Below are 106,251 nucleotides of genomic sequence, written 5' to 3' on the forward strand. Positions count from 1 at the left end.
AATGCTGTGCGTATTTTCCCTTTGTTAAGTGTACAATGATGTTTGCCACCCGCAGAGCACAAGTTCTCCAATTTTCCCCCCACTCTGGCCAAAGTCCTTTGTGTTATTGTTTACTTTGGAGAGCGCCAGCCGGCAGCAATTGTGTTTGCTTTTTTGGTAGTTAATCCTATTAATTAACTGGTCTCTTCCGCTCTTCCACTTTCGAACTAATAAGGTGAGAGTCCTTGGCAGGTGAAAGGCGAGAGTGGCCCTCCGGTCGAGTGGCCACTGTGATTAATGGTTTTAAAGGGTTTTCTTCGCCGACAATAGTTCGGGTCCTTTAGTTTCGAGTGTCAAGATTGATGGGAAAAAACCAAAATAATTTATTGAAATCCTTAAATAAAGTGGTTGCAACAATCTGCCAACTTAATATTTTCTTCATATCTTTTTAGTTTGCTGAGACTTAAGTAACAAAATATTACCTTAGATTTATACCAATTACTCGTAGATTGCGTTATAATATCTGATTTGCAATCCTAAAAGCTAACTGCTTATAGAGAAACTCCACCTTAGCATTATTCCGTGTTTCAACATAAAAAGAATTTTTACATATGCCTTGTTACACCTTTTTCAGTTCTTGCAAATTACAAATTCATCTAAATTTTCATTCGCCCCTTTTCTCAAGAACTTCGTGCTCTTTAAATAAATAACCACATACAAATGTATGTGTGTACTTACATAAGCAACAAGAACCAAGAAAGTGTGTGTGAAAATCTCAGAAACAAATTAGTTGCGTGTAATTTAATTTGAAAAGCGAGCGTGTTTATCAAACAAAATTAAAATGGTTGCACGGTGTAGGGCGAAAACAGCGGCAGCAAGGACGAAGGATAATAACAACAAAAACAACGGGCGACTAAACCGCAAGTGGTAAGAAAACGCTAATTGGATTTTATTTCAGCATGCGAAACAAGGCACGATGTTTCCAGTTTCGCCCCCCCATCATCCCATGATGGCCAAGTTAATAAACATTAAAAGCAATTATGATTCTTGGTTAAGATGTCATTGTCAGCGGCGCTTTTTGTGCTTTTGGTCGGGTTATGTTTTTGTTTTTGTTCTACTTTTTGGCTGGCGGAAAGTGAAAAGATCCTTTGAGACGGATAAGATGTATAGGAAATAGAAATTTCCTCGTCTTGTAATTTAATTTAATTATACGCTCTTATTGTTTCATAGATCGAAACTTGTAGATAAGCTTAGGATTTAAGTTAAATAATGAATTTAAAATAGTGCTGCCAATGTGCAGTCAATTTAATCAATGCATCTGGAGTGCAACTTGTATATAGTTTTTGCTATATTCGCAATTAATGAGCCACGAATTATTTCAGCTGCTTCCCTTGTCGAGAAATTTGCCATGAATCAGCAACAAAGCAGCAAAGTTCGTTCCCTTCAGCATGCTACCATCTTAATTATAACTTGTTGCAAAGTCAAAGTTAGTAAGGTGTGCGCCATAAAGCATGCTTGCATTTTATGTATATACATCCTTGAATTTTTCCTCTTAGTTTTCCATATTTTTTTCACCCACTTTTTGCCCGCTCTCTTTGGTTATTCGTTGCGGTCAGGCGGGCACCGCGAGTCAGACAACCGCAGAATTCCAAGCAGCTGTCGCATAATTGCATATACACAGCATATGGCAGCGACAAAGGGGAAATGGATGGTTGGTGGAAGGGGGGGGGGGTGGAATGGTAGTGCAACGGGGGGTGCAGGGTGAGTGCAGTGGGTGTGGCTCAAACGACAACATAAATCCTCGGCTTGTGCCTTCCTGGTTATTGTTTATCATGCACACACCGTATGCATCCCAGAATATAGCGCATACGCCATGTGGCCCCATGCAAATATAAATATATTAAAGTGTCGACCTAAGCACAATGCAGCATTAATTTAGCCAGGTGAAGCAGCCGTGTTGGAGCAACTAATACCTAAATTGTGTCCTTAATATCCACTTAACTTTTGAAGTCTCAATTATTGAATGTGGGAACCCAGCAAATAGTTAAAGTTTATTAAATGCAGTTCGGGATAAAGTTGGAAAAGGAAAACTATAACTATGTTTATTAGATATACAAGCGAAGCTTACACTTAAATTTGTTGGTACGAATGCCACAAAACCATATTGAAAACATTCTAATAAATAGACTGAACTATACTGTACAATTGAATTAAATGAAATATTTAAAACCTATGCCTTTAAGCTGCAATTGCATACGCACTATCAAAAGCTGACGGTTTATTGGCAGTAAAATTTTATTTGCCTGCATATGAGCTTTCTGGCAAATATTGAAACAAGTTGTTCCATTTTCAAACGTCACGTTTGGCACATTTGGAGCCCAGAAAGAGCTGAACGAGAACGAAGATGGAACGAGCAGTTTGAAATTCAATTTGCCGGCGATAATTTCACGGAAAAGTCGCTCGGCGCAAAAGTGAAAGCTGTTTGCCATTGGCACACATGTCGTATGCGTAATTTCGGTTTAATTGATTTCTAGCGCAGCCGCTTGATGGCTCCTGACATCCATGACGTGCCCCGCCTCCTGCGCCCCCTTTTTTTAAAAAAAAAAAAAAAACTTTGACGAAATGCTTTTAGCAAGGGCAAGCTCAGTCACTTTTTATTTTGCCGCTTTTGCAGCTTAACTTTGACTGCCACAGCCATTTGTTGAAGTGGATTTCGTTTTCTTGTTTTTCTTTTTTCATTTTCCCAAAGGGAAATCCCACCCAGCCGTTCGAACTCAACCCAACTGAACTTAACTGAGCAATACTCGGCTTTGGCTTTCGTTTTTTGCGCAATTGCAAATAAATGAGCAGCGTTCAAGGTGTGCTGATTAATGCAGTTCTATTACTACACAGGAAAAAGCAAACGTTTAATTATATTTTGCTCACAATTTAATAATCTTTTAGATATAAAGCTTTTAAATTGAATAATTCGTTAGAGCTTTATAGGACAATCTTATAGTAATTAGATAATAATAAAACACTATCATTTTTATCGAATTTATGAATCTTCTTTGCAAATGATATGCAAAATTAGTTTTTTTTGTTCAGTGCACTTCTCCCATTCGGTTTTCAGTCGTCAACTCCTCCATTTCGTTTGCCATGCAGAAACGATTAATCAAGCCACAATTCGTGGCTGCGGATGGTTCTCGGTCTTTCGAAATTAATTTACGTCTGTGCCAAATTAAAAGCTGCGAACTTTGATGCCTAAGACAGCTCAATTTTGATTTTTCGTCATTTAACAATTTAACAAACTTAAGACATATTGCGCGCGTGTGTGTGTGTGTGGGGAAAATTTAATAAACTAAAACCATTTACAGTTCACTGAACTGACAGTAAATAAATTTAACCTAATTCGTACATGTCAATAACAACAGCAACCGAGACAGGACATCCTCATCCTGCCCGCTTTACTTTTCCCCTTGCTTCACTTAGCTTTGCTTTAGCTTCGAAGGATGCCATAACAAAGAAGAAGATGTGCAGGAGTGGAAAAGAAAGGAGGAACTGGCCGAGCAGCAAAAGGAATGGTGGTAACAGAAGGAGGAGGATATATGAGCTCAAAACTGTGTTGGCCAAATGGCGATGGAAGTGGAGGCGTTGCACAATGGAAAAGGCAGCTAAACTTTAATTTTAAAAACTACAAAAGTTAAAAAACAAACTTAATAGTATACTAATACAATAGATATATATGTTTTAGAACAGTAGCTTTTTCTTATACCCAAACACTTTATTTTCATGCACTTAAATAAGTGCAACAAAATAAAAGTCGGCTTCTAATCACACTTCCTAGGTATAATATTAAAAGTAAGTAAGCACTACACTACACTATATTTAATAATATATATGTCTTCCAAACCATTGATGCTTTCAACCCAGATCACATCCCACTTTCAGATCTCTTCGCTGTGTTATGAAGTGGTAAGTGGGAAGCGAAGGCAAACCCCAAAGATGACGGCCATCTTCAGGATAGAATGGCTTTGGTTTGTGTGAGTGCGAGGGTGGCGCTTTGTGTATGTGTGTGTGTGTGTGTGTATTTGGCATTTTGCGTCCTGGGCAACGGCACCACATGCTCCTGATGGCTGCAGTTAATCCACTTAATGACCCCGATGATTTTATTGATGAGCGTCAGCGCCTAACGCTAACATATGCCGCCACCATGGCCGCTGATGATGAAGATGCTTCATTCCCACTCCGGGGATTGGATTTCTCACCGAAATCCGGCTCCATTTTGCTTCAGAGTCCGCCACCCCCCACATCCATTCCCAGGCAGTTGTCATCGCCGCCTGTGCAGTGGAGCGTGCTGCGTCCTCTGCTCCTTGAGGGGTCCTTCATTCTTGGTATGTTTGTTTCCTGTTGATTTTTCGGCACCTAAATTAGTGGCAGTGACTGTCGTTCGGGGAGAGGAAACTGCTGGGATTTTTCCTTTTGATAAAACGTCTGCCTGTCAGCCACGTCCTGTGTCTCTATGTGCGAGTGTGTCCTGTTTGCGTTATTTATGCGCGGGCATTAAAATACAATTTTTATGCTCGCCATCGCCAGACTTATCCTTTGACTCACGCGGACGCCTTGCTATTCCCAATCCTTGGCTCATCCCAGTCTCAACCTTTCGCTGAGAGAAAATGTGTTGCATTAGCACAAAAAAAAACATTTTAAAACAGACAACAACAAAGTTATTTTAAGGAAAGCAATAGTTGAAATTTTGTATCAACAGCTTTTATACGTAAAATAACCATGAAAAAGCGTTTGGATATGTTGGAAATCTCAATTGTTCTACTATTTTTTCTCAGTGCAATGCCACCTCCACCTCCATTGGCATCAGCATCCACGTCTTTTGGGGCCAGCTCTTCAGAAGCATCTTTATTGAGTGTAAATGCGCGTGGCGAAAGCATATTTATTTACGTTGAGCTGCTTATTTATTTGGCAAATGGTTTTGCATTTGTCAACAGCAGCAGCAGCAGCAGCAGCAACAAAGTGGTAAAAGTGGGAAGAGAGTGGCACAGAGGAGCAGCGGCGACAACTTGCATTTCAATTTGGACCACGGTCCCCAATCGTCTGCCCCAAAAAAAGGGGGTGAATCTGAGTCTGCATTTGGGTATTTGTCTATTTGGCATTGTGTGTTGCTGGGGTTATTTAACAGCTCGTTTAACTAACACAAAGAGACCTTATTTACGCAAGACGGAACTTTTGAAATGGGGCATTTAATGAGTTATATCAGTCACAAATTAAGGGCCAAGATTATAAGCTAAGTTTCGGGGGTCAATGCCAGTAGTAAATAATATTCCGGCGAGTAATATTAACCAGTGAAACCTCAAATATTTCAGATCATTTTCAAAGTGGTAATTGTATAGTTTAAAGGGTGTTGAGGAACAGTATGCATGTCATCTATGATAGATGATAGCTTAAGCAGATTCTAGCCATGTTTGTCTGTCCAATTGTCCAATTGTCCCTTGTTTTCTCTATCAATATACACCTGTACACACCTACTATTTCCCTAGCAGAAATGCAAGCAAAGGTAATTCAATAGTCGGGAAACTCGAAACGTTGGCTTTCTCTCATGCTAATTTATGTGGTGGTTTGTCGACAATACAATTTGAGGTGATGCCTTCAATTAATTCAAACTTTAATAATTGATAGATTTCCCCGCAAAGTAGGTAAATTCCAATATTTATGGTGGCATGTCGTCCTGATTAACCTTTGAGATTCGGCCGAATAGTTTCAGGCTGCACACGACAAGCCAATGCTGCCACTTAATGATGCATTAAAGCGTTAACATTAATATAGGCCGCATCACCACAACACACCACAGAGAATCCTTACGCTCGCACACACACACACACACACGCTCAATTTTAAGCCATCGACATTGTGACACTTGGTGCTTTAATTAAATTTTCGATAATTGCATGCACCGAAGAGCCGCCAAAGGACATGACATCGATGGAAATATGAGACGCAGGGCGGAGTCAGTATATCATAAATGCTGATCCTGATAATTATTTTAAAGTCATTCAAGCTGAGTGTGCACATTGAAATTTCAATTGAAGAGTTCTTCCCAAAAAATGTTATTTAAAAATTTTGACTCAAACATGGTATATACTTGTGTAAATTAAATATTTCATTTTGAATATAATTTTGAATTTAAATACAAATTATAATATACTTAATCCTCAGACTAATTAATATCATAAAATCCTCTTATTCCATACATTTTTCAGCCCTGGCGGCTCTCGCAAATGCCAGCAGGGTAATGAGAATATTTTTATTGGCGCCCGACGCATTTAAGTGGCATTTTTAAATTGATTAAAAAAGAATTGGTGATGCAGCCAGTGCCTTCTTCGCAGTTTTCATTCGCTACTCCAGCTCATTGTGGCTCTGAATTTTCCCCTTGTTTTTTCGCAGGCGTTTAATTAACGAGGCCTGGACGACATTTGTGCCGAGCGACATTTTTAATTTCCTTTATTTTGTACTCAGCAACATCGGAAGTGCCGTCAGCCAAACCGGAAGTACGCCGCTCACACACACACTCACACTAACAAACTACGAGCCATAACCAAAGTCGAAGAGTGTCAAAGAGGCGCATAATTAACTTGTTGCCACGCCCACAGCCGGTACTTGAAATAAAAACGAAGAGCAGCACAAAAAAAAAAGCGAAAAAAAATGCATGAAATGCAAGTAAAACAGTCGAGAAGTAGAGCCAGCCAACTTTCACTGCGGCTAAACTTGGCCAGAAATGAGCAGACATCTCCTCAGTCGGAAGTCCGAGACATCGTCGAAACTTTTGCCATAGCTCGAACATAATTATAAAAGTTTCGACAAGTATTTGCCCAGGTGGGCCAGTGTTCGTGCAAAAAATAAGTCGAAGAAACGGGGGGAGGGGGGAAAAATAAAGAAAAAAACAAAAATGGGAAAAAAATAGAAGGCAAAGGAAGAGAAACCGGACCAAGGTCTGCCAAGTGCCAAATGCCAAGTGCCAGGAGCAACGGCGGCAGCAACTTTATTCTTGGCCGTTCCCTACTAATTAGCCTGCTATTGGCATTTTTGCTTAAACGCTTAACGAGCTCCTAGAAATTGCCAGTTGCTTTTGCATCCGTTAATTGCCTCGACCCCGCCCAATTGCCCACGATTTCGCTCCTTTGGCTTTGGGAGCCAAAAACACTTCTCGCCAGTGCCGAGTATGTTCGCAAATGTGATGGCTAATACGTCTTGCGCTGCGTATACGTAATTTCTGTGTAAGCCATGCTCCTGGCGGGACCATCAAAAAACCGTTGACTCGACCCGCCGCAAAACCGTGATCCTATCTGCTCCTGACAACGAGCAAACAACAACCGAAGGCTAATGATTTTTGGGCCTGGCTAAAGTCGGTTCGGCGGTACCCTTTAGCGAAAGGCAAGCTGCTATCCATGGTTTATCCATCTTTAAAGTAAGTCTTCTGATAGGAAAATATATACAATACATAGTGATGCTAAATAGCTAAATTGCGATACATTCAAGTTATGTTTAGCAATCTGAATTGGTAAGAAATTATCAAAAAATTCCGAAGTCATATTTATGGCATTCCTCAAGTAACACAGCATCTATGTTTGCACTTTCAAAGGGTATTGGCAATCGGGTCAGGCAGGAAAATCTCTGTGCAGGCACTTAAGCGATGATTGAAGTGAGTAGCCGGTTTTTTGGTCCTGTTCCTCGACTACCTCGACTACTCACCTTTTCCGCCGTTCCTCGAATTTGTGGTGTTACCTATGTATGTACGAATGTTGGAACCGTAGAACAGGGCCACTTGGAAATTGCTTTGAAGGGCTGCTGATGCGGATGCTGCCGTACCATTTCTCCTTTCTTATCTCACTAAAATAGGCATTGTTGGTCCCGGTTATGTTTGCTGTGTGTGCGTGTGTGTATGTGTGCGTGCTTGGCCTGGCCCTTTCTTTTGATTTTTGCCATGCACGCATGAAAATTGTTTTCCTTTTGTTCCGGGCACAGGACTCAGGACGAGCAACAAACAAAGGCCAAAGGTTGTTGACAGCGTCGGAAAACTATGCTATGGATTATGATGCTGCCAACAGCTAAGTGCGTTCTTAGGGGCGCTTCAAAGGACGGGGCGTGGCAGGACATGTGGGCAGCAAAAGGGCGCGTATTGACAATGGGCTGGCAAGGGTTCTCCTCGCTGAGTTAAGGCTTTAACCAACTAGGCAAATGCAGGTGAATCCGGCTGGGTCTGATGCTGAAAAGGCCTGATCGAAAGCCAAATGGGCAGGGAAGCGGAAGACACTTTGAGGGATGGGCGATAGCTGGCTTTGTACAATAACAAAATCACCTTACCCTCGAAATGCAAGTAAAAGTGGATTCTCGTCCTCAAAAATGTTTTGAAAGTGAACAAGTGGAAGTGTCACAGCTTTAAATACACGGAAGGTTTATAAGTCTTGAACTTTAATAGCAAGTTACACTAAGATTAGATTAGAAAATAAACGTAGCTTGTTTAAATCTCACTTAAGATCTCAACTATAAATGAACCAAAAAGCTTATTAATAAGCAGGTTTAGTGTTTTCCCCAAATTGGGTTGCATAACTACGAACGCAGTTTGAAAACCTCACCTATGCCATATTTTCTTTCTCCTTTAAGTTGATATTTCGAAAAAAAAAACGTAGCAAAAGTTGCAAAGTTAACTACGCAAATCGTTCTGTGAATACGGATTTATTTAATCAGGCTCAAATGGCGCTTATCCTGGCTGTGGAAATGGAGCTGCTTACTTAGCATCGTTATGGCCAACGATTTATGCATAAGCGGCGAATAAGGAGCATTACAATTTGGCTAAATCTCTGAGCACCCACGTATGTGAATGGGCATCCTGCTTATGTGCATGTGAATGAATCCAGCCACGGAGACAAACGGCAGCCACTTAAAACTGTCACAAGTTAAAAACCGCAAACTGCAATAGCAACAAGGATTGCACCTCCCCAAAGGGTTGCGAACAGGACTCAAGTAGGGGCGGTGGAATGGGGAAAAAAAAACCGGAATGAGGTGCACGTAGGGAGCAAAGAGAGACATTATGCGACGGCATGGAAACACACAACAATTTCACAGACAATGAATACATTGGCGAAATGAGCGGGTGGGCGAAGGACTCCTAGACACGAGGACAAAGGAATTTAAATAAATGCATGTGCACGAGTTGGGGTAGAAAAAAATCACAACAATTGGTTTCACACTGCAGGAAAAATCGCAACAATTGCAGACAAATTACACTGGGAAAAAAGGGTGTGATAAAAAGATAATACTATCTGTGTAGGAATTATCTTAACAATAAAATGATTTATATGATTATAGCTACTTTTTTAGAGAACTTTTTTTTAACAAGTATGAAGTGTTTGATTCTAAATGTATTTAGCACCACTTTTTTTCTCTGTGCACTGAAAAGTCGGTGGTTTAGATGATTGGGGGAGAAGGTTAGTGGGATTGGGCGAAAAAGAAGGATGGCCTTACAGCCACTCGAGGACAACGGCGAGCGATGACTTTGCATTTTGCATTTTACATTTACTTTTTGCAACTTTCGAGTTACTCCGGGCGAAAGCAGTTTGAAAATTATTGCAGATCCTGAAACTGGAGTCAGCAGCTTCTTTGGCTTCTTTGCCTCTTTCCTTCTTGGCCACATTTCAATGTTGCGTTTTTGGAGTTATTTTAAGCCATCGTTGTTGTTTTGCTTGTTGTTGCTGCTTACACACGCAAATGTCTTATTTATGCTCAGCACTTTTTGCCCACCACCCACAAGCTTTTCCCCCATTTTCCGCCCGGCGACAACTTCTTGCGGCTGAATGTCGTCGACATTGCTTTCTGCTCCGGGTTACCCACTTTCCCGCACCCTTCTTCACCCTTTTGGGGGATGTGAGTGGGAGTTTTTCCTCGTCTTCATCCCTGCGGTCCTCTTGCAAATGTTGCCTCGAACATAAGCCGTAGTAGAAAATGTAAAACCGTGAAAACTTTTAAGATGATCATTTCGCAGGGGATTTTCATTATTTATTCTTTTTGAAAAGGTTTGGGTAATTAGGGTAATAGAAATTTTACATTTTGTAATAAAATAAAATCGAAGTAATAAATCTAAAAACGAAGGAATGTCAATAAGCAAACCCAAATGGGTGAATTTCTTAGTTAATCATACTTTGTTATAATCCATATTAACAATACTGTTTAAATGACTACTTAGTGTAAATAGAACATACCTCTCATCGGCTAACTTATGGGATGGAACTTATGGAATTAATCAGTGCACATGGAATTAAAGTGTCAGGGATTGGGCGATGGATTTCGAAAAGGTCACCAAAAACCAAAAGCATTGTATTGGATGCATGCCCACGCATTGATATCCACTTTTTGATGCCGCCCGAAGCGCTGGGGAGCGGAATCCCCGCAGCGCCCCCACTGATCCCCCAATCAAAAGCCAAGCCTGCCAGTCCAATTGTTCATGGGAACACAAAGCTTGGATTGCATTTGGTCCGACTTTTGTGGAGCAGCTTCCCTGCAAGGATTTTCGCTATGCCATCGTACTTCAACTTCAGTCCGGGGCTTTCTTATGCAAAAATCCATTCTTGTTGCTTGTTATTCTGGCATAAAAGAAAATTGTTTATATAGCTGAGAATATATATTTGACAAGAAGCGGAGCAAAGGATTCCACGAGGAAGAGTTGCCAGCGCATACTTTATTTTCTACGCTTTTTTCCCTTCGTTTTTTTTTTTTTTTTTTGTTCTTTTTGGAGGCGACACAGGACAGGACAGACCGAGCTGCTTAGCCCTGGCTCTAATAGAGCCTTGCCAGGACTTTTTATGCTTCTTATTAAGGCTGGAGAGGATTCGCCCCGCTCAAATTCTCCCCGCATCCTTGCTTTTCCTTATTTATTGTCATGGATATTTGAGTCAAGTTTTTGCTGCACTCCTTTGTGGCCCGTGGATAATATACAATTTTTTAATGGCACATAATCACGTTAACTGAAAACTGTCGTTGCCACTAACTTAATAAGCAGCAAGTCCAAAGTTCGCCGGACGAGAGAGCACTGGACAGCTGGGCACGTTATGCAATTTAACAGAATTATTTAAATTTCAACGAAACTTCTGAAGTGGGGCATGAAAAGTGAGCGGCAAAGTTTGCAACATGGCAACAACTTCACTCACCATGGGTCAGTGTTGCAATGGGCAACTTTTAAATTAACCCTAATTCAGAATGCGCCTGCAGCAACTAAATGGAAATAAAAATAAAAATGAAATAAAACTTAAGTACAAATACAAATAAAAATAAACAAATGAGAAAAAAAAAGGCAGAGGCAAAGAAATGGTGGCCAACAAGTTTACAATATTCTTGCGCATTCTTCAACTTTAACAATTTATTAAATGGGTCAAAAGCCACTAAAACTTCATTTATCATTGCATGAGCAGGCACTGCACCACGCCCACCGCCAACCGCCCACCCGCCTGCCACGCCCCCTCGTGCCGCCCACGGGCAACCAGCACGTCAGTCCGTTGAAATGCCAACAAATCGCAGAGACGAATGAGCTCGGCAAACTTGAAGCGCTTCCGGTATGCCACAGCTACTTTTCTCCTCGCTCCAGTTTCCCTGGACTTTTGCCGGGCATGTCGGCACTTCAGGGATATTTGTCATGGAGATGGGGTCGTTACGAACAGAGTCCGCCAAACTTGTTGTGCTTAAAGTCCTGTATTAGATTGGGTTTAAATCACAGCTAGAAAGTAAATAGGCAGTCTTCCCGTTCGCCTTATCCAACTTTAAACTATATATGCAATTAACTTAACTATAGAAACATTCATAAATCTTTGATTCGTATGTTCATTTACAATTTACAATTGAAAAATTGTATTTTGAACTTACAGACTCCGTTTTGATAGAAAAGCCTTATTTTTATAAAGATAGGATATTCCAAAGCCTGCAATTCAGCTACTCAAAATATTTAATTAGCCTATCCATCTGTGCCTTGACTTGATATTTAAGGTTATTAGCTTAGACTTTTCTCTCTCTTATATAAAATATAACATCGCGTGCTTGCAGTGAATTCTTAAAGATTCTATATGTATTCAGCTACTATATATTATTTCAGCTTACTTATAGGCATTAAGCTATTAAAGTAGTTCTCGTACGTCCTGTTGGACGTACAGTCCAATTAGGACGTCGAGCTATATAGAGGTGGTGTCCCTGGGAAATATAAAAATCAAACGTCTTGTGGATCGAGTTATGTCCGGATTTGGAGCTCTAGTGATGGGAATTGGTCTTGATGTGGGAGGCTCTCTTGTGGGTTCGTTGAAAATGAATGTCAGTCGTCGAGTAGTTCTTACTTGAGGTCGGGTCCATAAAGTGGATTTTGTGGCTCTAACTGGAGACCTGGTGGGGTTTGAAGGTCTTACCGGAGGTCGCGTCCATAGAGTGGCTCGAATTGTAGGCCTAATAGTGGGTCTGATTGGGTGTCTAGGCGTGGGTCGTACTGTTACTCTAATGGGAGGTCTTGTCCATAGAGTGGGACCCACTCTTGAGCGCGTTGGACGCACCGTTGGCAATGGAGGACGCACTGGCGGCCTGGTCCATAGTGTGGGCCTTATATTTGGCCTAGTCGGTAGTAATTTGGTGGGTGCCCTTGACCAGATCAGAAATTTTCTAGTGGTTCGCACTGCAGGTGGCCTAGTGGGCCTGGCGGTGGGTCTTCGGGTCAGTGGTGGTTTTGGGATTCTCCTGGTTGGTTGCCTTGTTATGGGACGTCTTCTGGTGGGCCTGGGTGGTGGAATAGTTGGTCTCCTGATGGGTGGTGCATTAGGAGGTCTAACAAATCGCGGTGATGTTGGTCTGAATGCCGTATCGTTAGCCTTGGCAATGGTGGTTTTGGCCTTGGAGGCGGTGGTCTGGCTATTGGTCTGGGCGGTGGTGGTGGCAGTGGTGCTCTTGATAGTGAATATGCCGGTGTTCCATGGATATGAACTAAACTCAAGCAGAGCAGCCAACAAAAGAGCACCAGCGCAAGTCGCATTTTGTGTGGCTGTTACGAACGAGTGCTCCGATTTATTTATATAGGTTACTATATAAAGACCAAAAATAAACACAGATGGTTGGCGAAAGAATTTGTGCCTTTGTCTTTAGACTTCACTCGGTAGTTAAACGTTTTATTAAACATACATAATTACATGATTTCTTGCTTTTTTTCGTCTACTTCACTTATCTTTTGGTTTCTCGGTTTTTGGGCTGGGTATTGTATCCTTTGTATCATATGTATGCGCATTGTGTATAATACTTGTACATTTCTATATAAATGTATACCGTATATGAGTATTTTCTTTTTGTTTCAATACATATATATATATATATATATACGAGTATAGAGAGAATTTCTTTTAATATCGGCTCAACAAACATAACTGTGAGTGCAGTTGTACAGAATGCATAATACTAAGGTTCATCTACCCGAAAAATCTTCAGAAATATGGTGCTGTACACAAGAACTGGCGTATCGTTACTATAAAATATCCAATTTAATTTGCTATCAACAATATTTAAATATAATGTTTACAGTATTCAATATATATTTATGTTTATGTATATCGAGCGAAAGATTTGCTATATGAAATCAGGAAAAAATATGTTTTAGGTACAAATACAGTTTAGTTTACCTTTTCACTTTGGTGCGTCAACTTTCATATACTATATAAACGTATATTATATATTACTATGTTATATGTTTTCTTAGGTATGTCAAAATATGTCATTTTGTTAGTTTATTTGTGTAAAAATTAAAATATTCAACAGTTGATTGCAATGAGGCGGATTTTCATAATATCAATCGTTACAACATTTGTTAATCCTTTGGTTTAAGTTTTCTCGTTTATTTGCAGGTTTTCATCTCTATGTTGCTTATTTTTTAATTTAGTTAATTTTGTTTTTCAATGTAACTACATTTATATTCCATAGTTCATATTCACTTTAAGTTTGGTATTTATTGCATAGGACCATTTTGGGATTGAATGTGTCTCTTTCAATTTTAAAAAGTTGTACATATGTAACACAAAGATTTTAATTTAAAGTTGCGCAACCATATCATCTTCATAAACATTTTAACTAAAAAAATACTTTGACTCAAAGTGAGCTACTAATTTTGCACTTTACATGAAACTGTCCTAACTTATTGGGTAATCCACACGGTGCGTTTCAAAGCCATAAGACAACGGATAATCTAAATTAATACTATGAAATAGTATAGTGAACATCAAAGTCATAATCAACTGCGGCTAAACGAAGCAGCTCCCACTGCTTCCCGATGTCCTGTAGCCTTGAAACGCCTCGTATTCACATATCCTGGTGTCGAATAGCTTCAATCTCCTGTTTAGTATTTGTTCCGTGATTGTATAGGTACTTTATGTGTATTTCGGAGCGAACGGGTAACCCATGCGTATGAGTAATTTGCTTTGGTGATCGCCCAAAAGTAGGCAACAAGCTCTGCATGCTCATAACTGAAAACTAAATCCGGGATGATCCGGGATGATCATTGCCCGGCGCCATGCAACTAATATAAAAAGGCCTATAAATATTATAGATCGGCACAATATATATATATATAACTATACGTACACACACATATATTGCCCTATGTATATATTGCTAAGCTGCTATGTGAAAATTCGTTTCGATTTCCCCCCTCACTCCATCGACTTGAATCAATCCAACTCATATGGAATCTTTATGCTGGCTATGTGGCATGTCCTATATAAAATATATATGTGTATATGTATATGCTATGCTATGGTGTAGATCGTATGTTGACTGCCCAACAAATCAAAATAAAGCAATGCAGTTATGCAATTCATATTGCAGGCCAATGTCCAAGATATGTTTGCGGTTATACTTTGTTCGTTTTAGTACTGTGAGTATGAAGATGGGCTGAATGCCGACTCCGGGAAGCCAACGTTCCCGTTTACTGAGCGAAAGGATTGTGCGGGTTGGCACCGGGTATATCCAGATTACCGCCAGTGGTCTGGTACGTGCCATATGGTCCTCCATTCGGATTCATCTCGTTTAGCCGCGAGTTGGACAGAGCACGTGGAATCGGATTGCTGGGAACGCCGTGGGGTGCCAAATGCGAGGTCTCCTCGGCCACCTACAAATTTAGAGTTATTGGATTAGTTATATAGGTGCAGGGATTACAAAACACAATAATATAAATATAGCCTCTAACTAGACCAACTGGATCTCCTTACTCACCTGATGCGGATCCTCGGTGACGGGTATTTCCGAGATGAAGCCTTGCTCCTTGCGGTAGAAGTTGACGAAGATGAAGAATCCAAGGACGAAGAGGCAGGCGATGCCGTACCAGCGGAAGGTAGTAGTAGTACCGTAGTAGGTGACAAACATGCCGCCAATGATGGCGCCGCAGCCACGACCCAATCCGTGATGGATGCCCTGGAGGACACCCTGAGCCGAGGCTCTCAGATGCTTGGGGGTGTTGTGGGCAATGTAAGAGCAGGATGCAGCCCATACGGCTGCATGGGTGATGCCCTGCATCAGCTCGAATGGCAGCACCATCCACGGATTGGTCAGATAGGAAATGTATAGGAAGCGCAGAACATTGCCAATCAAGCCCAGACACAAAACCTTGACATGGCCAATTTGGGTAATCAGACGGAAGCTAAAGAAGTAGGCAAAAATCTCGGAAACATGATTGATGACAGAGGCCACACCGAACAGGGTGGGAGTGCCACCATAGTCCTGCAGATGCCAGAACAGAAAGGTGAAGATCAAGCCAATGCCGAAGCCCATGAACCAGGCCACGAAAAGGAAGGATGCGGTTTTCAGATCTTTAAAGTGGGTCAACACGGTCATCCACTCTGGCAACTCCTTGGCCGTCTGGGCGAACACCTTGGACTCGGCACCAATATGCGGCTGTGGCTGATGGCCAGTGGCAAGGAAGCTACTGACGCCACCGGCACAGGCACCCGAGGCGGCACTGCCGCTACCAACTGCCAGCGATGGCAGATTTAGCTGGGCCGCCAACTGGTTCATCGACTCCTCCTCCGCCCGCTTATTGGGATCCACGAACTGCGCCTGCTGCTGTGCCGCCAACTGTTCATCGATGGGATCGTACTTGAAGGTGATCTTCGATGCGGAGATTATCGCACAGGTCATCAGCACCGAAAAGATGGAGAAGCAGATGTTGTAGTTCTTCTCCTTGTTGCCGGCACCACAGGGATGATTCGAGAACGAGGTGGAGTGATCCAGAGCGATGCCCACCAGGAACATAGAGATGCCCCAGCCGAGTGACCCAAACATTCGCTGGTGACCGTACTTGTCCGCATCCTCGCCCAGCAAAGTTATTACGGCGGAATCAGCCAAGGTAATCGCCGGAGCGCTGAAGAACTCCCCAATGAGGATCACCAGGAGCAGCAGGAAGAACGCCTTTTGGATGTCCTGTGGAAGGAGATAAATTTGTATAAGTACTTTTAAAAGCATTCCAGAGATACAATCCTCTTGGCAGCTGAGACGTTAAGTTAAAGAGGCGAGAACTTTTAGACATAAATTACTTAGTAGATCTTGAAATGGCAATAAAGATATGGATTGCAAAGCTAAAACTATATAAGTTAGGATTTCATATCCAACATTACATTATCAAGTTTGTATATCATAAATGGAACACAACCTAAATCGAATATATCAAATTTAACTATTTGGAAACGAACCTAATAAACATTACATTCTAATATATACAAATATAAAATTTATTTCATTCCTATCTTTTTGAAGATCTTATCTTCCTTCCTATCTTTACTGGCACATCCTTCCCTATTCACTTACCGGAGTCCTGTACACCATGGAGCTAAAGATGGGCGTCACATAGTCCCTGTGGTACTTGTCGTCGTAGTTGCTCACAAAGTTGATGTGCACTGGTGAGATGCCCGCATCGATCCTTGGCAGCAGCAGTGATCTCTTGTGCCGACTGTGTGCTGCCTCCGCCTCCTCCAGCGCCTCATCGGCTGGCATGGTGCCAGTGCCCATATCCAAGTGCTCCTGCTCGTACATGGCCGACAGGTCGCGCTTCGTGCGTGTGTAGGTCAGCACAAAGTCCGTGGCATTGCGTCGCTCAATGCAATTGATGGCCTCCGGTCGGATGAAGCTCAGCGGAATGGTAAAGAGTACCCAACAGGCCAGGGAGCCCAGGAGCAGACGCTTGCCCTGCCGACAACGATCCGCATAGGAGCCCCAAAACGGGGCCGACAGGAACTCCACGAATGGCCGCATTCCCACCAGAATTCCGCACTGGCCCGGATTCATGCCCATCTGCTTGAAATACACGCCCATCAGCGGAAACAGTGATCCAAATGCAGCGTAGAAGAAAAAGTAGAAGCTTTTCACGGGTATCAGTTCCCGTTCTGTGCTCGCCCCGAAAAACATTTCCAGGATGTCCGAGTGGCCGCGAACTTTGTGCGTTGAGTCCTTCGCCTCTGGATATCTGCGGATAAATGTGAATCAATTAGTTGGAAGCGAAAGTAAAGGGCTTAATCCTTGACTTACAGATTGGGATCCACCTCGCCAGTGGCCTCCACATCCACCCGTGGCCTGGCTCCAGGTGGTCCGTATCCGGCTGCCTGCTGCTGCGGCTCAATGCCGTAGTTCATGCCCTGGTCGTAGCCACCTGTTGCCTGCTGCTCGTATCCATAGCCCTGCTGGCCATATCCCGCACCTCCGGCTGGTGCTCCGAAGGGATTGGCTCCTCCTCCGCCACCGACACCTCCGCTGGCGCCTGCAGTGTAGGGATTCATTGTTTGCTAGTTCCTTGAACTCGGATGGTCTCTGCTGGATGGTCGTGGGTGCTCCTCCTCTGAACCCTACCCTTTCTGGTTGGTGCTGTTCCGCTCTTGGCTGACACTACCCTTCGGTCTGGTCTCTTGTGTCCCAGTTACAGTCTCATTATCATCTCCATTATCATTCGGCAGCTGCGTAAAACAAAGGACACAATCCATCATTACCATTTCATTGTTCTGGCTTACACAAAAGGCAAGAGAAGGGCGATTTGTACATTTTTTTTCTCTTCGCATGTTTTGTAGGAATCGAAAAAAAGAACTGGCATTTTTCATTAAATTTCTTTGATAATTTGTAATACAAATTAATCCAGGGCTATTTCAAGGGAAAACGATTCATATTGCGTTCATACCGGAACTCAAACAAATCCGGATGTCAACTACTACCGTTTGACATTTCCTTGTTTTTGTGAGTGACCATTTAAATATTTTCCCTCCCCTTGGCTTTCATAAATAAAAGCGTAAGACTTAGAGACTTGAAAATGGCAAAACAAACAAGCTCTGCCATTCACTCTGTGTTTTTGAGTGAACTCAAGCGAGTTGAGTGAATTTCATCAGCTTGTGAGCTTTGAGCGTGAGTAATTTCTATTACATTTTTTGGTTGAGTTTACTGGCATCACACATACGCACCGTTGGCACATAAGCAATGTGGGTAAATGGGTACGAGGGTGTGTGTATATGTGGGTTATTGTCTGTATATAGAGCAGACTTGTTGTTGCCATCTAAAGGCTAAATGCAAATGGGGGTATTTTGTTGGGAAAATAAAAGATTATTGAAATATTAATAAGTTAGCAAGGTAACATCTAATAATATGCCAAATATAAATACACATATTCTTGCAAGGTTTTCATACAACTTCATTTAAGCACAGATCATACACACATAATTTATTTTAGTTAATTATAAATCCTTTTGCAAATCTGCAGATTTATTTCCCATTTAATGGCTCACACGTGCCCACAAAAAACGAGGTACATATCACACTCTATATATAGACAATTTTCGCACACTTCTTGAAGGCCATTGTCACAGGTTGAGACACTTGGGGCGAAAGCCTTCTTTAAGTCCTTATTTCGTATCCTTTGTATTATGTAAACTGGTCGCACTTTTCACCATTGATTCAATAGTTATATTACGCACCAGAAATATTGTTTGGCTGGCTGGATTCGTTGAACTATTTAACTATTCGACTGTGGGGCAAATGTGTTACGTGCGTAATCGATAAGCAGAGTTTTCCTCGCGTCTGGCCTCTATACGAGCGTTTGGCAAGCTGCCCAAGAGTTTTCCCAAAGAGCCCCGAAAAGAAAATGTTGCGCTCAGAAAAGCGGACGGAAAAGCTCGCTCAAGCGCGTTCCGCTGTCGCACGCTAAGGTGTGCTTGTGTGTGTGTATGTGTATCCAATCTAATGAGATTTGACGCGTTGGACGGCAGGACTTCAAAGAGAGCGAAAGAGAGGAAGTGTCGTCCTGTCACGGCGAGTGCGAAAGAGATGACACGAGTGAAAGTGACAGCTTGGCGGGAAAAGTTCGTTTTAAAATTCCACTTCCTTCAGCAGTTTACAAGCACCAAAAAAATTATCAAAATTAGCGATGTAAACCATACATACATATATTCAAATTTTAAAAAATAATAATAAATTTGTAAGGCATTGGTAAAATAACCAGCCGCCTAAAATGTAAAGTACCGAATGATGTAAACTACGCAGCGAAAACCCACATTAAAAAATAAAAATAATAATTTTCAACACGTTTGCCTTCAGTCGCCTATTCGTTGATAGGCAACATGAAAAGTCCCCAAGATGGGGAATCACCGGCAACCACAGCCAAGACGTGCCACCCATTCGAATCTCTTGTTGCATCGATGGCATCTATATAAAGCCAAGTGCTCTGATTGAAATCAAATCAGTTCGATTTGTCCACCACTCCAAGCACAATGAAGTTCACCATCGTTTTCCTGCTGCTTGCTTGCGTTTTTGCCATGGGTGTGGCCACTCCCGGCAAGCCACGCCCCTACAGCCCACGCCCCACCTCCCATCCCCGCCCCATTCGAGTGAGGCGCGAGGCACTGGCCATCGAGGATCACCTGACTCAAGCTGCCATCAGGCCACCACCCATTCTGCCCGCCTAAAGATGTGTGCATACCGCGGAGAAGTCATCCGATCAAATTTGTTTTGAAAAATCTTTATAAAAATTGTGAATTTTTTACTTTCTGCAAACAGTAAGCAATAAACACACGAAAGACAGCAATTAATAATCTTCAATCAATTGTGACACAATGAGGGGTTCCCATCGCTTATCAGCGGTTTTTGTACCGAATCTGCTGAGCTCTAGAGCTGATAAGAAATATACTTGCTCAAAACAAAACCACAAAAGTCACGTTTGAGAGAAAAAAAGCCTAAACGAATTTAATTCGCGACTCATATGAATCACAAACCTGTTCTATAGCACGTTCTTCTTAAATTCTAGCGAAATAACCAGATGGCTGCAAATCATAATGAATGGGTTTGTCCCCTAAAAAAAACGAACTGACAAGCCCCCTTATAAAACTTATTTATTAATAGATTAGTTCGTATATAATTGCATATGTAAATACTTTAAATAGAACAAATTATTACGACATTTAAAAATATATATCCTGGTTTTTAAAAACAGGGTTTGAAAAAAATGTTTATAAGCTAATTACCTGGTAGATTATATTTTTCAGTGCAAACTTTTCGTTGACACTGCGGGTTAAAGTTTCCGCTCTCCTCTCTTTCGGCTCGCATCCTTTTTGCCCGCTCCTGCGCAGAAAATTCAATTAGGATTCGGCTGAAACTTCACTCAAATCCTGCCGCTCTCACCGTCGCTCTTTATTTCGCTCGCCTTCCCTTTCCGGCTCCCCCAGAATAATCCCTCCACGCAAAATAACGTATTGATAAAGCCTGACATCAAGTGAGAAATACGATAGAGAATCCCTTATAACTGTCAAATGCCGACCTGCGCAAGATGAGGATGCACTCCTCCATCAAGACACAAAAGAAACCACTTGGAGACGCTGACAGAGGTTCTGCGGCGAGGGTGAAACTGGACAATGCAGCAACAAGTGGCGTCAATGGGTCGCAAAAAAGGGGAGGTGATGAGGTCAAGTCGCACAGCCACACAAGCAAACAGCAGAAGTAAACCACCATCACATCTGAGCGGGGAATTTCGCTTTGATAAGGCATCCAGGCCGAGATCGGCAATCAGATGAATCATGTCAATCATCAGAAAAGTTCTTCCCCGCATCTTGAGGTATAAAACCGATGCATTGGACACCTTGAAACATCAGTCAGCTCCAGCAATCCAGTTCAGCAACATGCAGAACACAAGCATCCTAATCGTGGCCCTGGTGGCACTTTTCGCCATTACCGAGGCACTTCCCACAACAGGACCCATTCGCGTCCGTCGCCAGGTGCTCGGAGGTTCCTTAACCTCCAATCCCGCTGGTGGGGCTGATGCTCGTTTGGATCTGACCAAGGGCATTGGCAATCCCAACCACAATGTGGTGGGTCAGGTTTTCGCCGCCGGAAACACTCAAAGTGGTCCAGTCACAACTGGCGGAACTTTGGCCTACAACAAGTGAGTTCTCTAAACTAAGAGATTACTAGAGGATATATTAACTCTATTCTATTCATTTTTGAAGTGCTGGTCATGGTGCCTCTTTGACCAAAACACACACGCCCGGAGTGAAGGATGTTTTCCAGCAGGAGGCCCATGCCAATTTATTCAACAATGGCAGACACAATCTGGATGCCAAGGTCTTTGCTTCGCAAAATAAACTGGCCAATGGTTTCGAGTTCCAGCGGAATGGAGCTGGTCTGGATTACTCCCACATCAACGGACATGGTGCTTCCTTGACGCACAGCAACTTCCCAGGAATCGGCCAGCAACTCGGCCTGGATGGACGTGCTAATCTCTGGTCATCGCCCAATCGTGCTACTACCTTGGATCTCACGGGATCGGCGAGCAAGTGGACGAGTGGACCGTTTGCCAACCAGAAGCCAAACTTTGGTGCTGGCCTGGGTCTATCTCATCATTTCGGCTAAGCCTGCGTATTTGATATTATTAATTCTAATTTATTGACAATTATATTAAAATCAAAATATTGAAACCTAATAAACCTAATAATAAATTTTAATTTAAAAAAGAATCATGTCTTTTTGCATAATGTATGATAAGCTTAATTTAACTAACTTGATGAATCAAAATCATCATTATCATTAGAATCAATTAGACACTGACCTAAGCAAAGCAACAAAAATGACGATTATTTTAATCTGAAAGTTCCAGCCTGTTAATAGAATTTAATTTGCAGAAGTAAATGTTTGATTTTTTAAATATTCGTTCCTAGTAGTGTAAAAAGATACTTGTTATCTACAAAAATTTTCAGCATCTGTGTTTATCCTTTTTATAAGGATTAATTAATAAAATATCTTTTAATTGAATCAGGCTCATCTTTTGCGTTCTAAACTTCTAACCAAAAATACGATGCCCTATGAAAAATACATTGAAATTATCAAATGAAACCGATTTAAAGGGTACATTTCGGATCGATACTCATTTGAGTATTTAATTATTTCAAACAGATGCTTAGCTTGTTTATGATAAGAAACTACGCGATTTCAATCAACAGAAACTCAAGCCTAGGAGATAATGATGATGCTATCGCTTAACGCTAGCCTTTTAATTTTTAAATTAAGATGAGGTATATTTCACAACTACAGCTTAATTTTATCTTTATTTAATTAATTTTCTCAAATTAGCAGGAGTTTCACAAATTATTTGCCTCGCCTTTCCATTATAATTTCTTATTTCAATAGTCATACGGCTAAATGCCTGCTTATAATTAATAGAAATATAGAGATTAAATAAAAATTTGCATTAAATTAGCTATTACAGAAACATGTTTTTATTTAAGTATAGAAATGTTTTGAGAGCCCTGGGGAAAAAGTCTATGGGTCATCAAATAAGAAAGGTGACAAACACACAATAATGCCACACGTAAATCACCCATCAAAACGCTGGGGGGAAGTCCTAACTGATAAGGCAAGCCAGCTGAAAACGACACCGAGATGAATCTAGTAATTTACCAACAAAGTTCTTCCCCTAAGATTACGTATAAAAGCGGATCATCAGATCACCTTGGACATCAGTTAGCTCCAGCAATCCAGTCCAGCAACATGCAGAAGACAAGCATCCTTATCTTGGCACTTTTCGCCATCGCAGAGGCAGTTCCCACAACAGGACCCATTCGGGTCCGTCGCCAGGTGCTTGGAGGTTCCTTAGCCTCCAATCCCGCTGGAGGGGCTGATGCTCGGTTGAATCTCAGCAAGGGCATTGGCAATCCCAACCATAATGTGGTAGGTCAGGTTTTCGCCGCCGGAAACACTCAAAGCGGTCCAGTCACAACTGGCGGAACTTTGGCCTACAACAAGTGAGTTCTCTAAGCTAAGAGATTACTAGAGGCTATATTAACTCTATTCTATTCATTTTTGAAGTGCTGGTCATGGTGCCTCTTTGACCAAAACACACACGCCCGGAGTGAAGGATGTCTTCCAGCAGGAGGCCCATGCCAATTTATTCAACAATGGCAGACACAATCTGGATGCCAAGGTCTTTGCTTCACAAAATAAACTGGCCAATGGCTTCGAGTTCCAGCGCAATGGAGCTGGTCTGGATTACTCCCACATCAACGGACATGGTGGATCCTTGACGCACAGCAACTTCCCAGGAATCGGCCAGCAACTCGGCCTGGACGGACGTGCTAATCTCTGGTCATCGCCCAATCGTGCTACTACCTTGGACCTCACGGGATCGGCGAGCAAGTGGACGAGTGGTCCGTTTGCCAACCAGAAGCCAAACTTTGGTGCTGGCCTGGGACTTTCCCACCACTTCGGTTAAATATTACCCTGGTATAGATGTAGAAACTAATTTATTTAAAACAAAATAAAAAATAATCAAAAAAGCTATGAAGCTATCTGCTAAATTATTACCCTTCTTAAAATCAAAAAAATATATATTTCACTGAGCAAATAGAATATGAACATCCATTTCAAAACCTGGATTAAATATACGCTTTTCGTATCAGTTTACGGTTTTCTTTTATCATTTTATTTTGTAGTTATTTGAATATTTTGCTTATTATACCGCACTTGCGTAAACAATTCGATCCCACTCAATGATTAATAATTTTGCTTATGTTAGTTTAATGGATTTTGTTTTACATTTTTTTGTGGTTGTTGCTGCTCCTGTTGCTATCTTCACCAATTCATTTTGCTTTTGCAGAAACATAAAACATGTTTGGCTTGAACAATGCTTGGGAGTTGTTGGAAAATACAAAAGGAAACTATGAAAAGTCTGCTAAGTATGCTGATATCATGTTTGAGTTGAATAATGTCTCCTGCACACCGCTTACGACAGCTTCTTAGCCTTCTGGTACAGTGTGTCCACCACCTTACCCATACTTTGTATGGTTTCCAGCACGCGTTCATAGGTCTTGTCCACGGGCGTCTCTTCGAAAACAATCAGTACTCCCTCACCCTGATCCAGAATGCCGCTGAACTTTTTGTCCAGGATCATTTGGGACAGCTTCTTTTCCACCTGCGGCATGGGCAGCTGAATGCTCTCGGCAACATGGGCGACCTGCCAATAGGAAAAAAACAGATTTTAGTGAGGGCAAACAAGCCAAGACGTTATAATCTATCTCACCTGCACACGAGAGTAGGGTTCAATGATGCGGCACAAGTTTTGCTCCAACATGGTGTCGTATAACGTGCCCAAATGCGCCTGCACAATCACATCCTCGGCGAGCTCCTTTTTGTATTCCTTGAGGGCAGCCTGGAAGTCGGCCAGGGAACGTTTGTGTGAAGCCTCAGCCACTGATTTCATAGCATCTATATCGCGGCCCGAATAGGTAATAGCCTGGTAATGACAATTATATTTGTAAGATAAATTGATTAAATCTACACAACAATTTGGTTGTTAGATAATAATTCATTTACATAATATGTATATGTAGAACATTACAACTGCTGACGCAAACTTATTTCGGACTGCACTTAATAACTTACCAGCTTTCCACTGACGAGCTGGTTGACATCATCGGACTGTCCCAACATGATTTTGCACAGCAACATGTATTTAAGCGAGGTCAAGGCCTTGACGCTGTCCACGCTGTCGAATCCTTCAAAGGCCTCGTAGAAATAGGAGAATGCGGTCTTAAAGTCACGCTCATCAGCCGCATGTAGGATGCCGGACTGAAGATCCAGTGCGCCTTGCACCTTTGGCGGACAGTAGATAGCATTGGCCGTGGTGCGGGCTGAGGTGAGGGCGGCCCTAGCCTTGGGCAGGTTGCTCAGTGCGTGATAGGTTTTGCTCTCCAGCAGCTGCACTTCCACCAGCAGATTCTTGTCATCCAGCTTTTTCAGCTCGCGCAGCAATTGGGCACCCAGAGCCAAGGCCTCCGTGTACAAAGCAGTATCAAAATATAAGGCAATCAGACGAGCTTCCAGCGATTGGCGAAGAAATGTGCGCTTCTCCTGTTTGGCCCACTCAATGCAGTCTTTACACAATTGAACCTAGAGATCGAACAAAGAATTTTCTAGTAAATTCTAGTAGTCAATGAGTGAAAAAAGAACCCACCTCAATGCCTGTGCCCGCGTCCATGTCCAGGAACATGTCCACCAGCGAACGCACCAGCTTGGCCGCCTTGGCCTTGCTGATCGAGCTGAGGAACGGACGCGTCACCTTGATGAGATCGGCCAGCTCCTTGGCCTTGCCCTCCTGCTTGTAGAGCTCGCCCTGCTGCAGAATGCCCTGCTCCTTGATTCGGATGCGCTCCTCATCGTTCTCGGCGCCCTCCTGGTCGCGGACCAGTTTGTTCAGCAGCGAACTATCCTGCTCCTCGCGATTCACGCTGGACAATGCCTGGGCACGCTCGAAAAGTGTTGCTCCGGCCATCTTGCGACTTGAAATTTGTGTTCGGACGAGACGAGATGAGATGTGGGGGCGCTCAACTCAAAAATTTACTAATCAATCAATCAACTAAGCTTGTCTCAACTCAGCTACTAGCAATGCGACAATTTTTTCTTTGTGTTCGATCGTTTCCGGTGTGTATTGATTGCGTATTTACGTGTTTAATGCTGACTTTTTCACCTTTCGGTCGTTGTTATTAAGCGCCAGTCACGATTAGAGCTGGTGCGATTTCGATATGCGAGTCTTAGCGGGCATCGATAGGCCACGAATGTCGTACTAGTGCTTGTTGTCGATATATCGCACACAACTCGTGAATTTCTTAGGATATCGTTTATACCTTTGATTTAAATCAGTCGGATTAGGGAACTTATCGGCCGATTGTGTCACCCCTAATTTACATTTTTTTATATTTACATTACAGTAATACAACTGTAATCGATATCTTGTCTCACACCTAATTAATATCGCCTAGCTACCATCACTATTTGTTTTGTTGCTATTTGCAAATAAATCTTAAATTTCTCGATTTGTTTTTTGTGAAATGGGTGAAGAAACTATTAACTCAACGCAAAACAAAACCAGAACGAAAACTACGCGACCGAAGGCAGTGTACCTGTGGACAGTTAGCGATGTGCTCAAGTGGTATCGCCGCCACTGCGGTGAATACACCCAGTATGAGCAGCTCTTCGCCCAGGTGAGTTGAGCCCACAATCCAAATCGTAGTCCTTGATCTACTTCACTTACCGTCGAGCCTCGTTGGAACGGTTTTCCTTCAGCAGTTCCGTCATTTCAGCACCTCAAAACACAAACAGGAAAATTCCCGGTTACCTTTTGCTAAAATTTAGACATCACTATAACTGCCTACTGATCTTGTTTAATTTCTTTCCATGTACACAGCACGATATAACCGGAAGGGCTCTACTCCGGATCACAGACTCCTCACTGCAAAGAATGGGCGTGACGGACAACCGGGATCGGGAAGCCATTTGGCGGGAGATCGTTAAGCAGCGACTGAAGACGGATATCATGGAAATCCGGGATATGGAAAGGCTCAATATTTACTAGGGTCACGATATACTCGTTTTATTTGCTGTAATAGGAGAATAGTTAATGCGTATTTTGTAAACTTTCTTTTTAAGATTCTTAGACGCCATATCTGGTTTTAGATTAGACAATCATGTATGCTATTAATCAAATATATAAGAGCGCAAAATTCTAGATTAAATTTAAATATTGACTAATTATTGCTTATTGCCCATCATTTTAAATATGAAAATAACCCTAGAATGAGAGATTTCTTTGGTTTTTATTATTAGGATACTGGTTTTAGAGTCTACTAAAGTAAAGACCAGAATATCATTTCTTTGAGATCACTTAAGTGTGTTTCTAATATCAATCACTTATAACGACTAGTTCCTCTTAATCAGATCTCCTTTTCCAGCTTGGGCGAAATCAACTGGACGTCGTTATCTACCGGCTTGGGGGCCACACTGGCTACTAGGCCCACTCCTGATCCGGCCACTGCCACGCCGCTGTTGCAACTTGAAGTGGTAATCACTTTTGGCAGCGAATTGGATGTTAGGATGTGCGGCATGGTGACGGTGCCATTGCCCATTGGCAGAGCAGTTGTGAAGAGCAGCTTGGGCGGCTGAAGACGTTGAGCCGTGGAGCATGGCGAGGCTGCAGGTGGCGGCTGCATGAGACTTGGCAACAGGTTTAACAGACGCTCGCCCATAGACTTCTCCCAGTCCAGGCGCTCGCGTTCCAGGGATAAACGATTGTGTTGGATCTCGTTGGCTTCGTTTTGCGAGTTCAGCAACTGACGAAGAAGGATTCTCATTGCTGAAAATTGAACTTTTTTTTAGTACATTGGAGACAGAATATTAGCAACTTGCTACCCACATGTCATGTGTCTCTTCGTTTGCAGATCCTTCCTACCTTTCTCGTGATCATGGCGACTCTCCTCCTTCTCCAGTTGAATGTGCTGCTGATGGTGCTGCTCCTGCTGCAGGCTCTGATGTAGTTTCTGCTGCTGCTGCTGAACAGCGGCCTGCACCTGAGCTTGGGCAGTGGACAAGGGCAACGAGGCGGTCGATTTACCCACAGCAGCAGCCGCTGCAGCCGCCTTGGCCTGCTCAGCATTGACCAGCACGAACTTGACTCCTCCGGGGGCTGTGGCCACCAAACCGGCGTTGCTAGGCTGTGCCGGTGCTGCTGCCGATCCGCTAATCATCAGACGAGCCCCCTGATTGATGGCACTCTGCAGCAGCTGGATTTGGGGCGCAGCTCCCTTGGCGTTTGCCATGGGACTTGGTCCTGCGGCAGCCGGCAGCTTTGATTGCATCAGGAAATTCGCTGGCACCAACGAGATTTTACCGCCCTGAAGTTTGCTAGACGTTGTCGTTGAACTTTGCGTGGTCGCGCTTGTGCCAGCCGTAGTCGTGGTAATGCTGGCCGGAATGATGACATTGGCCCCGGTGAAAGGAAGCAGATTCGACGGTTTGTTACCCTGTAACATGTCAGCCAAAGTGGATGTATTAGTAGTGGAACTTGATGACTTCTCAATTGGTGGATCATCAGCGGCATCCACATCGATGGGTTCTTCCTTGGGCTGTGGCAGAATCATGCAGTCATCGTCCTCCTCCTCCTGTTGGGGCTCTACGGTGGAAGTTGCTGCTGCTGTTTCAACTTCCTGGCCTGGCTCGATTTTGATGCACGGCGAAGTCAGTGCTTCTCCTATATCAACCTCTACATCAGCGGACACCTTGCGACGCTTTGAGAAGGATTCCTCGTTCATATCGCTGTCGGCTTCTAGGCAGCCAGCTTCCAGTTCCTTTCGGCCGCCAGTATCCTTGTTTTTGCTGACCAGAGCGGAGAGCAGCATATCATCCTCCTCGTTGTCGCTTTCGGATAGCTCCTCTCCGTTCGCCAGCCGCCGCTTGCGTCGTTCGGCATGCTCCTCCAGGGCCTGCTCCAGTTGGTATTTGAGCGATGGAGCAGGCACCTCATTGGGACGCACACTGAAAATGGGTCTGGTCATAATGGCGTCCATCTCGGCAAAGTGTTTCCAGCTGGGCTCCGAATCGGTGGACTGACCGCCGCACTCCTTGTCCTTCTTCAAGCGATTGTAGAAGCACTTGAGGTTCTTAATCCGTGTAGTAATCTCCTCTGGCGAACGATGGTAGCCATACTCCTGCATCTTGGCGGCCAGTTGACAGATCACGGCGTGCTTTTTGTGCGTGGTGATTAGGGTTCTCTGCAGTTTGGGATCGCCCCACAACTGGATGAGCAGCTTGGTTTCATCGGTATCGAAGTTGGGATTGCGTCCCACGAAGCTTTGTTTCTTGGACGAGCTCTGGCAAGGATTTGTGGCACCATTTCCTGGAGTGCTCGTGGCACTCGCAGGATTCGCTGTGGCAGCTGAGCCGTTGCTCACCGTTTGAGCCGGAGCTGATGGTACCGGATAGGTGGCCGCCGCTGCCTCCGAGCGGCGTTTTTTGATCCTAGCACTGGACTTCAGGCTCATGGCGGCGGAACTGCGTCTAGAAAACGAACAGGTAGGCAGGTGAAAATCAATATAGGCTAGAAAATGGAAATCCGGGAGCCGTTGCCTCCGTCTGCAGGCGAGTGAAAAATGAGCCAGGCGAACGGCGCAATCGCGGGCAACCGAATTGCCGGAAATCCACCCCTAAACATCGGCTAAACCCCCGCCGCTCGGGAAAATTGGTGGCTAAGCCAAGTGCATTTCCCACCCAACTAAGTAGTAGCATGCGCGTTGGCTCACAACAGCTCTCTCGCTCTCTCTCGTCCTTAAAAGGCATGCGCCAAGGGGGAGTTATTGATTAGTAACTACCTGCGTTTAGGGGTTTTTCCAACTGACACCGCGAAAAAGCCTCGTTTTTTTCTTATTTGCCAATTAACTGGCTAACGGGAATGCACGTCTTTTTGCAAAACAGGTGTTATTAATGCGAATCTGTCGAATAAGGACGCAAATTAGGATGCGGACACGAGATCTGCGCATCACACTTTGTAGGACATGCGCAGTGAGAGCGAGCGAGAGCGCGCGTTTAACTGTGGTCGGGGTGGAAAGTGCTCGCTGCAACGAAGCAGCAGACTTTGCGAGAAGGAAATAAAACTTTGGAAAACTTTCGTTGAAAGACCAGGATAGCGAATCAAAATTATTTACCATTCACAAGGAGCGATTGTCAAAAAGTGACAGATTCAAAACTTTTCAATCGGCATGTATCGATAAGTCGTCAGTCGATTAGCCAAGCTTAGGGCTGCCAACTGTAATTGATATTTTTCAAGCAAATGCTTTGGCCATTTTAAAGTTGAATAATTTACAGTTGAATAATTTAATAACAGTGCAGTTATTTTGAGTTTAAGCGAATAAAACAAGTAGCTTAAACAATATTTAAAATTTACATATATGAAACTGGTATATTTGTCGGCTGTTTGGTATTTTTAGAATTTCTGTATACGTTCACACCTGCCAGCTGTTGCTAAAAATTTGGTTTGCAACACAAAACAAGAAAAATGGTTTTGTCCAACGAGGAGCAGGAGTTCATTAAGCGCAAGCACGAGGCGACGCTGAAGCTGCGCCAGGAGTTCCTCAAGCAGAGCTCCAATCCCTACCGCCATGCCACCGGCGAGGGCGGCACCGTTGTAAGTGGTAGCACCAATCCTTGGCTTGGTTATGTCATCACGTTGAGGAATAAATACTATTAAACCGCTTTAAATTGCAGTTCGATGCGGGATTAGCCCGTTTCCAGGCGATGCGAGTCTCCAACTACGAACACTTCAAGCCCACCGGCAAATCCTTCCGCACGGGCCTTTTCGCCGTCGTCCTGCCGATTGCCCTCTACGCCTGGGCTTTGAAGGCGGAGCGCGATGGACGCGAGGAGAAGTACAGGACTGGCCAGGTGGCCTACAAGGACCGCCAGTTCAAGTTCATCTAAGCCATACATTCAGCCAATTGATCTTCGATTCGTATAGTGGAATTAAAACAAAACCGTAATGAAGCTATGCCATTTATTTCTCCTCCATCTGCTTGTCGCGGGCGATGACAAAGTCCTCAAATTTGACCATGTACGTGGTGCCCTTGTGCCAGTGGGCGGTGACCTTGCACGGCTGTAAAACGCAAATAATAATGTTAGTATATATTATTTTATAAAGTCTGCCGGAAAACATACAAATCCGCAGTTCGTGAGCACAGCTTCCACGATGCCAGCGGTGAAATTAGCGCAATTCAGCGAGCCCTTATCCTTTGGCACGCTTATGAATGTGTTGACAAGCGGTTCCTTTTCAATTATGTAGTATGTCCTTTCGTCGTCGTTGGCATGTTCCAGTTTCTCCGCCTCTTTGCCAAAGAGATTCTTCCACACCGTGGTCTTAACAAAGAGAAGCATTTGGGTTAGTTTTGTTTCTCGCTTGGAGCTGCGCTCCCTCACGAAATACAGGTCGATTATGCGGGTGCCTACATCTTGACCCAGATCGTGGAGTCTGAAAACGCCTTGGAATTAACGAATTAATCGCAAAAACTTAGAGAAACTCCCACCTTGTTTGCAATTCTGGGACTGTAAACACTCGGCTCTGCGAGTACTGGACGATTTCGCTGAAAAGCAGCGCCACAATGCTCTGGGAAACCTCCGTTTTGCCCTTGGATAGTGGTCTGTCTAGGATGTTGCTGCGCGGACGCATCGAGGATATTTTTAGGGCCTCCAGTTTTTCCATTTTCCTGATAAATGTATCAAATTATTTTCCAAAACAATGCAAAGTGTGCACGCCACCCTATCTGCCCGAAATGCCAAAGAGCGTTGCAGAAATGGTCACACTTAAAGTTGCGACAATAATACAATAAATATTAATTATATTTATTAAACCACTTGCTTTTTTTTTAAAATGTTGATGTACATTTTAAAAAATATATTATTAAAAATATGCTGATTTGTTTCATAAATATCAAATGAACGAAGTGTACAATGTATAACAGAAAAGTGTGCCAAGTTGTTATACTAGCACAAACTGAAGCCCGCAAATTTGAATTCTAGTCGTTACTATTCAAACTCAATAGTTAATCGGCAACAAAATCGTCCGATTTTATCTTCCTTGTGCTGCAACAGTCAATCTTTTTACTCGGGTCCTGAAATATCACCTGAGACCAGTGATCTTTGGAGCATTGTTGTAATTCCGAAAGGTAATCCTCGAAGTGTTTGAAACGAATTTCCCGGGTATTGGGACAACCGACGCCGTGATAATAGCTGCACAAGCTATCGCATATCCAGTTTCGCTGTCCGGAATCACTTGCGTATTCCTCACTCTGTGCGTCATTGCCCTCCAAGGCATCCTCGTACATGCGCGACGTTATTCTCGATATGGATTCGTCGATCTTGTACTCCACCTCCGGGTTGAAAATCAGCTTCATCACCAACGGGTGATCCTCCTCCCGTCGCGCATATAGTAGATACCACAATGGCATCAGGTTGAATCGAATACAGGACATTAAACGACGTACGTGCACTTTCCTCTTGTTCCAATCGTGACCCAGCCATCGAACAGCTATAAAGAAAACCTAAGAAAAACATATAAAATGCAATAATAACTATAAATATTATGTTGAACACCACCTCAATCTCGGTGTTCACACAGATTTGATCGGATTCGAGCAAAAAAATCAGATGGGAGGTCGGCAGATCGAGGAAATCCCTGGTGGCCACAAAGGTGAGCAGAAACTTGCGGATCCTAGTCAGCATCAAATTGCGAACTACATCCATGGCGGGATTGTCCTTCGACTCGACGTATAGGACACATGCCGTATCCTCGTTGTAGTATTCCTCATCATCGAAATATTTCCAACAATGCGCCGCCAGACCAGAGATCCTCAAATAAGTGGCGGCCACATAGACCTCCACAATGTGAGCCAGCTCCAGGACGGGCTCATCGCTCAGCATCCATTTGTAGGAGAGCATAAAGGCCTTCTGGGACACGATCTTCTCGGGCAGGGTGACCAGCAGCGGAATCATCTCCAGTTCACTAAAGAAGCGAGAGTACACCTGCAGCACGATGAAGTGGCAATTGAAGTACATATTGTTGATTTCTATCTGCACAGTGGTCTTCAGATGGGACTCGAACATGTAGCGCAGCACCGTGGCCAGCCGATCCTTGCAAGGCTGCTCCAGTTTCAGCCAGCCATCGGCATCCTCGAAATTATGACCGAACTCGAAGAGGGAGCGATTCAGAGACGTGGTCTCCTCGACACCATTCTTTGATATCTTACTGAACACTCTATGCATTTCGAGATCCTCCGCCTTCGATACGAATCTCGCAATGGAGTTTATTTCATCATTGGAGGATAACTTCTCGGCACTAAGCTTGGGACTGCAAGGAGAAGGAAAATATTTTAAGATTACTCCGACTGGTTTAAGATTAACTCACTTGGTAAATAAAACGCTGCAGGTGAGTTCCTGCCTCTCGCATTTCTGTCCGTTCTGCCTCATTAGCTCCTCCATTTCGAAATTTGGTTTTCTTGTTTTGGATTTTTGACTGCACGGCTACTGTGTTTTTAAGTGTTTTAAAAAAAAAACACACTCGTAGCTTTCACATTGTTTATTAAATTGTGTTTTATTGTTGGTATTCTTTTGTTCACATTTTCAAATACATTTATATGAATAAATATATCATTTATATTACTATTTTCTTTATCCTTTTCTGCAATGACACGTTTCTTTTCAATTTAATATGAGTATATGCGGCTATTTTAACTATTTTTTCTGATTTCGATGTGAAACAATAAGGGTAAGAAAATGATACAAATTGCAAAAGGTGATATTTTATTTTAGCTAAAGTAATAATTCCGCCTTTTGATCTAGTTTTATTGTGTGTTTGAGGACGATTGCAATAATAGTTAGCTATTTTTCCATTGTGTAAGCGTGTAAATTAGAGAGTAATATAAAACGTAATTGTAAATTATAGATACATATTTAACATTTTGTACTTCTTGTTGTTGAGTGTTTTGTTTCCGTTTCCGTTTCTGTTTGATCCGTTCACGGTTCATCTTGCCTTATATTTTCAAAAATTTGCATTCCATTGATGTCCGTTTTCAGATCTTGGCTTGTATTTTCTGAGGTTTGTATCAATGTGTTTGCTGAATTTTGCACATTTAATAACAATTGCCGTATTTAGTTAATTTTTACAATAATAATGTTGCTTTTTAATGTGTTTTTTTTTTGCACAACCTTTGCTTATTTTTAATAAATATGCATTTTGTTTTTTAGTTTTCGTGTGAATTTCTTTCTTTCATGGGTTTTCTCACCGACTTAGTACAACAATAATTATATAGTAAGAAATAAATTAATGTTTTTTTTTTTATTATTTTTATATATATATATAGCTGCATATATGAGTTTGTTGACTTTTTGAAAACACTTAAATTGTTTGTTTTTTGTTTTTGTTTTATTTTTACCCCTTTGCTCAAATGCCTCCTCTTTCGGCCATTTTATAAACGGCCCAAAGTTGTTGGCATTTCAATAAAAATTACAAATTGCTTCGCATTCTAGAATTATTTAGTTGCAAAAGATTTCCAATCGAGCAATGCTGCGCTCTTTGTTTGTCCATCGACTCTCTAATTCTAATTGGTTTCTCATTCTATTTCAACGTCTGAACAAAAGATTTTGGAAAACAAACGTTTTGAGTTTGGGGCAAAAGGAATATTTTGAATCTTCATGAGCCCTAAGAAGAGACAAAAACATCCTTTTTATAAGGCAACCGAATGGGTACATAGTTCTGAACTAAAGCACATTTAAGTAACAATTGCCGAGCATAGCGAACGCACAAAACTTGAGCATTGCCGCAGACTCTTTTGCTAGAGGAGTAAATCGAATACAATTTGTAATTCTTCTTCAGGTTCGGAGAAGAACGGCTCGACAGCCGTGTCGTCGTCGTCCACTAATTCTTCTGCCGAGTTGTTGCGTGTCTCGATTTTTTTTTTTTTATTCATTTGCGCATCAGGTTGCCGTTTGTTTGAACTTTTCGTGTGAGTTTTTGAGCGCGTGACATTGATTAACAAATTGGAATCGCGCAGAGAAAATCGCATTTAAATATATTTAGTTCTCGTTTCGCCTTTGCCTTCGCCTTGGCCTTTTAATACTGTTCTCCAATTTCGAATTGTAAACAAGCAAGTGTAAAATAGCAAAAAACCCTAAACAACTAAAACTAAAACAATCATTGTATAATATTTTGATTTTTCAAAAAAATGTGTGTTCAGTTACGAATAAAAACAAATAGCCCGTTTTTACAAAACTATAATTAAGCGAGAGCACTAAACATAAGTTACAATTTTAAAAGTATATTAAAATTAGATACATAATCCTTCCTGCTCTTTTGTATATACAATTAATTATGGCAATTCAAATGGAGTATACCGAAATGATACTAAAATCGAACCCCAGACCCATTTTGGCAAACTGATTTTCAAGCTGAATTGCTTCTTACGCATTCTTCTTTCACCCGATTTGAAAAAGCTGTGCTTTTGCATCGACACGATTTTTTCATCTCAACAGTGTGAAAACATTGTTTTCTTGCCATTTATCAGAAAAACATTTCCTTGTCCACTTTTAGATATCTTTAAGATACCGTAGATCTGGTGAAATAATCAGTACTTCTTGGTAATCAGTTTGTAAAAATGAGTCCTCAGGCTGTCATCATGGATAAAGCCTAGAACAGCAAGCGTCCGTAATCGTTCTGCGGTGCCTTCCTGCCAGTTGATTGCATTAAATACGGCGGAGTCTGATGCTGGGGAGCACCCAAGCTGTGCGACAGCTCCCAGTTGTAAAAATGACGCTGCGATTGCTGTGATTGCTGCGACTGCTTCTGCTTGGCGCCCCACGGACGCTTGGCGCTGTTCATTATGCTCTGCTCGGAGTGGTGGTAGTGGAATTCGCTTCTGGGCCTGGGGTCATCATCGTGCTGTCCTTGCAAGCGGGCCTCCAAATGTCAGACATGCGGCTTGTGCTGCCCGCCGCAGAGGCCGCAGTGGATGCCGGCCAAGTGGCAGGCGCGGAGCGGCGGATAGCACCACAGGCAGGGCACGAACAACGAGAGGATCGCCAGGCCCAGCCAGCGCTTGCTGCAGCCGGCCTCGCTGGCGCTGCAGTCGCACGGATGCTGGGCCGTCTCGCCCTCGGCGTCGCTCATGCAGTGGTAGATCATGCAACGGGCACAGCCCATCCCAGAGATGCACTCGTAGCCGCTGCGAAACGCATCCGGGGCATATTCGCAGGCGCCCCGCCGATTGAAGTCCTCGCTGTACAGCTCGTGGCAGTAGCGGCATCGCAGGCGCGTCTCCTTCTTCAGTATGTCGGATACGTTTGGCTTGTGCAGTGGCTTTCCCGATCCGCCGTCGCGACAGGCCAGTCCACCACCCGCCGCCGTCTGAGCCGCCGCCATCGCCTGCGCTGCCTCCAGAGCGTTGCGCTTCTTTAGTGCACTGATCGACTCCCTGCGAGCATTGAGCACCTGCGCCCCCACCGGCTGGTCCACCACCGGATAGTTGTAGTCGTGGTGCACCGCCGTCAGCGTCACGTACGAGTAGTTCTCACTGGCCGCTATCTGGCCGGCCGTCGCCGGCGATGGAGCAGCAGAAGCGGGCGGTGCGTCTGGCGGCGACGTGGTGGCCGATGTTTTGTCCGTGGATATGTAGTGAATGGGCGGCGGAGGCAGCTTCTCCGAGTCGGAGTTGTTGCTGACGCTCTCTGCAAGGTAAGCGATGGATTAAAGATGTGCTCTCAATTGATTAGTCATTGGGTATCAAGTGAATCTTCATTAATTGATTCCACCTGTTTTTTTTTTTTTTACCCAATTTAGCAACACTTACTGTGACTTTTCTCGCTGCCCTCGGGGCTTGAATGGATCTTTTGTAAACTCTCGCTCTCCACAGGTAAGTCCAGGGTCATGAATACATCATCTTCGCCAACCGAATCATATTTGGTTAGCGGTGGGCATATTATCGTTGGATTCGATTTGGCCAGTCCTAGATAAGGTAAATGAATCAGGTTTAGTCATCATAAATTCCAAACTATTTATGAGTAAACAGCAAAGTTTTTTAGCAAGGCGCAAAGCAGAGAACAGTTTAAAGTTGTACAGAAAGAAGATAGATCTTGACGAGCGTATAATCAGAATACAGCTAAGTGTAAGCATGAAAATCGAAAAGAACTCATCGAAACGTGGTGACCTACTAGTGTGGACTAGACTATACTATTTCACATATATGTGCTGAGAATTTTGAAGTGATCGAGCAGCGCAATGTTCCTCTTCAAAGCAAACAGCACACACACACAAAACTAAATTCGAGGTACGGCCTCATTTAACACTTACCAATTTGAGTGAAATTATAGTTTTAAATGTTTGGTTGATTTGTTGATTTTTAAAACAATTTGCAATATTCCAATGTGATTGTGTGTGATGATGTTTGATAATTGGGTTGGTTTTTCGTTTGGTATTGTGGCAAAAGTAGAGCATAAGACATACAAAAAGTTATATATATATATATATTAGTAAACGAAAGCAATACTAAGTCAGAGACTTGGAAGATTTGGAGGAAAGAAAGGCAAGTGGCTTCGGCATGAGAAGGTAAGCAGTAGGAATCAAATAGCAACTAAAGCGGGCTGACAGAAAGCAGAGAGAGAGAGAGAGATAGAGAGACGGGATGTGCAAGCCGGTCATGCAACTAGTTGGTACATTAGATGGTAGTTGGGGCTCAGCCATGAGGATTCGGGCAGGGGTTTACCATCGATCAGCTCGTTGTAGGCGCGCAGGACGCCCTTGTCAAAGGCTCGCGCATCGGCGGCCGTTTGAAATGTGAGTCCATTCCGCTGCTTCCCTGCGCGCCAATGATGAAATGTAGGCATTACTTTGTAATACTTCAGATCACGATTGATCACACAGCTCAAGATGACCTGCCGGAAGTAATTCATTTTAATATCAACAGCATATTCTAGTGTGGGATCTATACTCACGCTCTGATCGGATATTCTCTGCCCGTAGATGATGTAGTCATGACCCGATGCCAATGGGGATAGCCTAGCCCGCTTCCGGATCGAAACATTGGCCAGGCCACCCCCGGCCAGCGGAAGCCAGCCCTCGGTGCTCTCGTCTCTGGTCATTACCTGTGCGCGTACTGTTACTAAGAAGTCGCTGTGAAATGAAAAAATTGGTGTAAATTGCATTAGTTTCGATGGAGAATACAATTTTAATCTTCATTTTAATATCTCTTTGTAACCATTTTTTAATGTGAGCTTATCATGCTAGACATATCTTAGCCTAAATACTAAAATCAGTAGCCATTCCACCTGCTTATTTTGCGTTTGGGACCAAGTTTGGTATAGGAAACCGTAGCCATGCTGGATGCACCAATGGTTTAAAACGAATGAGAGGCATCGAGGTACCAGAGCTGCCTCTATATCCTCGACAGGATAACCCACAAGTGTCGCTAATTTGGCTAATTCAATTTTTTGGCACCGTCAAGGAAGCCATAGCAAGGATACTAGTAGCACCTGCCATCAGCAAAAATTGATTCATTGAAGCGAGGGTAAAAAGCCAATATAAACTAAAAATATCTGGATGTCCTTCGTTATATATATATATATATATCCAAGCAAGGATATATATACCTTTATCTCATCTAGTCTTCAATTAAGAACATTCCGAGTTTATTGAGATACTTTTCCCAAATGAATGTTATGTTAAAAGCGGTTTCAGCTATAAAGAATCTGTATGTAACTTGGGGTTGCCAAATGATATACGGTTTCATTCTTGAAAATGAAGCCGCAACTTCGGAGCTAAGGACTTTCCTCGCCTTATGAATGGGGGAGCATAAAATCGAGTTTTTTATGACCTGCGCACAAGTTTCGCATAAATTGAATGTGCTTAAATAGGGGACAGAGTTCCCGGGCAAATCAAAAAGGGAGTTACTCAATGAAAAAAGCTCCAAAAAGGGAGTTGAAACTCCACTGGTCCAATGGAATGTGTATGTGTGTGTGTGTGCTTAAGGGGAGGGGTTTAGGTGCATGTGTGTGCACCGGTGTGCGTGTCATATGTACACATGCTTGTCCTAGTTTCGCTGGATTTTACAGAATGAATATTTTTGTCGCGACGTCACCGGGCCTCCGAGAAGGCAGGACATGTCAAGGACTGGTACCGCCATGGTTTTCATTCAGCTACGTCAGCTCCGTCAAGGATTTTGCGAGGCAGCGTGAATGAAAACCAAAAGGAAGCCAACGGAACTATCCAGGGTCAGAGCATAATTATAGCGCATAACGGGTTTTCATTGAGCAAGAGAGGCGCTGCCGAGCTAACCGTTGACTCCATTAGAGTTGCCACCCAGTTATTCGAGAGTCTGTGGTCCACCCATGGTGTAGTCGAAATGAAGTAAAATTATATATGTATGTATATGTAGATATGTACTAACAACTCCGCCAAACATAAAACATACACACACTTTCATATATTTGTGGAAAGCTAAAAGAGCCTGCCCCAAGCCGAAACTAAAAGTCTATCAATATTTGGAAGCTCTCACTTCCAACCACAGCGCATGCGTGGGAAAGATACCGTTAGAGACGATGTGAAAGATGGAGAGAGAGAGAGCGAGAGCTCCGGTTATCTTTCCTAATGTGTGTGCGTGTGGGAGTTGTCGCCCATAAATGATCTGGCTCCAAGCTAAATCCAACCAACTAACCAATTTCCCGACTTTTTAACACCATATAATTATTTACAAAATTTTCGAGTTATTTGGTATGCCCTAAACATTGTTGCCAAGCGAATGCTTTAGATACTCCCACACACACACACTTCGACGCCCACTCGCACACACACACACACACACAGGGGCTGCAGCAGGAAAAGATGAATGAACGCTCTGCGTGTGCGTGTACGTCTATGTCTGTGTTCGTGCACACCCACACGAAAAGTGGGAGAGGCGACGCCACAATACAACAAGAAATAAAAAGTTTCAACACCCAGAGCCACTCTTTAAATAGGCGAATAGTTTTGATAGCCCCCAATGTCTAACACACACGCACACTCCTACCTATATTTGCACACAGCCACATACATATGTATGTCGCGTGGTAACGATGTCCCGCTTACCGTTACATTATTCACATGCCAATCAATTTACAATGCAAAATTGAAATCGAATGTTGTTTCCGCTGCAGCAAGAAACGCAGCAAACAGGGTGACTTTTTTGTTACAACAATAGTAGGATATAAAATGGCTTACTTCGTGTGTATTCCATTTTTTGTAATTAACAAAATAAAAAAAAAATTAATTACAGAATTTTAATAGTACTCAATGCTAAAAGGCACTTAGTTTACAAAATATAGTTGCCTACTTTATGGCGACGTTCTGCATATATAAGTAAAAAAATATTTGCGATCTCAAGATCTGCACAGCAATGAAATATACTTTGTAAATATTTCATGCAGGCCATTTAAAATGTATAAAATCAGAAAAATATTATTATTGCAAAACGTAAGCCTGTTTTTGAAAATTGAGCGATTGTTAATGGGAAAGTTTAACCATCAAAGGTAAAAAGTGGTGGATGTGAGTTACCTTTCTAGAACAAAAACACTCTTAAAATATATATTTAAAGTTATTCTAAGATCTCCAATCGTTCGTAAGCTCGTTGGAATTAAATTGATTATATGGAGGTCAAATCGCTGATATCATTGATCTCCCTGCTAGTTTTCGCACATCGGACTAGTTGTGGGCACCCATTAAGCGACTTTGTGTGCGGGGGCATGCCGCATATCAATTCATTATGAGGACGGAATAAAGAGCAAGACATGAATGAAACTATTGAAACCTTGGGTGACCCCCCCCCCCATGCCCCTTTTTGTTCTTGTTGCGCAGGCATTTGCCAAAAGAAATAAACGAACCGCGGACGAAACAAACAACGAACAACGGACAAACACAAATTGACATCATTTTCGAATAGAATTTAAAGAGCGCCAGTGGCGCGAGGCAATAATACGTGAGTAGTCGTAACAACGGCAATTATTGGGCCCAGAGGCGAACGGAAAAAGAAACCACACATGGGGGCGTTCCATTTCATTCATTAAAAGTGTCGACAGACAATGCGGAGACTTCAGTTCGCCCAGACAAATGAGTCACGCTTCCTTCATTCATTCGACGACTGTCGGTTGGCTGTCCATTGAGGAAAAGAGCCCGTCGACTCAATTTAAAAGCGCTTCGCAAATTGAAATTGACTTCCAACAATCGGCTTTCAATTGATGCCAATTAATCGAGGCACGCCAAATAATTGCAGCACATGAAATGCGCAAAAGACCCAGAAATGAGTGCAAGCCAGCTGAAGTGGCGCGCTTCGTCACTAGTTGCCTACTTAATTCAAATGTGTAAAAGAACACACAAGCTATTTTTAAATACTTAAAGCCACAGAACGTCTTAATATTTTTTTTAAATAATTTAAATTCCTAGAAAATAGATAAATAAATTAAAAAACTTAATATGATTAATAACTTTCAACAGACTCTAAAAATTTAAGACTTGTGTTAGCCAACCATGATAGCAATTTTAAAAATTTCTGCAAATTTTTTTATCAAGTATGTATGATACATGATATCCGGGATATGACGTTAAGTTTTTTTTAAAAATACAGTAATCTAAAATTTGTATGCTAGTTAGCTTTCTCTTTTTAACGCGCGAGTCACAACTATCTGAATTCAATTTAAAGCTCTTTAAATCCTTGATAATATTTTAAGTTTTAAAGACACTTTTAACCACACTTATTTATATTATTTATAATATTATTATAGATAGAAACTGAGACCCTATTTTGGTCCAGATAATAAAGAATTCTATCCTGTAAATATTTGTATCTCCTTCACCAAGATCTACAGATCTATCAATCTATTTGAAGTTGTTGTAATTGCGAGGAACTCACCTTTCATGTCCTTCTGTCATGGTTCGTTATCAGAAAGATTCTAATATAGCAGCGTGTAGTGTCGGTGTTGTTGTTGTTGGTGGCGAAATACACCATGATTAAAGCATAAAGACATTCAGAGCTGCTGCTGCACAAACGTTTTCAACGAAAAAAGTGTAATCGAGCGACAACAACAACACCAGAAGATAGTCAAATAGTTGCTTAGGCGATCCAATCCCACGTAGTTGTTTTTGCTGTTGTTATCCGACTTGCAATATCTCGCCGATCTCCAGTACTCTTCCTCTTTTCGTTTCTCTGCGTCTCTTGCGTTTTGGCACAATTTTGGGGGCGGGGCTTTGCAAAGAGTTGGGGGGGTTCTATTCATTCACTAAAATTGAAGGTGGGCGAAGGTGAATAATTAATTTCGGGTTTCGCGTTTATAAATCGAGAATCACTTTTACTTTTCCCCAAATACACAAACACGGCGCTTTTCATGTGGGCGTGTAGACAAACACAGTGGAAAACTTCGCGCACACACACTAACGCGTACATACACGGATTTTTCCAAGCAACAAAAGATGTAACAGATGAAAATTGAGAGAAGGAGAGGCTCAACTCGGTATTCTCTACGCGTTTCAAACACTGACTATTCGGAATTGTAAACTATATAGTTAGTTTTCTTATTTATTTAGCTTTTTTGAACTACCATTTGCTGCGAGCACTACTTTTTTATTAACATAAAATTTGCACCAACGAATCAATCGCGCTCGCTCTCGCACTCTCCGTCACTCTATCTCCCTCTCGCACGCGCTCTCCGCAGCTTGCGCAGAAAGTTTTTTGGGCGATTTCTCCATGTGTGTATATGCTGCTCTGCTTGCTGTTGCTGCCTTTACATATTTCATATTTACATACGCCTATACATACTGCAGCACAGCTATAATTTTTCACCGATTTTCCCAACCGATATGTTTAATTGCCAACCGCAGCGGATTTCCAACTATATTTTCTTCTTATTGTTTTCGCTTTTCACTGGGCTTACGTATGTATGCATGTGCGTGAATTGGAGTACTTCTTTTTAGTAACAGTAAAAATGAGAGGGCGAGAAAGAGAGAGCACTGGATGAGCTCGTTTTTCATTATTTCGCATTTAAAATGTGTAACTCTGTCTTTTAATTCATTTATTTAACAACGCGCACACATACACAAAAACACACACACACACAAAGCAGGAGCAGACGCAACAAAATGTAGCATTTTTCTTTGTATTAATTTTGCACTGTTTTAAATGACATTTACTTTTGCTGCTTGTTCGCAAATTTTTTTGCGTATATTTGTGCTTTTTCCGATTGGGCGTTTTTTTACAATTAAGCAGATATATTCACAACAATTGACATTTCCAAAAACAAACGACGGCGACGGCGAAAAAATTAAGAGACAGTGTGACCGTGGAGCAATCCGATAAATATACTCTCTGTGCCAACTCTAAAACTCCACATAAAATACCAACGTATATAAATGCATATAACGAAAATATTAGCTTTTTGAATTTGCAACTCTGGGGTTTTAATTTATGGCGGATTTCTTGAAAACGGTAATATTGACAAAACTTTAAATGTTCGTATTGTTTTCTTTATTCAAAATTTTAATTTTTCAAATTTTTTTGTGTATCGACATTGTGGATCATTAATAGTTTTAAATTAACAGGAATTCTAGGAAAACCTACAATTTGGTAAGCTAGAGCTAAGAATCGATTCTTTTATTCATATTGGTTGGGCAACATCTTTCGGTGCAGCTAATCCACATGCAGGCATCTGTATTGCCTGGTAGCCTTGAATTTCTTTGATAATCTTATCCTCCTGGCTGTCCAAGGCGACAAAGACCAAGAAGAAATCGTAGTGCGTTTCGATGTCCCGCGCACTAACCACGACGCACCAATCCATCAGGGCCTCGGTTATCTTATCTGTAGCCTTGTCCGCACTGGAAACGTCCGGATTCCAGTGGGAATCCTCTTCATCCTCTGATGTTGGATATATGACATAGGTTCTGTAGCACTTGTGCCGCTCCATGTGTGAAGTGCATCCATGTTATTTGACCAAGCTCGATTCTGGAGAAGACATTCCAGACTTTGCCGCGACTGCGCTTCTTGTTGAATTGCCGGACTCCGGCGTTCAATTGGGCCTTGATATTGTCCTGGCTGTAGGAAAGCCATCGAAACTTTACCCATTTAAATAAAAAGATTCTACTGATTCAATATACAATAGTCAACTCAATTGAGTTTATCGATAGACTGTTTACTATGGGTAATCGGAATCGCTAGTCATATGAGAATTTTAGGTTTTAAACTAAAAGAAAATATTCAAAAAACATAAGAAACAAATAAAATTCAAAAAAAATTAAACTTACAATCAAGTTCTTTTTAAGAAAATCAGTGGCTGTTTACACCACCTTACACTTTTCGCACCGTGCTAGCGCTTGTTTACCAACACAGTTTTGTGCGTGACTGAATTTTCGTGAGTTTGTATTTGTGTACATTTTGTAATTTGGGTTTGTTTTCTTCTTGGCAAACCGAATTACCACCGCAAATCGAACAACCGATACACCACGATGCATGTTGAAAAGAAATCAGAGCTTCGTAGCCTACTAAAATCCGGGGACAAGCGTTGCAAACTCGTTGAGCCCAGGAACACCAAAAGCTGCGTCTGGAGGTTTTTCAATCTCGTCCAGTGCGACGACCACATAGAGCCGTACGCCTGCTGCAAAACCTGTGGCGATCTGTTATCCTACAGCGGCAAAACTGGAACCGGATCCCTGCTACGGCACCGATGTCTCCACTCCAGCAGCAGTAACGGTAAGTTCGGGATCCGAAATCTCACGCACGCCCTTCACAATCGAAATCCACTGCCACGCGTGCTCCGTGCCGTAGAAACCGAGCACGGATCAGTGCCCGATGCCATCGCGATAAATCCACGGGTCATCGGTACAGGCTCCTCCACTTTGGCGCGGAAAAAGTAGAAACTCTAGTTATAGCAAGGCAGTAAATCGTCTTGAAAAAAAAAACTATAGATAAAAATAGTGCAGGATAGGTACAGAATTTTCCCCAACCAGTGGTTGTGCTTGTAAATAGTTTATAAACCTATTGTATATTATCTAAAATGCTATTAAAAAATCAGCTAAAAAATATTGTTATGTTAAAAGTATTTTTATGATTTTGCGCTGTTGTAAAGTATGTAAACATTCTCTTATTTTCGTTTTTCACCTCTGTTTGCCGTTGCCTTTGTTTCCACTCTTATGTTCATGCGTTTTACAACACTGCAACGGCACTTGACAACACTGACTACAGCAACGCCAATATCGCAATAAATAAATTTGTGGAGAAAAATCACTTTTGACGTACTAATTACCTAGAGAAAAGTATTAAAAATGCCCAAGGGTCGTGTTAGCAATGTGTGGCAGCACTACGATATTAACGAGGAGTGCGAAAACTTTGCGATATGCCGTTATTGCGGCAACAATATATCGCGTGGTGGCATGGCCAGCAATTTGAAGGGCAACAATACGACCAATTTGTGGACGCATCTGCGGCACAAGCACAGGGACGAGGTGCTGGTCAGTCCGGTGCAGCAACGTCCCCAGGCCCGGATGATCCCAATCATCAAGAAAGGTAATTCCAGCGAAGTTCGTATGGCGGGCTATCGACCCTTGGGTCGGCGGGAAACTATCGCCGGCGCCCATCTCTGGGTTATGATATTTTTGTTATTATCCGGTAGCTGTACCAATATGTATCGTATTAACCATCGCTTCCATCCTTTGCATTGCAGACAAAACCGTGCGGATTACCAAGGCCAAGACGCTGAGGGAGCCGCTGCGTGTGGCCAAGCCGAAGATCGAGTCGAACGTCGCCAATTATCTGGGCGAGGCGGGCGCCCTGCCGCAAAAGTGGGAGGAGTACGAGCAGAACGATGAGATTAGCGAGGACATTAAGGACATCATATACAGCGAGGATCCACTGTGCTATAGTCCTATACACGTGATGGATGATGAGGGCCTGGATCAGCCTGAGAAGCAAGTGACCGTGCTAACCCATTCGACTTCACCAGCCGGTGGAAGTAGCAGGCCCATCGGTGTTGGTTCGGGCGTACAGGCTACTGTGGTGGCCTCCACGTCCTCCAGCAGCAGCTCGGCCAAGCAGCTGAAGAACAACCTGGAGACGTCCATCGAACGGCTGACCGCTGTCAGCGAACAGCTCAGCTACATCATACAACAGAATCACGAGGAGCTCACCAAGGACGACGACTACTATTTTGCACTTAGCTTGGTGCCCGCAATGCGCCACCTTTCGCTCAGTCGGAAGATGTACGTGCGGTCCAAGATCCAGGATATACTGTTCAAGGAAAGTGAGGACTCAACGCTTGCCAAGGATGAGTAGGCGGTCCATTATATACATTTACCCAGAGGAATAATAAAACGAGGAACGAAGGAAACCATATGGTAAATGGGCAAATCAGCGTGTCGTAATCTAGGTTAATAATTATACATATGTTATGTATTCATTTAAATTATGCTCTTTTATCGATTGAAAATACTTACTTTGATTGTATATTTCCCAATTATATTTTACTTAAAACTCAAATAAAGCACTACAATAAATTAAGGAAAAGGCGATTTCATGGTGTATTACGTTTATTTTAAATAAATTTTATTTAAATAACTTGTTAAGATTTACAAAACAGAGAGCGTTGCTAGATTGTTATTATAAATTATTGTATTGTAATTTACAAATCGATTTTGCGGCTAAGTTCTGCTGTTTATGCGTTTCTTATAGAGATATGCTTGTATTGGCCGCTCCCCAATTGCGTAGCCAGCCATTTCGTTTTTCTCTTCAATATTTTGTAGATCTAGGAGTGCAAGCGTACATTATCATACAATACGAATACAAATTACAGTAAAACTCCTACAAATCGAGCAATAAACAATAAACTTAAGCCTATATATATATATATATAGTATGCTAGGCTTAGATTCTAGTCAACAAATCGGTAGTTTATCAAACACTGACTTGAATAGCGAAATGTATGTATGTCTAATTTGATGATTTGGTTGTTGATATAGGTAAGTGGTTCGCTCAAAATGAATTTTGAATTGTGGATATGATGGGCATTATACAAATATGTTCGCTTAGGGTGGATATTAGGACTAAGTGCACGATATGTTTGCCAAAAGTTTGGTATAAATTTGTTGTAATATTACGCGTAGATATGCTGCAAATCTGGCTTTTTGTATATCTATGTAGGTATATAACATTTTGATTTCGGTTCTCTCGACTGGCAGAGTGTATTTCCAAGACTTTCCTTTCATTATTTATTTATTTATTTTTTCGATATTAATCCAAGAAAGTATCGTATACAAGCATTTAGTTAATTATGTCCAAAAGTTCTTTCAAATTGTATCTGTTTTGGTATATCTTGATTCGTATTAGAATTGTTCATCATGGGTATATATTTTGTATAATTTCCTCTATTCACAGTTCCGATTATTAATTACGATTTTTTATTTACTTTGGGATAAATATTTACAAAATGTATGCTATGTAAGCTATTTTAGAATTAGTTCTGCCCGTTCTTAACTTTTGGGTTCTTGCATGATATGCCTTCCCTTCATCATATGTTTTCCATTACTTTGATATGGTATTCTATGCGTATGTCTATAAATCTATTACCAAATCAAATTAATTAAATTAGTCAAATTAAATTAAAAACGGCATTCAATCAAAAAATGTACAACTATATTAATAGATTTTTGAATTTTGGAACCATTTTCTTTTGTTTATTGCACTTTCGAGCTTCTTGTGATTGGCGTGGTATCTGCGACTCCTGTGGGATGGAGGGGGTGTATTGGATTGGATTTGGGGCCTGCCAATAGCCTCATTTAGTAGTAATATTATTTGGTTGACGTCACCAGTTGGGTGCTATAGCCCTGTGTATTGCAGGTGGGCAGGGCGAAGGGATTGAAGCTCAGGCTGCTGACCCCTGCAAATAGTTAAACAATTCAAATATTAAATTAGTTATTTTATAAGTGCATGTTTCAGTTATAGGGAACAATTAGGGAATTTAACAGAAATCTACCAAAGTGGGAACTCTATATATATATATTTTTTTTAAATCAATTTAGTGTCTCAAGGATAATGCAAATTATAAATACCGTTAATCGTGTGTTGTCTGTGGTGTTTTGTTGATGTTGGAGAAGTGTTTTGAATGCTCAGATTTGCTTCAGCAGCCCCATCCACACACCCACCATTCACACCCACCCATCCATTGGCCAATTGTGGGCGTCCTTGCAGTTTCGGATTGATAGATGGTGTCTGGTGTTTGGTCTTTGTGGGTGGTTGGGTGTTTGGCATTGGGCGTGTGGCATTTAATTTCAACAAAATGTCGTTACTCGGCCCCAAAAGTCCGGCTCATCCTGTCCTCATCCTCATCCTCCGTTCAGCTCCATCTGGCTGGCGTTGGGAGTCCGGGAAATGCTTAAACGGCCGCCGCCGTGGCTGCTGACACGGCCGGATTGTGCCACGGCTGATGTGGATGTGGGTAGTGGTGGTGCGGGTGGGCCGTTGCCGCGTGGTGGTGCTGCACGAACGCCTGGTGCCACGTCGACGACACGGCGGACACTGTTGGAATTAATGGCGAAAATGCACTTTGCTGAGCATACTTTGTTCACTTTGTTTGGGTTCGGGAATCGTTGGGCAGTGGGGACAATTCGGGATGTGGAGGCGAGACAGGTTTCTCAGTTTATGTGGGGGCGGTATTCATGTGAGAGTTATACGAACATAAGTTAAAATCAACTGAAGATGTTAAACGAAATCGGGGCATTCTGAGACATGGGTTAGATTAATGATGGGACTATAAGATCTTCAAAGGCTATATCTCTCTAAGTCAGAAGAATGAATGCAGGACATTTAATGGATTGTTCACCAAGGATCGAGAAACTTACTTGACGTGGAATTGAAGACGCTGCCGGGCGACGAGGAGAGTGTGCCCATGTTGGGTGCAGGTGCATAGCCATTGGCCGTGGCTGCCACCGCTGCACTGGCCGCCGTGGCACCGTAGGATCCTCCCGAGCTGTGCGGCGTGGAGGCGCTGCTGCAGTAGCCACCACGTGGACTCACGCTGCTCGACTGCGCCCGTTGGTAATCGTCCTCGGTCCACTGGCCGGAGCCATCCTGGACACTGACCGCCAGTTGACCGGCATAGGAATTGAAGCCCGTCGAGCCGCCCGGAGATCTGCTGCAACACGGGTTGGATATTAGTTTCCGCCGCTTGACTAAGCTAGTAGCAAAGCTCTTACCTGGGCATGGAGTACAGCGCCTCGACCAGATCGGCAGCCCTCTTGAGGATTATCTCTTTCTGGAGCTTCTCGGGATCGCCGGGATGCCGGGGAATGAGCTTCTGCAGGCGCTGGAAACCGTAGTCGATTGTGGGTTCGTTGAGAGCTGCTTAAAGCGTTAATCAAAAGGTTAGATATGAAGCACAGTCGTGAAGTCATTTAGCTGCAATCACTTACAGACATAGACGAAGCGACCGGGTGATCCCTTGCAGAACTGTTTGCTCTTATAGGATAGCGTCACCTCCACCACGCCGGGGATGTGCCTTGGCGGGGTCTGCACCCGGATCGCATGCGAGGTAATTAGCTCGCTCCAGACCAGCATGGTGCCGAACACAACCTGCAGGCCATCGAAGAAGTTGTCGCCCACTATGATCACGGTGGCGCCACCGGTTGTCCAGCCTTCGCTGGGCGAGATCGCCTTGATGCAGGGCGTGGCCACTGGCAGCGGTGGGTAGAGACCTGGAAAGGGATTCCACAAATGGATGGGTTAGTTGATTACATCTAACCGCTTTCACTGCTTTAGGTTTGCCAATTGCTACGGAAAAAAACAAAAAATTGGGAATATTCTTTGGGGTTCGTGGGGGATTTCTTGGATCTACGTAAAACGAAAAATTGGTCGGAATAATTGGAATTTTGCTACGGACCATCGTAGGTACTGTCGGGCGCTAGGGGGTGACCGGAAATGGACAGGGATGTGTTGCCTGTACCTTCCGTGGTGTCCAGCCGCTTGGCCCTCCGTCCGTGCTTCGAATTGTTATGCACGAACATGTTGTCGGAGATGGCCAATAGTGGTCCATCCACGGCCACCTGCGTAGAAATTACCACCTGGCATTAGGAGATTCTCAATTAATATCTGTATCGTTGCGAAAGTAGCATAGGCGTTCCACTCACCTGAAATCGGCGCATATCCCGCGGATTGCCAGCGTTTTTCAGACAGTTTTGATTGCATTTCAAGAAGAATTTCAGGAAGAAGCTGTAAGAAAGTGAGGATTTGATTAATCAAGTGTTACATTAAATAAGTATCTTATGACATTTCTAAATCCCTAGTTTCGAAACCACACAAAAGATGACTTTTTTAAGATATTTAGTTAAGAATGAGAGAAATTAAAGCTAAACTTTAGTGGCATTTTGCTGTATCTTGTTTAAAGCAAAGATTAAATATTTTATATGTTAATATGATAGCACTTATAAGGTCTCAATAACCATTCCTGCAGCTATTCTATTTGTGAGGGGCAGACTGAGGATGGACCATAAATGGCATTGGACTCGTTTTTCCCATTGTGCTGGCAATTATCAATCAGTTGTGGATTTATGCCAGCTTCAATTAAGAGTCTTTACGATGTTCGCCTCCTCGAAGGCGACTTTACGAGCCGCTAATGACGGGTTGCGCCTTTTTGCTGCCACTTGTGCCGGTTAGCTTGGCTTTTCTGGGCAGATGTTTGGCCCGCGGCGGTAGTGAGTGCCACTGCGATAAGTGGGGTGACAGCCGGCGAATGTCCTGCGGCCAGGATGTGAGCCTGTTAGCCCAGCGCAACCCAACCCAATCCGTCTCGAAACCAATCCAATGGAAACTGACACCCGTGTGCGTTGCATTTAAATGCTGAAATACTTTTATGCATCCGCCGGCGACATGATACGCCCTATCTGAAATCCCCTGCCAACTTTTTATTTGCCGAAATAATATTTTCCTTTCCGATCAGCGATGGGGGGGGGGGGGGAGAGATGGAAAAGCGGCGGCGTTGTGCCGGCAATTTTCATCATATTTTTTCTCCGTTGTTTGCCACTCGACAAATTGAACAAATTAGCAGGCAGCTGGAGGGTTGATCTCTGGCCAGCGGGTGGCATCTGCATATGTCCTTGTCCGATGGGAGTGTCGCAAATTTGTTTATACTTCCGACACTTGTTTTTTTTTTTTTTTAATAATTCGGTCTCCCTATAAAAACTTCAGCCTAAATAGCTCTTTTGCTCTTTGAATTTCTAAAGCATATAAATCTCTGAGCGGGCGATAAGAAACTGGCACTCGAGATAACCACTAAAAGCAATATTTTCTATTAACACTGATAAAACTAAACCATTGAGTAGTATCCAATAAGTCCAAATCACAAAGTGTAAACAAGTTATTTATTAGTTTTATGCGTAAAACTTATACCCTGAAAACGGGTTTTAAAGTTATAGTAACGAAATCACCAAGTGTTTTCTATATACAATAGATCTCAAATTGAACTAGATACCTTTTTAAATATAGTACTATAGTATACCATACTTCATAAACATAATGATAAAACTTGTTATTTACAAATATGTAAATAAAATTGCTAAAATTCTAAAATTGCTAGGGCATAGAAACTTCGGCTTACTAAAATAAATTTGTATTGTATTACTTGTATATTCAGCATTAAAAGCCAAGTGTGGTGCTTATCGAGAATGCCTGTGAACTTGTTGGACTTTGCGAAGAAAAAACAGATGTGAGATGTGGATGGATGTTATCCATTACGGAAAAAAAAGAGCATCGGAGCGGGCTCATCATCATTAACACAAGCAATCCAGTGCGCCATCCCTCGAGATTTGAGAGCCGTGTATATCTGTCAGATACAATATCGAATTACGGTGCGGCAACGAACGTGGAAACTCACAGATGCAACTGCAGTTTGAAATTTGAATACGGATCGAGTGTCTAAGGACGGGGGATCCTCCAGGATAATGATTTCACTTGCCCGGCGATGACTTCATCCCCGAGACACCAGAGCCATCATCACTTCGAGGCCAGCCTGCATTTTTATGGGCAGCTAATTGACTTTCTCGGAAGCATCCTGCCCCTCGACTTGCTTGAATTACAATGTTTTCAAAATATCCTGACAGGACACATAAATTCACGCGGTGCCCCCTCCCATTTGCATATGTCTTCAAGACGAGGATATTGCATTTTGGGGAAATCTAACCGAAAACACAAGTCCTGACCAATTCAAGGATTTTTCCCTCGGTAAAACCAACCAACCATAGACAACCACCACCCACTTGGTGGCAATTAAAAATTCCACTCGCGTCCTGTCAATAAATCAAAGTGTCTCCCATCTTGGCCTTCCATTTGCCAGCAAAGTTAGCGCCTTTGGCCGCTTCTTTGTCCTTTTGTTTTGCCAGCAACGCGAAATTTTCATTTAATGAAAAGCTACGCATCATCAAATGTTCGCACATGACATCGGGACACCTCCGTTTGGGATTTTCGATGGGCCCAAAATTGGCAGCTCGGTCACGTAGCGCCAACGAAGTGCATAATTGGTCATTCATATTTGGGCGAGGGGATGGCGACTTGGCGGCGTTTCTCTTCGATTGGACGGAGATTTTGTTTTTTTTTAGCTGCTCGGAATGTCCTTAAATGTTTCTGCCCGATTGGCTAAAAAGTGCCAATTGAACAGAAGATAGCACTTCAAGCTCTATCTGGCACAAAGTGGAATTTAAGGATGGTACTTAAATATAAATATTAACTTTTAAGCTGATAGTATAATATTGTTAATAAGTTCAAGCTATTTATAACCTAATATTTAGTGCTCCTACTAAATTCTAACTCTAAGCTTAAGCCATCGACTTTATCCCGGCCATCTGAGGCACAGAAAATTAAAATAAATTCCCAGTATCTTTATCGAAAAGCAAAAGTTTTGTCCTGTTTACGGTTTGCAAGGATTCCCGGCTATTAACTGTAAATTTGCGAAGCAACAAGAGTGCGAACAACAAATTGTGGCATTATCTTTGCATCGCCAAACAGCACACAAATTTAATGATGAATTTTGAAAAGGACATAAATCGCTTTGCCAGGAGGCTCCTTCCACATCCCAACCAACCCAACCACCCAGTTTTCCCGCCGATATTATCTGGTCATGGCGTGAACAGCGGTCGTGAGGAGCCGAGAGCGTTTTTGGCGCACGCCAAGGCAAAAGGATCTCAGGTGAGGTGGTGAGATTGGTGGCGGGGCAACTGCCCCGGGGGGGTAGGCAACTTGTCTCTAATTTTTCACTAACGATAATATTCAAAAATGTTCAACTTTATTGTCGCATAAACCCAATGACTATGGGGCAATGACAGCGAAGGAGGAGAACGGAAAATAATGCGAAAACTTACTTTCGCGCCATTTCTATGCCTTTTGGCATTTTCTCCACCGAAAAATGTACACAATACAAAAAGCGAGAGCGTCACGAAAACATGGCCGTCGACAAGGATGAAGTCACCATTTTGGGCTTCTATTGTTGCTTGGGCTTTATTTATTTATGTTCCTTCTCGGCTTAACGCTCCACGCTCCGGCAGGAGCCAAGCCAAGCAGCCCAAGGATTTCGACTGCGATTCCTCGCCACCATTCCATTCCATTCCGCCCAACCCCGAGTTTCATTCTGAAGTTCATGGCTTTTTCTTCTATATCTTCTGGTCTCCTTTGTATTATAATAGACTTTTTTGTGCGTGGGGATGGTGAACTTTACGGGCTGCGTGCCGTCTGCAGGATACGCTTATCCTTTTTGCCGGAAGAGAACTTGTTGAAAACACTTTCACTTGGTGCGTGAGGAGGCTTGCTCTCCGCGGAAAAACAGAGAGCGAAAGTGAGTGCCAGATACTTTGAGTGCATCTTATGGATTTGAGTGAGCTTTTAACCGAGCCCCAGCTCAGTTCACATCGCGTTTATTTTGTATACATATAACAACAGATATATGTATGTATATATATTTTTGGGGTTGCTTTGGGACCGAAAGTCATGCCGCTGGGACCGGGGAAATACCTTCCGAATGGTCTTGTTTTCCTTTTTTTTTTTGGGGGGGGGGGGGGGTGAAGAGCTGGTTGCTTGTTGTTCTTGGGATTTCTTCATCTATAAACTGATTATTTTTGTACACACACACACACACGCACACAGTGCGAGGTTAGATATCAGACAACGATAAAAGTAGCTGGCATCAGACGCAGATAGAATGGCCACAAAAAAGATACAAATGTATCTGAAGACGACGACATGCGTGTGTACGTGTATGACCTTATCCCTTTGCTCTCCATCGAACCATCAAATTATCGACCTCATTGAAATGCCCGAATTATGCCAACTATTTTGGCATGTGTGTGCCGGAGTGTGTTGACTGTCAGTTAACGCTTTTAATGCCATTAATTATGCAATAGGGGTAAATGGCCGAGGGAATGGCTAACAGAATCGCACAGACACCAAACACCAACTAATAGATGAGTTTATCCCAAGATGATGAGTCGAGACAAAGACAATGTGCATATAGTTCGGATCTGTGCATTTTTAATCCAAATGCCGGTGCTCAAGAGGACCATTTCAATTATGCACATTAGTCCTCGCTTGGTTAATTCATTGCGATAACCTCAGGGAATGGATGCGGCTATTTAAAGGGTTAACAAAGTCATCAAGATGTGAGGAAAATGTCACAATTATCTTAACTTATAATAACTAATGGATAGTGCAATAGGTCTATTCATCATTGTATTCATCACATTGTAGAAATGTTTTAGAACTTCAATGGAAAATTTTGCTTTTGAATTTACGTATTTATGATTTAATAAACTACATTTCCCAGGAGCAAACCTAAATTCAGCCTGGCAAAAATGTGAGTGCCAATTTAAAGTGAGGCGAAGTGCAAACCGTTCGAAATTTGCATTAATAATTCAATTTCAATAGACATAGACTGTCTACAAATATGCAAATGCGGCGAACATAGGAGTTCTTTGAAATGCAAAAATTCAATTCGCAAATCCATTGATTTACGAGGTGCAAATCAAGTGCAGTTCGCACACCTCAAATTCAAACTCAAACTCAATTGTTTCCACTTCAAAGATAATCGTCAGAGACTATGAAAATAATATCCCAAACGAGTGGGTCTTTCATGTTTTTTTGTTCTATTTATTTTGGGGAGGGGAGAAGTGTGTGCAATAAAAAGGCAGAAATATGCGTTGCTCCTCATATCTTTATCGATAATTAACTGTTATGGTTCCTCACACTATGGCTGTCTGCGTGGAATGTCTGCCCAATATTTCATGGGCGTACTGTCGATTGCTGACCGCAAATGCCGTCAAAATCGTCTCTTTTTTCACATTTTGTATTTGCCTCGCTTTGAATATTTGAGCAGTCCAACTGGCAGCCAGGACTCGTTTCACGTTTTCCCTCCGAATAACCACCTTCTCGGGCGGCGCAGGACAACCACGACAACCAGCCCGTCCAGGTGGCTGGAATGCATTTAGAAAATTAAAACTGTAGCCAACAACTAGCAGCAGTTTTGTCATCGTTTTTAGCGCGAGCGCGATTATCAAGGCATGCAATGAATGGCCCAAAACATTGGCTCACCTCACGCAGCACAGTTGGCGTTATGAAAATGGGAAACTTATAAAAACTGGTTAAAGTACATAATTTTATGTTGGTTTATATTATGTATGTATCCAAATATTATATTATTATTGACAATGAGTTTAATTTTTGTTTTATCTTGAAAAATATTTGTGGCGCCCCCGGTGGGGCTGAAAAAATATTGCACTATTCAAATCATTTTGGTGTGCTTTCAATGTGTTTTTTTGCAATATATACTTGTAATGAATTTTAAAATGTTTCTGCGATATTGAGAGCACCCTGTTTCTTGCCTCGTCCGTAAAAACTCTTCTCCCTACGTTTTTGCATATTGGACACCACAAAATGTCAATTCTATTTGTTGCCAGCGAAAAGGGGGCGGGTCTTTTGGAGGGTAGTTGGCCGGGAGTTGGCACTTAGTTTATTTGTCGCTGCGGTGGACAAAACGCTGGCAAATATAGAAAATTGAAATAAAGCGAAGAAAACGCCAATGACGTAGATAAATGCAAGAGTGGCAAATTTCCGATTGTTGTTCGCCTGAGAGCTTTTCCCACCCACACTTGTTTTGTTCGATTTTTTTTCTGGTTTTTGTTACAACGCTTTCGGTGTTTGAGTGGTGGTGTAGTCAATTTTTTGATTGCCCCACCATTTACCCAAATTAAAAAGTCGAACGCTCTTCGCTTGTCACGCGATAACGATTTTAATGACCACCACCGATAACGATGCCAATTGCATGGCTGTCAGTGTAATTCAAGTCATTACGCATACGCCAGATGTGGATCAGGAAATGATAGCCAGCAAATGGAGCACAGAGGGAAATACGCGAAATGAGCCAAATAAAAAAAAAAACACTCGAGATCGGTGAAAATGTGTGACAAAAACGTGGAACATGTCGCAGAACCAACAACACAAATACCTTGAGAAAAAAATACAACAAGGACATCACAGGAACAACAGCAACAACAACGACCACCGCCAAAGAAGTGAGCTTTAAATTCACTTAATTATGGAACACACACGAAGTGCATGCCAACAAACTGGCAAAAGGGCAGAGACAAAATGCGTGGCAGTCGAATCCGGAGACAATGCGAGTGTCCAATGTCCCAAGTCCCACGTCCAGTGTCCAGTGTCCAGTGTCCAGTGTCCAGTGTCCTCGCAAATCATAAATAAAAAAGGAGAGAAAGAGAGAGCACGATTGCAACCGCGACTGCGACTAAGCCCTCATCACCTGCGCCAGGTAATTGCAAATCCCGCACCGATCTATTCCACTGTGGTGTAAGTATATCTAACTTCGAGTTCAAAAATATGTCATTTTTTTGATTATTTTGTAATAGTAGGAATGTTTGTTAAAAGCGATGCCACACAAAACCATATGTGTTTGCTTTTCGCTAGCCTAAGGTAATGCAATCCGTTTTTCATCACTTTTCCCTATCCCTTGACCCACTGTGCCCCAGCTTATTGTGTGCACAATTTCGGCATCTCCAAAGCCTCCTCTTGTGGCCAACTGCAGATCGCTTGCATGAATAACAGAAATTCATCAATAAAACATGTGCAGATCGCCGGCGAATGTGGCTAGTGACCAGTGGACACTGGATAGTGGCCACTCTGTTGGGCAGCTCTCACGGCACACGTCCGAACGTCAGTATGTGGCCAAAAGAGAGAGAGAGAGATACCTGATGGTAGTTGGTAGCTGGTAGCTGGTTGCTCTGGGCCCAAACTGGTGTTGTTGTGCTGTTGCTGTTGTCATATCGTATCAGTTTTTGGCTTTCGTCAGCCACTTGGAAATGCAAGTCGGCGGTATCCCCCTGGATCCCCCGATTTGGAATTTTCAATCAGTTCCAATTGTTGCGCGCCGCTGACAAAGTTTCGCCTGGATCGATTCGGATTGGATCGGTGGAGGGGCATTTGCTGGCTTGAGTGGCAAAATGCGTTGGACCCCCGGGCAAGTTAGCGCTTTAGCTGGGGACCCACCGCCTCCTCCTCCCCCTCCTCCTCCTTCTTCCTCGCATCCAACTCCTCCAACTCCATCGCTGCCACGGGCAGAGGCAAAATTTAGTTGCGAACAGATAGATTATCCCGGGGTCTTTGTCTTCCCGCCGGCGGCATGATCTACTGGCATATCAATGAGCGGGCTGGCTGGATGGGCTGGCTCTGGTGGCCACCGACTGATCCATGCCGCCTTTTAAGCTGATTGGAGATGGGTGCTGCTTTGCTGGTAAATGGTAGCTGGTAGCTGGTAGCTGGTAACTGGGAGTTGCGAGTGTTTTCAGCTGGTGATTGATATGCGTCCGAGCCGCAGGAATGGAATGCAATGCCGACAAAAGTTACAGCCCGCCTGACAAATGCGACATATGGACGGGAAGCTGGCGGGGATCACAGGTGTGAGCGTGTCACGATAGCTCAATAGAAATATTGTTCAAATGGGTACGAGAACAACAAATACTTTGGTTTATAGAACTACAACTTTTATATAAGAAATATTTAAGTTATGTGCATGGTTACTACGTTAGGTTCTTCACGCTACCATCTCTAGAGAGGATTAGCCAATGTGTGAGCTGGATGCTCACCATTGAGGCTAACAAGGCAAATAAATAGAGGAGAAATGAATTAATAATCGTAAATATCAAGCGCAAAGTGTCGCACCCGGGCACGTGGGGCAGAAAAAGAGATGGGAATGCCATGTAATACCACCAGCTGGAGATCGGACCAAGTGTAACTGTTATTCCAACGGATGACATTCTGGAGCAGCAGAACGCCGAGTAATTTTAACAAGATCATAAATGTGCAGCGGGCGATCTGTGATCTTGCCGAGATCGTGTTTTTCAGCCAGCTCTTTACTGTGTGGCAAGAACTGTCTGCGTTGTTTTTTTTTTTTTTTTGTTTGCTTTGTTTTTGCCACTCCCGTCTCCGGTTTTTGGCCCGTCCATTTCCTAATTTGCAAACTCAGGTGGGGGAGCCGAAGGAGGCAATCAATTAAATTTAATTATGACACCAATTATGGGATGATTGTCAGTGCGACAGCAACCGGTCGCAGACACTTTGGCTGCCCACTTTAATAATAGAATCATTAAGCGGAGCGCAGAGATCTCGGTTCGCAGAAAACCCACCATTGTTGGCCAGTCCTACAAATGGCAATTGCATCTGGAAGTGCAGAGATGGGAGATGGATATGGACTGGACATAGGCAAATACTTGGGCACACCCTTCGCCGGAGGTCCGTGGATGTTGTTTTACGGGGAATCACACAGGGCGCTGATTATCATCTGCATAAGGTGTGCCTCAATTTAATGGGGCCTAGGGACTACAAAATTGCTTAACAACTCAATGAGTTCGGCGGCAATGGCAGTGCTAGTTGGCCAGGAATGGTTTGGCTAAAATGCTTGAGTTAATGGAGTTAAATGCTATAGAACTAGAGATAGTCAGCAGATTGCTCTAATTGAAAGGATTTTAATATTTTATAAAGATGGAAATCCTTCTTCATACAGATATCCGTCTTTGCTAAGCGCAGCAAATCCCAATTTGTTTAGCATTTTTGGTTTTCTTAAATTGCCTCCTGCACTCAAATAATATTTCCGAAGCCAATTAGGGCGGGCACACGACAGGCGGCAGGAGAAGGGGGCGTGGCGGCCACAAGGATGTGCACACAATTAACATAATTCGCCTGACACGCGACGGTCGACGGGTCGCATCGGTTGGAGGATTCCCCACGGCTGGAAAGTAGCTTCGCAGTGTCGGATTGCCGCGAACTGCGCATCTCAATTTACAATTTATGAAAATAGAATTTGCCACTGTCATTTTGATGAATTTTTCGTTTGTCTCTCTCGCAGGACTCAGTTTGCCACACAGTTGCAGCTTCTGTCTCATTTCAGCTCCCTTCATCGAATAATGGGTTGGTAAGCCCGCCTGGCCGCTCCCTTTTGGCGAGCTCTTTGCATGTCTGCCGCATCGTGTTTTATATTGCAGTTGATAATAATGCCAATAAATCAACGATACGCATACACAAGCCGCAGAACAGGCTGACAAAATAAAAAGCCAGCGACGATGATGAAAAGCAGCTTAAAATGTCATCTTTTGTATGGCGGAGCAACAGGACGAGGTCCTGGTGGTTGTGGCTATGCTTCTGTACGAGGAGGAATGAACTATGACTACTTACCGATCAATAATGACGGGATCCGATGGCGTCTCGTTGCGGTTACCACAGCTCTTCTTATCACAGCAGCGGCTGAAAAATAAAACAACAGTTTTGGATAAAGTTCAAACTTAACTTTAGTTTAAGTGAGCTGATTAACTGAAAGAAAATGTTTAAGTACCAACTAATTGCATGGTCAGGAAATATTATAAATATTCTAACCAGCAAATCTTTCTTTTCTAATGATAAATCATTAAACTAAACCTTTTCTATAACATTCTCCACATTAATAGACTTCACTTAACTTAAGTTATCTATAGGAAACCTCCTATATTCCATCACCTTTAGCATAACCCAATTCCATTGAACTTTAAAGACTTGGTCTCATGGTGCAAAGTATATTTGAAATGTGACAATTTTTTGGGGGTCAGACATTTGTCATTGCTCTGCACTTATCCCTTATCTGCATCTATATACGCACTCCATATATCTATATCGAGTTCAATGGCTGCGTAATTTTCGACTGCACAGCCCCTGGGCTAGATGTAGAAAACCAAAAAAAAAAAAAACACATCGTACAGTATAAAAGGGGGGCTGGGGATGGTGGGTGGTGTGTTGCGTGGGCGAAACGGTTGGTGGTTGAGGGTCATCTGGGGGTGGTATTTTTGGCTTGGACCCGGCTTTTGGCTTTTGTGCCTTTGCTGGGCATATATAACATAAACATGGATGACTGAAATGGGCGCAAAGCCAAAACGATAAAGAAGACGTCCTCGTTGTCCTGCCACTGCCACTACCTCTATCTCTATCTCACTGCCCGCGCTCTCCACCCCTCTCTTTCTAATGGGGGAGTCTGCAACCCCCGTGTGTGTGTGTGTGTGTGCGTGTACGTTGTCCCCTTGTTTTTGATAATGCTACGCAAACATAAAAACTGGGTGCCAATCCGAAATAATAAAAGATGGCCGGCCCAGCAACAACAACAACAACACGAAGGAGAGGGCAGTGGTTGGGTGTTCAGAGGGGGGTGGTAAAGGATGGTGGCTGGGGTTTCGCCGGCTAAGGCTGTGTAATTTTTTTGTTGTTCGGCTTTCTCTCAGCGAGTTTTTTCCCTTTGCTCTGCCGTTTTTATTTTCTACGCAACCTTCAACTGTCAGAAAGCTGCTAGAAGGGTGAACAGCAGCCCATGGGGTGGTGGGGGTGGCAGTGGGTGCTTGTGGGTGGCGATGAGGCGGCGCGGTAGTCAACCATTTATACGTTTCAGCTCGCGTGCGTTTGAGCGTGAAAATAAAACGAAGGACACTCTGCCGCCCCGCCGGACGGAGCTTAAAAATCAACAAAATTAAAGCAGTCCCTGGAAGCTTTGGGGGGAAAAGCGTAAGAAAGTCTTAAGGAAAACCCAGGAAAAATCACGGAAAAAAATACGGTCAAAACAAATGAGAGCTCAGGTCTCTATAATTTGAGTGGCTGTGGCCAACATCCCTTTTGGGATACAAAAGGCAAGTTTAAGAAGCTCCTGGGAGTCGCTTTCCGAATGCCCGCGAGACTTGAGATTTTGATTCGCAAATCGGCAACGAAAACGTGTGGATTGCGATGTCAAAGGATATTAGATCACTACTAGATAAGCGCACTCACCTGCACATCACCTCGTGCGTTAGGAGCACTCGACACATCTCGGGATTCTTGTCCTGACCCTCATATATGATGGCCTGAAATTGGAAATAATGATGTGTTATAGATTATAAAGTTTATGGTTTTTACTATATAATATTAATAAGTTTGTTATGTGGATAGGGGAATAATGATTCTACTAATTCTAATAGATAGATAATACTTCCTTCTATCGATTAAAGGAAAAACAACACAGGTAAAGCTAATTGTTTTGACCAAATCAGACAGATTACAATCTCATGGATTTTGCTACCTGCCACCAGTAACCAGTAACTCCACGTGACCCCGTTATTAACCCTCTGCCATCGACACCCGACCCCTCTACAAATTTGACCCCTATCCGCAATCGTTTTGGGCTTAGACAAACACACATAAATGCTAATTACAGAGCCCCGAAAACTTAGAGACCAGCAAATCGACATATGGGACATAATGCAAATATTGACAATGTCCACAATTTTTACCTCTGCATGAACATAATATGCGAAGGGTATGGAGGGGCAGGGGCATCGAGGGGGCGTTCTAGTATTTGTGTGTTTGCCCAGTGAAAACGCCACTCGAAACGACTGTCTATTTGTTTGTTGTTTCCTTTTTTCTGTGGTGGCAGTGAGGCGTGCTTTCGAGGGGATGGTGTTTGTGGGCCAAGAATCGTGCCATGTGGAAGGAACAGGAACCGCAAGTGCAGCGTTCGACAATCTGCTGCAATTTCCGCAGGCCGCTCTTGAAGTTCCAACAATAAATAGATAAACAAGGGGATGAGGCGCGTTGAGGTTGGCAGACAAAAAGGCGCATAGTTCTCTAATTTAAAAATGATTAAAGCGGGTGTCCTACTACCGCCCCCTGACCGTAATCCAACACTCATCCAGCGAATTAGTTGGCAAAAACACGGCATATGCGAGGGGTGAAGGACGAGGATGTCCTGCGGAGGGTGAGAGAGGATCATTCATCAACTGACGCAGATACACGCAAAAGTAATAACAATAACCGAGTGAGGAAGCCAAAAACCTGAGCCGTGTTTGTTGTTCATCCACCAAAAAGTAAAAACAAAAAGAGAACAGAGCGCTGGCAGGAGGAATCCTGCCACTTGCCGTCAAGGACGAGTGCTTCCTCTGACGTCACTGGCATATGTGCATTTGTTTCCACTTTCGGCAGCGAAACTGTATTCTCGAATGATGATGAGCCCATGGACAGAAGCTGTGCCCAACCAGATAGATAATCAGAAATTAATTTTAATGCAACCAGCAGCAGCAGATTCAGCAGTAGTCCTCCAGAATCCCACCCTGTATATGAATATATATGTATAGATAGGGCCGCCCCCTGCTGTTTTGGCATTAGACTGGGCACATGTAAAATTATGATCATCCCTTATTATCCCGTTTGTCAGGTTAATAATTCCCCCGGCCCATGGTGAAACCTGTAAAGGATCAGGCAGCCCTCGATGGCCCAGCTCAATGTCCAATATCTGCGGGATATTCAGCATTACAGCTCGAACTTTTCCGGACAGAGTGCAGCTAATTATAGGCCGAACTAGGATGGCATATCCTTTTTATCCCAGTCCGAGCTAATGGACTTTCAATGTTTTCCCGCACAGGACATAAAGTTTTGTTTGGATTTTTTATGCGACAACTTGTAATTGTCACCTGTTTATTTAGGACATCGGAAGGGCGAAAGGTAATGTCCTTCAGATTTAGTTGGTTTCAGATAAGGAGATTCATAATCAATGCTAAATAAATCTGGTCCATTGAACTAACCAAAACTAAGTTTTCAAGCCCAGAAAAAAACCAACTTGCCTAAAAAGGACACAAGCTAGAATCGTGGAATCATCCATCATCCTTACGATGGGATGCAGAAACAAACAATTAGTTTGTACCTCGTACTCTGTGTTTTTGCGGAAATCCGAGGCTAAACGGCTCCATCTAATAAAAAAAAACGGCAAACTAAACGAAAGCCACTAAAACTGGAGTAAAAGCGTTTAAACTACGATTTATCAACAGGACAAAGAACAGGAGTCAGCGGCAGGACAACAAAACAGCAAGAAAAAATGTGCAAAAAAGCGAGTGATGAAGTGATGACAGGACAGGCAGAAAAAGGACTCCACACGGTGGCCGCATGGTGGGGGCGGGGGGAGTGGTAGCGGGGGATGCAAACAGGATGAGCCGAGGAAGCTTTTAAATTTTAAACGATTTTCCATCAAACTCCGAGCGATGAGCCGATTTTTTCCAGCATTTTTGCAAATTGTTATTATCGCTTTTGGAATAAAATGAATCGACGCTCGCTGCATTATTCACGCACTTGAATGCTGCATGTTGCATGTTGCACATGCTGCATATTTAACGTGCCAAATAAAAATCTCTCCAAACAAGATAAATTATCGCGGACAAAGGAGCGACTGCAAAAAATGTTTGCGAAAGGGCACAAAAACAAAACACAAAAAAAAAACAATAAAAAAGCGAATAAAAAACCCATAGAGGGTAGCTCTTAATTTATTAAAGCTACATTTATCGGGGCAACGCATAAATTGCCCACCAAGAAGAAAGGACACCGAAATAAAGGTTACCGCTGCAAGGACTCGTGCATCCTCCGTTCGCCATTCGTGCACTTTGTCGAGGGAAATGGGTGAAAGACTTTTTTTGCCTGCCCTTCGCAGGATATTTGCATATTTTTAGGGACACGGGTTAACAATGTAATGCCAGCTTGTTGAAAAATTACATAAGCAAGCGTATTGAAATATGCACTTTATGAAATACAGAGCTGTGTATACCTTTTTTTGGCAGTTATAAATTATTGATTGTTTCTAATTATGATAAAAAATTCTAAAGAGCATTGTGACCTTTCAATAAACCAATCTATGTTTTTTTTTTTTTTTTGAAAATGTAAATATTATTGTGATTTAAATATTTTCAATTTGTAAGCATCGAAAGTATGTAACCTACGTTGCTCATTTATTTAAAGTTAAGATTGCTTTCACCCACATAGGGCAGTGCATTTGGCACACCTTTATAAAACCGAAGTTCCCCCAAGGGAGCCAAAAGAATTTCAAAGGGGAGCATGCCGCATGCATTACACATTTCGCATAATGAGGACGATATCATTTTTCCGCCTGTTTTCTCACTCACTCTCTCGCTCTTTACGCCATCTCTTTCGACCGCAGAAATGCACTTGCCGTGAAATAAAAGCATTTTTAATCGCATTGCGTGCGAAAGGGAGAGCCAGCGTGGGGAGGGCCATAAATCGGGCTGGTGCGAGCGGGACGGACGGAGGGCGGCGCACATGCAAATGTGGAGATTTCGCGCAATCTGTTGAATTTATTGAGTGGCCGGCGGCGCCAGCGACAACAACAATAACCATTTGCCATTAAGCGAGCTGTGCTCGTACAATTTGTTAATAATCGAAAATGATTCTCTCTCTTTTGGCGTTTTAAGTGTTGACATACAAATTAATTTTATCGCTTAATTAGCACGCGCAGACAACAGCATGTGTGCGAGTGTGTGTGTGTGTGTGTGTGCGAGTGCAATGGCTATAGGGTATTTAATGATGCTGCTTTCCGATTTTCGTTTTAACCGTTAGCGGTTGGATAAATCGGGTAACCGGTTGACGGATCTTTGTCATTAGTAGTAGTTCGCCTGGATTTTTGGGCTCCTTTCAACCACTATAACTCAGTTATCTCAGTGCATTAATCGCCAGTTATCTGCCGTCTCTCCTCTCTGCCCCTCGAACGCTATCCATCTCTTTTTGGTTTAGAATTTCGATGCGCTTTTGTGCGTGCGTTTTAATCGCGATAAGCGCAATTTTGGCAAAACACAAAAACCGGGCAAAAGGATTTGGCTATTGTTTTATGCCGGACCCTTATAGCACCAGTCTATCTATCCACCATCCGCTGATGAAAATGAAATATGATCGCCGAAATGAGGCGATTTTCCGTGGTGCCATCGTTAGCTCAAATTGCAATTGCGACGCCTCCCGTTCGAACTGTTTTTGGCCGTTATCTGATCGAATGTAATTATGATTATGACCATGATTTGCTGCTGCATTTGCCCGAAAGGAAAGGGGTTGCAAGGGTTGTGCCTCGTCGCTGCTTGTTTTTTGGATTTTCATTTTTTTTTTCTTTGGTCCTGCCACGTGGATGGCAGTTGACAATTGTCCTGCCTTCCTGCCATTTGCGATTGAGACAATTCCGCCTTAATCGCATTCGGCCCGCCACAGTTCCCAGTTTCGAGTTTCGAGTTGCAATCCCACTTGCTAAAGATAACACTCGCTTATCCCCGCCTTACCTGTTACGCAATCCGATAAAGAAAAGCGACACGCGACAAGCGAAATGTAAAATTCAAAAACATCCAGTCGAAAACAAAGGGTCTACAAAGAGGCAGCCGAACCCACCTAATCCGATCAAATGATTGTTCTTTTCCCAGCTTGCGACACTTTTCAAATGGGCACAAAACTCGCAGAGCTGTGTGATTTTCCCAGGTTTAGGGGTAGGTCTATCAAAAATACGCCACAAGTCAAGCGAAAATGGGCAATTTAGGGAAATCGGAGGAAGGAACTAACCGGGATGTAATAGTTATTCTTAGAAAATATAACATCCATACTTATATGTATGTTTTACTTCCCGATTCGTATTTCGATTATTGTGAAATTGAAACTTGAGTGAGTTGTACAATGAGTATCCATTTGGGAATCTGTCGCATTTAGCACGGGAATTCGTATGTTTCCTTGAAGACCCATTAAACTGCTTGTAATTACTCATTTGCTATATTAAAGTAACTCTCTATGGCGCTATTCAATTTGTCGATAAGCTTTAATTGCCTAAAACAATGCCCATAAATAATCTTCTTATCGGCAAAGCCTAAAAAAAAAATTAAACAAAACTTCACAGAGACCTTTTCTTTTACGGCCATTTTTTTTTCGTGTGTGATATTTTTAGCAAATTCAATTGGTGGCTGCTCAAATAATTTTGCGATTAAATTGCATTCGCACAAATGGATTTGTCACCATAAAGTAAAGAAAAGGGGGCGAGATGTCGCATGCTGTCGATAATTTGTGGACAAATTTATTGCGCTCTCGTTTTCTGATGCGAACGGGCTAAATGGGCAAGGAACGCCCACAAAAACGAAGAGAAATCGAGAAAGTAGTGCCACCGATTGGAGTGAGAGAGAGAGAGGGGGGGGGGGTTAATGGGGAAGAGACGGCGAAAGGAGTCGTCCAATGTCTATAAAAATTTGTCACTCGAGAAATTAATTGCCCTTGAAAAGGCCGAAAAAGGAGAGGCAAGAAAAAGGACTCGCAGGGCATTAGGCCGACAAAAGCGGACATATGGTGCAGCAGGACTATAAGGACCAGTATAATGCCCCAGGACCTGCACGCACCCACAACAAAGCGCATTAACAATGTTCGATCCCCGTGCGATTCTCTCGATTTGCTCGCTTCTCTCGTTAGCCCCGGTCACACCCCTTTTTTTTCACGCGGAAAAGTCGGAAAAGTCCTGGCCGAACGAGCTGCTCGTTTGACGACTCAATTTATTGGCCAAAGGACACACCAGGACACACTTAATTAGCCATGACAATCAATTTCGAATGCAACTTATGCTCGAATCAGCAAAACAAACATCGTGTCCGGGAAAGAGGGAAAATGCACGGAAGCAGCCAAGTGAAAGGAATTGGTTTTTCGTAGCCTGGTTAACTTTGGCCTTAATTTGCAGTGAAGCAGCGTGGCAATCAGGAAGTTCTTAATTTATGTAAGTGGCAATCGCAAGATGAATTGCTAATTTTCGAAATATATTTAAGTGGTTTTGAAGTTGTTTCGAGTTTTCTGTGCAGGAAATTACTCAACCTATTCAAATTAGATGTTTGGGCATTACTTCTTTCAAGTTGTGTAAAGGATTAAAACTTGAGTTGTTATTAATGTATATTATTTATGATTTTCTAATTTTCTAAACATGTATGTTCCGTTGCTAGTTATAGCACCATTTCTTATAATTTATGTTGAGTTCATCCATAACTAATTGAAATATTTTTGAACTCACCTGCTTGGTCACCGAATCGATGAGACGCACGAAAATGTCCTGCTCCTGGCGAGCTCCTAGAAACGGAATATAAAGCATAGGATCACAAAGGGTTCCATCTTTAATAGCACTTCGCACTCACCATTTGCGTAGAGTAACTGCAGCCGGTACTGGATGCCATTGTTCGTCTTGGTGGCATCCGATTCCGAGTCCTTCTCGATGAATCCAATGAAAGCCGTCCGCTCGATTTCGATCGGTTGTCCAGCCCGATCATATAAGGCGATCACGAAGTGAAAGAAGTTCGACTTGCGCAAATTGCTGGGCGGCTGCTTTTCAAAGTGGGCGCGGCCAATGCCCAAACTGCAATGGATCAAAAAAGTAAATAAATGGTGGGAATTAGTGAAATGAGTATTACGTGGGAGAGGAGAGTGTAATTATGCCATTAGCTGGATAAATATAGAGCAGGCCTAAAGAGCCTCTAATTGGCAGCGAGAGTCTAGTTTAGTAGTGACCAGTATTAGGGGCAACTCAATTAGACTAGAGAATGACATTCGGGCAGCAGCTCTCACAACTCAGACAACTATCATTAAAAGCGCATAAGCAACATCAACGTGACACAATAATCCTGATGTATGACAGTCCTTGTTGTCCGCCGAACGCCCCTTGTGCTACACTTGAAATATTTTTGTGTGTATGTACATTTGCTGTATGTGGGCCAAGCAGACAGTGGGCAATTATCGCTGGCAGGACACGTGGACACTGAGCCGCAGACGGCATAAAGGCTTGTCCTTGCCCCACCCCCTCCCCAACTAGTCCATATGCTAAATGTCAGGACCTCGTGTCCCTGCTCCCCTTCCACCATCAACAATCCTCCTGTCAGCGAACAATTACCGGACAATGTCCGGTTGGAAGGACTAAGGTAGGGTCTTGTTTCTTGTTTCTCTTTCCGCTGTATGCATAACGAACAATTTAATTTAGAAAATGCTGATTTTATCAGATTTTTTGTATTTGCGTTATTTGCTGCACTATTTATGTGCTGCTCCTGTTTGCTCAGCAGGCAATGTCAAGGAGCCGCATGTCCTGGCTGGCCAACTGACTCGGGGGTCCTGCAATTATATACACATTTGCCAAAGGATAATGTCGCACTCCCAGCCATCAGCTAATGATAGAGTCTCCATTCCGCTTCCCCCCCGCTCAGCTCTTCGCTTCAATCGAAAGTGCAATCGAATTGCGTCCTAGTTATTAAATAAGTGCTCGAATGGATACCCAGTGGATTTGGTGGACAATTTTATCGGTAGGTACACGGATTTGCCATTCTACTTTTCCATCAGTTCTGATTGCCTTTCAGCGGTTGATGAGCGATACGATTTAGCGAATCATGGAAGGAGCTTTGATTGAACATAGCAAAAGAATCTAATCTGTTAAGGTTTTAAAATTTAAAATAGCTCTATGTTTGTATTTTTAATATATTAACAGCTTCTGTAACAATTTAAATTGTGCATCTTATTTGCGATTTCTTGTTGAGGGAAGCTTCTACGGTATTGCAAAATTTTTTATGATACCCACCTCAATGTCAACAATTCTAAGGACCTTAAATGACGAGAATGTTTATGAGAAGTGAGAGCTTAAAATAACATGAAATACATGCAGATAATGCCCTTTGCGGACTTCAAGTGAATCTGAATACGAATTTTGCGAAGGAAACAAACACATTTTGCGGTGCTAAAGTTGATTCACCCACAGGGTGATATCAAATTAAGAGGCAGCCCAGCTTTTTGTTGGTAGCCGGGGGGACTGGGGGTCGGAAAAGCGGAAGTTCAATGCGATTTTCACCGGCAGTAGTCACCTTTGTGGGGGGGGGAAAAAGCGATGGAAAGGTGGTGCCAGTGTACGACATACGAATGTCAGACATGTTACATTCTGGTGAAAGGTTATTGTTATGGCCATGGAGTGGAGTCGAGTGTTCGAAAAGTGAGCAACGAAATAATGCCGAGTACATCCTGGCAAATAAAAAACTTGTGCCAACACCCCCTCAACCGCCTAAGTCCGCTTCCTTTTTTCCATTTTTTCGATTTTTTGTTTTCTGTTGACTTTTCAACTCGACTGGCTGGAAATTGTGGAAAATCGTTCTGCGGCAGTTTGCCAGCTCACTTTGTTTGCACTTGCCGCCAATTTGCAACCGAGAAGAGCAGCTAAAAAAAAGAGATATAGAACATTTTTGTGGCCGTTTTGCTGTTGATTTTATTATGCCAACATTTAATTGTCGCAAATCGATGCCCAGGTGGCCGTCAGGAAAAATAGCAGAGAGGTGAAAAACTGGACTCTTTCGTGGTCACGTTTAGTCAATTTTTGGCCAGGCACGTGAAAATCCGCTTTCCACACATGCGAGCCCTTTAAAAAGAGCGACTTTATTGGTGGCACAAAATATCCTCATTGTTTAAGGACACTTTACGGCCATTTGTTGCAATCTAGAGTTGGAGCTGTAGCTGCTTCCATTTCTTCTCCCTGGACAATCTTTGTTGAAATAAATTTTCGAATATTCCTCTGATTTACGAGCGGCGACAAGAAGTACAACCACACAATTGTGTGTGGTTTATGCACTTTGTTTATAGTACAACATTGTTTCTGCTGTTCCAGTTAGATGGACTGATAAGTGTTTAAATAAATGGTTTGCCACAAACATATTGAACAATTATCGGAATCGAGGAGATTTATTTGTCGCAAAAGTTGCGTACAAAATAGTAATAAATCCAAAATTTAAATCACAAAAGTTTACGTTTTTCTTGGTGGTGAGATAAATAAATTGGGAGGAAAGTGTCTGAAGGAATTATATTGTGTTTGTTAAATTTGTTAATTGTTATATTTATAAACTTTTAATAAAGTATGGCAGCTTATTTGAAAAGATTGTCTAATCATTTTAAATATTGATTCGGCAAAAACAGGCATACCAATCTAATATATTTTTGAAGTAAATAGATAGGTATCTAAAATAACTTTACTTTTATAATCACTTCGTTGATTGGGAAAAAATATAACTTCGGTTTTATATATCGCAGCTCTGTTGAGAAATAATCCAAAGATTTTCAATATACTAAGTGGTTCAAATTGAGCATAATATGTTTGCTATGCCATTAACTTGTTGTCTTTGCCATAGTTACACTCCATGTTCTTATAAACAATGCAATTTAGGTTCTTTAACACATGAACATATATAGTACTCATACAATTTCTACACTTCCTATAAAAACTTTTTACAACATTTTTCACTTGATTATAATACCATCACAAGTTGTTTACCTCGTATCACAGCGCATTGTCTTATTGTCTAATGTCTGATTGTGATTATGGTTCTGATTAGGATTGTCCTGCCTCTGGATGTGATTATCGAGATGGTGATGTGGGGGGTGTCCGTGTGGATGGGAGTGCTGATTTGCCGCCGCTGAATGAACAAATCCCGCTGTCATTTCGCTCTCGCTTTCCGTTTGGGCAACTCGCGCACTTCTTCTCGGCGCGAACATCTCACGCCAGAAACATCTCAAACGCAACTAAACAAACAAGGGCCAAGAAAAATAAAAGCTTTTTCCGAGCAACCCTCTGTTGGGGGTCCTTTTTGGTCCTTGAGCGGAGAGTGGAGTGACTTCTTGGGACTCGCTTCATTTGGATGAGGCGAAAGTGAAAGTCAAAGTCCAAATAACATCCCTTTTTCGACTCAAAGCCCCCCGCTGCCTTATCCACCCACCCATGTAGTATCATCCCAAAAAAGTGCGTGAGCCCAAACATTTTGAGTGGGAATTTCGAGTGAGTCTGGGATCTGAATGGACGGACTTTGTTTTGGGGTTCATCTTATGGCCCACAGGGTGGGTGGCGGCCATAAAAAGTCGCCCACTTCCCCGGCTGACTGACTGACTTACTACGTTTCGGAATCGCTCCCCCAGGGGCCTCCATATATTGTTGGACTTGGACACACGGGATGCCGGCTTTGGCCAAAAGTAAACAAACGCACTTTTTTTTCTTTCACAGTCTTCCCATTTTGGAGACTTCCTTTTGTTTTGGGCTCTGCGTGCGTGTGTTGCTGAAACATTGTTGCGGGCACTTTGGCGCGTTTTCTCTTGGAGATTGGAGATTTAGGGAGAGATTAGCAGAGATTAAGGGGGTTTCCCGTTAAGCCCACCTTGTTACATGTCAACAATGAATGCTGATGGGCCCCATGTTGGGCGCCATATCATAGGCGATATTTCTTAGAGGTTTTGTGTCTGCTTATTTTATGATCTGTATTATCTAGTAGAAAGCTTAAGATACTGAATGGAATAATGAACATGCATTCGTTCGTTTATTGATGCGTTAGTTATTGATCCTTGTTTATTTAATAAAAACATTGCAAGTACGTTTGTCAGAGAGAGTTTTGGCCAAAAAGCAATGTAATTAAAAAAAATTATGGATAAAAATAAACCTGCATAATTTATAAGCAAATAGGAAACAATTAAGCTATCTGAATATCCTGGAGGATTTTACATTTAAATTATGACGATTCTGTATCACTAGTGGATATTAGCTATGAAATTTACTCTTCTTTCAGATTCAACTTAATACACTAAGCGTTTATTTCATTCCGCGGACCATTTAAATTAGATTGAACACTTTAACACATGGAAGATCACTTTTTTTCTATCGGTCAGTTTTTGTAGATATGTCCAAGGGTTTTGATTTCAGCACTGGGAAAATCACTTTGTTGGGCCATTTTCCGTTCACAATTCAACCCAATCCCTTTACTTACTTGCTCTGGTCAACGACTGGCTGCATGGCCCACCGGCTGCCCAGCGGCTCCTCCTTCAGCGAGGTCATCGGACCGCGCGGCTGGTTCATGTCCACAGCGGCGGTGGGCGGCAGGCCGAACATCAGGCCGCCGGCGGATCGCGGACCGGAAACGGCACTGGGGTACAGCTTCCGGCCCCACTCCATGCCCAGCTCCAGGGTGGGCCAGGGGGAGGCCGAGCTGAAGCCCGGCACCGGCTCTTCGGAACGCAGCTTGAAGCCGTCGGTGGCGAACGGATGGGGATGCGGATGTGGATGCGGATTCGGATGGTGCGAATGCGAGTGCTGGTGGAGATCAGCGTACGCGGCTACGTCTCCTCCTAATCCTGCGCTGGAAATTGTGGCTGCCGTTTTGAAGGCTCTTTGCTAGGCGTTTTACTGTTTGTTTAGTTTTTTATTTGCGTATTGTATTTATAACTCGATCGGTTTGCGGCGTCGTATTGGTATTGGGTTCCCTTTTCTATTATTTTGGTTCTTGGTCTCCGGAGAGCTGGCAATCAATCGCGAAACGAAAGTGAGACAGTCTGTGTGTGTGTGTGTGTGGGTGTTTTTGGGTGAACTGGCCAATGCACCGTAGAGAATTTGGGATTTTCGGAAAATTGGTCTCGCAACAAGTTTGAGCGGCGCGCGCTACCGTCCCGAGTGGCTGTTAAACCCCAACTGAATCCTTGCCAAGCGATGCTGCTGCAGCAGTCGAAAAGAAGCGGCGGCGACGGCGCAGCAGCAGCAGCAATAGCGGCAGCGACGCAGCAGAGCCACAAAGGCGGCCGTAGCGAAAGAAGCAGTAGCAGTAGAAGCAGGGTAAAACGGCAGGCCAACGAGAGTTTCGAAAATGGAAACGAAACGAGTCTGCGCCACTGGGAGAGCGGAGAGAGCGTGCCGGAGGGGGTGGGGGTTGGCGGCAGTCCAATGGCCAATCCCGTGGAGAGACGCAAAGCTGTCAGCAGAAAAAAGAACCCACCACCATCCTATGGCATCCTAATGGGAGCGAGCGGGAGCGAGTGAGAGCAGCCCCCTAGGAACGGTGCGAATGGAACCAGCGCAACGACGTCCCCAATCGAAGGGGGCGTGTGTCTAGGATCTCGGTTTTGGGATCTCGGGTCTCCATTTCAGCTTGGCTTTATTCTCTATTCCCAGGCACCTTCGGTTCAGCTCTTTTGGGAAACCAAAGTGTCAACGCCTGCAAAGACAAAGCCAAAGGCAGCAAACACAAGGCACCGAAAAACAAAACACACAAGCCAAACGGTAACTAAAACCCAAAACCAAAACCAAAATCTCTGGGGAGCCCAAAAGGCAAATGCCATTGTGTGCAGTGCTCAAACCTGATTGGCCAGTTGGGTGTGCGATTTCAAGAGAGAGCGTCGATTCTCTTTAGCTGTCGGCAAAGCAGTTCAAAAACCAAGCAGCGCATAGCTACGCGGAACGGCGGAGAAATAGTGGAACTGCAGATTTGAATGTCGAAAAATATTCAGTCGTGAAAATGGAGAAACTGCAGGCATAGGTCCCTCATTCAATTTAAAATTTATTTTTATTGTATAATTATAATTAGAATTTTTATTTAATTTTAAGTATTGAATTCTTCTGTGACTTTTTAGATAAAAAATAACACATTAATACATTTAATGATGTATCGCTTTTCTATTACATGTATAACGAACGTACATAATTACATTCATAATGTTTTGCGATATGAAGTTATAGTTATATGTACGTAAAGGCAGTTGTAATCCTGTTGTTTGTTTCATAGTTCACTTTCTTCCCTTTATATCTTGCCTTTTGTTTTATAAATTTGTTGTAAGCACAGACTTGATTAGTCATCATTTTCGGGTTTAACCCTTCTGACTTTCGCACATAATTTAGGCAGAAGAAGTTGTCAAACAGAGTTGAGTGCCTATAGGCATACCCTTCGCATCCAAATGCCTCTTCCTCTTTCTCTTCCACCAGCAAGGGATTAGTTACCGGAACCGCCCACAAAATTTTCACGCCTCGTTAGGAGAACAAAAGGTGAAAAAAGGTCAGGGGATGGCATTGGTTTTTGAGGTTCTGGGTTCGCATGAAAAACAATTTGCATTTTCCGCATTTGCGGTTTCTGCCTGTGACCGATTGAATGGACGAGGGAAAGAGAGAGAGCTTGTTTGACTTTTCCGTGAATTAATTTGGGGGGGCGTGGTAATCTCATTAACTTCTGACAAGGACCGAAAACTCCGTTAACCACAAGACGGCAACTCTTTTTCCCGAATTTTCCCCACACCCACACTTGTTGGTCTATTTTTGAGAAGTTCTGGAAACATTTCCCCAGAGCTGCTAGGTCGCACAAAATTTTATGTGTAAATCAAAGGCGAAAAGAGCAGACTGAAGATGTCCCCAGACATCGCTAATTAACCAAAATAACCAGAAGGAAATTCCACGCCCTTTGACAAATAAATTTTCTTTTTCGGCAAAGGTGAAGAAAATTCCCCGATCCAAAAGCTGTGGTCCGCGTGTTCGATTAACCCCTTTTATCACGCCCAATCCTCAGTGGAGTTTCCCGGCCGCGACAGCTGTCATGGAACACCATGACCCTTTAACCCATGCCACCCCCTTTCGGTGGCGATGCCCCCGGAATTTGATTCAAATTGTTTACAATTGGATTTACATGGCGCCGGACTAGCGCACTAGCCAATTGCTAAATAATTTGTTGGTACATTCTCCGCATTTGATTTTTACCCAACCCCTATGGTGACTTAGGGGATTACGGAGGGTTGGGAGAGTGACAATCGGAAGGACTCTCATCGCCACAATTACACATTTTGTCAATTAGCCAGCGGCTTGACTTTTAAACATAAGCGGATTTGTAGATTTTCGATATTTAAAAAAATATAAAATAAGAAATTAAACAACACACATTGTAGAAGTCAATCAAATTTTCAAAAGTTAGTGTGACTTTAAGTTCACTTATCATAAAAAATGTATTTAAATAGTGTATGTTTACATTTAGCTCATCAAATGCAAGTTTTATGTGCCCCCATATTGGTAGCATGAAAAGAAACCACTTCTATTTCCGACTTCCTTGAGGAAACCCTCATCCTTTTCCCGCGACATCACATCCTGCGCCATCTTTAAAGAAACCATGAATAATTCCAATATGCAAACTGACTCGCATGTAAATGTCCCATTTGTCACTCGTAAACAAAAAAAGGAAGAAAACGAGAAGGATCTCAACTCCGTCCATATGCAAGACATTCACAGGGTCATAAATAAGGGCGAGCGAAGGAAATTTGAGGCGCGAACATTTTAATTAGTTTCCAGCTCGCTCTCGAGTGTGTCCTTTGGTTCCTGGGGCCAGGACACTTATGCAAATTACCCCGGTGCCCCGACTAATGAGAGGGGCGAGAGCGGCTAACACACACCGTGAAAATAAATCATATTTAGTTACAGATGGAGTGGAAATCATTGCTTGATTTCCACAAGTCATCATCGCCACATCATGCTCGTGAGTTCGGGGGAATTTCGGTCTATTCTCCACGGACTGCGACAGATGCCAGCGATTCATCCAAGTACGTATGACATTGTTGCATTGTCTGCCGTCCGAAGACCACCAAAGTTTTCGATTCCTAGGAATTTTCACCAGCCAGCCAAAACCAAGCTAAACTACCCACCCAACCCAAATGCACTTGCCGCATTTTTAAAGCAAGTGCTCAAGTGTTTGCCACTCCATTTCGAGGGCAGCAAACTGGACTCGAGTGGCACGTGGCACGGGTTAAAAAAGCCAAGTAAATTTAATTAAATTATCTCAAACACGTGTTTGACCAACTGCAACGATTTTGCCAAAACAATCGCAACCAGTTTAAATATTTACCCAATATTCACGGCCTAAACGTTCTCATGAGGGTAACTTACTATGCAGCTATGTGTGTAGGAAAAAGGTTTCGTTTACATAAGAATAACAAAGGGGGATGGAGTCTTCTAAAAATACAACAACCTTTCTACAGATTTATTATTCCAACAAACAGAAGGTGAATCGAATCGTATGGGCTAGGTGCACAATTTCTTCCCACAAAACATTTTCGCACATCGCAACTGTGCGATGGGAAAAACTCGTTTATCAGTCGAATAAAAATCGCAAAAAATCATAAATATTTACAAGTCTCTCGCTTGGCGATCTCCGGCGTTCGATAAGCATTTTTGTGGCCGGTGAAAACAACGTGGCCATAAACATGAAATTATTTTTCAGTCTGGCCAAATATGTGGAATCCAACGCATCAAATGCGAGATTGGAAAAGTGCGGTTGGTTCATTAACTTTGGCGCGACCAAAGATCGATTTGTGGCCAAAAATAGTTAGCCAAAATACACAAAAATAAGAGAAGTTAAGGAAACTTAAGTTGGTTAAGCAAATCAATAAATTCAAAGAGATCTACTTGATTTAAAATTGTACATACTTGATTTGAAGTTGTATGTTTTCAAGTAGTTTGCATTTAATCAAATTCCAAGTTGAAGTTTCCCCAAAATATGCTGTAAATACTTCGATGTTAACTTTTATGAGCTGCTTGTCGGCGAAGAGGAATTCATGCATCTCATTTGGGGTTTTAGTGCAGCTCCCCGAGGGGCAAACCCTGCCCATTTTCCATTTCCCACTCCTCGGCCACCTGGAGAAGCGTGTCAGCATTGGGGATCCTCTGGAGAACCACAAAAACGCGAACCCACTCCTCGCTCTCAAGTAGTAGAGAAATTGTGGAATGAGCTGCGACACATTTACTAGATTAATTAGCTCATTTACGGTTGACAATGTCCGTGTTAATTCCCCAAGAATTAAATGATAACATCATACGAAGTGGACGAAAAAGGTGTTCTACGTGTCAATGAAATGGCTTGGCAAATGCTCGATGACACTAATACGTTTGTTTGTAGGGGGTTTTCTCTTCGTTTTTTTTTTTTGTAGGGGTAGTAGTATCTGAAGTGCAGACGATTTGCATAATTCGAAGGACCAGCAAAGGACGCACCCTTCGCTATCCAAACGCCCAGCTAGTTTGAACCACTCACACCTTCCCTGATCATCTTTTCTGCACCCCATCTTTATATGTTCCAACTCCCCCTTTTCCGAATACACAGACGGAAAATATTCATTAGTTATAATAAATTAAGACCAGAACAAAGGAAAATATATTTTAAAATACTAGAATAATGCTTAGAAACTAAAGAACTGCAAGATCTCGCTTGTAAAGGGTTTCCTAGTTTCACTCAAAAAATGTTGCAAAGATCGAAAATCGATCGTGTAAATCATAGGTTATATTAAATTTCTCTCAGTGCACTTAGGCACAAATATAATTTGACTTCATTATGCGAACAGTTGTTGCCTTTAGTTTTGGTAATTTATTTCAATTTTTTCAGTCCTCCGTTGCTCGAGACTGCCGTGGGCAGTAAGGGGTTAATGCTCCTGCAGTGCAACCCCTGTAATAAATAAATATCTAGGTCCTGCAAATGTTCATTTAACTGAAGTATGTGTGTGTCTGTGTGTGTGTGTGGGGAAAATGTCTCAAATGTTTTGCTGCCGCTGCCATTGTTGCAATTGTAATTTGTTTTTATTGTCGCTTGTTGTTTGAAGAATGAGTATTCCGGGTGTGGCCATAAAGATGATTCTCTTTAGTCACATCAAAAATGTTGCTAGGCTAGAAAAGAACTAGCCTATCACAACATGGATGCCAGCATTCCTAATTAATTTTTGTGAAATTTTCAAATCTCATCGGACCCCCAAAAAGAATGTGGAAGGAAGAAGCTGGCAGCAGGACTAAGGAAATCCCGAGGGGGCGACCTTTTTGGCCTTTTTGGTCTCAGTGTCGGCCACAAACAAGCTGGCTAACAAACAAAAACAAACAAGAAAACTGGTAGCAGAATAACGGTACCGGTCTTGGGCGTGTTTCGATACTGGACATCTGCACTTTTGGTCAGACATTTTGGAAAACAAGGATATTGACATATTATCTTCGTCTCATTCTCAAAGGTTTCTCCGTAAACTTAACAGCCAATCCCATTCGCAATCCACTCGAAACTTCAGTTTTGTGGTCCTGCTCTAAAGGACATAACCATGCATATAAATTTGATTATTATTAAGTCGGGCACATTAGTGAGCATTTCTAATGAATGGAATCGAGTCGAGCAGATCCTTGTGCCCGAAAAAAGGGTCAGCCCACAGACACACACCCAACCACCGTCACATACGAGCTTGTTAAAGCCAATTTATAAATACTCAGGTTTATGGTTTTAAGTACTTAAATATTTAGCACACTTCTTGGCCTCAGACTGTAGCTCTCCCTCTCTCTCTCTCTCTAAGGTTATATACACCTCTCTTTCTCCACGTGTGTGAGGCTTTTATTTATAATTTATGCGTCCGCAGGGCGACACTCATTCGGTTGCGAGTGGGTGTGGGCATGAGTGCACTCATTAAGCAAAGGATGTCCTTAAAGGTAAATGAGCAAATTTAATTTAAGCTTTATTTTTACCATATTTTGGTGAATGGATACAAATGCTCCTTAAGATCTATTAATAATATATATCTTCTGATATATGCACCATTTTTGTAATACAATAGTAAGTATCACTCATGATTAATAACCGAAACATCTTTTCCCCAATTAGGTAACACAAAATGAGCAAATTCAATCGCGCTAAGTGCTATATAGACCAATTTCCTCTTTTCAACCGCCCCCAATTCAAATTTTTGAAGAACATTATGCGCTGCCATCGAAGTGACCTGATTAATGAAGCCATTTCGATTCCGTTGTTCAGCTTAGCGATTTCAATTATCGGACATGTTAGGCGGGGTTGCACTTACCAGGGGGGGTGGCTGGTTGCATGGGCGGTGCAGACGACCGCCGATTAGCACGTGCCACTCGTTCCGAGCAAAATCGCAGGAAGCTAACCAAAACGCAAGGACACGTGGCAGGAGCGCAGCTTCCAAAGATAAACATAATTATGCAATACGAGGGGGAATAGCAACGGAAAGTTGGCCAATCTGATAACACGCAACGAGATTTGTCATCATCAAACAAAGTGGGCGTGAAAATTGCGGATGAAAAGCAGCCAGGGGTTCTGATCGGCAGGAAGGAAGCGACGATGTAAGGATGCAAAAAGGACACGACGCAATGCTTCCTGCCCGGATGCAATCATGTCCGAGGCGTGTGCGCGAAATATCCTTTGTTTGCGTTTCCCAGGACTCGGAAAAGCGGTACGACAGTAAAGCAGTCGGAAATAATTGCACAGCAGTCAGGATAATAAAGATACTCGCGGTCCAAGTACATTATCGAAATTGATACGCCAGCTATACTATCTGGCGCATATGCTAGTCGAAGTAGCTATATATCCTGAGGGGGCGGAGTAGGCTGGCTATTCCAATTCGCGATTCAGGTCGCGTTTGTTCGCCACCAACCTCAATGCATTTCACTTTGTCGTTGACTATCCACATACACTGCGATAAAATAGCACATCTATTCTGTGGATAAGTTTTCTTTAGAGTAACAAGTTACCTATAAAAGAGTCCTTTAAACACATTCTTACTTAATCCCTTAACCTAAGCAAACTAGGAAATTAGCTAATTATTTTCCAGTGTAACTTCAATTTGTCTGACCATCACGTAGTTCATCAGGCAGCCTTCTTTCAGCCTTTTGTCCTTGTTTCGCATTAAAGTTTCATTTGGCCGAGGCCACTTGGCATGCGGCAGCGTCACTTTTGACCTGGCTGAAAGGATACTAATCATAGCACTGCCTCCATGAGCAACGTTCTCGGCACATCCTCATCAGGCTGATTGCGAAAAATCACTGGAGAAATCAAGCGAGGTTCGTGATTCCATACTGACATATTTGGTGAAGTGGATTTGGAGTGGTTTTCCCAACCCACACATTCAAGTGACAATCACAGTCAAATTTTTTCGACTCTTTTGTGTATTTTTAGGCGAAAAAACAGAAAAACCATGAAAATCAATTTCGCTTGAGGGAGGTTGAAGCTAAAAAGCATATTGTCATTTGGTCAACCCACACCAACATATCTGAAACATTAAACAGATTTGGCCTTCCGATTTGGTTATATTATTTCCTTCAGCTGTTTCAATAATTCATATTTTTCGCTGATCCCCAGAGAGATGCAGGAAAATTATTAACGAAGGCCAAAGAAAATCAAATTGAACTTTATTTGCTCTTTAAATAGTTGGTTTTATATGTTTTAAGTTGAGTGTCGATAGCAGGGAAGTGGTAAAAATTTAAACAAAATAGTTGGCCGTAAATCAGACGGAAAGTGAGGCCAGTTTTGGCACTTTGGCCAGGATCTAATACCCATGTCCTGTTTGGCGATGAAAAAGGGGGCGGTGCTTCGTGTCCCAAGTCGGCTGTCAAACATAATCACCTTGCACCCCCCCCCCCCCCTCTCCATCCCAGAAGTTCTATTCTCAAAGGAAATTTATGTTTTTTATATGGACGGCGGAGCAGAGACAAAAGTCTGTGTGTGAATGAAATATATTATTTTGCTTTTTACCCGCCCTGCTCTTTCATTTTTTAACACATTTTGTAATTTCAACACGTTGCCACGTACCGCAAAAGTTTCTTCCACTCCAAAATGTCCACCAATTGCAATGCCGCCTGTCCACCACTCGGACTCGGACTTGGATCTGGACTCGGATGATTAATGGTTCCGGGTATTCCGGGACAGGCTCCGAGTTGGCTGGGCCAAATAATAAATCGTTCAAATCGGCTGGGGATTATTTTTCCTAGTAGGCGGCGGTCAGCATTTTGCTCTGTCACCATTTTTGCGAGAAAAAGAATGGAATTTTTCCTTGACTTTTTCGTATTCAATATTTGTACATATTTTTGCCAACGAACGTGTGCGAAATTCAAAAATACTTCTGCACAACAAATGGCAACAAATTTGTGGATTTCAATTAGATTAATATAAATCTAAGGAATTGAATTTTTTCATGTGTTCAAAAGAAAAAAAACGGAATTAAGGTGGTAGATTGGCTTAAGTAGTGCGTGAAAAATTGGTAATATTTTACTGAAAAAAGTACATATGTCTATTTAATTGTACTTGTTAGAAATACCCTACTTCTATCAGCAAAACGTGCAAAATGTGTATATGCAATATAATTTGTGTTGCACAACTTGTCTTCAATTATTTCTTGATTGATCAAAGCCTTAGATTTATTTTAGGCAATTAAAAACAATAATCCCCAAATAACCGGTTAATTGAAAGGATTTCCTGGAATATACATATATGATAATGTAAAATTAAATAACAAAATTTGTTTTCATTTCGTCGAGCAAGATCAATCGAAAATCCCATCAAAACCAGTTTTGTTTCAAACAGATGGAGCGGTAAAACCGAGCGAGGCATAATATTATTAAAATTCACAAAATATTATAATTAGTGGACGCATGCCAGCCATTAAACAAATGAGTATATATAGTTTAGCTTTATGATCGGCAATGTATGTATAATGCATAATATTTCTCTGAAACTCCGTTTGTTAGGTGTTGGCCACGTTGTAATCAGGTTATTGCCCCAAGCCCAAGAGAAGAAGTTCGAGAAGTTCTTTATTGCCAAAAACACGAATCGGGTCAAAAGCAGAGCTCAAGGCGCAGACTGGGTACAAAAAAAGTACAATAAGAAAAAGCGAGGGCACTTGGCCAATTTACACGAGCTGGCCAAAACAGTTTGGCGTTCGAATATATAATGCGAAATACAAATAAAGTGAAAACAAACAGAACAGAAATTCCCCGTTGGCGCTTCGCTGCTTCGTCATGTGTTTATTTCCCATAATCATTAACTTTTTGGGTGGATTTATATGTGAGATAAACTCTGCTGCAGAGAGGGGAAATTAACTGAGAGATGTGATAGTATTTAACCTTATGAATCATTGAGCCTAACTTTACGTTTATGAGCCACAGCCAGAGGTTTTAAGAAACTTTAAATGCCTGCCTCTTGTTTTTTTTTCTGTATTTGTTTATTGTTCAGTCTACCTACCGGTGGAGTTATTTGCCCAACTCTTCTGCCTGTTTGACGGCTTCTGCTTGTTCTTCCAGCTTTAGATGATAATGATGTAGATGGTTCGCACTGCGTCAGCATTCGAAATTTCCATATATAAGCGCTAGGGAGCCGCACCGCGAGCTTAGTCGTTTTGGAACTTTTCACGCGTTCGCTGCCTCAGTCTTTCGTTTCGTCTTTGTGAGTGCTTAACCGCAGATAGGCCCCTCTGCATACCCCTAACCGCTGAATTAACCCTACTAAGTGACGAAGTGTGTGTTCTTACAGATCCATACCGCTTCACAATGAAGTACGCTGTGATTGCCATCGCTTTGTTTGCGATTACTACCGCTTCGGCCTCTTCCGGTGAGCAAAAAAGCAAATTTGAGTATAATTTGAGGAGAGCTTAAGCCGGATTGTGCACTTACATCATCGCTAGTCGGAGCTGCTATCGTGTTTATTATTAATTGAATTAACAAGTCGGTCGACGGGTGCTAGTATGTTAATAATACCCAAAAACCTATCGAACCCATCCGGAAACCCAAACTGGTTTGTGAAATTCGCGTAGCTCATTAACTTTGCGACAATGTTTGTCCAGCAAAACTTTCCGCACAACAAATTCGCTTTTTATTACGATTCCTAAAATATGGCTATTCAAAATCAGCATTACGTTTGATTATTCACGCGATCGCTGAGTGGACAAACTTTCACACTCAAAAAAGAAATTGCCATTGTTGAATGTTTGAGATTTATAAGCATACTTTTGGGATTAGCATTATCATAAAAAACTTGGAATAAATCTGCATGGTATATATGCTAAGTATATGTAATTATTCAAAGGTTTTCATAATATTAAAAATAAATTCAATAGTAAAAGTTCATAAAATATTTAATCGTGGTAAATAAGGGCGAGATGTGAACGAAATCTAAGCTTTAAAGCTATATTCATAGATTTCAGATACTTATCGCTGAATTCATTGCTCTTTATTCATACAGCTGGCCAGTTTCTGCCCCGTGCCTTCTTCACCTTGGACTCGGAGGGCCACCAGTCGAATGTCCATCCCGTGAATGCCCATCTCCTGAGGCGTCTGCGTCGTCAGTCCAGTTCGTCTTCCTCGTCATCATCCTCCTCGTCCTCCAGTGGAGGAAACGTCTTCACCTACGCCTCACACAGCGTTCAGAATGCCGATGGCTCCGGTCATTCTGGCTCCTCTTACACCCAGCAGGCCGCTGCTCCAGTGCTTGGGTGAGTTAACTGGAAAATGAGGACTTCTATTGATGATCACTAATGATCGTTTTAATTTCCAGTGGTGTGTCCTTTGATGAGCGTTTCGGCGAGAGCTCCTTAACTGGAGGCGACAACTATTATCCCACCTACAATGGCTACACCAGCGCAGCCTCCATCAGCAGCAACAGCGGAGTAGGAAGCACCGGTAGCTATCAGCACATCTCCGGAGTTGGACCCATTCCCGCCACCCAAATCCAGCAGACCGTGGCCGTTGTCGATGCCAGTGGCAACCAGAAGGTGACCAACATCCAGGGTGCCACCGATTCCAACGGCGTTCTCAATATCAAGAAGACCGAATCCACTTACTCATCCAAATAGAACATAGGTTTTTTTTCGAGTGTAAACTTTAATAAATTACAGTAAATTAACTGACACGGTGCCTTCTTAACAGGATATTTGTTATGAACTCAGAAATAAGAGCTCGCAAAGAACTTTGCTTTTTTCGCTTGCCATTTGGTTTGTGGGATTAATTGCTTCCAATTGGGCGCACTGCCACGCCCCTTGCAGATGTCGCAGTGTATTCATTGCGGTTTCCGCATCTGAAGTGTTCTTTTTTTGTTTTGCCCACTCTAGATGATTGCATCCCACATACCATATCTTAAAAGTTCCATCCTGTAACCTGCATCTGCATCCTATATCCTTCATCCTCTTTCACTTCGCAGCAAAAAGTGATGGATGTTTCGAATGAACCAGGGGCGTACCAGGGTTTCGGTTCAAGGGGATCAATACGAATATGCACAATGTAGTCAGTAGAGTTAAAGAATCGAAAGAAAATAATTAAAGATGTTGCCTTTTAAAAACCCTTTAACCATCACAAAAGACAAAACAAGTTACAAAACATTAGTAGCACTTCCGAAATGTTTACTTGACTTATAGGAAATTTTCAATAATGTTAGTATATTTCAGAATTTCATTATACCTTTGTTTAGTTTTTTTACTTTCTATAATCTTCAAATATATTATAAATCATCGCAGGTGTTTCGTGACCCCTTTTTATCCTGCGTACGCCACTGTCAGTTGGAAAGAGATGGCGATATGTGCCGAGTGCTTGCACCGATGAGCACAAACAATTGCCGGTGGGCGTGTGGGGGTTAATCGGGCGTGTTTCAGGGGGCGTGGCAGGCAGTGTTGGTAAATGCTTTTAGTGTATTAGGGCAGCCAAGTGGAACTTTACAGCCTCCAAGGCTGTTAGCGATGATTAAAAAACTAGTGCACTCTAAGACAACAAAAGCGGTAGTGACAAAAACTACTAGTTTCACCACGAAGAATATGAAACGGGGAAAATACGTAGAAAATGGCGGGTGGCGATGTTCCGAACAAGATGTGAATATGGGATTTGCTTGGGGAATTGCCGAAATCTCAACAGGTGCACGCACTTTTGAACAAACAATCCATCTCTCTCACACTCACATGCCAAATGCTGTAAAGTTTGTGGTAACTTCGGCGTGATGAAGTGAGCGAGACAGGGAATGCTGAAAAGTTTTTAATTATTATAATTAATTACTTTGATCTCTGACTGGCAACTCGCTCCTTCTCGCTGCTATTAATTTACTTGATTAAGATGAGGTTTTTCCCGGCTGCTTTGTTTAAAATGTATCTCACATAATTGAGAAAGTGTAATGAATTTACGCTTTCAGCGAGATAGATTTTCATTAGAGCATGGTTGGCATGTGTGGAGCACGGATAAGGGTTAATTGTGGGAGGGCCACCAGAAGGTTAAGAAGTTGAATAGATTATTCCATCATAAGTACTGAAAACTTTCAGCTTTGCATAAATTATGATTAGCCTTAGCACAATTTGGAGTTCCGTGTTGAAAATAATGTATGCCAGTGTATAGGTACCTTAATTGCAATATTTATCATTTATAAAACTAAGAAGAATTTCTGAAATTACTAAATAACTAAAATTAGTGAATGGCTCATTCAAGTCTTAATTGCACGACTCAACCTTTGACTTAGCCACTCTCCCAATTCAAAATCAGGTTTTGGCTATGATGTTTCTCTTCATCCTCTTCTACCATTCTTTTCATTCAAACTCATAGCAAAATATTCTTAGAAATGGCATATCTAATTATACACTTCAGACAATACCAAGCGAATTATAAATAAACCTTTTGCTATCGTAGTTAGTTAGCTAAGGTAGGTAAGCCATGTGAGCCCTTGTAAGTACATCTAGAGTCAAAAGATTTCCGTAACCATGTTTATCGGCCTAATTGTAATTGTTATTATTAATTAAGCTGGTTTTAAGCAGTGAATAATTAGTGGCTTTTGCGGTCTTCAATGAAAGCTTAATTCTTGAGAGCTAGATAAAGAGGGAAATCAAGAGAACATGTTTCAGTTGGCGTGCTCTGAATTTTCGATGAAACGGTACTGTCGCAAAAAGCAATTCTTCTGCTTGTTCTTGCACCATTCCAGTTGAAGAATCGCTCGCTGATTGATGGGGAGTCAAGCGGAGACAGCGGACAACTTGCAACAAATTAAGCTTCTTGTGTGGCCAAGCGTTGCGGTAGATCGACGCCACCTGGTCAGGTAGCCACCATCACCACCACTGGCATCACCCTGCCTCTGTTCCATCTACGCTAGATACACTTTAAAAAATGTTGGTAAGTAAGATGGGATCATTTAATCAGCATTCTATTCTTTTGCTTTTATCTTAAAGAAACTTCATAATACAAATTTATATTGTTAGTCTTTTAGGCGATTTTACCCATAAGCAATGGTTGCACTTCGACTAGGTGTATACCATTTTTTTTTGAGTGTATCTGAGCATAACCCCTCCCATCACCGTTCCGATCGCATTGGCAAACTTCCACGGAGTGACCACCGCCGGCGATGCCTAAATTCAGTTGGACACGAGCGCCAATGCAGCGATCAAGTGACATTTTATTGTCGGCAATCCTTGCTTTGCCTTGTGCTTTTTCGATGCTTCTGCTTGTGCTTGTGTGCTCGTGCTTTTTGCTTTTGCTGCATTTGCTATTTAGAGGCATGAAAGCAGCGACGGATAATTGACAACAGTTAATTCCATTCCATTGATCGCTGGAGCGTTGAAATGTCGCAAATTTAATTATTGAAGCCGCACGCTGCCAGTTCCACGGGAATCCTCAACTGACTGTGGGTGGGCAGAAATGCCAGTAATCGTGGGGCATGGGCGTCATCTAAAATGATCCAAATGAGGGTAGTATGGTATTAAATTATAAGATATTTTTGAGAACAACAACAGTTGGAAGCAATTCGGAATTAGATGAGAGACGACTATATCCGAAATAGTTTGAGAATGATTAATGTATATGAATGTGCTAAGTTGCATGTTATTATCCATTTTCATGGTATCCATTTACATACATCTATTAATTCTATAATATATATTTATTTTACATTTTACTGTAAGATATGTTTTAGACCCGACTATTTATATTTCCCGTATTTGGGCCACCTTTTTTGCGTCCATAAAGACCGGCAGTCTTAAGCACTCTTTGACATTCAAGCCAAGGCAAACAAAAAAGTTCAGTAGGGACAGGTTGAGAAGCAGAAGGATGTGCAGGTGAGTGCCGCCGTCAAACGAAAGCCAAACAAAACGAACTGTTTCCTGACAAATTTCTGTCATTTCAACTGGAGCTGGAGTAAAAAGCTGGCAAAAAAATGGAAATGGATCTGCAAAAAAAAAGGAGACCAACGATTTGTGCAGTCATCGGAAGCGGAAGCACCGCCAGGATTCCGTGCATCCCCCACGCCCTTCCCTCGTTGACCAAGTGACGAGGACATTCTGACCACGGACTGAGCGAAGGATAAAGGATACAGCTGAGTGAAGGAGGCAGAGTAAAGCGCTCTGTTGACTTAAATCGTTTAGGTAAAGTTAAACAACTTGTTCCGTTAATTGTTAAACAATGCCCAGTCGAAAGGAGGAAAACGAAAAGCAGAGGGTCTGAGAGTTTTCCTCGTTCCCCGGGAGATTGACAGAATCGCTGGGAATAATTGATGGAAAAACTGAAAGCAAACAAATGATGAAAATCAGAGAGACAAGAGGAGACCACGTTGAATCGAATTTAAGATACATTGAAATACTGAACAACTTATGAACCATTTTATATAAATTTACATATAAAGCTGCGAGCAACTTAAGTTTTTAATGCTGCTGATAATAAGTTATAATATATATATATATGTACATATATAACCCATATATAACCCTTGAAATATAATTATCCTGTGCCAACCTTTTCGGACCTCCAACTATAATTGATGTTGCTAATGAACCCTTTTTCATGCAATATGTGCACTTTTCCGCTGCTTTAGATATATGTTACTGCTTTTCCACATGCGGGGGGTAATTGGAAGGTAGTGTCCTTGCAAAAGGGTGAAATTTCCACCCAAAATAATGGCAACAGAAATGAAAACAACAACACAGCAGCGGGGATAAGAGCAATAAGAGAATCTCCATATGCAGACATACATAGATTTCCGTTGCGATTCCCTGGGGGCATTTTCCATTCCATTCGCTTTTCTCGCAACTCTTTTTCAGTTTTTCACGCACTTTTCTGACCCTCCTCCCCAAAATTTCCCCTTCCTGCATAGATGACATTGCAACAAAAACCTTTAGCCAACATAAATCTAAATTTTCATTCGTATTTAGACAGTCTTTCGTGATATATTGTAAGTTTAGTGGTATTTAAAACCATTTAATCGGCACAAAAATTGTTATTTTAAAAATCCATAAACTTATTTTTCGAATTTAAATTTTTCATTTTTTTAGCATTAAATTAGAATGACTGTAAAGAATTAAAGCTATCACAACTATTAACAAGCAAAAAAAAATAGCTAACCAAACCCAATTCACATGCCGTCGATAAAGCAGTTCAGTTCTCTTTCAATTCAGTCTTCTCTTAGCAGCATCGAATTTCTCTTAGCGACAACCGTTGCTTCTTATTGGTGAAAGAAATGGGAGCAAAAAAAGGAAACCAACTGACCAAATTGACTTTGGAGTTTTCTCAAGGCAATTAAAAACAAAAAAAAAAACAATATTTATTTTAAATATTCATACAGCTGCGTCACATGGAAAAATCATGTAAATTTTCAGTCTCGGCAAAGTTCCCAAACTAAGTTATGAGCACATTTTCACTTCAAATTTGTCTAAAAAAATGTTATTTATTGCCGGACCAAGAAAGCAAAAACCAAACCAAATTAAAATGCATTACAAACAATTTGTTTACCGTGAAATCTGGAGGGTTGTGGCTGCTCAACGAAAAAATTGTAAGCAATGCATATTAAATTTATTTGATTTTTTTCCCTGCTTTATGTATATCTACCTTTGAGTTATTTAATAGAAATGTTCCGGCAATTAAGCTTCCGACGAATTTTACACTTTTGTGCACAAAAACAAAGTGAAAAAAAAAAATACAGGACAGCATTTTCATTGTTTGCATATTTAATAAAGCTAATCAAAAACACGTCGCGCCCTCGCCGCATACGAAAAATAAACCCCGATCCCTAGCCTTCAACCCGCCCGATTTGCCAGATTTTTAGGGGAGTGAGGCGCTGCAGTGACAGCATCCTTCACATAATTTATTGGCCAGCACTCAAGGACACAAAGTCGGCAAAGACGGGCGAAAAAAAAAATATCAACAAACGGAATGCAAACAAACGGATATCGAACAAAACTGTGAAAAACCCAGCGGGAAACCGCCGACCGGCAGCCAAACTAATTTGTTGTCATTTTTAAGCGACAAAAACGAAAACAATAAAGCAGTAAAAACAAATTGTTGGGCAGAGATGCGCCGAGAGGGGGTGAGCGGCAGGACGAAGGACGACAATTCGTGCAGCTGCCACGAAACTGATGAATTATTGATTGCATTAATAGTTATTAAAGAACTGGAAACTATTTTTTTTTTGTGCAAAGCAGGGAAAAACTAGAAATGTGATTTAATAAAAACACTGTTTCAATGACTAAGATATGTTCTGGAATCATTTGAAAAATATATAAAAAGTTGATTTCATTTTCAGCAAGCATTGAAAAGGTAAACTGGGTTTTAAAATTGCTTTGTTTTTAGTAATGAAAAAATAAAAATATTAAGACTTGATTGAATAATAGTTTTGTGACTAGTTAAGAATAGTTTCAAATAAAACATTTTTAAACGTATGAAATACAAAATAGGATTTATTAACTGTTTTTTCTCATTTGCGATTGTTTCCACTTGGTGGACATTAACTTTAGCTAAATACTTTAGGCGACAACCACTTGATGTCACTCTGGTATCAAAGTGAGTAATCCTGTGATTATGATCAGGAAACATCCTCCCTTGGAACCGCAGGAAATCGGGTGTAAGAAGGACCAAACAAACAGCGAATAAGGACTCGCCGCAGTGGAAGTCAACAAATGCTCTTAATTAACGATGCTGAACACCAGAAATTTCGAGTGTCAACTAACAATTTGTGGGTGAGTGTGTCCTTCGTCCTGTGGCACTCGTTAGTCGAAAGGATTTTCGCGCATATGGACTGAAATTGATGATGTGAGCAAGTGGCACGTAATCAATTTACCACCGCTCGCTTCATTTCGAATGCGAATTTAAGATGCCATTGTCCCACTGCCGCGGGCACCCCGTATTTTTTTTCTTCTCTATCGCATCCATTCGAGGACCAAATCGAGGGTGGTTCTACGGTCGCTCCTCATTACGACGGACTTTGAGCTGGTGTAACAGTATATCCACAACATATGTGCCACCAGGATGCCAGGATGTCGAGAGTCCAATTGGTGAACGCTGTGGCGGTTGCAAGCGTCATTGTGCGTGGCAAACGGATTAAAATCGAATTTCTGCGGCTGCAACATTAATATATCATGTTGCCGATTAAAAAATTCAATTCGTGATACCAAATCTATATACTTTGCAATAGGTAAATTGTATAAATTGTATAATTTCAACCATGTAAAAAAGGTTTGATTTATTAAACTAAGATAATTACAGTGAGGTACATCATCGAAAGTTCATTAGATGCTCTTCATGAACTTGCACCTTAAATTATTTGAATGTTTATTGTTTTTTTTTTTTTTTGTTTATTTGCTTAGTAACGAAATTCATATGCCTGCTTTAGCCCACCAATAATCCAATCCCATAAATAACATATCTCACTCAATATTTGCGTCTTTACAACCCAAAAGTTCCTTAGTTATTTGAATACCAGTATCCAAATTTTCGAGTAACCCCCAAACGAAACGGAAACCCATCCATCCACCCATCCACATGTGGGACATTCGTTTTATTTTGTTGATTTGCCGTGGGTCTGTGTCTTATTTACATCGACTTTGGGTCGCCTTTTATGTTCCTAATGTCGCATAAACAGTGCTTAATAATGCACTAACCTTGGCGCAACGCCACTAACCGTGTAAAACGTGGCTGAAACCATCCAAAAACGAAAAATAAAGTGAAAAAAAAACAACAACAAGAAACCCACTCGTCGACAGGGATTAATATTTAATTCGTGTGCGTTTGGATCCCTGTTCGAGTATGTATTTTAGGGAAAATTTAATGGCCATGGCAGTGGCAAGGATATCAGCAGGATATTCGCGAGGAGGGGGTCGGGGCGAACCTTTTGTCTTGAATGAAATTTGACTTGACGACGACCTCGGGGATCAACGCCGTGTTTACCTGGGCACTCGACATTTTATAGCATCTGAAATATTCCGTTTGACCTGCTGAGCAAACATACATATGTGAAATATGTGGAAAGGTTACCCGAAATCTAAAGTGAAACAATGAGGCCTGCGTTCACTCATATGAACTCCAAACGACTTGGCCAACTCTTAATCACTGTTTTCATTATGTGAGCTGACTTTTGCTGAATCGCACAATCGGAAACGATTACCACACAATCAGGGGGGTGGAGCGGCCTGAAAACAACGGGGGCAGTGTGGGAGTGTTGGTGGTGAAGGCACCCCCAGAGTGCAATTAGCAGGCAAACTATAAAATTTCAGTGTTTGTCTTGCCAGATACTTTCGCTCGGCTAGAGATACAGATACAGATACGTTTGTGCGGTGGCAAAACAAAGGATGATGATGGTGCTGATGGCCATGTTCGGCCTCCTTCTCCTCCTTCTTGGCTCAAATAACCCACATGGTTGGCAATTTCTCTGTACGCTTAATTGGCGTTCTGCGGCTTTTCCAACGCTCCACCTCCACCTAAAGCATTTCACAGCACTTTAATAGGTGAAACCAAGGATTTCCCTCACAAATTTAATATTGTGAAGAATTTAAATCTTTCATCTTTCTTATAACTTTTAGTATTTAGTTTCCTTTTTATAATTAACGTCTCTTATGATTTTATTAACATGCTTTTAAAAACTTGCCATTAGTTACAGCTCATAAAAATGAATGTTATCGAACGTTTTGAATTGAAAACCAAGATTATTGAATTGTTGAGGCATCCGTAAGACCATTCTCCTCTGGTTGAAGAAACTCCTCCACCACGGCATTGGTCATCCTGTTCAGTTTATCGTGTAGCTCCTCCCACTGCTTTTCCTCCGGCAAGCCACAGATCTCCGCATTAAGTTTGATCTTAATATCGTTGGGTGCCGATCGCAGGGTAACCACATAGCCATTGGTGAAGGTAAACGTAATTAGCTGGGCATCTGGAGTGACCGGCATACGAGCCTTTCCATCGCTGAAGGAAGTGTCCAGTCCGATGGTCAAATCCCGGATATGAACCACTTCGAATTCTTCATCCAGAATGAACTTCGGATATCCCTCTTCGTCCGTAAAGTTGCGCAAATGATCGAAGACGCTAGTGATTGTCTCTGGACTATCGGCCATATAAACCGACGAGATCGACGAATGGTAGCCATACGTATCGTAGATCTCCCTTAGCTTCTCGATCAGCGTCACATTTCTAGTGCTGCGCAGATAACAGGCCATGCTGGCCAACTGCATGGCAGCTCCAATGCCATCCTTATCCGGCAGGCTCATTCCGAACATATAGCCAAAGCACTCCTCAAATGCAAATAGTACTGTTCTTCCAGACTTTTCCAGCTCCAAGGCGCGATGTGCCATCCAGGGGAAACTGGGCATGCCCTCCACAAAGATGAAGCCCTCAACTCTCGCCATTGCCGCCAGGATGCGTGAGCTGACCAGTGTGGCTATCATTATGCAATTGGTCACTGCTGGCTTGGGTGTCCTAGTCTTGTAGTTCTCCAGTGCCCACCAGCCGAGCAGGGCACCCAGTTCGTTGCCATTGAACAGCTTCCAGCGGCCACGCGGATCCAGCTCTGCCACAGCCAAGCGATCCACATCCGGATCATTGGCCAGAACCAAGGTGCAGTGTTCCGCATCCGCCTTCTTTATGGCCAGCTTCAGCGCTTCCTTGCCCTCTAACGAAAGTTTAAAATCATGTACACTACACCTAACAATATATGAAAAAAATAGCAAAATGTTTCACTTACCTTCCGGATTTGGTTTAACGAGGGTGGGAAACTCTGGATCGGCCTCTTTCTGTTCCACGACGGGAATAACCGGCTTGAGTCGCGCCTGGTAGAAGGCCTCCCTCATGAAGGGATAACCCACACCGTGAAGAGCTGTATAGATGAACCTCAACTGGCTGCACTCATTAGTTTCCAGGTAAATTGGGGGAATAAGCGTCTTGAGAGCCTCGTAAAAGAGTGGGTATATCTGACGATAGGGATCCTCCACCAAGGGATGGTCAAGTACCAGTGAAGTTTCCCAGGACGAAGGCTTTGGTTCTAGGTTATTCATCATATAGTCATGAATCCGCTGATCGTGCGGTGCCATCGCCTGAGCCCCATTCGACCAATATACCTTGATGCCATTGTCCTCCTTAACGTTGTGGGAGGCAGTGACCACGATCCCCGCCAGGCACTGGAGCGTGACGACGGTGAAGGGTATAAAGGGTGTCGGGATCATCCGAGTGAAGAGGAACACCTTGAAGTCGTTGTTCAGGAACACGGTGGCGATGAGTTGGGCAAACCGCTTGCTATTGTACCTGCCATCGTAGCCAACGACCACGCCCTGTGTTTGCCTCTTCTGGATGCTTGGATAGGCATCGACGAGGTAGGCGCAGATGCCCTGGGCCACTTCGATGATCACCACATCGTTCAAAGAGTCGAAGCCTGCGCGCATCACTCCCCTCAAGCCAGTTGTCAAATAGGTGATCCTATGGCACAGTCTCACCCGCAACGCCTTCCAATCCTGATCCCTGACTGCCTCAGTCACCTGCTGGAGCGTCGCCTCGTTGCGGTCCCACATCACCCAGTTCTTGATCTGCAGATCGAGGTCCTCTTCGCCGGACAGCTCGAGTGTCTTCAGGAGTTCCTGCGGTGAAATCACCGTTTTCCGCTTCACTGAGATAGACATATTCTGGCCAAGATTTGTGAGATGATGTGACAAACTAGAAATTTGGTTAGTAAACTTACACTTGAATATCAGAGTGAGTTTTAGCTCCCTGATCTTACAATCTGACTCGTTATTCGGGAATATTACCAAACTGAAGAGGACAACGTTAATCTATTCCTTATACATATTTATCACAATAGGTTTACTTTGAATTGCTATACATATCAGATAGAGTATTTTGTTTAGGAAAAGATCCCATCTTGCATTAGCTAACTGATTGCTATGCTAAATACCTATTGTGAAGTTGTTTTCCCCTTTCCTCACCCACTGACCAATTGAAAATTTATGGGCCCCACTCATTGCGATTTACGAGCCCCGTGAGGAAGACTCGAGCGGCTAAGCTCCATCAACCGCAAATTGATCCATTGGCCATTTGATTTGGCCAGGCTTGGCCAGTCCGGGATTTATGGCCTAGGAAAAAGATGAGGAAAAGGGAAAGTCCGGATGTCCTGATGGGTCTGAGGCGAAGACTGTCCGCATCAAAATCTATGGAAAATATATTTTATGGAATGTCCCAGCCTCTATGCCATAAACATGATTTCAATTTGTCATCAATTATGCAAAGCGAGTCGAGGAATGTGGACCCCCAAACTCAGGGAGTCCTTTTGTCCGCTGGTGTGGGTAATTTGCAGAACGGTAATTGGGTTACACAGGCGCATGCAACATTTATCAGCCACCCCCCCTGATTGTCTGATGTCCTGACCCCTGCTCCACAACCCTTTCGCACCCCTTCCACGACCCCGGCTGTTGCCGGTCATTTGCCCTCTGACACGTCAATTGCATTCTAAACATTCGGCGCAGAGCTCTCAGCTCCCCACAAAACCAAAGGCTCATCGGCATGCATCCGCCACAGTGGCAGCATTAGTCAAACGGACACACACTCACACACAGTTGCACGTGGTGGTCACACACTCACTCGAAATGCATTTCGCGTCAAATTGTCAGAGTGTTAATTAAAAATGGACACTTGAATAGGCAGCAAGATAGGCATAGCGCACACAGAGCTGCACTTTCCTCGCCGGCGGTTGTGGCACTTGTCCTGCACTCTAACCAACATCCTGGCCCCATTCAAATAACCCTTTCCAATCAGAGGGAACTTGTTAAGCTTAAGGTCTAGAGAAAAACAAAAGTTTTTAAGCACTGAATTCAATAACCCATTATTGCCAACTAAATGGAATGTATAGATTTATATTAATTATATTTGAATAGTAACTTAACCAGATTGATAAGCAAGTGTTCCCAAAGCTAAAGGGATATATGTACATTCCAAGCATAATAATAGTTTCAGCGTTCTAGAAGTGTGTATCGCATGATAAAAACCGAGGAGTAAATAAACTAGCATATAATTTTAATTTATTGCTGCCGATAATCCATTTTTAAGAACGAAAAGAAAAGTGTAATAAAGCAATTAAGTCGTCTTAAGTACAGCACAATATCTTGCCGTATCGAAAACCAATTTAGCACTTGATTTATGAACCTCTGGTGAGTGAACACTAATCGGTGTTTCCCCGGTCCTCCAGATGCCTCTATCTGGATTTGTTTTAAGTGCTCCATGCGATTGCCACATTTGCATAGAGACATTCTATAGGCAATTTACTTTTGGAAAGAATCTCATCCTGCGGCAACGAATATTGAGTGTTTACGGCCCATGGCTCCCCAGATACATGGGAAAGTATCTCATCTCATTCCAGAGTGCAGGATACCATATAATGCGTTTGCATAATTTTAATCGCTAGCTTCTGGGCTGCAGAATTGCTGTTGTGTGAATTTTTTATGGCACCCGCGAGTGTCCTGGGCGGCAGGATGAGTATGTGCGTATGATCTCTTGATTTTCAAGTCGAATAACTAACGCTATCGAAGCTATTTAAATGCTAATCTAAAGTATTTTATGGCAGGCAAAAGAAAACGCCACCTTCAACCGGGGATAGAGCAGAAAATCCCAGGATACACCACCCCAAAAAAAAAAAAAACGCAGGACAACCTGCTACTGTTACGTTCCTTTGGAATTAAAACCGAATCATTCATTTCATTCCGAGCCTCAAATTGAAATTGACATTTTGTGCGTGAATCTCGGAATTATGTGACATTTTTCATTCCATATATATTTGGCTAATGCCAATCAGTTTGAGGATTTTCCTGCTTCGAAAAGTGGTTTTTAATGTCTGCACCGGCAGTTCGATGATGAGTCTGACATTTAAGACCCTTTGGCAGCAGCTGGTCCTTGACAAATGTGAAATAAATGCAAATCTGCTGAACTTTGATGAATCTAATATTTCCGAAAAGGGTCTTTGCCCCCTTTCTCCACAATATCCAATCCCACAAATAGTTTCAGTCCGAATCTCCTTCGGCTGCGAAATAAATTTTGTGTAATTTATTTAAGGGCCTGGCTTTTCATATTTTCATATTTGAGCGATGCAAGGTCCTGGAAAATGAAATTTACATCATTTGTTTATTTGTATCGCTCATGTCCTGTCCTGCGGTCACCCCCCAAAAGAATCCTGTGGGAATACCCGGCCAAGCAATTCAGTAAGATGTGCCAGTCCAAAAAATAAAAAAAATGAAGAAAAAACTGATAGAAAAAAACAACATTGCAAATTTGATTACCACCCGCAGAAAAAAAGGAAATATTTTTCGTTTGTTTGCATATATATTTTTTTCTCCTTGCCAGCTTCCTTTGAAATTAACGCATTATGTTTATGTATTAGATGCAAATAGAAATGGCCAAAGGACCTTCACACATGGCTGGCCAAAGGGTCAGAAATCCAATTTCGCAACTCCCATTTCCTGGGGGTCTCCTTGTTCAAATTTTATAGAGCCCAGCATTTTTATTGCACATCAAGTTGTCTTGCCGGGAATTGTTCGACTATCCCCAAACACTCCACTTTCGATTCTCTGGGCATGGCTTTTAATTGCCTACATCGAATCCATTCCATACTTGCATTCAATCCTGGCTCAGTCGTAAGCGGTTTCGCAATCACCATTACCAATGGCATCTCTATCCAAGTGCCCAACTCCAGACTCCAGACACCTCGAACCTAATCAGCTGAATGCGATTTCGGTGTTTCCATTCGAAAGGCAAATGTGTGTGGTGCAAAGGGGAAGCACACTGCTGTGACGCGTGACAGGAAAATTCAGCACTCAAAGGGTTGAGCTTTGATGGAAATGTTGGCACTTTTCCACGCAAAAACTCAACATTGCCATTCCCATTCTTTTTCAGCATTAATAAAAGAATATGTGGGACTGCTAGACGTTTGGGTTAAGTTAAGTCACTGGAGACACCTTCCACTTGACACTATCGAACATCGAGTGTTTTGGGCCAGGACACGTGAAAGCAAATCTCGCTTTGGCTGTCAATTTGTTTTGCATGCGGAATACCAAAATACGAGGAATCAAAGGGGACTGTGACTGCATAATGGAGTTTTCTTACTTTAACAGGAAAAAAACGAAGAAATTGTTATATTCATGTTTTTAAAAAAGATTACATTCAAACCAGCCACTTGACGTAGCAAAACCAAAACTGACACTTGATTTATGAACTTGGCACTTGTTAGAAGTATCTAAACCATTAAGAAAGTAGTAAGCAATCTTAAATTATTCCATTCAACGTTAATGGTATATGAATTTAAGCTTATTTTCGTTTGTAAAATGTCATCGTCCTGCATTAAAATGTAAAGTAAGCACAAACCGCCGACAATTGTGTTTCAATCAGTGAACTCCAATTTCCAATTATGATTCCAATTTCGCTGGCTCCGCGAGAGCTGTAATTAAGGATTATTGTCATGTCCTTTGGCTGGCTGACACAGCAAGTATCCCTGCCATTGGAGTTCTCCTTTGAGCTGGCTAGCAAAGCCGCCCAGCGATGTGGCAAAAATATAAAAATTATTGATTATCAGCATTGGCATCCCAGCGATTTGCTGCAACTGGCCGCGTCCCAATGTTTTTTTGTCGTTCCCCTGGTTTTTTTGTTTTTGCTTATGGTTCGGTTCAGTTCGTTTCGATCCCATCATTAAAATCATTGTGCGATATCGACACCTCGGCCAGCACTTTTTTCCGCCATCGAATTGCCGCTGGAAGGCAGTAGTGAACATAATAAATAGCGGTGGCAAAAAGCGAGATCGTTTCGCTTGTCGCACAAGTGTTGTCAACAGGTTCTGCGGAATTCTACCGTCCAGTGGAGCTCTTCCCGAGCGAAGTTCCACCGCCAGGCGGGAAGGGTCCTCTGGAATTGGGGGCAACTGTAGGGGGGAGAGATCTGACCACGATGAGATCGGTCGTGTTCTGCTCCGATCGTCCATCATGCAGGGATGACAAGTGATCAAAAATGCAGCAATATTTTACAGCCAGCAGTTTGTTCGTCGTGTTTACAAGTTGATCGCTGATGAACGGGCCAAACATTCAATGGTCATGACAACGTGACACGAAGGGCACTAAAGAACTAGTAATAGAAATTGAAAAAATATATATAATCACATACTTAGCTATAAAATTGCTTCAGTGCCAAATATTGAAACTAAAAACTGAGAATGAGATATGAAGACTGTATACTTGATGCTGATTATACTTTATGCTGATTACTAGCAATCCATTCAATACTTGCAATGTTCTGAAATGTAGTAATATACTATTCCATCCGAACTCTATTTAACCTAGAACTCACGATCTCCGCCACCATTCCATCGCCTGAGTCCGCTGCCTGGTGACACATTTCAGTACTGAACTGGCCCTGTGCAGCAGCTGCTTTCTCCTTAATTGTCCTTATCACTTTGTCATTAGCTTTGGCTGGGCTGGCTTATAAATATTTATAACAAACCAACTGGAGTTGACTTGGCTAGCTGGCTGAGTGACTGAAAGGCCGACGGGCTGGCAAGTGCAGATTTGAGATACTCGAACATTGATTAAATGTTTAACCGGCCAGCGGGCAGCCGAATATGGCGAGCAGTTCATCATAAATTAAATCAAAAGGGTAAAAAATCAATTAAAAGTGTCGCCAGCGTCTCTAACTGTTAATGCTTTATAGCCAATCCATTTCTATAAAAGCCAACAATTAAAGTTCATAAATTACCTGGCTAGGAATCGAAATCGGAATGGGCCACTATGACTGCAGCTGCCACAGCTCCTCTGATCGCCACACTGCACGTGCCGCGAATTTCCGAATCGATTTTGGCATTCCATCAAAGCCAAAATCAGTTCCCGTCTTTTGTCAGGGATCAGGCCTAAATCGCCAGACACACACACACACACTCAGTAAAAACAACGAAAAAACTGAACAGCAGCGGCAAAAACTGAGTGTCAACTATTGACCATTTATGGCATTGGCTTCCCATTAAAAATTATTACTTAGTCGCCCCGACTTCACAACCAGCAAATTACGGATTAATGTTCCATTCGCTTTCTGTTCGTCGCAGTGATCCCATAGTGTTCACTCCCGACTCCTCAGGCATCCTAACCCCTGGATTTCTGGTCGTGATCAGCACCCAAAGTGATTGGCTTGGAACGGGTTTTAGATCGATCTCAAAGACTGCACTTTCGATGCGATTTGGGGATAAACGATTTGTGGAGATACTAAATTGATTGATACTTAAAGTGGAACTGCTTTCAAAGGAGTTTATATTTATAGCTTTACATCTAAATACGGAACATATTAAATATATGCTGATTTCAAAGCTCAGCTTTTGCCAAACAAATCCGAGAATGCCCATCTTCAACTCATCTAACTTATAATTACTTTCGCAGCATCCAATTACTTTTGGCCTGCTCTCCGGACGCCCTACGAATTGACTTTCCAAAAATAACACCTGCCCAAATTATTAAGTAATTAACCGAGTGCTCCAGCGCACATAATCCTTTTTCGGTCTACTTTCACTGTTGCTGTTTTGGGCTCATTAAAATTAATGATTTCGGCCGAGTTGCCGCCTGGGCCTCTCTCTCTCTCTGCATATTAATGGCCCAAATGTCCGCGGGGATAATAAACCGCTAATAAGAAATTAAAAGACACTTGTTCTCCAAATTCGAAAGATTTCTCAGCTAGCTGCGTAAAAATTAACTAATTGCTAAATGATGCGGCAGTTGGCGGTAGGTGCGAAAGGGATTCCGGCGAAGAAAGCATCCTTGGACATGAATTTTTAAGTAGCCAGTGCGAAGGGATCGCCTTGGGAGTTGGCAATGGATAATTCAGGTCCTTGAAAGAAGTGCCCGCCTGGGGAGTGAATTGTCGTTTCAAGGGGTTGGCTCGCTTTAAAACGATTGTTCGATGAACTGGTGCCAAATGCAAATTAAATGGACCACCACGACCCTGATCCTCCAGCCACCACGAACTCCATCCAGATTACCTGGTAGCCACACAGGAATGCAACCGAATCGAAAACAGAATCGAAGCGCAGCCGGTGGCGTTAATTAAATACAATTTTTAATACCCTAAGCAAGAGGTGCTAATGGGTATAATGTGTTTCTGTCTCTTTGGTCGTTGGAAATTTTTAGGAGCTAAAATCATATTATATAAAAATGAAAAGTGTTTTAATTGTATAATGGTTGTTTAATATATGCATAGCAATTAATTATAACTTTAGATGCTAGCATCTTTATTATTTTTATATTATATAAAAAGTAAAAAAAAAACAGTAATCGAAACATTATTGATTTAGTTTATTGTAAGTTGCTCAAGGATATCGACGAAACAATATGTTGAAATTTAATAATTATTGAAGGGTACTCAAGTGTCCACTCCTACTTATTACATTTTTTTTTATAATGCTAACGGAAGTTGTATTCCCGGAGTGCAACTATGGATGCAGTCCTCCTCGGTCGGCATGGCACATTTGTTTATTGTTTTCGCAATTACAATTACATTTTTATTCCGCAGCCCGGTGTTGTTGTTATTGCGCCGGGTCTTTGGTGCAAAAATTATCGCCAAGCCCATTTGCGGTAATTATTTAATGTGCACTCCCAGGTGGGACCAGGTGGAAGCACTCGGGGATCGCGATTGGGGGAAGGAGGGAATAGGCGGAGGAGCTAGCAGTCATATCCTGGCCACGCGTTATTATCGCCATGCGATTGCATTTTCCACCCGATTTTATCCGATTTTCCAGCACCCGTTCAGTGTGTCAGTTTGGTCAGTTGTGTGTTTTTGGTCCTTACCGAGCTGCGTTATCCTTTACGAGTTGGTCAATTAAATTTTGCCAGGTTGACAGTGCAATGTGGGGTGGACTGGCATTTTGGGGTATGGTGCATACATATGGGCTCAGTCTGCAGTACCTGTGCCTGTGCCATTTTCCATTTCCCCACACCCAGACCAAGCCAGTGTCATAATTAATGCCGCTTAAGTCCCGTGTTCCGTCGCCCTGGGCGAGGAAAACATTCTGAACTCCACCCGGACTGCAATGGCCACCCCAAATGACCCTTCGTCCGTTTTAATTCAATTTCACCGAGTGCAGGGTAACGTTTTCAACTTCCAACTCCGGGCCCCGAGTACTCATAAAGTGTCATCCATTGCTGGGCCGTTTACAATTAGGCGCAACTTTTCCAAAAAGACCCGCATCCAATGTCCTTCCTCCACGGTTTTAAATATTTTGCGTTTAGAAGCTTTTCTTTTCGTTGGTTTTTTTCTTCTTTTTTTTTTTTGAACGAAAGGCGGCATATATATTTATAATTTCCCGGGAGGGCCATTTCTAAGCAACATACCAACGAGGTCCTCTGTGTCCGCGTTTATTTTTCACCCAATTTGTTGACTTTTTATGCGTATTTATTTCGAGCACTCTTAACTAATATCAAAAAACTGTGATAAAGAAATGTTGATAAAAATGCTAAGTTTCAGAACAAGAAACCCCTGGCGCCCAATTAAGTGTTAAAACTAATAATAATGGAATTATTAACGACTTTGGAAATCCCAAATGGAAATAAATATATTATAACATAAATTGAAAATATTGATGAATATAATGGTTAATTAGGTCAGAAATTTCTTTTCAAAATTAGAAGGGTGATATAGTTACTCAAGGACATTTGTAATTATATAAAATGGTTATTTCTTTAATTTAACTGATTAACCGCCTAAAATTATACACAGGTTTTGTAAACGTAAACTTTAAAATCTTTTAGGATACAAAAGCAGCTTGTACCGACAATAGTTTAAATAAAATAGATAATAAACTTATTTCTCTATAGTTATAAAATATGAAAGCTAATTAGCTCGACACGGACAAGATTTTCACATTACTTATAGGGAGAGATGTTAGTTTTATGGAAATTATACGACCTATGGTTAATACTACCCCATAGAGCTGTTCTGTGGCACTTTATTCCCGAAAACGAGGACGATAGTTTTGCATAAACATGTTGACTAACAATGCGTGAAGCGAATGTGAGAAAAGGTTAATTAATTTATGTCGCACATGCCTAATGTCCATTCGGGGACCTCGGCTGCTTTATAGTTTTCCCGGCGCGTTAATGGACACATCCTATGATTAAAACTAGGCATGTTTGTCCATTTAAGCCCGTAATTTGTGCCGTAAATCACTCCGAAGTTAGCGCCCACATTTCGCACCTCCATGTGGTATGAATGGTATCTGGTATCCATTGTAATGCTCGCTTGCCTAATGAGTCTAATTGGGGTTGAAAATGCTCTTAAGAACCCTTTTTTCGGGTTCGCATAATCCAGAGTCTTTAGTTGGACATACGAGTGGCCAGGCCATGATGCCACAAGGTGTCATCTTGCCCCATCATTAGCGCCATTTGTTTTGGCCCTGGCAGGAGTGCTAAGCAGGTTTCTGGTCGACGGTGGGAGGCCTGTTAAACCGGTTCATTTGCATATCAAAGGCCATAATCAGCACCTTACCAAACAGTTCGAAACAAGGTCCACCCACACACACAAACACACACACACAAACACGCATGTGTGTGAGTATAAACCATTTTTATGGACTCCACATCCTGGATGGGGGGAGCAACCATATTGACAGGCTCCATTTGCCAGTAGCCAGTTCATTTGCATGCCAAAACTCACCTCACACCTGGATTTTCACCTGGGGTTAATGGCTTCGGCATAAGGCGTGAAATTATGAGTGCTGCATTAGCGTTAATTGGCTGTGCGTGTGGCAGATACGTGCTGTTCGTGCAAAAGATACAAAAGTATCTGCAACGGAACGTACGAGCGCACAGAGTAGTCCGCAGTCTGAGCCGATTTTAAAACTGCAGTATTATGAAAATTATAGCATTTTCAACATTTTCTTGAAATCACTGGAGAGTCCACCACCTCCCTACCCCTATCCCTACCCTATTCTCAACTACTCGTTGGCCCCACTATGTCCCTCAGCTGGAAACGGTTTGGAATCGAAACATTCTTGAACGTGTCTCCCACTCCTGGCTCTCTCCTGGCACCCCGGGTACGCCCCCATCCCAAACGCTTTGCACCAACTGGACGAGGCGAAATTGCCGCAGCTGCGCAGTGAAGGACCTCGTCTAACTTCCAAGTTGGAACCCCAAACGATTCAGGGCGGAGTCATCGCGGCATTGGCGGGCACCTTTCTACACCGATTGTCGGGATTTAGGTGCACACACAAACACACTTGCTGGGATTTGCCCCATTACCCATTTTCCAGCACGCCCACCCCCCCACAAAATTTCCTCGCCGTGGAGTCGAGGGAAACTTGGAGGAGGCCACCGCCCAGTCCATCAGCGGCAATACGTTAAATATTTTAATGGCCAACAAAAGCATTTTTCGCAACGAATTTACGATGATTCAAGACCAATATTTGCTTAACTTTTGCGCTTTAAACGTGAATTTTCCGCAGATTGAAGGCATAAACTGGAAATTTATAAGGTGAACCATCCGCAGAACTTTGATACATAGAAGAATATCTTTGGGTTTCCTCAAATTATGATTTTTATGATTTACATCAATTGATAATAATTTGCGGATAGAATTTAATGCAATTTTCTATCTAAATAATAATGAATTATTTCATTAAATCTTAAAAACGTATGCAATTTAGTTTAAACTTTAAAGAGTATGGGCATAATTTTGTGCTACTTCTAAACAAGATATCTTATTGCTTCAAATTATAAAGCCTGTAGATGATTTGTTTGTTTAAATATGTTTAAATGTTATAATAAATCCAAAATAATAAAAATAAATTAGAATTTTTGAATAATTAATCGCTTTTTGTACAATAACATCACCATATTCTGCCTCAAATTCAAAATTAGCTTTGCTTTAATACAGCACTCACACTTTTACAAAATATAAGATGCATCCAAATGAACAAGAACTTAAACCCACTTGGAGATTTTAAAGAAAAAAACTTCCCAAACTGTTATGGCCACGTTAAGATTCGCTTAGCCGCCGAAAATGACAATGCTAGTTCTCATTTCGGAGCTGATAAGTCGACGAAGACATAACCATTTCGGGTTGGTAATATCTGCGGGGAAACTTTCGACTGGCAGGACTCAACGTTTATTGGCCCTGGCAAGTGCTGCTCCATTCTTTTTTACGATTGCCATATTGCGGTGCGAATGTGGCTCACATATGCTCCCCTGATTGTGGGTAATTGTCATGTAATAAAAGCAAGAATCATGCTCTGTATCCTTATCCTTGGTGGGTGATGAGGCCATCCGAGGTGGAATAATGCCACCCTTGGAAATGGATGATAGCTTCCAACAACTATTTGAGTCAGCAGATTTTTCAAAAGACATCCTGGGGATGGATGGTCGATATGTCCACTGCTTATCAACCCATCCTCTCCACCTGTATAATTATTGTGGACCTTTACCCACTCGTAAATTATGTGTGATCCCTATAGCTAATAGGTAATTTATGTTGCGACCGCAAAACAAACCAGCTGCAAAAAAAAAAGGATAAACTTTGTCCGCAAAAAAGTAAAACAAATGTCCACGGATTTGGTGTCCATTAGCCTCTGGGTGGATTGTTGGGCAGAAAGGGGTTCGACTTGTCTTGTGTGCTGCTGGTCACCTCTGGTTGAAAAAGATACACTACCCACATCAGGACCTTTTTGGGCAATCTAATTACAAAGGCCTCGGGCACATGATATCCTGGCCCACCCACCCTTGTGCCACATACATACGTATTTCTGCAACTTTAAAGAGACACTTTAAATAATCCATTAGCAATGCCTGCACATCAGCCAGCAACGATGGTAAGGGACTTAAAAGCTAAAACCTGTTGAGTTACATCTCAATTCCCCGAACACTTGGCTAACTAAAAAGCCAAAATCCCCGCATCCTAACCCCTTTTTTCAGCGCTTTCTCCCCGCAAATTCACTTTGTCTATACGTCTTGGCACAGATTATGGCTGCTTTGAATAACAATCGATGGCGCGACATTGATGGAGGATGGAGCAATGGAATGGATTCCATTGTCTGGATCCTGGTGCCTGCTCCTTGGGCATTTTATTACCGTCTGGAGTGGCTGCATTTCCCTGGTTACATTCTATTTCTTTTTTTTCCCCCCTCCGCCTCTGATGTTCGAAAGCTATAAATGGTTTTTGTCATTTCGACTATCGATGGCAAAGTGAATTTTTACGATGGTAATATGGATGCCAGCAGATCACCAACAGATTTTGGCAATACAAATCGCTGACCCCTTTTAGCCGTCATATCATTAACATAATCATCATCGATCGATGATGGTTTGTTCTAAGTTGATTAGTGAAGTTATTCAATCGAATCGAAGCAGACTGGGTCAATGAATTCGATGTGCATATTAATGAGGTGACACAATCAACAAGTTATGAACTTGTTTAAAGTTTGTAAATACGCTAAAATAAGAGTTCGCTGACGCTTTAAAACTTTAATTATAAGATTACAATCCGCATAAAAAGCTAACCTTGTTCGGAGCATTAAGTTCAAGATCTCTAATTCCATTACGCTGAACTGCTCCCTGCTCTCAAATCCCATCTTAGGTTGCTTGTCAAGTTCCAAGATTAGAAACCAGAAAGCTCAACTAGGAACAGAACAACATTGAGTCATCGGCTTCATGACTTCTATATCTCCCATCTGAATACAATTGAATTATAATTGTTTTCGCTGGCAAACTTTATTTGATTTTTATTTCTGCTCAATCGTTTTGTGCACACGCCGAATGATCAACAATGTGCAGTGTCTGAGACTCTGACAATTATCATAAATAATTTCATTACAATAATTAGTAATGCACGCCTAATGATCTGTGGAACAAATGATCAAGCTGTTTTCCGACTGTGGAATACTCTGCCGAAAAAGGAAATACGAGTTTAAATACTTTAAAGAAGTGGGAAAATATTTCAAAGACCTAATTTGAATAGTTTATAAATAGCATACTTGATGAATGTTTATGATTTGATTAATTTATAAGTTTATGTAAATCATTTCATATTTATATGTAGTTAAAAATATATACCTAAAGAATTGTATGTATCTAAGCGAAATTGATATATCTTGCTAAGCACAAATTTGTACTTCACCAACGGATAAAAATATCTTGAAATCAAACAATCCACAATACAATCATTGTAGTGAGAAGGGGGAAA

The 106,251-nt window shown here is 42.3% G+C and overlaps 16 protein-coding genes, 1 long non-coding RNA gene and 1 other non-coding gene across 38 annotated transcripts; 7 read left to right on the forward strand and 11 right to left on the reverse strand.

Annotated features, from left to right (window-relative positions):
• Positions 1 to 11,357: 11,357 nt before the first annotated feature.
• Positions 11,358 to 13,022, reverse strand: CG43428 (uncharacterized protein). Its single transcript, NM_001382108.1, has one exon. The coding sequence runs from the start codon at positions 12,987 to 12,989 to the stop codon at positions 12,183 to 12,185; it is 807 nt and encodes a 268-aa protein (NP_001369086.1). The 5' UTR covers positions 12,990 to 13,022; the 3' UTR covers positions 11,358 to 12,182.
• A 116-nt stretch (positions 13,023 to 13,138) lies between these two features.
• On the reverse strand, positions 13,139 to 19,115 carry jef (jet fuel). 2 transcript variants are annotated; one of them, NM_001259394.2, is made up of 5 exons: positions 18,978 to 19,115; positions 17,551 to 17,972; positions 16,834 to 17,488; positions 15,247 to 16,449; positions 13,139 to 15,142 (listed from the first exon to the last, which is right to left on the reverse strand). In NM_001259394.2, exons 2-5 carry the CDS (start codon positions 17,796 to 17,798, stop codon positions 14,960 to 14,962), a joined length of 2,289 nt encoding a protein of 762 aa, NP_001246323.1. In that variant the 5' UTR covers positions 17,799 to 17,972; positions 18,978 to 19,115; the 3' UTR covers positions 13,139 to 14,959. The 2 variants fall into 2 exon arrangements, with proteins under 2 accessions (NP_001246323.1, NP_610983.1); NM_137139.2 differs by having other exon boundaries at positions 14,146 to 15,142.
• Positions 19,116 to 19,740: 625 nt separating this feature from the next.
• Positions 19,741 to 20,494, forward strand: Dro (Drosocin). 2 transcript variants are annotated; one of them, NM_001259395.2, is made up of 1 exon: positions 19,741 to 20,494. In NM_001259395.2, the coding sequence occupies exon 1, from the start codon at positions 19,770 to 19,772 to the stop codon at positions 19,962 to 19,964; it is 195 nt and encodes a 64-aa protein (NP_001246324.1). In that variant the 5' UTR covers positions 19,741 to 19,769; the 3' UTR covers positions 19,965 to 20,494. The 2 variants fall into 2 exon arrangements, with proteins under 2 accessions (NP_001246324.1, NP_523744.1); NM_079020.5 differs by having other exon boundaries at positions 19,741 to 20,095.
• A 647-nt stretch (positions 20,495 to 21,141) lies between these two features.
• AttA (Attacin-A) lies at positions 21,142 to 21,995 on the forward strand. Its single transcript, NM_079021.5, has 2 exons — positions 21,142 to 21,433; positions 21,498 to 21,995. Exons 1-2 carry the CDS (start codon positions 21,171 to 21,173, stop codon positions 21,898 to 21,900), a joined length of 666 nt encoding a protein of 221 aa, NP_523745.1. The 5' UTR covers positions 21,142 to 21,170; the 3' UTR covers positions 21,901 to 21,995.
• A 1,007-nt stretch (positions 21,996 to 23,002) lies between these two features.
• AttB (Attacin-B) lies at positions 23,003 to 23,945 on the forward strand. 2 transcript variants are annotated; one of them, NM_001169681.2, is made up of 2 exons: positions 23,003 to 23,288; positions 23,353 to 23,945. In NM_001169681.2, exons 1-2 carry the CDS (start codon positions 23,035 to 23,037, stop codon positions 23,753 to 23,755), a joined length of 657 nt encoding a protein of 218 aa, NP_001163152.1. In that variant the 5' UTR covers positions 23,003 to 23,034; the 3' UTR covers positions 23,756 to 23,945. The 2 variants fall into 2 exon arrangements, with proteins under 2 accessions (NP_001163152.1, NP_523746.1); NM_079022.3 differs by having other exon boundaries at positions 23,353 to 23,854.
• Positions 23,946 to 26,690, reverse strand: Rpn6 (Regulatory particle non-ATPase 6). 3 transcript variants are annotated; one of them, NM_001259396.2, is made up of 5 exons: positions 25,986 to 26,051; positions 25,496 to 25,820; positions 24,925 to 25,431; positions 24,563 to 24,775; positions 23,946 to 24,496 (listed from the first exon to the last, which is right to left on the reverse strand). In NM_001259396.2, exons 2-5 carry the CDS (start codon positions 25,811 to 25,813, stop codon positions 24,266 to 24,268), a joined length of 1,269 nt encoding a protein of 422 aa, NP_001246325.1. In that variant the 5' UTR covers positions 25,814 to 25,820; positions 25,986 to 26,051; the 3' UTR covers positions 23,946 to 24,265. The 3 variants fall into 3 exon arrangements, with proteins under 3 accessions (NP_001246325.1, NP_477474.1, NP_725412.2); NM_166065.3 differs by lacking the exon at positions 25,986 to 26,051 and adding an exon at positions 26,573 to 26,690 and having other exon boundaries at positions 24,048 to 24,496; NM_058126.5 differs by having other exon boundaries at positions 25,496 to 26,051.
• On the forward strand, positions 26,301 to 27,049 carry ave (aveugle). Its single transcript, NM_166066.3, has 2 exons — positions 26,301 to 26,522; positions 26,726 to 27,049. Exons 1-2 carry the CDS (start codon positions 26,370 to 26,372, stop codon positions 26,891 to 26,893), a joined length of 321 nt encoding a protein of 106 aa, NP_725413.1. The 5' UTR covers positions 26,301 to 26,369; the 3' UTR covers positions 26,894 to 27,049.
• Positions 27,050 to 27,116: 67 nt separating this feature from the next.
• On the reverse strand, positions 27,117 to 30,068 carry CG10151 (uncharacterized protein). Of its 4 annotated transcripts, none has more exons than NM_166067.1 (3): positions 30,015 to 30,068; positions 27,767 to 29,370; positions 27,117 to 27,670 (listed from the first exon to the last, which is right to left on the reverse strand). In NM_166067.1, the coding sequence occupies exons 2-3, from the start codon at positions 29,352 to 29,354 to the stop codon at positions 27,252 to 27,254; spliced, it is 2,007 nt and encodes a 668-aa protein (NP_725414.1). In that variant the 5' UTR covers positions 29,355 to 29,370; positions 30,015 to 30,068; the 3' UTR covers positions 27,117 to 27,251. The 4 variants fall into 4 exon arrangements, with proteins under 4 accessions (NP_725414.1, NP_725415.1, NP_001137670.1 ...); NM_166068.2 differs by lacking the exon at positions 30,015 to 30,068 and adding an exon at positions 29,682 to 29,876; NM_001144198.2 differs by lacking the exon at positions 30,015 to 30,068 and adding an exon at positions 29,682 to 29,876 and having other exon boundaries at positions 27,731 to 29,370.
• A 227-nt stretch (positions 30,069 to 30,295) lies between these two features.
• ND-B15 (NADH dehydrogenase (ubiquinone) B15 subunit) lies at positions 30,296 to 30,852 on the forward strand. Its single transcript, NM_137141.5, has 2 exons — positions 30,296 to 30,493; positions 30,574 to 30,852. The coding sequence occupies exons 1-2, from the start codon at positions 30,365 to 30,367 to the stop codon at positions 30,784 to 30,786; spliced, it is 342 nt and encodes a 113-aa protein (NP_610985.1). The 5' UTR covers positions 30,296 to 30,364; the 3' UTR covers positions 30,787 to 30,852.
• Positions 30,844 to 31,626, reverse strand: Trs31 (TRAPP subunit 31). The gene is made up of 3 exons (NM_137142.5): positions 31,386 to 31,626; positions 31,021 to 31,330; positions 30,844 to 30,958 (listed from the first exon to the last, which is right to left on the reverse strand). The coding sequence occupies exons 1-3, from the start codon at positions 31,559 to 31,561 to the stop codon at positions 30,860 to 30,862; spliced, it is 585 nt and encodes a 194-aa protein (NP_610986.1). The 5' UTR covers positions 31,562 to 31,626; the 3' UTR covers positions 30,844 to 30,859.
• A 60-nt stretch (positions 31,627 to 31,686) lies between these two features.
• CG12857 (uncharacterized protein) lies at positions 31,687 to 33,382 on the reverse strand. 2 transcript variants are annotated; one of them, NM_001274048.1, is made up of 3 exons: positions 33,263 to 33,382; positions 32,455 to 33,205; positions 31,687 to 32,386 (listed from the first exon to the last, which is right to left on the reverse strand). In NM_001274048.1, exons 1-3 carry the CDS (start codon positions 33,334 to 33,336, stop codon positions 32,330 to 32,332), a joined length of 882 nt encoding a protein of 293 aa, NP_001260977.1. In that variant the 5' UTR covers positions 33,337 to 33,382; the 3' UTR covers positions 31,687 to 32,329. The 2 variants fall into 2 exon arrangements, with proteins under 2 accessions (NP_001260977.1, NP_610987.1); NM_137143.2 differs by having other exon boundaries at positions 31,687 to 32,399.
• A 43-nt stretch (positions 33,383 to 33,425) lies between these two features.
• On the reverse strand, positions 33,426 to 43,203 carry Spred (Sprouty-related protein with EVH-1 domain). 3 transcript variants are annotated; one of them, NM_001274050.2, is made up of 6 exons: positions 43,058 to 43,203; positions 41,784 to 42,150; positions 37,840 to 38,017; positions 37,611 to 37,779; positions 36,699 to 36,854; positions 33,426 to 36,576 (listed from the first exon to the last, which is right to left on the reverse strand). In NM_001274050.2, the coding sequence occupies exons 2-6, from the start codon at positions 41,801 to 41,803 to the stop codon at positions 35,540 to 35,542; spliced, it is 1,560 nt and encodes a 519-aa protein (NP_001260979.1). In that variant the 5' UTR covers positions 41,804 to 42,150; positions 43,058 to 43,203; the 3' UTR covers positions 33,426 to 35,539. The 3 variants fall into 3 exon arrangements, with proteins under 3 accessions (NP_001260979.1, NP_001260978.1, NP_610988.1); NM_001274049.2 differs by having other exon boundaries at positions 34,936 to 36,576; positions 36,699 to 36,788; positions 43,124 to 43,203; NM_137144.4 differs by having other exon boundaries at positions 34,936 to 36,576.
• A 175-nt stretch (positions 43,204 to 43,378) lies between these two features.
• Positions 43,379 to 45,075, reverse strand: asRNA:CR42254 (antisense RNA:CR42254). Of its 3 annotated transcripts, NR_133120.1 has the most exons (3): positions 45,018 to 45,075; positions 44,165 to 44,753; positions 43,379 to 44,103 (listed from the first exon to the last, which is right to left on the reverse strand). The 3 variants fall into 3 exon arrangements; NR_133121.1 differs by lacking the exon at positions 45,018 to 45,075 and having other exon boundaries at positions 44,165 to 44,670; NR_133122.1 differs by lacking the exons at positions 44,165 to 44,753; positions 45,018 to 45,075 and having other exon boundaries at positions 43,379 to 44,050.
• On the forward strand, positions 44,249 to 46,410 carry BEAF-32 (Boundary element-associated factor of 32kD). 3 transcript variants are annotated; one of them, NM_079023.5, is made up of 2 exons: positions 44,249 to 44,609; positions 45,580 to 46,410. In NM_079023.5, exons 1-2 carry the CDS (start codon positions 44,366 to 44,368, stop codon positions 46,185 to 46,187), a joined length of 852 nt encoding a protein of 283 aa, NP_523747.1. In that variant the 5' UTR covers positions 44,249 to 44,365; the 3' UTR covers positions 46,188 to 46,410. The 3 variants fall into 3 exon arrangements, with proteins under 3 accessions (NP_523747.1, NP_001246328.1, NP_725418.1); NM_001259399.2 differs by lacking the exon at positions 44,249 to 44,609 and adding an exon at positions 44,696 to 45,422; NM_166069.3 differs by lacking the exon at positions 44,249 to 44,609 and adding an exon at positions 45,081 to 45,422.
• Positions 46,411 to 46,429: 19 nt separating this feature from the next.
• kn (knot) lies at positions 46,430 to 80,841 on the reverse strand (the record flags this gene model as incomplete). 5 transcript variants are annotated; one of them, NM_001103847.2, is made up of 12 exons in its annotated part: positions 46,430 to 47,787; positions 48,749 to 49,038; positions 49,103 to 49,250; positions 49,319 to 49,600; positions 49,786 to 49,966; positions 50,033 to 50,114; positions 59,622 to 59,690; positions 61,227 to 61,300; positions 67,282 to 67,337; positions 67,403 to 67,620; positions 72,035 to 72,403; positions 80,630 to 80,841. In NM_001103847.2, 12 exons carry the CDS (start codon positions 80,839 to 80,841, stop codon positions 47,699 to 47,701), a joined length of 2,070 nt encoding a protein of 689 aa, NP_001097317.1. In that variant the 3' UTR covers positions 46,430 to 47,698. The 5 variants fall into 5 exon arrangements, with proteins under 5 accessions (NP_001097317.1, NP_725419.2, NP_610990.2 ...); NM_166070.3 differs by lacking the exon at positions 80,630 to 80,841 and adding an exon at positions 47,960 to 48,425 and having other exon boundaries at positions 72,035 to 72,736; NM_137146.3 differs by lacking the exon at positions 80,630 to 80,841 and having other exon boundaries at positions 49,103 to 49,247; positions 72,035 to 72,736.
• A 1,357-nt stretch (positions 80,842 to 82,198) lies between these two features.
• Positions 82,199 to 83,711, forward strand: hui (hase und igel). Of its 2 annotated transcripts, NM_137147.5 has the most exons (4): positions 82,199 to 82,258; positions 82,346 to 82,423; positions 83,054 to 83,303; positions 83,366 to 83,711. In NM_137147.5, exons 2-4 carry the CDS (start codon positions 82,363 to 82,365, stop codon positions 83,661 to 83,663), a joined length of 609 nt encoding a protein of 202 aa, NP_610991.1. In that variant the 5' UTR covers positions 82,199 to 82,258; positions 82,346 to 82,362; the 3' UTR covers positions 83,664 to 83,711. The 2 variants fall into 2 exon arrangements, with proteins under 2 accessions (NP_610991.1, NP_725421.1); NM_166071.4 differs by having other exon boundaries at positions 82,199 to 82,423.
• A 7,925-nt stretch (positions 83,712 to 91,636) lies between these two features.
• Positions 91,637 to 93,767, reverse strand: Pgm2b (Phosphoglucomutase 2b). Its single transcript, NM_137148.3, has 2 exons — positions 92,768 to 93,767; positions 91,637 to 92,695 (listed from the first exon to the last, which is right to left on the reverse strand). Exons 1-2 carry the CDS (start codon positions 93,693 to 93,695, stop codon positions 91,737 to 91,739), a joined length of 1,887 nt encoding a protein of 628 aa, NP_610992.2. The 5' UTR covers positions 93,696 to 93,767; the 3' UTR covers positions 91,637 to 91,736.
• Positions 93,768 to 97,324: 3,557 nt separating this feature from the next.
• On the reverse strand, positions 97,325 to 98,145 carry lncRNA:CR45329 (long non-coding RNA:CR45329). The gene has a single exon (NR_124552.1). It is a non-coding gene; the product is annotated as a long non-coding RNA:CR45329 (long non-coding RNA).
• Between the last annotated feature and the right edge of the window lie 8,106 nt (positions 98,146 to 106,251).

The sequence above is a fragment of the Drosophila melanogaster genome, chromosome 2R, assembly GCF_000001215.4.
Source record: "Drosophila melanogaster chromosome 2R".
Classification (NCBI taxonomy): domain Eukaryota; kingdom Metazoa; phylum Arthropoda; class Insecta; order Diptera; family Drosophilidae; genus Drosophila; species Drosophila melanogaster.

Bases quoted from the DNA above. Each gene is read 5' to 3' on its own strand.
- BEAF-32 (NM_079023.5), top strand. From the start codon at position 44,366: ATGCATGTTGAAAAGAAATCAGAGCTTCGTAGCCTACTAAAATCCGGG. The intron at 44,610-45,579 runs GTAAGTTCGGGA...TTTGCATTGCAG, and splicing joins CCACTCCAGCAGCAGTAACG to ACAAAACCGTGCGGATTACC.
- ND-B15 (NM_137141.5), top strand. From the start codon at position 30,365: ATGGTTTTGTCCAACGAGGAGCAGGAGTTCATTAAGCGCAAGCACGAG. The intron at 30,494-30,573 runs GTAAGTGGTAGC...TTTAAATTGCAG, and splicing joins CCGGCGAGGGCGGCACCGTT to TTCGATGCGGGATTAGCCCG.
- Trs31 (NM_137142.5), bottom strand. From the start codon at position 31,561: ATGGAAAAACTGGAGGCCCTAAAAATATCCTCGATGCGTCCGCGCAGC. The intron at 31,331-31,385 runs GTGGGAGTTTCT...AGGCGTTTTCAG, and splicing joins GTCCCAGAATTGCAAACAAG to ACTCCACGATCTGGGTCAAG. The intron at 30,959-31,020 runs GTATGTTTTCCG...TGCGTTTTACAG, and splicing joins TGCTCACGAACTGCGGATTT to CCGTGCAAGGTCACCGCCCA.
- hui (NM_166071.4), top strand. From the start codon at position 82,363: ATGAAGTACGCTGTGATTGCCATCGCTTTGTTTGCGATTACTACCGCT. The intron at 82,424-83,053 runs GTGAGCAAAAAA...TTATTCATACAG, and splicing joins TACCGCTTCGGCCTCTTCCG to CTGGCCAGTTTCTGCCCCGT. The intron at 83,304-83,365 runs GTGAGTTAACTG...TTTAATTTCCAG, and splicing joins GCCGCTGCTCCAGTGCTTGG to TGGTGTGTCCTTTGATGAGC.
- CG10151 (NM_001144198.2), bottom strand. From the start codon at position 29,354: ATGAGCCTGAAGTCCAGTGCTAGGATCAAAAAACGCCGCTCGGAGGCA. The intron at 27,671-27,730 runs GTGGGTAGCAAG...TTCAATTTTCAG, and splicing joins AACGAAGAGACACATGACAT to CAATGAGAATCCTTCTTCGT.
- Rpn6 (NM_166065.3), bottom strand. From the start codon at position 26,616: ATGACGGAACTGCTGAAGGAAAACCGTTCCAACGAGGCTCGACG. The intron at 25,432-25,495 runs GTGGGTTCTTTT...TTCGATCTCTAG, and splicing joins ACGCGGGCACAGGCATTGAG to GTTCAATTGTGTAAAGACTG. The intron at 24,497-24,562 runs GTGAGATAGATT...TCCTATTGGCAG, and splicing joins AACCCTACTCTCGTGTGCAG to GTCGCCCATGTTGCCGAGAG.
- ave (NM_166066.3), top strand. From the start codon at position 26,370: ATGGGTGAAGAAACTATTAACTCAACGCAAAACAAAACCAGAACGAAA. The intron at 26,523-26,725 runs GTGAGTTGAGCC...CCATGTACACAG, and splicing joins ATGAGCAGCTCTTCGCCCAG to CACGATATAACCGGAAGGGC.
- Dro (NM_001259395.2), top strand. From the start codon at position 19,770: ATGAAGTTCACCATCGTTTTCCTGCTGCTTGCTTGCGTTTTTGCCATG.
- jef (NM_001259394.2), bottom strand. From the start codon at position 17,798: ATGAATCCCTACACTGCAGGCGCCAGCGGAGGTGTCGGTGGCGGAGGA. The intron at 17,489-17,550 runs GTAAGTCAAGGA...ATTTATCCGCAG, and splicing joins GGCGAGGTGGATCCCAATCT to ATATCCAGAGGCGAAGGACT. The intron at 15,143-15,246 runs GTGAGTAAGGAG...CTAAATTTGTAG, and splicing joins TCACCGAGGATCCGCATCAG to GTGGCCGAGGAGACCTCGCA.
- AttB (NM_001169681.2), top strand. From the start codon at position 23,035: ATGCAGAAGACAAGCATCCTTATCTTGGCACTTTTCGCCATCGCAGAG. The intron at 23,289-23,352 runs GTGAGTTCTCTA...TCATTTTTGAAG, and splicing joins GGAACTTTGGCCTACAACAA to TGCTGGTCATGGTGCCTCTT.
- Spred (NM_137144.4), bottom strand. From the start codon at position 41,803: ATGACAGAAGGACATGAAAG. The intron at 38,018-41,783 runs GTGAGTTCCTCG...TTCATTTCACAG, and splicing joins ATGACAGAAGGACATGAAAG to CGACTTCTTAGTAACAGTAC. The intron at 36,855-37,610 runs GTAAACCCCTGC...TACCTTATCTAG, and splicing joins CTACAACGAGCTGATCGATG to GACTGGCCAAATCGAATCCA.
- CG12857 (NM_137143.2), bottom strand. From the start codon at position 33,336: ATGGAGGAGCTAATGAGGCAGAACGGACAGAAATGCGAGAGGCAGGAA. The intron at 33,206-33,262 runs GTGAGTTAATCT...TTCTCCTTGCAG, and splicing joins TGCAGCGTTTTATTTACCAA to TCCCAAGCTTAGTGCCGAGA. The intron at 32,400-32,454 runs GTGGTGTTCAAC...TGTTTTTCTTAG, and splicing joins GTGTGAACACCGAGATTGAG to GTTTTCTTTATAGCTGTTCG.
- Pgm2b (NM_137148.3), bottom strand. From the start codon at position 93,695: ATGTCTATCTCAGTGAAGCGGAAAACGGTGATTTCACCGCAGGAACTC. The intron at 92,696-92,767 runs GTAAGTGAAACA...AACTTTCGTTAG, and splicing joins CGTTAAACCAAATCCGGAAG to AGGGCAAGGAAGCGCTGAAG.
- AttA (NM_079021.5), top strand. From the start codon at position 21,171: ATGCAGAACACAAGCATCCTAATCGTGGCCCTGGTGGCACTTTTCGCC. The intron at 21,434-21,497 runs GTGAGTTCTCTA...TCATTTTTGAAG, and splicing joins GGAACTTTGGCCTACAACAA to TGCTGGTCATGGTGCCTCTT.